Source organism: Sceloporus occidentalis, unplaced genomic scaffold, assembly GCF_023333645.1.
Source record: "Sceloporus occidentalis isolate IW3139 unplaced genomic scaffold, rSceOcc1.0.p SCAF_1, whole genome shotgun sequence".
In the NCBI taxonomy this organism is placed as follows: Eukaryota; Metazoa; Chordata; class Lepidosauria; order Squamata; family Phrynosomatidae; genus Sceloporus; species Sceloporus occidentalis.
In genome coordinates this window covers 20,482,711-20,613,992 of record NW_028316981.1, presented here as the reverse complement: position 1 = coordinate 20,613,992, position 131,282 = coordinate 20,482,711, and the positions used below count along the sequence as shown (strand labels likewise).

The 131,282-nt window shown below is 41.6% G+C and overlaps 5 protein-coding genes and 1 long non-coding RNA gene across 8 annotated transcripts; 5 read left to right on the top strand and 1 right to left on the bottom strand.

Annotated features, from left to right (window-relative positions):
• The first annotated feature begins 14,597 nt into the window (after positions 1-14,597).
• Positions 14,598-22,187, top strand: LOC149321078 (butyrophilin subfamily 1 member A1-like). The gene is made up of 4 exons (XM_089490917.1): positions 14,598-14,679; positions 16,242-16,340; positions 20,228-20,326; positions 21,667-22,187. The coding sequence occupies exons 1-4, from the start codon at positions 14,598-14,600 to the stop codon at positions 22,185-22,187; spliced, it is 801 nt and encodes a 266-aa protein (XP_089347043.1).
• Positions 22,188-37,143: 14,956 nt separating this feature from the next.
• On the top strand, positions 37,144-48,524 carry LOC149321077 (uncharacterized). The gene is made up of 4 exons (XM_089504967.1): positions 37,144-37,369; positions 42,605-42,754; positions 44,575-44,973; positions 48,475-48,524. The coding sequence occupies exons 1-4, from the start codon at positions 37,144-37,146 to the stop codon at positions 48,522-48,524; spliced, it is 825 nt and encodes a 274-aa protein (XP_089361093.1).
• Positions 48,525-53,145: 4,621 nt separating this feature from the next.
• On the top strand, positions 53,146-64,852 carry LOC149321076 (killer cell lectin-like receptor subfamily B member 1B allele C). Its single transcript, XM_089504082.1, has 5 exons — positions 53,146-53,245; positions 60,485-60,583; positions 61,628-61,768; positions 63,023-63,177; positions 64,739-64,852. The coding sequence occupies exons 1-5, from the start codon at positions 53,146-53,148 to the stop codon at positions 64,850-64,852; spliced, it is 609 nt and encodes a 202-aa protein (XP_089360208.1).
• A 3,171-nt stretch (positions 64,853-68,023) lies between these two features.
• Positions 68,024-99,330, top strand: LOC149321074 (C-type lectin domain family 2 member D-like). 3 transcript variants are annotated; one of them, XR_016280479.1, is made up of 8 exons: positions 68,024-68,077; positions 72,621-72,728; positions 78,447-78,545; positions 83,939-84,031; positions 85,553-85,737; positions 93,564-93,667; positions 95,495-95,592; positions 97,425-97,503. XR_016280479.1 is itself a non-coding variant. In XM_089515312.1 (7 exons), the coding sequence occupies exons 2-7, from the start codon at positions 72,725-72,727 to the stop codon at positions 97,576-97,578; spliced, it is 639 nt and encodes a 212-aa protein (XP_089371438.1). In that variant the 5' UTR covers positions 68,024-68,077; positions 72,621-72,724; the 3' UTR covers positions 97,579-99,330. The 3 variants fall into 3 exon arrangements, 2 of the variants coding, with proteins under 2 accessions (XP_089371438.1, XP_089371448.1); XM_089515312.1 differs by lacking the exon at positions 95,495-95,592 and having other exon boundaries at positions 97,425-99,330; XM_089515322.1 differs by lacking the exon at positions 97,425-97,503 and having other exon boundaries at positions 95,495-96,757.
• Positions 92,826-95,404, bottom strand: LOC149321075 (uncharacterized). The gene is made up of 3 exons (XR_016280480.1): positions 95,327-95,404; positions 93,284-93,396; positions 92,826-92,897 (listed from the first exon to the last, which is right to left on the bottom strand). It is a non-coding gene; the product is annotated as an uncharacterized LOC149321075 (long non-coding RNA).
• A 10,315-nt stretch (positions 99,331-109,645) lies between the features above and the next one.
• Positions 109,646-120,719, top strand: LOC149321073 (killer cell lectin-like receptor subfamily B member 1B allele A). The gene is made up of 6 exons (XM_089503272.1): positions 109,646-109,780; positions 110,597-110,686; positions 115,534-115,647; positions 118,448-118,608; positions 120,185-120,300; positions 120,596-120,719. Exons 1-6 carry the CDS (start codon positions 109,690-109,692, stop codon positions 120,717-120,719), a joined length of 696 nt encoding a protein of 231 aa, XP_089359398.1. The 5' UTR covers positions 109,646-109,689.
• The last annotated feature ends 10,563 nt before the right edge of the window (positions 120,720-131,282 follow it).

Below are 131,282 nucleotides of genomic sequence, written 5' to 3'. Positions count from 1 at the left end.
CAACATACTGTGAGGCAATGTTTTTGATTCCCAAATGGAAAGACAATCCTACTTCTTTATAACAGGGTGGGAATGATTTGGGACTCCAGATTTTATTGGACTGTAGTTTCCAGTATTACTAATCATTAGCTATGCTGGCTAGTGCTGCTGGAAATTGAAGTCCAACAGCTCATGAAAGGTTGCATGATTCACACCACAGATTTTCAGAGTTCTACTATGTGTGCTTTCACAAAAATAAAAGATGCCCTTTTTGTTTGTCCAGAAACAGAGCCTTCGTCTTTGTTCAGAATTGCCTGCCTCTCAGAACAGCTATGTAACACCACCCGTAATATTTTCTTCATATTTCTCCTCAAGACCCACGTCTTCCATAAGATATTCCGCACAGTATCTGTAACTAGCAACTCCATCAGTGATCATGGCTGCATCTCAAGGATTCCTCGGATCTGTAGTTTAGTAATATAATTCTCTATTCTCTGCTAGAGAACTCTAGAGAAGTAGGCCCATTTGCTCCATATGTGGGCTTGCCTTACGTGGACTTAAGCTTCCACTCATGGCAAGCCCAGGTTTTTAAAATGGGGTGTGCACCACACCGTCCATGGCAATGAGCACCCATACGAATCAATGGGACTTGAGATCCCACGGTATTTGCCATACATGGGGGTGGGGGGTCTGGAATGGATCCCCTGCATATGGCAAGGGCCCACTGTATATTTTAATGTAACACTGACCCATCTGTCAAATAGCATGGTCCTATAATAACAGAAAAAATTACACTTTTCAGTAGGAAACAGCATCTGACAGTTACAGAAGGATATAGGGGCCAAGATCAAATCTCTACATGGAGAAGTACACATTGACTGTGCTATGCAACCCATGTGTGGAATAATAAAATGATATTAAGTAGTAAGCAGCTAATAGGGAATAAAGCTGTTGTTGTTTGTCTCTGTGTTTGTGTGTATATAAAATTAGATTTGACCAAAGAACAATTTCAAGCATTCTCTCAAGTCTGCTAGTCTTGCCTGAAGAGCACCATCTATTTTTGCCAGAGTGAAAACTGAAGGTGTTTCCTGTCTCTTTAATAGCTGTGTAGAAGAGGGAATTTCATCAAGTGTTGCTAATCACACAACTAAACAAGCCACACTTTCTGAAATTTCCTTTTCTACACGGCCATTAAAGAAATAATAGGCATCTCCAATTTTCACTCTGGTAAACCTTTCATTTGCAACCTCACCTCTTACTTAACAAGGACACTAGTGCACTTGTTTTCTCACCTGTTCCCCAGCATGATTGGCTTCACTCAGCTGGATTGCTTCCTTCTAACCTTTGGATCAACAGATTGGGAAATGGTTACGAGCACAATCCAGGTAACTGGAACCAGAATTTAGTAAAACTCAGCTAACGAAATAATATGGTAGCCCACAGGGAGAATAGGGGAGAGGGGATCTTTCAGTTGCCTTACAGGTAGTGAAATTTATAGCAGTTGCAGAGGATCAATTAGGACTTTCCCTTCCAAATCAGAATAGCTTTGTATGATATGATGATGTGGTTGTTCAGCATCCAGCTATAACCACATAGTCGGATGCTTCTCCACCCCTGCTTCCCACTCCACTGACCATCATGTTGGGAGGATGAAACAGCTTAAAGGTAGGTTTTTCAAGGGTCGATGAAGAAGATGGAACATAGTTCTACTGTGGTGGTATTTTATGTCTTGTTTCCTGATGGCTCATGTGTCCTGTGTGCTGCAGAATAAAGTATTGAAGGATACAAAGCATGACAGCAACTGGATCATTGAAAATCAGTGCCAGGTTCATTCATTCAAAGGTATTTCAACTTTCTACTCTTGGATGTGAAAGCTGGACAATGAAGTGGACAGAAACAAAAATCAATTCATTGGAAAAGTGATTCTGCAGAAGTGTTCTACTAATACCACAGTTCACTAAAAAGATTAATGAATGGGTCCTAGGGCAAATCAAGCTTAAACTCACACTAGAAGCCAAAATGACTAAACTGCATTATTGCACGTGGGCCTCATTAGGTGCATCCACATTGCAGAAATAATGCCATATGACACCACTTTAACTAGCATAGCTCCATCCTACAGAATCCTGAATATTTAGTTGTGAAGGTCTTAGCAGAGTTTTTTGGCATATTATTACTGTTGATTGTTGTGTTTTTTTATTCACATTTTGATATTTCTGACTACAGTCGCCCCTCCTAACTCGTGGATCTGAGATCTGAGACCTCAAATATCTGCGGATATATGTTATTTCCAATGGCGTGTGCAACCTATGTTATTTCCAATGGCGTGTGCATCCGGCACGTGTTCCCAAACCACACTCATGGGGGCGCACATCATTCAAGCATATGAGGCTTGAATATACGCGAGCCTCCGTTTTCATGGGGAGGTCTGGAATGGATCCCTGTGAAAACGGAGGGCCAACTGTACTGTATATTCCTGCTTATAAATTTGAGTATATCTGACCCATTCATTTTGACTTAGGAAGCATCTACACTGCAAAAATATAGCAATTTGATACCATTTTAACTGCCACAGCTCTAAATTTGCTGTTTAGTGAGGTACTTAGAATTCTCTGTCAGAGTTCTAATGCTACATACAATTAAGGGAAATACACAAAAATTATTTGTTTTGAAACTATAAATTCCAAATAGTATTAACCTGCTATAATTGTGCAGTGTGGATGCATCCTTAGAGCACCACCAGCTTACAGGGGGTGGGGAGGGGGTTGACTCTGAATCTCAGACCTGTTACAGACTGCCAAAATAAAGCTGCTTTGGGTCTCTTTGGAGGTATGCTATTTAAATGATGCATGGGTCCTAAGAGTCCGGAGGTCGCGCCAAAGCCACACTCCATTCCTAAGCACTGGAGTACAGCTTTGGTGCAGCTTCTGGATTCTTAGGATGTATGCATCATTTAAACAGCATACCTCCAAAGAGACCTGAAGCAGCTTTATTTTGGCAGGCTGTAACAGGCCTCAGTTTTCTTTCTCTACAAACCAATTTCATTTTGGAGAACTACATGAATGGGTCTCAGTGGGGTTATCCAAGTAGAATCTTTCTTGTTCACATGCATTTTGGATTAAGCTTTTTTTGGGGAGGGGGGCTGCCAAAAAGAAAAAACATTTAACCCAGGATAATTGATCCAGGGACAGGAGGGTTTCCACCACATTTTTCTAAAAGATTCACATTCTCAGCTATGTGAATAACTATTGCGAATAGACCCAGGATAAACTGAGATAAAACTCTGCATGATTTGAATGGGTTTTTTTAGTATATTTGCATCATTGACTGCATTTTTATTTGAGTACTTGCACATGTGAGCAACAGAACTCGCAGAGAGGCAGTTCCATTGCCTTAGATGCTGCTGCAAAAAACCACACAACACCAACTTGGAAGAAAGGCCACAACTTTATTAGCAAGCCATTGGTATGGGTTGGCACAAAGCATGAGGTCAGGATCTGCGAAATCAAACAACCCGATGTTGTCTGATTAACCAACCTGGCACCCACCAGGCGCTTGGGATAACCTAGGGGCTAAGGAACACAAATTGACCGCAAACCATGCCATGCGTTCACATATTCACTAAGCCCCTAGTCACCGGGAGGCGCACCCGCGTTATGGCCCCCGCAATGGCCATACGCCTGCCCAATTCGCCCCCGGGTACCTAGTGACTTCCAGACCAGAGCACCATGGCCCTGGTACCTACACCGTGCCGATCCTGGCCTATGCTGCCGCCACAAAAGGCCTACACCGAAGGCCTACCGCCAACCCTGCGAAGAGCGATGCTAATGATTAGTGCATTGGTCCAAGTGCGGACGAACATAACCAGCGTAGGCCTTAGATCTCCACCTTCCGATTTTTTGGATGTCCTGCGCGGGCAAGCCTGCCCTGGAAGCAGCCGTAGCAGCGCCTATGCGAAAAGAATGACCTCCGAATTTCTCAGCTGGGAGCCCCAAATTTTTTAAAGTCATTCTTAGCACCGAAACAAATTGGTATCTGGTAAGCGGTGATCCATCCAAATGAACAAAAAGCAAATCCAAACCCATAGGCCGAATCTTCCAATAAGATCGAAGGGCCTTAACAGCACAGACAGGTGAGCCACGTAAGCGATGCAACACCACAGTCTGACCAGCTCCCAATTGGTCGCACTTGGACCGGCGAACCGTAAAAGAAACACCGTGCTTTAAAAAATTGATGTCAGAGGCACCCAACGCCTGCCCTGACACATTGCTCTTGGACCCAGCCACCAATTCTCCCAATCTGAAGGCACCAAAGAAAGCCACTGTAAATGCTGCACAAAACAGTTTGATTTCAAAACGAGATGAACAAACAACAGGTAAATGCATATACAGCTTGCATAACAATTGAAAACATATAGAGCGACGTACATCTTTAGTAATCGCATGAGCTCTTCTCCATCCTTCGACAGCCCTTTTTACCAGAAAAGAAGCGCAAGGGTCACCAAAACCACCTGCCTTTGAAAAGAAAGAAATGCCAGTGAGATGAATGGCCATAGTTTTGGGAGCAATGTTATTGTGCCTAAGCCAAACCAAAAATTGCAAAACCACTTCTGTGGTAACCGGCCAACAAGGCTGTAAAGCTGATTCACCAAAAAAACTGAAAGAGTTTCTTTAAAGCATTCTTATAGCTCTTAAAAGTAGATGGAGCAATGGAACCCAAAATGCCTTCTATTATTTCAGACATCCAACCTCCCACATGGACACCGGAAACTGGGTAGGTTGAAGATCTGCCTCTGGGGCCAACAGACGAAACCGCTGAACCTGGAATCGAGAAATCGCATCAGCAATATCATTTTTTAATCCTGGGACATGTCGAGCTGTGAAAGAAATATTGTTAACCAAGCAACACAAAACAAATTTCCTGACCAAACCCATGACCCTAGTGGATTTAGAGGTTTGCTTATTAAGGACAGCCACCACAGCTTGGTTGTCGCACCAAAAACACACCTTTTTGTTGGAAAATTCGGCACACCAAATGATGACTGCTACAACAATGGGAAAAAGCTCCAGGAAGGTCATATCTCTTAAGATATCTGACCCATGCCACTCTTCAGGCCATTTTTCGGCACACCAATGGCCTTGAAAATAAACACCAAAACCGATGCTTCCAGCAGCATCAGAGTGAACTTGCAATTTATCTTCCAGACACCAAGATTTTTGCCAGATGGCAATACCATTAAAGCCATTTAAAAATTGCAACCAGATTCTCAGGTCCTCCTTGATTTGTCTGGTAATGCGAACGTGATGATGCAAAAGCGTGGGGCCAGCCAGAGATCTAGCAAGCCTGGCACAAAAGGCTCTACCAGGAGCCACCACTTTGCAAGCAAAGTTCATATGCCCCAATAAAGACTGAACTTGTTTTAACTTAAGCTTAGAAGCAGCCAAGGCATGGTCCAACAAACCACACAGGTTGGCAACCTTTTCTTGAGGCAAAGAGGAAAAGCCCTTAACAGAATCCAAATGAATACCTAAAAAAGACATAGCCGTAGCAGGGCCTTCCGTCTTATCTGCTGCCAGGGGAACCCGAACCTCAGCTGCCAACCCAGTAAAGGCATTTAACAGATCAGAACACTTGGTGGAGTTTGCAGGACCCACAAACATAAAATCATCCAGATAGTGGGTAACCAAAGGGGAAGAGGCCCTGCGTTGTAACTCCCATTCCAAAAAGGTGCTAAAAGACTCAAAGGCTGCACAGCTGATAGAGCAGCCCATAGGCATGGCCATGTCAAAATAAAATTTTCCTTCGAACTGGAAACCTAAAAATTTGAAATCTTCAGGATGAACCGGAAGGAGTCTAAAGGCCGACTGAATATCGCACTTGGCCATAAGTGCACCTTTTCCACACGCCCAAACGAGTCGGACTGCATGATCAAAGGAAGCATATTTGACGGAACACAACTCCTCTGGGATCGCATCATTCACTGAAGACCCTGGAGGGTAAGAAAGGTGATGAATGATTCTAAATTCACCAGGTGCTTTCTTAGGCACCACACCAAGGGGAGAAATATGAAGATTATCAAAAGGGGGGACATCAAAGGGACCGGCCACGCGTCCCGCCTGGATTTCCTTGTTGATCTTGGCCCTAAGAACCTCAGGCATGGATCTAGCAGACAACAAATTATTAGGAAAATGATGCGAAAGTGGGGCTTGAACTGGGATCCTAAATCCAAAGGAAAAACCATCAGCCAAATAAGAAGCAGCTTGCTTATTAGTGTATGCTGACAATAAAGGGAGAAGAGCATTGGTATTTACGGGCGTAAAAGCCCTGGCTGATACCTGGGTTGAAACCTTAGCAACCTGTTCATTTTTGGCTCCCTGCAGCACCGGCATCTGTGCCCCCTGAACTTTCTCGTTTGCCAGTGGTCGCGGAGGCAGGGCGCCCAGCTCGAAAGGGCTGAGCGGCTGGAGCAGGGCGGGAACACAATGACCTAGGATGAGACCCTCTACAACTGCTACAACAATGTTCAAATTTACAATTTGTGCGAGAACAACATCCAGCATTATAGTCCCAACAAGATAATTTTGCGTCCTTCTTGACCTGTCCTTTCTGTGGGCCCTTCAACCTAGCAAGGGTGCCCACCTCTAGCAGCCAAATTTCGTTATGGAGCAAGTCCCAACGCTCCCGTGAATTCTGCGATGCATGTTGACAAAAGGCCGCATCGTAGGCAATGGCAGCAGCATCACCTGCGAATGTCCTTGCACGCAGAACATTCAAAAAATGGCTGTCCAAATGCCAAGCACGTTCAGGGAAGGCCATGGAAACCACAGCCTTGAAGATAACAAAGCCCTCTAACCAATTGGAAAAGGTGGGCTCAGCAGGAACTGCCTTTGGCTCGTGCTTACTTGACTTTGTTGAAGTGACAGCCACAGCATCTTTTCCTTTAGGTTGAAGAAGGGTAAAAACGTCTACATAGCAACCCTTCAGGATATTCTTGCGCACTTTCTTCGATAAATGTGCGCCAGGTGGACGCTCTCCAGGAGAGCAAACAGGAAAATCCGCTGCACGCGGATCCACCCACACACCCTGAAGACCTGGGCGCCAAGCCCTCTTTTTGATGGCCCACTTGGGCAAACCAGGAACCAAAGCATGCTCAACCCAAAAACCGTCCCTTCCAAAAGGCACCCCATGAGGATCTCCACCTTCCACGGCAGGCTGAAGAACTCCCTCTCGACGCGCTCTGTGACGTCTCCTCTTGGCCTTGCGTTTACGTTTCTTCTCCTTCCGACGCTCAGCTGATGACGTGGAGGACGAACTCGAGCTCGATGAGCTGGACGAACTGGACACCTGCCGGACGCGATGTCGCGATGAAGGAACCGATGAACTGGAGCCTCGACCGCCCGAAGATGTCGATGCAGGAACCGACGATCTGGGAACCTGACGTCCGGATAACTGAGGCTCATGTGTCGCAGATGCCGAAGAGCTGGCAAGCTGGCTAGAGGTAGTAGCTTTCTGAATGAGCTCAGCAATGGATCTTGACAGTACAGCCAAAGATTCGCCCGACAAACCAGTAGCCCCATCTGGCTGCGTCAATGTGTCCCCAGGTGGTCTAGAAGGAGGCGGATGCCTCTCCCCAGACCCACTGCTAGAGCTGGGAGAGATGTCTCTGGGACCTGTCCCAACATTTGGAGGGACCGACAATCTGAGCCGCTGCACAGCTCCTGAGCTCTGGCCCCTGCCAGTCCTGGACTTTTTAGGAGGCATTATTTTAATACTGAACAGAGGCACCACAACAAGCAATGTCCTGAAGTCTAAACAAAAGAACAAAGCTTGAAAGCAAAGTCTCATTAATAAAAGCAAGGCCTGGCAATTGCAGCACAGAGGATAGTGCCTCAAATTGATTCTAAATGGCGGATTTTCCCGCCAAAACAAAATGGCGGATTTCCCCGCCAAAACAAAATGGTGGATTTTCCCCGCCAAAACCAAAACGGCAGGTGTGCCAAAATCCCCCGAGGGGGAAGAAAAGATGGCTGCTGCGCCCGCAGGCCAGGCCTCAACCGGCCACGAGGACCCCCCCACTGGGTCCGTCGGCGACGGAGCCGCGGACCGGGGCGAATGGCCCCAGTGGAATGGGGATGGGGGAGGACCAACCGCCCCCACCACACCGCCCCACTTACCCCGGCCCAGGCCGGCTCCAAGGAAGGGAGGAAAGACTCGGGAGGAAGTTACTCCAGTCTTCCTCCCTTCCTTCTTGGCTCCGCTCCGTGCGAAGCCAAGCGCCGACTGAGGGGACAGGGCCAACAACACGGCCTAAAAAAGGCCTAGGCCCCGCCCCCTCCAACGTGCAGTGCGGGGCTCCTCCTCCAGGGCAGCCCAACCAATGAGCTGCCCTGGAGGACCGGAAGTCCCGCACCACAAAGTCCGGCTCCCAGAGCGTCGCGGGGCGGAAGGGCCGCCCCTTCCACCCCGCGCACCACTAGGGAGCCGGGCAAGCCCCAGAGCATTCTGGGGCTTGTAGTTTCTTGCCGATTCTTCGGCAAAACGGCCTGCCCCGCAGCGAGGCGGCCGTGATTAGTGTGAATAACAAACCTGGAATGCGTGAGTGAGATTATTTGCACAGTTGAGCTAAAAAAAAATAGTCTGAATGACCCCAATGTATTGTCTGGGAACTCCCAGTGCTACTAAGGATTTTTTTATTCCTATTTCCCAGCTCAGTTTAAATTAACTTTGTATTTTCTGGAGGGAAATGTATCTCTACTTGGCAGTCTCATTGTCTTATACCAGAACTGACAAAGATAGCCACCACCAGTAAACACAGCTATTGTTTCCAGGATGCAGATTCAACAGAGATCAAGGGAGGGAAAAGAGGAACAGTTTTTTGTGGATTTTTAGGGCTATGAGGCCATAGAGTTCATCAGACAAGAAAAATTGGAAGTATAATCCAATGGCAATCCGAATGCAATCATGGGGTTTAACGTTATTATGTGACAGACTACCACACGCAATTTCAGGCAATGGGAAGTCAGTCTGAATGCAATCATGAGGTTTCACGTTATTGCATGATAGACTACCACACACAATTTTGGGCAATGGCAAGTTATTTTCGGGCAATGGGAAGTCAGTTCGAATGCAATTCGAATTCACATAAATTCACATAAATGAACTAGCGAATTCATTCGAAATTAAGAGAAATTCCTCCCGTGTGATAAACTCCTCAGTTCTAGAAGAGTTTTTCATGTTGAAAAGAGGAATGTTTACACCAAAACAAAATGACCTTAATGTTTAACAAGTGTAATATTGCTAAAGCATCTCAATACTTTGACTATATCTCTGAAATAATAACAAATAAGATTCTGTGGGAATTGTCAAAAATTAATTTCTGAAATATTGCACAAGTCTAGATGTGATACATGATCAGTGAGGAAGAGAACACAATGGGGGTGAGGAAAGGGAGTGCAGGAGACCTGGAATATTTCAAGAAAGAATTTGGATGCAAGCTTGGAAAAATGAGAGTAAATGCAAAACAAAAAGAACTGGAAAATCTCACTACCTCAACAGATTGCCCCGCACCCTTTCTGCATGAGCCCTGCATCTATTCAGGGTGTTTTCTGTTATTTGTGATTCTTTCTGCTGTGGCTTTTATCTGTAAATATGTTGTTGTTGTTGTTGCTGCTGTTATTGTTAACTGACCTCGAGTCAATCTTAACCCATGGCGACACCATGGATGAGACATCTGCAAGACTCACTTCCTACATTGCTCTGCTTACTTACTGTAAACTAATACCCATGACTTCCTTAATAGAGTCCATCCATCTAGCATATGACCTTCCTCTCTTTCTTTTTCTTAAAAAAATAAAAATATTAAGTATTACATTTCAGCAATTAACAATCAAACTCAAACAATAAAACAATTTAACATCACACAGACTATACACACAAATATATTACAATACAAATACAGATAGTTCAATTAACATAAATTTTAAAATAGCTTCCTTCAAGGTTGTAATCCCCTGATTTGCCATAATAAACTTGACTTTTTCCTACATAGAATATATACTTTTAGGCCCTCCTCTCTTTCTAGTTCTCTCCACCTTTCCTAGCATTATTGACTTTTCCAGTGAGTCCTGCCTTCTCATGATGTGACTACAATAGCCTCAGTTTAGTCATCTTGACTTCCAGGGAGATATCCAGCTTGATCTGTTCTAGGACCCATTTGTTTGTTTGTTTGCTTTGGATGTCCACAGTATCCTCAGCACACTTCTCCAACACCACATTTCAAATGAATTGATTTTCTTTCTGTCTGTTTTCTTAACTGTCTAGCTCTCACATCCATACATGGTAATACGGAATAAAATGGTAGTAAGGATTCTTTATAGTGTGGTATGAGGAGAAATCAGTGAATTAGCACACTGGGTGATACCAAATCTAGAGACACCACTGATTGGGGCATATTTCTCTTAGGAGGATGCAGACATGGAAAAACAACTTCTCACTCCATGGACATCAAATTGCTAGAAGACAAAAAGGAATTTTGTAAATGTGTTTATCTGTAAACACGTTTACAAAATTCATTTTTGTCTTCCAGTAATTTGAAGTCCATGGAGTGAGAAGCTGTTTATCTATGGAGATTATCGCACTGCGTTCTGAGAACGTTCCTATCATCACGTGATGAGAATGTTCCTGGAACAGATATTACTGCATTAGTAAACTAGAACGTGATCAGAACGTGATCAGAACTGCATTTTACCGCACAGCGATTCCTGAAACCGTTCCGAGAACATATTCCACCAAGGCCGCCTCCATCTCCTGATTGGCTGAAAGAATGACAGGCAGGGAGGCAGGGAAGCAGGCAGGCGAGCGACTGCAGTGAGGGAAGGGGTGTGTGTGAGAGAGAGAGGGGGGGAAAGGAGGAGGGAGGGAAGGGAGGGAAGAAGGAGGGATTGGGAGGAAGGCAGGGAGAAAGAGAAATGGGGAGAGATGAGCCTTGCAAGTTACATCCCAAACCTCCTTTGCAAGGCTGGGAAGAAGGAGGAGCTCCATGCAGGTCTCTTCAAGCCGAAGAAAAGCAAGTTGCCAGGGAGGGGACTGGGCCAAGGGCAGAGCCCCGGCAGCCATAGCAGCTCTTTAAACCGGTTAGAAAAGAAGAGTCCTCTGCTGTCATCCCAATTCCCCATTTTGGCTGCTTGTCAGCCTTTTGCCTCCTGTGTGTGTGCGCATGTAATGTGTGCCTTCATAGAATCATAGAATCATAGAGTTGGAAGAGACCACAAGGGCCATCCAGTCCAACCCCATTCTGCCATGCAGGAAATCACAATCAAAGCATCCCCAACAGATGGCCATCCAGCCTCTGCTTAAAGACCTCCAAGGAAGGAGACTCCACTACACTCTGAGGAAAGAGTGTGTTCCACTGTCGAACAGCCCTTACTCTCAGGAAGTTCCTCCTAATATTGAAGTGGGATCTCTTTTCCTGGAGCTTGCATCCATTGCTCCGGGTCCTAGTCTCTGGAGCAGCAGAAAACAAGCTTGCTCCCTCATCAATGTGACATCCCTTCAAATATTTAAACAGGGCTATCATATCACCTCTTAATCTTCTCTTCTCCAGGCTAAACATCCCCAGCTCCCTAAGTCGTGCCTTGTAGGGCATGGTTTCCAGACCTTTCACCATTTTAGTCGCCCTCCTTTGGACACGCTCCTTTTTGAATTGTGGTGCCCAGAACTGGACACAATATTCCAGGTGGGGCCTGTGAGCTTCCCTCCCCGCTTTAATTCTTGTCTGGCTCTTTGCTATGGAATTCTGGGAGTTGTTTGCTTGCTTTTGTGTGTTGCTCCAAACAGAGGAGCTTTTGTGGGTTCCTTCCTGGAGGGAAGGAGGAGAAGGTCCTGGGCATCCCTGCCATCCTTGCCTCCTGCAGGCTGCCAGCACAGGAGCCCCGCTGGACATGACACTAGAGGCCCCCGCAGAAGCAGCCAGACCCTCTCCCTCTTGCTCTCTGCTCTGGCCCCCCTGTTTCCCTCTCTCTTTCTCTCTCTTTCCCTTCTTTCCTCTTCTCTCACTTGTCCCAACTTTCCTCCCTTCCCTCCCTCCTTCTTTCCCCCCCTCACACACACCCACCTTCCCTCACTGCAGTCGCTCGCCTGCCTGCCTCCCTCCCTGCCTGTCATTCTTTCAGCCAATCAGGAGACGGAGGAATGAGAGAACGGATTTGAGAACAGATAAGAATATCGCACACACTTCTGTTGGAACGTTCTCATCACGTTTCAGCTCTCTGGGAACACATTCATATCTGTACCCTCCTGGAACACATTTGGAACACATTTAAACGTTCTGAGAACCCGATTGGAACACATACGTGCGGTATACTCAAATGCGTTCCGTTCTCATCACGTGATGAGAACGGTCTCAGAACGCAGTGCGATAATCTCCTATGTCTGCATCCTTCTGGGGGAATTCCATGTTCCTGTAACTCCAGAAGTTCCTTGCACAGATACAGATATTATCTTTGTTCCCTGAGCCAGTTTAATTAATATGAATAAATATGAGCATGAGTAATGACTGGATGATGGAATGTTGAGTGCCCAGACAGAAATCTTAATAACTGATAGTAGCCAACTATGTTTTAGTAGTGATCTCCATGCAAGAAAGTCCATGACAGTTTAAGCCTTTTATACAACAACCAGCCATACTCTTATCAATTTAATTACCTTTGGTATACAAAAATAGAGCAGTTAAAGTTTTCTGCATCATCAAAATGCCAAGGCTGAATCAAACAACCAGCCTGAAAATATAAAATCCCTGAATAAATTTAATTCTCAGACATGGTTTTCTGCCAATCAGATCTCTGCTTGAACTTAGTCAGCTCCCTTCCAGGAAATCTCACAAAAACAGCATCCACCCAACCCTCCACACCCTTGTACCTGCTGGGCTGGTTTGGAAGAGGCCCTGTGCACTACCCAGAAGCAGGCTAAGCCTTCCTCTACTATGCATTTCATTCTTTCCAATACTGCATTCCAGAATAAGAACTCTTCTTCAGACCAACCCTTGTTCATATATGACAAGAGGTGCATCTACACTATAGAAATAATGCAGTTTGACACCACTTTAAGTGCTGTAGTTCCATCCTATGAAATCCTGGGATTTGTAGTTTTAAAAGGTCTTTAGCTTTCTTTACCAAAGAAGGGCTGGTGCCTCACAAAACTACAAGTCCCAGGATTCTGTGGGACACAGCCAAGGCAGTTAAAGCAATGTCGAAATGCATTGTTTCTACAGTGTAGAATTATTTCTACAGCTGCCAAGTAGAGGCAACTTTCTGTCCTTCAGATGTTTTTGGACAACTGCTCCCATTATCCTTGAGAAGCAGTTCATGATGGCTACTGTTGATGTTATTGTTTTTATCCTCCCTTTACCCAGAAAATTGAGACCAAAGGTAGCTGACAAATTTCAGTACACATAACAGAACTGAAATGTACAAAACTTTGACATTCAAATGTAATCAAATCACCATTAGCATCAAACCTAATTTATAACATAGAATCAAAAATAATTTAAAAAGCAATTAAAATAATGACCTTTAATCAGCTACTCAACTGTATACTGAACTAAATAACCTCTCTTGGCCTGACATGCCACCACCATGTCATTCATTGGGGTAACTTGTGGTGTCACATACACACATACACACACTGCCATCGACCACCTCTCCACCATACCATAAAGAATCCTTAGTAATGTTTTTGTTTGTCACTCCAAACCTCTAGCATAGGTAAATCTCTACTAGCATTAAATACAATATTGATCTATTTCTACTCCAGCTAGGTTCTTCTAATGTTCTTATCATCTGTGGGATTAGCATGACTGATAGCTACAGGATCTGAAGACTAGCTATGAGGGATATGAAGCAAGGCAAAGGAGAATACTATAAGATTCAAGCTTGGAAGAGTTACTTTTTGGGACAACTCTCAGAACCTTTAGACAGGGAGTCCTGCAGACTTGGGGTTCTGAGAATTGTCCGTAAAAGTAACTTTCCAAAGTCCTGAGGCATGCACAGTGGCTAATGAGATAATGCTCATTAAAAGAAAAATAATGCAGTGCAAGGCCACAAGACAGGCCGTTATTCTGCACCTTAAAAAACCAACTAAGGGAGAAAATGAAAGCATTCCTGCTTCTTACCTCCCTCTTCATTCCAAATCCAGTCATGTAATCTCTTCTCCGAACACCGTGGTGTGGTGAACTGAAGTCTTGCTTACTTTAGCACACTGGGAAGGTGAAGTAAAATAAATGTGGCATAAATTGCATTGCTTGCATGTGAGAGAATCAGGATGGGAGGGGGAGATAAGCTACAATAAGTCCCAAAGATTTCACTCATCAACTAACTGGAAGTCATCTTCTGCAAGTGAGATTTGACCCAAAGGCTGTTGTCTGTTACAAATATTACATAAGGGACCACCATGCCCACAGATTCCAACTGAATGAAACCAACTTTGCCAACTGACAGGTTGGTTTTGCAAGTCTATTTACATAATTGCGTGTTACTTCCCAGTTTAAGAGCTTCAGGGATCTGCCACTTCCTTGTCCAAAGACTCTCCTATGTGCAACTAACACTGACAAAGAACTCAGGAAGATGGAGGATGAAGATGGGTACATGAGTATAGACCCCAGAAAAAGAGACCTCTGTGCAGCAACAGCTTCCAAAGAAAGCAAAGGTATTGATTTGAATCTCTCTCCCTCCCTCCTTCTCTCTGATAAGCTTGGCAATTGAAGTCACATGAAGGGAGGATTTTGAAATCACATTGTAGATATGTGTTAGAATATGGTTAGAATTATTAGATCTGACAGAAGCCATTGGACTGCAATTTCTAGCAGCCACAGCCAGTGTGACCAATTGAAGGTTGCTGTCCAACATCTGGAAGGCCACACACTTCCCACCCCTCTTCCAATAAGAGGGTGACTTGTAATAAACCTTGTCCTTAGAACTTGCTTTTAACTCCCTAAATAAAAACACAGGCAGCAGAAAGTGCTTTGCATTGCAAGTACATAGTGTGACATAAGGGGCTGGGAGAAAAGGAGGGAAACAGAGGAGGGGTGAGAGGAAGAAAGAGAAAGATCCTTGAAGTGAACATGGACTTTTTGCATCTAGGCTTGTTGCTTTATTCCAGCACTGCTGCCATAAATCACCATGACAGTGTTGCATATTTTGATTTCAGTAAGGCTTTTGACAAAGTCTCCCATGATATTCTTACAAACAAGAAAGTAAAATGTGGAATAGACAGTACAACTGCTAGGTGGATTAGTAATTGGTTGATCAACCAAACTGAAAGGGTGCTCAGCAATGGATCCCCTTCATCCTGGAGAGAAGTGACCAGTGGGGTGCCACAGGGTTCTGTTCTGGGACTAGATATAGGATGCTTATATATAGATATAGGATGCATAGATATATGCATAGATATAGGATGGGGGACACCTGGAGAAGAGATGGTTAAGGAGTAATATGATAACCTTGTTTAGGTATTTGAAGGGGTGCCATATTAAGGATGGAGCAAGCTTATTTTCTGCTGCTGCAGAGAATAGGACACAGCAATGGATGCAAACTGCAGGAAAATAATTTAGGAGGACAGTGAGGGCTGTTCAACAGTGGAACACACTCCCTCAGAGTGTGGTGTAGTCTCCTTCGTTGGAGGTTTTGAAATAGAGGCTGGATGGCCATCTGTCGGAATGCTTTGAGTGAAAGTTACTGCATGGCAGCATTGGACTCAGTGGCCCTTGAGGTCTCTTCCAACTCTATGATTCTATTAATGCAGCGAGTGTTAAATTAGTTAAATTAATTAAATTAGTTATAAAGGGCAGCCTGCCGGTGGCCTAATTTCCTCTGGAGGGAAGCCACAGCCGCCAAACCATGTGGCTTCCCTCCGGAGGAAAAAGAATCCGGGAAAGCCAGGTTCTTTTTCCACCACCATTGTTGTTATTCTGTTAAAATTCCACTGTTTAACCTTATGTGATAAAGTCCTTAGTCTATGAAAGCTTATGCTACCAACAATAGAATTTAACAATTGTCTGCACTGATGTGTTAAAAAATACAAACCAGCTTCCATCTGTGGTTGTCCCTGCACAGAATAAGACATACACCATTCATGGTGAATTTGAGTAATGTGCCTTATTTTGGCCTGTGACTTTAGTACCAGAACTAGTCACAACAAATGTGTACTGAGTTATTAAGTGTGTGGAAATGAAATGTTCAAACATCAACAGTTGGCTTCCAATTCCACAGGTTCTTTCTCAAATCTTCTCTGGTGGAAAATTGCTCTTGGCATCTCAGTGGCAGGAAATGTTGTAGTTGTGGTTCTTCTTATCCTTCTCTCTCTTCCAGGTAAGAGTTTTTCATTCTTGTTGTGTGCCTTGAAGTTGTTTCTGGTATGCCCTGAGACAAACCTATCAAAAAAATTTCTGGACAAGATTTGTTTGGCCATTGACTCCCTCTGAAACTGAGAGAACTTGACTTGCCCAAGGTCACCCACTGAGTTTCCATGGCCAAGTGGGAATTTGAAACTTGATCTCCTAGAGTCCAATCCAACACTCAAACTGCTACACCACACTGGTTCAGCTTTCTGTTCTATAAAAAGGGTAAAGGTATTCCCCGTTGACAAGGTTGTCAAGTTGTGTCCTACCGTAGGGGGCAATACTCATATCCATTCCTAAGCCAAAGAGCCAACTGAAAATGGGCTAGGGCTCATTGGAAGGTCTATGTCAAGGCAGTGGAGGCAGCAAAGAAATCATACTTCTCTGTCACCACTGAATCTGCACAGTGTCATCCAGTGGAGCTGTTCCAAGTGGTCAGGGGCCTTCTACACTATGGCCCCCAAGAATAAAACAAATATCATTCAACAGCTCGCTATGAAGAATTTTAATGTAATTTTAAAGGTTTTATTTGTGTGCCACTTTGGGTCTGAAAGGTGGGATATAAATGAAATAAATAAATAGATAAATAAATCAATAAATAAAATCCATAGATGCATAATCTGTGGGTATGGAGAGCTGACTGTACTTTTGTCATAAAGCAATATTTGAGTGCAATTGAGTTGCTGAAAAGAAATCAGTTTTCCCCCTTGATTCTCATACAAAAACACTGCATGTACCTAGCATTCAAACATCAGTTGCCTGCCTCATATATCGGCATTCATGATCTATAGCACTAGGATGAGATCTTCCTCCTCCTCCTCCTCCTCCTCCCACTTCTACTACCCCATGCTCCACCAGAAACCTCCTCTAAATGGTTTCCTATCCCACTGAAGGACCTTTCAGGGGCATGTGAGGCACTGCAGAAAGTGGTGGAATAATTTCTGGACTGGATTAAGACATTAATTTCCCTGCAGCAGAACAACAAATCATACTCACCTAGCTAACTCACCCGAAGCCAACCATGTTGTCATGGTAGATGACCGAGATAATCCTTTAAATAATGGAAATAACTACCAATTCTCTCCCTCTGAGGATGCTCCAGCATTATGGCCTGAAGTGACTGTCTCATTCTGCTTAAAGGCAGTTCCATCGGCAGAAATAACTCCACCGGATCCTGGCCAGTGTTTTGTTCCAGGGAAATGGGATTCCTCCCATTACCTACTTTTTTGGGTTTTTTGTTGTGTGATTTGAAGTGGATTCCAATTTACAACAACCCAAAGAGGAGCATATCATGCAGTTTTCTTTGCAAAATTTGTTCAGAGGAGGTTTGCCATTGCTCTCCTTTGTGGCTGATGGAGTGTGACTTGTCCAATATCCCCCCATTGAGTTTCCATGTCCAGAAATTTGAAACCTGGTCTCCCGGGGTCCTAGACCAACACTCAAACCACGATACCATGCTAAGTCCCCATTACCCAGGCAGCATGTATGTCATATTTGCCTTGCTATCCCATATTTACAGTACTATAAAATTTCTAACATATCATATTTCTCCAGCTTTGAAGGCTCATCTGAAACAATGCAGAATATCTCTGAGCATCCCATGCTTTCCCCAGTACATTCATGCTCTTCAAACAATCATGGAGTTTGCTGCTTCAACATCTTTTAAGGCTCCGAACACAGAACTAAGGCATATTATTTTTGCGTAATAGCATTATTTTTGTGTAAGTTCAGCATTCCAGGTCAAACAATACCTTGTATTAGTCACACTTTTTAAAAACTTTGCTTCAACAGGTCACTTTAATTTTGAAGAAGCTGTAGGATCATCACCCAAAATAAGCTCCTGGACAAAATCAGAGTTTTACAACAGCTTCCTGAGAAACTCCCCCCCCCCCACCACCACCATCCATCACACATTTCTTTTTATGATTTTGTTTACACTGAGCTATATTTGCTATTCAAATACTGGGAAAGTTATTTTTTTAATTAAATCTTTGGTTTCTTTGACCATGCTGGCTGAAAGAGTCTGGGAATTGTAGTTTAAAAAAGTAACTTTTCCAAGTGGTACAGGAAAAATGCCATCTGGGGTTTGCAATTTATTTTCAAAGTGAATATGAAAATGAATATGAACCTGCCAGAATTCTTAATCTTCTCTTTGATGCCAATATTAGCCCGAGTGTGATAAACCCCTTTCTGTATTTAACTGCATTCAGGGGAGCTTTTTACTGAAGTGTTTGTTTTGTATGTTTTTAAGGGTTACATATTTTTAACGTAGCATGTTTTTAATGATTTTATATTTTTAACTTGTTATATTAATGTGATGTGTTTAATTGTGTTTTTAAAATTGTACTGGTTTTTGAAAGCATTTTTGTGAGCTGCCTTGAGTCCAATTTAGGAGAAAGTTGGGTATCTAAATAAATTAAAAAGTAAGTAAGTGTTGGACATAAAAAGGCATCAGTGCTTGTATAAACTGTTTAGTGAGGGGAAGTCTCAATAATGCTGGCTTTTTTATTCCACCCTTCTGTATCTTTTTTGGTCTGTCTATGTACAGTGGGCCCTTGGTTTTCACTGGGATTTGGTTTCTGGACCCATCTGTGGATACCAAAATCTGTGGATACTCAAGTGCTATTAAATCCAATCCTTACATCAAAGGGCAAAATCAAGCTTTGCTTTTTTGGAATTTATATATATATTGGGGATGTATTTCAAGCTGTGGATAGTTGAATCTGTGGGAAAAGAATCCATGGATACAGAGAGTCGACTACGTTCTAGAAGAGTTTGTTCCTGATGTTTCGCTAGCATCTGTGGCTGGCATCTTCAGAGAATGCATTCTCTGAAGGTGCTGGCAAAATGTCAGGAATAAACTCTTCTAGAAAATGGCCACAGCCCGAAAAACCCACAACATACAATGGAAGTTAGTTTATACACACAGAGGACAGCCAGCTGTTATGAGCTCTTGCAACCAAAGCTGCTGCCACACTGCAGAATTTATATACTTTGATACCACTTTAACTGTCATGGCTCCATTTTATGTAATCCTAAGATTTGTAATTTGCTGTGGCTCTTGAGCAGAAAAGGTTAAATATCTCACAAAACTACAAATCCCAGAATTCCATAGCATTGAACCATGGTAGTTAAAGTGGTGTCAGACTGCATAAAGTCAGGAGTGAAAAGTCGTCTCTTCACCTCCATGGATTCTTTATCCATGGATTCAAGCATCCATGACTTGAAAATATTCAAAAATTAACTAAATTCCAAAACACAAACCTTGATCTTGCCATTGTATATAAGGGACACAATTTTACTACACAATTGTATTTCATGGGACTTGAGCATCCATGGATGTTGGTATCCACAGGGGGTTCTGGTACCAGACCCTAGCAGATACCAAGGGCCCAATGTATAGGTAAACTTTTTTTTGTCTGTGTCCTTTACTATCCTAAGATTGATATCCAGAGACAAAAAACATAATGTTTTCTTTTTTATAAGAAGAAGAGCATCCAGAGTAATTTCTGCTGTTTTTACCACAAGCTCATATTGCACTGTCCCTGCTGTATTCTGTTCAATACAAATGACCATTCTTCCTATGCAAAGCATGCCCAGTTTTTGAGTGTGTGTGTGTGGGGGGGGGGGGGGATTCTGGCAAAGTAATTCCATTCAAGGTAAATTTTCTTAGCAATGAATTTGATTGTTATGAAGAGATTTTGTTTTTCTTTTGCAAAACAACTCACAGCAAAAAGAACTACAAATTACAAACTCCATCCATAATGATCTTACTTATTACAAATAAGTCTAAATAGTACTGTCTAAACACGGTTAAATACATAGTGATTCTGTTCTGAAGTCAAACTATTTTCTAAGCTCCCCAGGCTATTTCTTACTCAAAGCTACCTCACAACCAGATCCAGAGTTGTCTACTAAACTGTATCCCTTGTGGATCTGCTAAGGACAGCAGGACAGGTAATCTCATCTCCTTGACTGGTGTACAATATATTTATTTGTCTGTGGTTATAATTTCAAAGGTGGTGAAGTATGGGGGTTGCCAGATTTCTGGGCTTGACCCTGAATCTCAGGGTCTGGAGCTTTTTCACCAGTCCTCAGGGCAATGGGGAGGAATTTCAGAGCAAGAGTGCTGTCTTATAAAGTGTGTGTGTGTGTGTAGTCTTCCAGCTACAGATAATGCTTAAGATAGCATAATGGATGGCATCACCAGGGCCTGCCTTCTGTGCTATCATAAAATCATAGAGTTGGAAGAGACCACAAGAGCCTTCCGGCCATGCAGGAACTGGCAAGAAATATTCTGAGATAAACAAAATGTATATGGAGCACCAAAATTAAATTGGAAAGAACGGGAACAAAACCTGGGACTTTCTGGTCTTTTTAATCAGTCTGGATGCCCTCTAACACAACTTAATTGATTACTAAAGGGACAATCAAGCAAGATTCCTTATTGAAAAACTGGATCCCTATTAGATTCACACAGCATTCACAGACCAACAAAATGCTAGCATACATGGGAGGCTGCTGTCTGAGCCAAACTGTGCAAGCCAGTGGGCTCCTTGAGGCCAACAAATTATACTTTTCTCACCACTGCATTAGATTATTGCTGTTCTGTTTTTGAGACTGATTTCAACTTGGATCTGACTCCAACAATGTGTTAAGAAATGATTCCTCACTACTAACAACACTGCTGAGCACTGATGATTTGCATGTCTATTACCAGAGCTTGGAAAAGTTATTTTTCAAGACTATAGCAACCAGAATCATGGTGGCCAAGGGATTCTAGGAGCTGTCATCCAAAAAGTGACTTGCTTGGCTCTAGTTGAGTTCCTATTTTGGGAGAAAGTAGTAGTAGTAGTAGTAGTAGTAGTAATTGTTATTATTATTGCTATGGGTTTTCAAATAATTTCCAACTTATGGCGGCCCTAAGGCAAACTTATCACAAGTGTGACTCATTCAAGGTCACTCAACAGGTTTCTATGACTGAGTGGGGAATCAAACCTTGATCTCCAGAGTCCTAGTCCTACATCCAAGCCACTACACTACGTTGGCTCTCAAGTAATAATGATACTGGGCTTCAGTTCCCATCAGCTCTAGCTGTAAAGGCTGAATATAAGGAATGGTAACAGTTGAATGTAAACATTATCTGGAGGCCACAACTTGCCCACCTATGTTTTCTAAGCTCTGGTAGTTCCAGGTTGACAGCTAGTTGCAATTATGATGGTGATCATTTGCATTATGTCTTAGGTCCCTAATGAATATGGATAGTGACTCTTTCTTCCTCTCTTTTTTATATACAGCAAACCTGACTCTGGATCCAGGCACAGCTTTTCCCCAGCTCTACATATCTGAAGACCAGAAGACAGTGACATGGAAAGGCATGAAGCAAAGTGTGGCTCCTTGTACTATGAGATATGATGTGATGGCTAGTGTGTTAAGCCATGAAGGCTTTACCTCTGGGAAAATTTGCTGGGAAGTGGAGGTGGTGGAAGGAGGGACATGGTGGGGCGTGGGAGTGGTCAGGGAGTCAGCAAACAGAAATGGGCCAATTTTCCTTGCACCTGGAGGAGGGTACTGGGGGGTGCAACGTATCGATGGGCAATACCAAGCAATCACTGAACCGAGGACTAATTTGTCTCTGTGCCACCCTCCAAAGAGGATCAGAGTTTCTCTGGACTATTCAGTGGGACAAGTAGCATTTTTTGATGGGGATACACATGCTGAACTCTTCACTTTTCCAAAAACACATTTCTCTGGGGAGAGAATCCTTCCTTGGTTCTTGATCCATGGGTGGAATGGGAAGCTTATGATCCATCCATGAGAGGAAGACTCATGTCACTGGTTTTAGCAGCCTCCTTTTCGAGGATGTCAAGAGCAGTTCAGTCTCTCTAGTCATGGGGAGATCTGGACACAAGTTCAACCTTCCTGTATGAATATTCTTTAGGTCCCAGCTTCAGCCACATAAAGTCGCACAACTGCCTTATGGAGCAGGGCCACACCAAAAATGTTTGAAGTGTAATGTGTGGAGTTTTAAAACAAACACATGAGTGAATTTCATTTTACCATGTGTTTACATGGGAGCATCAAAACACTGCAATGAATACCCAGACTTTGTGGAACTCACCCACCTTTTCATAAGACATAACCATACTAGAGTGATATATGCTGTTCCCAAAGGTGCCATGAGGATGAGGAACATCCAATGCATGCCCTCAATGGAGAAATTCCTCTTAACCTAAAATATCAACCAAATGAACTGCAGAAATGTTTACATTTCAGAAAAGCCAATTGTTGGTTTGGGGTTTGGTTCCAGGACCCTCATGGATACCAGAATCCATGGACATTCGAGTCCCATTACATTCGTTCCCTCCACATTTGCGGCTTTGACTTTTGTGGATTTGATTATTCACTGATTTTATTAATATGTTTTCTCTAGGAATGTCTAGATCCTCCAGCACAACTCCATAGTCAACTTTAACCAAAAATCACATTGAAGGACTTAAGAGATTCCTAGAGAGAACACTCCACTAGGTATTTGTAGCTCCTCCAGTGCTATTCTATGGTCAATGTTTGGCAGATGTTGACCACAGAGTTGCACAGGAGGACCTAGAGATTTCTAGAGAGGTGTTCTCTCAGGTAAAAATATAGTGTTTTTGTTATTTGCAGTTTTCCACATTTACAGGGGTCCTGTGCCCCTAACTCCAGCAAAAGTGGAAGGATGAGTGAATATACAAAGGTGCAGTAAAATTTCTGCAGTTTAATGTAAAGTTGAAAGCTTTCATGGCCAGCATCCATAGTTTTTTGTGGATTTTTCGGGATATTTGGCCATGTTCCAGAAACGTTTCTTTCTAATGTTTCGCCAGCATCTGTGGCTGGCATCTCCTCTGGAGAAACGTCAGGAAGAAACTTTTCTGGAACATGGCCACATATCCCGAAAAACCCACAAAAAACTATTTCTGCAGTTTGTTTTGGGCCATAGACAGGATTCTTGATGCCATCACTATGAGAACCATTAACTACCCCTGTTCCTTTCACAACTCACAGGCTAAATAAATATTAGGTTCATTGTGCTATCTTCATTATTCTGTACAAATGCTATTTTTTGTCATTTACAGAATTTGTTATTGTTTTTGTTTAAAGCCAGTATGTTGTACAGCTGTATTGCTGCATGAATTACTTTTCAATAAATATCCAAAAACTTAGTACAAAGTTTGTAGTCATCATTTCGCAAAAAAGATATGGATTTTAAATAAACTAGTTCAGATAGGAGACTATCTGTATATTGGATAAGGAATGCAATGTTACACCCTTGTTCCCTAGTTTTCTAAGTAAGGAGGCCTCCAGGAATATAAATATTGCACAGGCTTTTAATGTGATTTCCTTGGAATAAGGTCATTGGAGATTTATGGCATTTTTGTGATACTGTTGTTGTGTGCCTTTATGTCATTTCCAACTGATGGCCACCCTACGATGAATCTATAACAGGACAGAGAAAAGGCAGAATTACTCAACACCTTCTTTGCCTCAGTGTTGTCAAAAAAGGAAAAGGGTGCTCAACCTGAGGATAATGGAGCAGAGGACAGAACAGGAGAATTTCAGCACACAATAAGTAAAGAGATAGTATAGGAATACCTGTTTAACCTAAATGAATTTAAGTCTCCAGGACCAGATGAACTACATCCAAGAGCATTAAAAGAACTGGCAAATGTAATATCGGAGCCATTGGCAATAATCTTTGAAAACTCCTGGAGAACAGGAGAAGTGCCAGCAGACTGGAGGAGGGCAAATGTTGTCCCCATCTTCAAAAAGGAGAAGAAAGAGGATCCAAACAGTTATCGTCCAATTAGTCTGACATCAATACCAGGAAAGATTCTGGAGCAGATCATTAAACAGAGAGTCTGTGAACATTTAGATGGCAATTCCATAATCACAAAAAGTCAACATGGGTTTCAGAGAAAGAAGTCATGCCAGACAAATTGAACATGAGTCAACATTGTGATGTGGCAGCTAACAAGGCCAATGCGATTTTAGGCAGCATCAATAGAAGTACAGTTGGCCCTTCTTATACACAGTTTTTTTATACACGGATTCAAGCATACATGGTTTGAAAATGTTCAAAAAAAGTACAAATTTCAAATATCAAAACCTTGATTTTCCATATTTTATAAGGGACACCATTTTGCTATCTCATTATATTTAATGGGACTTGAGCATACACAGATTTTGTTATACACGGGGGATCTTGGAACCAAACCTCAGCGTATAACAAGGGTCTACTGTATAGTGCCTAGAGATCAAGGGAAATAATAGTGCCACTCTATTCTGCTCTGCTCAGGCCCCACCTGGAATACTGTGTCCAGTTCTGGGCACCACAATTTAAAAAGGATGTTGAGAAACTGGAGCATGTCCAAAGGAGGGCGACTAAAATGGTGAAGGGTCTGGAAACCATTCCCTATGAGGAACGACTTAGGGAGCTGGGGATGCTGAGCCTGGAGAAGAGAAGGTTAAGAGGTGATATGATAGCCCTGTTTAAATAGTTGAAGGGATGTCATATGGAGGAGGGAGCAAGCTTGTTTTGTGCTGCTCCAGAGACTAGTACCCGGAGCAATGGATGCAAGCTCCTGGAAAAGAAATTCCACCTCAACATTAGGAGGAATCTCCTGACAGTAAGGGCTGTTTGACAGTGAACCACACCCCCTTGGAGTGTAGTGGAGTCTCCTTCCTTAGAGGTCTTTAAACAGAGGCTAGATGGCCATCTGTCATGTATGCTTTGATTTAGATTTCTTGCATGGCCCTTGCGGTCTCTTCCAACTCTATCATTCTATGATCCTATGATTCTATGACCTTCTTTACAATATATTTTTATCGAAGGGGGTTGCCTTAGCCTTTCTTTGAGGCTGAGAAAGAGTGACTTCCTCAAGCAGGGATTCAAACCCTGGTCTTCCAGGTTCTAGTCCAACACTCCAACCATGCTGGCTCTTGATATACCACTGTTCAATTATGGAAGGCTTCAATCAATCAATTCAATGATCCACTTAGACTCATGGATCATAATTTTTTTGTTTGTAGAGGTTGTAGGACTGCAACTCCCCAAATTCCTTACTCTTGGTCATTCTTTTGACTTCTGGGAATCTTGCTTGCAATAACACCTGAGTATCCCATGCTGAGAAGCATGGGTGACTAAAGAGCGCAAAGGGCCAATTTTCACCCATGTGGCAAACTCCCCTTCTGCCCCAATCATATGAAAGTCAGTGTTTGTGGAGCAAACAATTGTGGCAGTAAGTCTTTATCTCACCATCTTTGGTCTGTTCCTCAGTGCTTGTGGAATACATTTGCTGTTTTCAGTGGTGGTGTCATTAGGGGGCTGCAGTATTGTGGCCCACACTGGTGACACTCCAGAAGAGGGGTAACACCCGATAAGGCTGTATTTCCACAAGTGGAAGGGGTGAGCACAACCAGCCCCAATTCCCTATGGCGGCAGTGGTTTCCTCATGAGAACACTCCTGTCACAAGAAGGTTGAGTGCGTCGGTCTTAATTCCCAACCAGGAGATGCCACTGGTCTTTGGGAATAGGAGGTGTGGGGCAGGCCAGGACAAACACCTGCAATAAGTCACTGCATCAGCATTGTGGGTACACATTTTGTTCCCTATCTTGGCTGTATCTTGAGACTTGCTTTTTATAAAATGAAAACATGGAATCCAAGGCAGCAAATGGTACAAGCAGGCAGCAGGTGGAATTCCTAGATCAGGGGTAGGCAACCTACGGCCCACGGGCCGAATCTGGCCAGGCGAGGCCTTGGGACCGGCCCCAGCCCGGTCCTGCCACTGATTGCCGCCGGGGCCTTTGGCCTCTCACACAAGGGGGCAAGGGGGGGCAATTGTCTATAGAAGCCTCAGAAACGTGCATTTATATTAACATTTTTTTAAAAAATCATCAAATTTTTAGCATGTCCTCCATTTTTTAAAAGTGTCCTCCATTCAAAAATTTGTCCTACATTTGTCCCAGTTTATTTATTTATTTAATTTTTTAAAAAATTATTTAATTATTTATTTTTTGCCTCCGGCCCCCCAGCTTTCTGAAGGACAGCAACCTGGCCCACGGCTCAAAAAGGTTGCCTACCCCTGTCCTAGATTCTGGACAAAAACTAGGAAACTGGGTAATGCCATATCCTCCAACAGTTCCATTCCATCAGGGCTAGCTCTGATCAATCTTCTGATGTCCTAATTTTTCAGCTGCTTTTAAAACATCCCATTTTCCCTCTCATCTCCTCCCACACTTCCCTCCTTTGTTCTTGGCTTGTTTCAATTGCTGCAAACTGAGCTCAAAGTAAAAAGAAAAAAAATAGCTTGCACTCAGTTAACTCAGTAAGGTGGGGGAGAAGGGGGGTCTTGCCCTTTTGGGTAGGTTCACTGGGATTCCTTCCCCCTTTTCTCTCTCAAGCACCTCCACAACACACTATTATGCAGTATGTGCTCTCTCACATTTGCAGTTTTCTAATAATATAGTGTTCTGAATCAAGAACAGCACTTTTTCCTACCTGCACTGGAGACCCGAAATGCCAGTAATTCCGACATTGCTTTGTGGAGTTGCATAGATATGAGGTTTGCCTTTAATCTTCATGCCACTGTTAATTAGCTTGACATTATTTCTTTCATTCCCGACCCCCCAAAATACGTAGTGATTACAGTATGCAAATTCCCACTAATTTAATGGCTATTAAATAAGTTAATTCATTAATTATGCCTCTTTACCTAGAGTGCAGTCATAATTATGACACGTAAATCTGTATGCTAGGAAAAAACAATCAGGCAGCAAATACAAGCTGCAAGCAAATGAGAAAAGAGACCGCATTAAAAAAACTGAAATTTACTCCATACCGATAATACAGCCTTAGTTGTATTTGTGCCAGCTACAGAGCGGAAAAGTTTGCAGTTTAAGAGGTTAGTCTGAATCATTTGAAATCATCTATTATACCACTTTTCAGCTGCTTTTAAACTGTCACAGTTCATCTCCTTTCCTCCTGTTTTATCCCTTTGTCCTCACCTTGCTTCATCTGCTGTGAACAGGGTGCATCTACACTGTAGAAATAGTGCAGATTAACACCAATGCCATGGCTCCATCCTACATAATCCTCAGATCTGTAGTTTTGCGAGGCAGCAGCACTCTATGGCAGAGAAGGCTAAAGAAGTTGTAAAACAACAAATCCCAAGATTCCATAGGATGGAGCTACAGCCCTTTAAGTGAAGTCAAACTGTATTATTTCTACAGTGTAGATGCTCTCTGAGTTCAAAGTTTAAAATTAGTTTGCACTCCACTCAGCAGGGAGACCAGGAGGCTGCAGTAAACTGCTGCAGCCTCTTTTAGCCTGTGTGATGTCCTCAATAACCTTTGCCATCTTGACCAAACTTTGATATTGCTTTGATACTGTTTGTGTCCCAGTTTCATCTGTGAAATGTTGGAAAGTATAGATCATACTGTGTATTGTTTTATGTTCCACAAAAAGTAAAACGGTATTAGCCCTTAATGTATTAGTCCTGATTTTATGATTATTTATCAGCCTTGATGTTATTACAAATTTAAATTTAAATTGTGTTATACTATACTGTGTTGCCATCAGAGCTATTGCCTATGGAGTGTGTAGTGTTTTTTAGAAATACACAGCTTCCTGATACACAAAAATGATGATGCTAAAATCCCCCTCTCACCTTTAGAATTTAAAGGCAGGATCCTTTTACAAGCTGATAACCATAAGCACCTCTCTGGATTTAATTACCATCCTAGCTTCTCTAAACCCACTGCTGGGAAATGGCAGTACAATGTCAACCAGCAGCATAAACCGGCTTGCTTGGTTGAGATGAGACTGGAAAAATTACACAACAAGCACTCTGTACAGGTTTAAGTTTTCTCATACTGAAGTCTGCTAAGCTCTTCCTTGTGTCATCAGTAATTCATGTATGGTTAGATAATTCACTACTGAGAGATACCATTGGCTTGGATGGAATCAAAAGGAAGGACAGACAAATGTCCAAAGGTAAGTCCAGCAATGACTTTGCTATTTTTAGAGGGCGCCTCCCTGTGAATATTGTTTACTAGGGATGAGAGTAGAGGCCATATAATTGGGGGACCATATAATATTGCAAAGGACTTCCATAGCTGCACTATGTAAAGTGCAGCACCTGTGAGACTGAGTGAAAGACGTTTGCAGCACAAGCTTTCATAGACTAAGGTCCAAAACACACTGCAAAAATAATCCAGTTTGAAACTGCTTTAACTGCCCAGGCTCAGTGCTAGGGATTCCTCAGAATTGTATTTTATTATAGCACCAGAGCTCTCTGATAGAGAAGGCTAAATGTGTCACAAAACTACCATTCCCAGAAATCTCTAGCTTTGAGCCAGGGCACTTAAAGCAGTCACAAACTGAATTGTTTCTGCAGTGTATTTTGGACCTAAATCTACTTCACTATTAACTATCGATGCGATGGCATATATCACAAATTAGAGGTTGAACAAGTGCAAGTTCCTCTAATATTGTGGGTGATGTAATTGGGACCTGTGGTGATTTTTCCAGTGTAGATGTGTGCAAAGTCGGCATATGGATTTGTGGCAAGGTTTTGTACCTTCCTTCCAATCTGTGTTATGTTTCTTGGGGGAAGATACACACACACAAAGGTTATGCTACAAATATCTTTCTCTCAGTTATTCTCAGGCTGCTACAACATCTTTTTGCATATTGATCAAGACTAAGACAGCTATGTCTTTGATTAGCTACTGATATGTTTCCAGGCACAATTCAAAGTGATTGCTTGATTGTTTGTTTATAACGCCTATAGAGCATAACTCCTATCCAGCTTAATTCCAAAGTAAATGGCTATCTTCATCTCCTGATATGAGCCTTTCAGGACCATGAGATTCTGGAATGAGATGCTTCTGTCAATCCCACCACATTTCCAGGCATGTCCAGTGCAGACACAAAGTAGGTCCTCCTTGATGGCTGCACCAAGGCTATGGAAATCCCTTTCTAGGGAGGCTAGAATGACCTCCCCGCATACTTACTGTCCCTCTATCAACAAGTAATGGCATTTTTATTCCAATCGGCATTTGAGAATTGGATGGTTTTAAAGAAAGGACTTTTAAAAGAGTGCTATATTGTTTGAAATCAAAGTTGTATTTTATCAGTTTGCTATATTGTTGCTAGTTTGAGTCCATTTTTCTATGTTTATACTTGTCCTTTTGTCCTTCTCCTTTTGTGTCGTGTCTCTTTTTAGATTGTAAGCCTGAGGGCAGGGAACCGTCCAATTAAAAAGATTGTATGTACAGCGCTGTGTAAATTTACAGCGCTTTATAAATAAAGGTTAATAATAATAATAATTGTATGCTTTGTATGTACTATATAACTTGTTTCTGGAGAGAAAGTTGGATATAAATAAAAAGAACAACAGCAATAGGGAATTTCTTGATATGTCCCACATATTCACAAGCCCTCAAGAACCTCCCACTGTTATTATCTCTTATCAATACTAAGCTGTGTTTTCCAGACAGGAAAGCTGTTGTGTGCAACTGAGCTGTGCTTTTCAGTCAAGACAGCTGTTAACCTAAAACCGAGTTGCGCACTTGGTGAGGAAATTTCCAAATTAGCAAGCATTATGTCTGATTATCTTGCTTTGGCCCTCCCTGCTCTGCCCTTGGCCCCTTGGCTTAAGTTGAGCTTCAAATTTAAATTCAGTGTGGAGATCAGAAACAATTCCCCACCCCTGAATGATTCATCGCCCCTGCTTGAGGACTTTCCAGAGTAATTCTGTCAGCAATGTGGGATAATGAGGGAAATTTGAGGTTTGATCCCTCTGTGTTTTTTCTTATATTCTTATGACTCCAGTAGCTAGATACAACAGTGTATGTGTGTATGGCTGATTTGAAGTCTCCATGATGTTTGCTTAAAGCCATATAAAGGCTTGTGTAATATCTGCAATACTCTAGGATTGCTCTTCCACACTATCAGTGGAGCAGGTAGCCTAGTCAGAACCTGGAACCCTAAATTAAATATACAAGTTGCACCTATCCCTACTCTCCCAGTTTTATTCAAATAATAACCTCATAGCAGCCTTCTCAATGAGAGCCAGCGCAATGTGGTGGTTTAAGTGTTGAGCTTTGAAGACCAGAGTTCAAATCCCCACTCAGCCATGGAAACCTACTGGATGACCTTGGGCAAGACACACTTCCTCTCAGAGGAAGGCAATGGCAAACCTTCTCTGACTAAATCTTGCCAAGGCTCTTTAGGATAGGTTTGCCTTAGGATCACGATAGGTCAGAAATGACTTGAAGAAGCACACAACAATAAAGTCTTCTCAGTAGAGCAGAGAAGCAGAATATCGAAAGAGATAAGGATTCATAGCCCCATCTTGGGACCGTGTAGTTCATGTTTATGCAGAAATTGCTTCCATACCTTTCAAATAATTGTTTAAGCAGGAGAACCAGTAAGCACAGATTATCTTGTCCATTTGTTTCCCGATAGAGTAATCTGATCTCCTCTCTAAAGGTTGTTTCAAAGCCCTGAAGTCTTTTGCTTTCTACAGGCTGGAAAGGAAAGGAAAAGTGGATGAAAGCAGTGAGGTTGGAATAAACTCCATTGCTCAAGCGTGGGATATCGGAGCCTGTGAAAGGTTGATTTTTTCTTCTTCTTTTTCCTATTAATTAACTAGTGACATTTACAACCCAGATCTGGTCACCAAGGGGTCTGTTCTAGTTTTAACCAATGAATCATCCTGAATACAGATTTTGTAGGGTAATTTAAGTTTCCTATAGGCTTCAGCCTTTTTAAGGAAACAAAAATATTTAAATATCAAAATATGAAAGCCAAGCCTTTTAGAGTCTGGCTTTAAATTAGTAGCAGAAATTTGCCTTTGCCTAACTATGCTTCCCTAAGAACTGAGACTGAGGCCCTATACAGATCGGCACTTTGTAACAGCTGTGGACAGTTAGGGCCCAGTATCCACATGCTGGATGCCCTATCCCCACCACCAGGGCGCCATTTTGGCACACGCCGGTCCACACAGCGCATGCCATCATGACTCCCCTCCAGGGCTGCATCTGTCACAGCTATGGCACCCCTTGCAGGGCACAAAAAGGACCTACTATTTGCAGCTCCTTTTTGTACTCTCCAGAGGCCGGATCAGGCTGCAGAGTAAAAGGGTGATCTGTACAGCTCCAGACTCCACAAAACAACAAACACATACAGTGGGGCCCTCTGTATCTGCAGACTTGCCATCTGAAGATTTAAGCATCCTTGGATGGCAAGCCTGAATTGCACAGGAGGAGATGGAGGAGGGCAAAGCAAGAGGTGAGAGGGGGAGGAGGAGGAGGAACAGGAGGAAGAGGGCAAAGGAGGCAGGAGAATGAGGAAGAAGTGGCAGCGACTGTAGTGGAGGCAGAGGTTCCTTGCCACCAGCTGCTGCTACCTCAGGTGAAAGGAGGGAGGGAGGGAGGATGCATTAGGTGAAGTCCCATTGACTGTAATGGTGGTGGCATAGTCGCATGGCTGGGCCACCATTGAGGACGATGGGATTTGAGCATCCACGGATTTTGGTATATGCAGCGAGATCCGGAACGGATCCCCCACAGATACTGAGGGCCCACTGTAGTTTACAGTTTAAAACAATGGCTTTAATCTATATTTACACATAAGGCGACATCTTAATCCAACTAGTAAATAGTTCAGGTAAAGAGAAATATTTATCTCATCATCTTTCCAAAGAAAATTGAGAGAGGAGGAAGATGGAAAACCAAACAGCTCAGGAGGAAATCTTGAGAGAGAAAGTCTGTTAGTCCTAAAAGGGGAGTGACCTAAGTAAAATGGTTATTCTGAGTGAGAGAGAGAGGGAGATGAGTTTGCATACGGGAAATCCCTATCTTTCTAAGGAGGGGGAAGAGAATGCAAAAATCTTCCAATAGATTTCACATAGATGAACTGTGGTCCCACCAAGCAGCAAGTTGTTCCTTTAAACTCATTTCTGTAGTTGTGCTTGGCTTATAGTTTTAAAGACTTCAAGGAACTGCTGGTTCTTCTTCTGCAGACTCTCCCACTTGCAAGTAAGGCTGAAGACTAGCTCCAGAAAATGGAGGATGAAGATGGATATATGAATATAGACATAGGAAGACGGGAAACGTATGCAAGGCCACAACACAATATTGAGAACAAAGGTATTGATTTATTGTTCTTCCGGTTAGTTTGATTTTCTCTTTTAAAAAAAAATCAGAGCCTTGCACTAAATTGGAGGAAGTTTTTTTTTTTTTTAAATCAAGACTTAGACATGACTTAGAAGGAACTTGACATTGGAAAGAACCTTGTCCTTGAGTCATCCTCTTTTTTTGTTTTTACAGTATTTGATGTGTGGGAGGGACTTTAAAGACTTGGTTTTCATTGTCTTGAACATCACCACGTCATTAAAAAAAGGTGTTTGTTTTAAAGTACAGTATTTTTCAAATTTTAATATCTGAATTTTCTCCTCCCCAGATTTGCCTCATTCTTAAACATCAGCAGTGCATTAAAATGTGTTTTAAAGTACAGCATTTCTCAAATTTTAAAAATCTGAATTGTTGCATTCTGAATAAACATTTGATGTGAGATTTTGGCTGCATCCACACTGCAGAAATAATCTAGTTTGACACAGTTTTTAACTGCCATGGAATTCTGACAATTGTACTATACTATAGAATTCTGACAATTGTAGTTTTGTGAGACGTTTATCCTTCTCTTGCAGAGAACTCTCATACCACAACAAACTATAAATCTCAGGATTCCATAGGATGGAGCCATGGCAAAGAAAGTGGTGTTGAACTGGATTATTTCTGCAGTGCAGATGCAGCCTTCGTCTGCAGAAAGACAAGATTGGGAAATCATTAGAAGAAAACAAGATAAGGATGCCTGCTTTCACCAATATTATTTGCAATGGTGATAGAAATGCTGTCAAATGTTATAAGGAAGGATAAAAATCTGGAAGGAATAGGACTGGGGGGAAAACATAAAATTAGTTTATTTGCTGATGATACTTTATTAACTATTAAAGATTTAAAAGAGAAAATGGGAAAAATAAAAGAACATCTGAACTTATTTGGCAAGATGACAGGACTTCAGATTAATTGGAATAAATCAGAAATGATGTTATTCAGCTATACAAAAGAAGAAGAATTAGAGTTTGTGAAACAAAAAGATTTAGAGATAAGAATAAAAAGTAATATCAAATATTTAGGAACAAATATTATGAAAGATCTATAGATTTAGAAATAAGAATAAAATGTAATATCAAATATTTAGGAACAAACATTATGAAAGATATATAGAAGTGAAAATTTGGTCAGATTACGGAAAGAAACTGAAAACAAATTGGTAGAATATAAGGAAATCCAACTATCATGGTTTGGAAGAATAGCGCTAGTTAAAATGAAAATCTTACCAAAATTATTTCTTTTTAATTTAGAATGATACCATTAAAAATATCAGAAGCTGAATTAAATAAGTGGCAACAATTAGTAAATGAATATTATAATGGAGGAAAAAGAACTAGAGTAAATAAGCAATTTTGGTATAGATCCCAGAGAAAGGGAAGGTTAGGCCTCCCTAATATAAAGGGATATTATGAGGCCAGTCAAGGAAGATATGTAATAGAAGGTATGTTAAGTATATCAGATCTGGACTGGTTGGAAACAGGCAAAAAAGAAATACATATGAAAACAGGGAATATTTTCCTTAAAGAATTTAGTAGGAAAGAAATTGAAAACCCACTTATGAAAAATATACTAGAAATATGGAATTAATATTAAAAAAAAATTATTGAATGAAAATTCATTGATAGTACCAATAATAATGGTAAAGTCATTCCCCCCAAAATTAAGAAATTTATTAGATAAGGAATTAAAGAAAAGGAAGATACATAAAATAGAAAATTGGATAGAATTAAAAATAGGAAGAGGAAATATAAAAGAGAAACTTAGGGGAATAAAAATGTCATGGTTTCAATATATGCAAATAGAACAATGGTTCAAAAATTGGAAGAAAAAGAATATAGAAAAGAAAAAATATACTCAATTTGAACAAATAATTCAGAAAGGAAAAGAACTAAAGGAAAATGAACGTATGAAAGGAATAACTAGCAAAATGTATAAAATATTAATGGAGAATAAAAGAAAAGAAATAAAATATTTAGAAAGAGATATGGGAAGAAGAATTAGGATGTAAATTTTGTGAAAATGAATGGAATAAAATTTGGGAACAAAAACATTTGAAAAATCTATCGGTACTAATTAAGAAAAATTATTATAAGCTGATCTGGAAATGGTACTTAACACCGGTAAGATTACTTAATATAGATAAGAATAATTCAAAATATTGTTGGAGAGGTGGGATTATATATACATATGTGGTAGCAATGTAAATATGTTAAAAAAATTGGGAAATAGTATTGTTATCACTGTATAATGATGTAGAATGGAAAAAAGAAGAAAGAAATCTTGTAACAAATTTGCTTACAGCAGCAAGATTAATTATAGCAAGAAGTTATAAAACGAAACTAAATGTGGAACTGGAGGATTGGTTTAAAGAAGTCTGGCAAATAGCGATTAATGATAAATTAATATGTACATTGAATGTGAAGAAAGGATTATGGAAAATAAATGATTTTGATGAAATATGGAAAAAAATATTGGAAAAGTATTAAGAAAAGAAGATGGAAAATTACCTTCCCGAGATGAATTAAAATTTTGGTTGGAGTATATGGATGGGAATGGCTCCAGGGAAGGGGTGCACTGAGGTGATTTTTAGTATAAAATAAGTAAAGTGTTAAAACATATATTTGTATAAAGAAAGTGTAACAATTTGTATTGTAAAATTTAAAAATATTAATAAAAAAGAAGAAAACATTTTTTAAAAACAAAAACTTGCGAGTGTATACAGTAGGGTGATTCTAGTGTTCAGTTATGTTTGTCATACTGTTCAGTTTTTTTGTAGCTGATTTATCACAGGGAGGGGGTTTAACTTTTTGCTGTTGTGATTATAAGACACATACACACCTCAATTTGTTGTTTGCAATGAGTAAAACATTCCCATTGGTATCAGTAAGAGCTTTCCTTCATTGCAAATAGCAGTCATGGTAAGGTCTTGGTTCTTATCAGAATCAAAAGGTAAAGAGTTAAAGAAACTCCTCCTTATCACTCCATAGACTTAAGAAAGATCCCCCCTAGCTATTTGTTAAACAAAAATCTGATGAACACTGTCAGAAAAACAACACAAAGGTCATATTTAGCCTTGCCCTCAGGCACCAAACTTTAAATTCAGAAGAAATGAGTAAGGTGATACTTGACCTCATTCTTGACTTTGAAAACTCAGGTAGAATAGGGGCTCTGGGAAATGCCTGGGCATGTCAACCACTGGCACTGTACCAGCCTACCTCTTTAGCACATCACAATATGTGTCTTCATGTTCTCATATGCCAATTGGGCCCACAAGTGTGGTAGAGTAGGATCTACTGTTATCTTCAATCACTGATCAGGGATAACAGTGTGGTTTCTCATGTATCGCTGCTCATGTTATGAAGCCTAGCAGCATGGGAGGTATGTCCCTCACTCCCAGGATGGTGCTCTGCACAGCTGGACTGAGATCATCTGCAGACTAGATTAAATTCCCTTCCCTTCATGTTTTCTCTCTCTGGCTTTGCTTCGCGAACGAAGATTCAGGAAGGACTCATCCCGCGCTTTGTACAAGCACGTTGGTGACTAAAAAGGCCAATTCGGGATAAACAGGTCCGGTTGCAGTAAGCACAACAGAAAGTCTCCTTGGGTGATGTTTCCAGGTTGCGGTTCTTTCGGCATTGTCGTTTCTTTTCGAGGCTCGTTCGGCGTGAGCTTTCGAAGAAGGCTGCAGCGTCATGGATAGTGCGTCTCCATGCCTCCCGATGAGAGGCCAGGGAGGACCATTGTTGGTGATCTATCTGGCCAAGCCTGAGATGTTGTTTCAGGGAGTCCTTGTATCTCTTCTTTGGGGCGCCCCTCTTACGCTGGCCCGTGGCGAGTTCACCATAGAATACTATTTTGGGGAGGCGATGGTCTTCATCCTAGAAACGTGTCCTGCCCAGCGCAGCTGCGTCCTCAATAGCATGGCCTCAATGCTGGTGATCCCTGCTTGCTCGAGGACAGCAACATTTGTCACATAGTCAGTCCAGTGTATGTTTAGAATTGTGCGTAAACAGCGCTGATGAAAGCGTTCAAGGAGTCGTAGGTGTTGGCGATAGGTGACCCATGTTTCAGACCCATAGAGGAGAATAGACAGTACAATGGCTCTATACAAACTGATTTTTGTGCTTCGCCTCAAGTGTTTGTTACTCCAGACTCTTTTGTGAAGCCTTCCGAATGAGAAGAGAGCTTATTTATAGAGAGCTTATTGAATTAACAAGAAAAAGTTCAGAAGGCATTCTCAGGGTTGTTTGGTGTGTTGATCTTTTTTTTTTTATTAAACAAAATGTAAAACATACACCATAATGTTAACAAAAAACAAAAAAACATACACTAATAAAGAAGGAGGGAAAAGAACAAAATCAAGGACACAACTTTACATACTGCAAAACATTTGTTTGCTTATCTTACATTTTCCAATCATATATAAGAAATTTAATATCACCAATCATTTGATTATCTTCTGATTTCAAATTTGTTCCTAAAGTATCCTTCTCTTGAAAACCTTGTGTGTCCATCAGTGTGAAAATTCTCAACAAGTTTTTAATGTGTGGCTACAATGTCGCTGGGGCAATACAGTATGCCTTTCACAAAGCACTGGAGCTTTCAGGCCTCTAACTGTTATGATGTACATTTAGTGGAAAGAGAGCTATGGCTGATATTCACCATGAATTTCAATCCCATAGATGTGTCCTCCAATCTTCTCTGGTGGAAAATTGGCCTTGGTGTTTCATTGGTCGGAATTGTCATGCTAACTATAGCCTTGATCCTTGTCATTTTTCTAGGTAAGTACATCTTATTCTGTTACTTTTGGTATCATCTATCACAGACTAGAAAACGTGGCACATCAACTTTAGGAACAAAGCCCTCCTTCAGTGGGTTAATAACCTGATCATTATGTAACTTCTAACTCCTAAATCCATTATCATCAATCCACCCCTGAACACATCCGAAATTCCCTATCAGAAAGGTTTAAAGTGGACAAGAAATTATATGGAATAGGGGAAGGAAAACAAACCTAGAAATAATATTATTAGGAGAGGATAAAAAGAGAATCTCTAAGCTTTATGAAGAATTATTAAAAATAGAGATGGAGGCAGAATCTATGAAAGAGTGCGTGACCAAATAGGCCAGGGATTGTGATGAAAATATGTTATTTATTTATTCATTTATTTCATTGATATGCCACTTTTTCCCCCAGAGGGACCCAAGGCAGCTCACCGATAAAACATTTAAAATTTCAATAAAATTCAAAACAATTAAAACACCCAGTATAAAAGCACATAAAATATACAAAAAATAAAAACAAATTAGAAATCCACCTGCTCTATACAAACTGGCTTGCTATACATTATATACAAAATGCCTGCCTGCATAAAAATGTATTACTTGCTGGTGAAAGACCAGGAGAGAGAGGGAAGGGCCTTTCAGAGGGTGGGAGCAGCCACCAAGAAGGCTCTCTCTCATGTCCCCACTAGGCAAGCCTGTGATCTTGGTGGGATAGAGAGAAAGCCTTCTCCTGCAGATTTTAGGGCTCTCAGAGCTTCGTATGGGGAGGTACAATCTCTCAAATTGTCTGGACCCAAGCCAGGTCATCTTAATGGAGGAATGGGAAAAGAACTAGCAGAAAAGATTAAAATACATGGTCTGCATGAACAATGAAGAAGAGCCCTCCCTCAAGTGCATTTCATACCATCCGGCCTCAGAAGAAGAGAGTCAGGCACAGTTCCATTGGGCCTAGACTAAGAAGAAGGCCTTATCTCCAGTCCATCTGCCATGGTCCAGGCCTCAGATGGAGAGAAGAACCACTGGTCTTGATCCCCTTCCCCACTGACCTTCCCTTCTCTTTTTATGTCATGTCTTTTTAGATTGTAAGCCTGAGGGCAGGAAAATGTCTATTTCTAAGCAGCTCTGAGAGCCTTTGTGGCTGGAGTGCTGTATAAATACTCCAAATATATAAATATATGAATAAATTTGAGAGAACAATACTTCAAAATGCAATACAGATGGTATCTAACCCCAAACAGACTATCCCATATGTATAAAAACTCCAGTGATAGGTGTTGGAAGTAAACAAAGGAGAAGGGCACCATGATATATATGTGGTGGTCTTGTCCAGTAGAAAGAGAATATTGGGGATTAATTCGAAAAACAGTGTAAGAAATACTGCAAGTAAAGATCCTGAGGTCTTTCTGTTATGCACAATTAGTAAGGATAGACTGACTAGTAATGGGAAATTTTTATTTTATATGCTTCGTGTAGCAAGAATACCAAGAAGGTGGAAGGAAGAGGGAACACCAAACTTAATGGACTGGATTTGGAAAATACATGATTTAATGGAAAATGATAAATAAACATATATGATTAAATCTGATGCATTAGGAAAATTTACAAATGATCAGCTATCCCTGATGGAATGTATGAAAAGTTCTGGTAGTCAAGGTCTGCTGTCTCAGCCCAGGATCTCCTCTGCCCCATCCCGGATTCACCCCTTTTCACTCGCTGCCCCTCACTCCTGGAACCTTCTTCCCCCACAAGCAAGAGCCATCACTTCTTTAACCAGCTTCAAAACGGAGTTGAAGACCATCCTGTTCAGAGAAGCCTTCCCAGGCATTGCATAATTGTCGCTTGCTATTTGATGTTCCTTTGTTGCCTGTTTTATTGAATCATTTCCTATATTGCTATGTATTTTATATGTATTATCCTACTAGAGAGGCCCCTTCCCCACCACCACTCGTCCTTTTAGATTGTAAGCCTGAGGGCAGGGAATCGTCCAATTAATTATTATTATTATTATTAATCTTTATTTATGAAGCGCTGTAAATTTACACAGCGCGGTACATGCAATCTTTTTAGTTAGACGGTTCCCTGCTCTCGGGCTTACAATCTAAAAAGACATGACACAGAAGGAGAAGGGAGTGGTGGAGGGAAAGGGTAAGAGGTCCAGCAGTTCCTCTCTACCTCCAAGGCCTGGACCAAGGCAAATGGACTGGAGGGAGGGCTTGGCTTCATAATGGATGGGTAATTATTATCCAGGGGAACTACATACTTTCAAGTAGGAAAATGCATATACAGTACATAGCAATACAGGAAATGGTTTGATAAACAGGCACCAAAAGATCATCAAATAGTAAGCGACAATTATGCAATGCCTGGGAAGGCTTCTCTGAACAGGATGGTTTTCAGCTCCGTTTTGAAGCTGGTTAAAGAAGTGATGGCTCTTGCTTGTGGGGGAAGAAGGTTCCAGGAGTGAGGGGCAGCAAGTGAAAAGGGGCGAATCCGGGATGGGGCAGAGGAAATCCTGGGCTGAGACAGCAGACCTTGACTACTAGAACGGAGGGCCCGAGTGGAAAGGTGAGGAGAAAGAAGGTCTGATAAGTAAGGAGGGGCCAGTCCATGGAGGGCTTTAAATATCGACAGTAGGAGCTTATACTGAATGCGGAAAGGGAATGGGAGCCAGTGAAGGGATGCCAACACAGGAGAGATATGGTCAGAGCGGTGGGTGGAAGTGATAATGCGTGCAGCTGAATGCTGAACAGAGATTAAAGGACGGAGGTGAGAAAGAGGAAGCCCAGCCAGGAGGATGTTGCAGTAATCAAGTCGTGAGATCACTAGGGCATGGACCAGGATCTTCGCAATAATAATAATAATAATAATAATAATAATAATAATAATAATGATAATAATAAAGTCTTTGGGAGTCAAAAACCAAAATAAATGGAAAAGGATAGGAAACATATGAAAGACAAGCAAATGTACAAATTTTATACTCAAAATATAATGTATCTTGCTATGAGAAAGTTATACTATAAAACTGTAATGTAGAAATTATTATATGGATTAAACATTGGGTAGAGATATACAGAAAATATATGTATGTAACTATGAGAATAACTCGAATCCAAAACGGTCAGGGGTAAATGTGTTTTGAATATAAAGAATAGTAAAAACATTTTTTATAAGATCCAAACTCAAATTAAGAGAAAAATGTTATAGGACTGCAATAGCCGTGATTATAGATTTGGAAGTTTTTATTTGAAGTTGTCTATTGGTGTTGTTTTTTAAAGTTGTCTGTTGGAATTTTGCCATTGTGTTTTGATACCATATATGTGAGTGAATTCATTTGTATATGTATCTGATATTTGTTAATTGTCTCTTTGTTAGACCAGTAATTCTATGTTTCTTTTAAATCAATAAAGTTTATTTTAAAAAGGAAATTACAGACCGCTTTACACGGTCTTGAGCATACATGCTCAAGCTGCGGGGAGCGCGTGGGGAGCATGGGGCGGAGCATCCCATTCAAATGAATTGGTGCGCATGCCCATGGCACCCCGCGCCACCGCGCACGAGTCCCATTATTTCTAATGGGGCTTGAGCATAGATGGAATTTGCCTCATGAGGTGGGGTACAGAACGGATCCCCCACATAAGGCAAGGGCCGACTGTATCTTTGTTATCTCCCTCTTAAAAGAAGAACCTAGAACTTGAATGATGATTATATCTATCCTACATATCTATGGCTCTCAACAGACCAGCTATAAATGCTGGTGTGCAGGCAGAGTGGGGGCATGGCGACCGAACACCATGTGCCCCGATCTACCTCCATGCCCCTTCTTTAAAAACAAACAAAACAAAAACCAAACAGAACACCATCTCGCAGTCTCCTTCCATTGCATTATTTTACAAAAGTTAGCAAATATGTAGCTTTTGGGGCTTTTTTCAGGGATCTATCTATTTTTCCTTTAAAATGAATGGATCATTTCACCTCGTGAAATGGGGTTTCTTCACTTAGATCCAAAGTGCACTGCAGAAATAATCCAGTCTGAGACCTCTTTAACTGCCCTGGCTCATTGCTAGGGAATTCTAGGAACTGCAGTTTTGTGAGACATTTAGTTTTCTCTGTCAGAGACCTTTGGTGCTATAATAAACTACAATTCTCTAGCACTGAGCCAGGGCAGTTAAAGAGGTCTCAAACTGGATTATTTCTGCAGTGTGTTTTGGTTTCTAGACACTTGAATTCTGGTTGTTGATCATAGCTCACACTGACACTGTAACCAGTAAGGATTTCATTGCATAACATATATTTTTATATCTATCAGGACCAAATTTGACATGTTCTTTTTTAAAACCATCCATTTAAAATGTATCCTCACAAATCAGGATGGCAGAAATGACAGCAAACAACAAAAAGAAAGGCAAAACCGAAGAAAGGACAGCAGACACTTTCCCCAATATTTCCAAATGTTTGTATTAGTTTGAGAATATTGTTGACAAATCCAGCTACAGCTAAATCAACAAGTTGGATCTGAGAGACATCAAAAACTGTCTCTCCATTCCAACTTGTTGATTTAGCAAGGCAGAGTATCAAATCACGCATTGCCAGAGAAACTGATTTTGAGAGTGTTTTTAAAAATTGCAGATAAAAAAAACCCTTGAAATGCTCATTTCATTACCTGATTCGGCTTATTGTTGCTTTGTATAAGGTATAAAATATATTGTTATCTGGCCATAAAGCATTTATGAAGGTATATCAGTGGTCATATTAGCCATCATGTTCAATTATGCTTTCATAATCATATACTAAAAGCTGTTTACTTTGTTCATATTTTTCTACAAAGAAGGAAAAATGCAACTTTAAAATTCATATTATACTATTAGATTTATTGGAAAGACAATTGAAGATTTATTGGAAAGACAAGTGTAGGTGGTGGTGAAATTGTGCATGGATTTTAATTTTATACGTTCCGAGAGTCAGTTTGGACTGCTAAGCAAGTTACCAAATGCATAATATTCAAACAGAATTATCTTCCTGAGAAATTGAATTTTTACCCCCTTCCCAGGTGTGAAATATGTGGGCCATAGTAGGTATTATTTTACTGAACTCAAGCAAGAAATAAAATTTGTACAGTACAGTAAATTTCAAGGAATTGTGCACTCCACCAGATAACATGTCTGTTGCTTCCTAATATTAGTCCTCTTGGTGCCATTGCTATTTTCTAACTTACAATCCCTTTCATTAAGCTTCTCAGGGCTCCTCTGGAACAACATTGATGCAACATCCAGTGATCTTCTCCACACATTTAAACAGCTCAGAAAAGAGCAGTACACTGGACCATTTCCATAAACTTCCCAAACTAAATTCATGCACGAAAGAGGGTCCCTCGTGTTTATGTAAGTACAGTTCTGGGCCTCTGTGCTTATCAACTGAGTGTGTTCCCACAAGAGTTTTTTAAAATCATATTTCTTCTTCACATAAAAACATTCACAGGCTCAAGACATGCTGACTAAACAGTTTCTACAACAGGTTCTCAGATCATTAATGAATAGGGATAGTGGGGAAAGAGGAAACATAGAGCCTCCCAGAAGCTATTGGATGACAATTACAAGCATTCCTCAACATTGGGTATCTTAGCTAGGACTGCTGGGAGTTATAGTCCAATAACTTTGGGAGGGCTACATTATTGCCTCCCATAGCATACACTGCTCAGTAACAAATACTGGCAACAAAACATTGGGGAAGAGCTCCTTTAACCAAAGGTATTTTTGTTGTATTCACCTGGAGTTGGGCAACTTTAATGGGTTCAGGGTCCAAGTTCAACCCCTCCCCTCCCCAGATCCCACCACAAATTGTGCCACTTCAAGATCACCCCATGCCCTGAGGTTTTGGGCCAAAACCTAAGCTTTGATGATTGATTAAGTACTATTAAGAACCAGCCATATTTGTTCACAGCTAGTTATTCAGACGCACACAGAAAAAAACTATCTTCTTTTTTGGAAATTAAAAGAGAAACCTTAGCTAAATAAGTTTTTTTTCAAGGTAAAATGAGAGGATTATTCGTTCTCACTCAGGGGTTGTACAAACTGCCCTGAAAGGGCGATTTGCAGCTACTCCTTTCTATTTCTGAGGGACGCCGCAGCAGCCAAACCACACAGCATCACTCCACACCTAAAAGAACCCGGAAAAATTGGTTCTTTTAGGAGAGCACACCCAATGCCACGAGTGCACCATTAGTGCACTGTGGCACATCAGTGACGCAAAAGCATTACAGCGATATACGGATGTTGTGCAGCTCTTGCGTTATGGATGTGCGTCCCATGTGGGTGGGGCTGCGCAGTCATGGTGGCCCCTATACATACTAGGGTTCGGGAGCACAATCTTTTCCCAGCACAATGAATATGATATCATATCCCGTCATCATCCTTTAACGCACATATGTTCAAGCACAGCAATTAAGGATGGCATATCTAGAGCATGATCTCAACACTGAATCTCCATTTGAAGACTATTCCACTCCCTCCCCACAATAATCAATTTTTGGGTCTAAGAGAGCATTTCCCCTTCCCAAGGGGGAAAAACCTCAAAGTGGTCATTTCTAGTTTCAATAAGCAAATGGGCAAGTGTGGCTTGAAAGGATTGGAAAATGGGACAGATGTGAAACCAAGTTCCTTCTCAGCTCCCTACCCCTATCCTAGGGATGCTTCATGGTGGTTGATTCCTTCCCAACTTATAACACTTTCTAAGGTTAGTTCATACAACCACTTCAGCATGTAGGTGTAGCTGTATAAAAATCTTTTTTAATGAAAAAAAAATGGGATGTTGTTTCAGCACTAGTCTTCAACCTCTAAAAATCCAAGAACAATTTCTGGCTCCAAGAGTATACCTGGGGATACACTTTTTATGTTTTTAAATCAAGCATTGATTCAATAGTAATACTGTCTGTTCCCCAAACCCACTAGCAGAGAGGACTAATAAGTAGAAACCAAAAGTATACCTGCTTCAATAAGGGGAAATTTTAAATAAGGGAAAACATTATTAGTTTTGTGAAATATTTATCTTTCTCTGTCTGAGAGCTCTGGTCCTACAACAGACTACAAATCCCAAGTTTGCATAGCATTGAGCCATGGCAGTTAAAGAAGTGTGAAACTGCTTTATTCCTGCAGGGCAGGTACAACCATTTCAGCTTTGCTATTCTTCCTTCTTTGACACATAGCTACTCCTTCTGAAATCTGCATCCATACACCGAAGGATCGCATCACGGCAGTGGTCAACCAAACAGCAGTCATTCCCATTGATATCGATGTCACAAAGTCCAATTGGGACTTCATTGTGGTCCACTGGCATCATATCAAAAAAACTGATGATGATTTCCTTCTCAAATATGACCTGAGATCATGCAGTCAAACCAGGACTGGACAGCAATGGTGGGAAAGTCGTTGTCACTTCTTTTTGGAGGTGATGCCAGTACATCGGTGGAAGGTATCAGTCATGATGAATGCCTGGTTGATCATCTGGAATGTAGAAGAGAAGGATGCTGGGAGATATCAAGTCACAGTGAAATCTAACAACATGAAAGATGCATGCAGTTTTCTGGAACTTTCAGTGACCAGAGGTAAGAAGGCACGGACCTGTGCAATGGATTTGTATAGTTATACTCTCAGTAGAATGAGGTGGGGGGAAATCACCTGGACTGACCCATGTCTCTCAACAAGGTGGAGGCTAGAAATTGAAACTCTTCTTCACTGGAATGGGTGGACAGTCCTCATAGGCAGAAAATGGAACACCTTGAGGAGACTGACCTTTCTCTGGCGTTCTCCTCTTCTGTAAGCAGACAGTTTACATGAGGAAGCATTCAAGAATCCAAAGCTTGAACTAAATGGCAAGCTCCCAAATGTATGGTTACATGTGTGCACCACACTTCCAAGCTGTATAAGATTGAAGTTCACAATATTATTCATGAACCAGCATGGCTTCCTCTGTTTGTTTGTTTGTTTGTTTGTATTATGTAAGCTAGAAGGACAAGAGGCTACTGTAAGAACAGAATATGAAGAAAAAGAAAGGTTTTCAATTGACAAAGGAGTCAGACAAAGCTGCATCTTATAACTGTATCTATTCAACTTGCATGCAGAAAAATCATATGTAAAGCAGGTTTAGACAAGGAATAAGGAGGAGTGAATATAGGAGAAAAGAACATCAACAATCTAGGATATACAGATGATACCATACTACTAGTAGAAAGCACCACAGATTTGAAACAATCACTAAAGAAAGTCAAAGAAGAAAGTGCAAAAGCAGGCCTTATGTTAAATATAAAGGAATCAAAAATAATGTCCACAGAGGATTTACATAATTTCAACCTAGATAATGAGGAAATCAAAATAGTTAAAGATTTCCCATATCTTGAATCAAACATTGATTAGAATGGAGATTGCAGTCACGCTATCAGAGGAGGATTGGAATGGGAAGGGCAGTTATGAAAAAACTAGGCAAAATCCTAAAATTTAAAGATATACAGTTGAACACTAAAGTTAGAATCGTCCAAGCCCTATAAGCATTTATGGATATGAGATCTAGACAGTGAAGAAAGCAGATAGGAAGAAAATTAATTCATTTGAGATGTGGTGCCAGGGAAGATTGCTGAGGATACTGTGGAGGGCCAAAAAGATAAACAAATGGGTTCTAGAACAAATGAAGGCTGAACTCTCCCTGGAAGCCAAGATGACTAAATTGAAGCTGAAATCGAAGGCTTTCATGGTTGGCATACATAGTTTTCTGAGGGGTTTTGGGGCTATGTGGCCATGTTCGAGAAGAGTTTGTTCCTGACGTTTTGACAGCATCTGTGGTTGGCATCTTCAAAAAATGCTGACCTTTTTCCAATTCACTATAGCAAAAGAAGAGGAAGGAATACTGCCATTCTTGGATGTCCTAGTCATCCGCAAACCGAACCAACGTTTGGGTCACACAGTATACAGAAAATCCACACATACAGACAGATACCTGCACAAGAACTCCAACCATCACCCAGGACAAAAAAGAAACACAATCAAAACACTGGTGGACTGGGCAAACCGCATCTGTGAACCCCACTTCTTGGAAGATGAACTAAAGCACTTGGACTGGGTTCTACAGGCCAATGGTTATTCCAGCTCAGACATCAGAAGGGCTGCCAGGCCCAGGAAAACACAGAGAAGTGAAGACAAGCAGCCACCCAAAGGGAAGGTATTTTTTACCATACATCAAAGGAGTCACAGACAGAATAGGCAAAGTGGTGAGGAAGCACAACCTTTAAATGGTTTACAAACCAACAAAGAAAATCCCAGCAAATGTTTCGCTCAGCCAAGGACCAGAGAGACCCTCTCACAGCCGCAGGAGTTTACCGCATACCATGCAGCTGCAGACAAGTCTACATAGGGACCACCAAACGCAGTGTGCAAACAAGAATCAAGGAACACGAGAGACACTGCAGACTGGGCCAGCCAGAAAAATCAGCAGTAGCAGAACAAGTTACAAACCATCCTGGACATAAAATACTATTTGAAAACACTGAAATTCTGGACCATGCCAACAACTACCATGTCAGGATGCACAGGGAAGCCATTGAAATCCACAAACACCTGGACAATTTCAAAAGGAAAGAGGAAACCCTTAAAGTAAACAAGGTTTGGCTACCAGTCCTGAAAAATAGCAAGATGCAAATGAGAAATCTCTCAGGGTCAGGGGTTTCCCAGCAGACAATAAGCATTAATCAAGCAGACACTAATCCTCTTTTGCAGACCCTCACACCCTGAGGACTGCCATTAGCAACAGAACAATACACATGCAAATCACTCCTACCTTCCCAAGTCACACAATATATATACCCAACTATTTTCCAGGCAAGCATACTCTGAAGATGCCAGCTACAGATGCTGGTGAAATGTCAGGAATAAACTGACCACATAGCCCAAAAAACCCACAAAAAGAATTGAATTTGTCTTTATTCTTATGAGACTGCTTATGTACTTAATTTTTTTTCTTTGGCAAATGCAAAACCAGATGCACAACCTATGTGGATTGTTGTATGAACCAGCACCATCTAGTGCTGATTTGGTGTTAATTCAATTTCCCCCTTTTTTCAGTTGTGCCTTCTTCAAGTTGTTTCCAACTCATGGCGAGCCTAGAACAACTTTTCATGTGGTTTTCCTAGAAAGATTTGTTCATTACAGGTCTTGCCATGATTTCCCCCTGAAGTTGAGAGTATGTGACTTGTCCCAGTGGGTTTCCATGGCTGAATGGGGATTTGAACTCTGATCTTCAGAACTGTAGTCCAGCACTCAAACCACTACACTAACCCTTTTCAGAACACCTGCCTAATGATTATGTTTCTATTTTAAGAGAATTAGATATGCCTTTATTCTTATGAGAATATTTATGTACTTTTTTTCTCTTTGGCAAATAGGCAGCAAATGAATCAGCAGAATGAGATGAAAGTGAGAACAAACCAAGTCATGAACAATAGCAAAAGCTCACCACTCACAGAATTCAGTCTCAGTTTAACATCTTTGTAAAGTAGAGCTAGAGGACATGTGCCAGTGTGACCTATCAATCATGTCCACAAGTCCATTGTTAGAAAATGATCTATGATGTGAAAACATGTCTCTCTTAACAATCCACAGTTTGTTAACCAGTGAGAAATCACATTCTAGACTCTGTTTTATTGTTGACTTATAAATTCCAAACCCAGAACCATGACTTTTCTCATTTCTCCAACTGCCCATTTAAACAGGAGTTGACAAAATGGGTGGGAAATAAATAAATGTGGAATACAAGCCAGAGTTTGATATTCTGCCACACAGTTTCTGGCTTAAACAAGAAACCTTGGTTAACACATTATATAATCATAACATGTGAATGCACTGGTAAAGATTGGACTTTGATATACTGGAAGTGGTGTGCCAACTTTCAACATGAAGACTTTAAGACTGAAGATGAAGCGAGGTCTGGGAGGCCTTCAACAGTGTCTGCTTCTGAAACTGTTGACCTGATTTTGGCAGATCAATGAATCCAAGTTAAAACAATCGCTGAAATATTAGAGGTATTCCACGAATGAACTGAGTTTATAATTCTTGAGCAGTTCACTATGCAGAAGCTGTCAGTCAAGTGGATGCCGAAGTGCTTGAATGATGACCAGAATTAAATTGAGTGTTTTGCAGCATTTTGAGTGATCTAGTGCTACTCCCCCCCCCCCAAATGACTCATCACTGATTATGAAACATGGTTACATCACTATGATCCAGAGACAGTGGTATCACTAGGGGTGCTGTCACTGAGTGTGGTAACCAATGGTCTCACCCCCATGTTCCTTGTCCCATGCCAAACCATAGAGAATCCTTAGTAATGTTTTTTGTACTACAGTAATGTTATTTGTAAATCGTAATTCCCATATATCATTGAATGTAATGGCAATAATAGTGACATGAACTATTAAAATTACACCTTTAAATTACTATATCATAGCCTAAATGTATTTACATTTATTTAGTTTCATGTGGTTAGATGATATTTTGGTAAAAAAACAACAACAATAGAATTCAAAATAAAAAAAAGTTTAAGAACTACATCAAAAAACATGAGATACATTAATGGATTAGGTGTGCATAACAGACAGACACAAAGCTGGACTTTCTGGCTGTTCCCCTTTTGCCATTGACCCTACCTAGCTCTCAAACATGGTCCTCAAGGACGTCTCCAAAAATAAATATGGCCTGTTGACTTAAAGAGGTTAGCAATAGTAATAGCATGTATATTTCTATACTGCTTATCAGTTAACTCAGCGCTCTCTAAGCGGTTTACAATCTGGGTACTCATTTTACTGTCCTACAAAAGGATGAAAGGATGAATCGACCATAGAGCCCTGGGATCGAACTCACAACAATCTGCAGTACCAGCATTTAACTACTGCATCACCAGGTTCCCTTCCTTATTTTAAAGGACAACACTTCCTCATATCAACCTGCATATGCATTAAGATCACTGGCTAAGAATTCCTTAATGAATATTTTCAGGAATAAAAGCACATTATGAAGTCATGAGGGAGTGGGAGGGAGGGAATAATTCTTTTGGGTCTCCAGTTAAAACTATTCCTATTTGCCGAAGTCATTTGTATACCACAACATGTGTGTTAATGAAGTCATTGAGTTCCTGGGCATGACTTCTTTAACAGAAAACTTGGTCCCAGGGGCACATATAACATGGAAAAAAGAATAAAGAAAGTTTCCTATACCACAAAACCAGAGCGCTTTCAACGTGTTTCAGCAAATTTTTTATCTGGAAGAATATGCACATGTGAAATGAAACATCCAGGTCAGGTAAGCTTTGCAGAAGTCAATAAAAACATTTTGAACCTCCTAGAGACCACTGGAAAACTTATTCCAAAATGCATCCAGGGAACACATTTTCTTTCACTTCAGTTTTCTTATGAATCCCATTTTGTTGGCCAAGCTTAAAGATCTATGTCTTTTCCAACATGCTGGGAATTGGGGGAGGGGGGGGCTTATCAGCTCTCCCCTTTCCCCTCTGTTTTGCTGTTCATACATGTTCTGTAATGGATTCTGGAAGCAGCTGCTATTTTCCTTGCCTGTTGTAAGCAGACACACCCAGTTACAGTGGCACAGTGAGTCCCAAACTCTGGCCTTCCAGGTGTTTTGGATTTCATCTCCCAGAAGCCTCAGCTATCTTGGCCTATGGTCTGGAATTCTGGGAATTGAAATCTAAAACAACACAGGAAAACGGGAGTTAAATGAGATTTAAACAACAAAAAAACCCAACAACCAGAAATGCCCAAAGTTTATCACACAACGTCACAGTTAAGGCGAAATAACACGAAGTTAATCCGAACGCAGAGCAGAGAAAACCGGCAGCTTTTTATTTTTGGAACAACCCGAAAGTAAAAAAAGCTGCCATTTTTCTCTGCTTTGCATTTGGATTAACTTCACGTTATTTCACTTGGGCATTCCCTTAGTGTAATAAAATACCCAAATTTGCAAGTTTGGTTTAAATTGAAATGTACTTTAAATCGCATTTAACTCCCATTTTCCCACGGGATCTCCCCTAGTGTGATAAAGGCCCTAGAGTTGGAAGGGATCCCAAGGGCCATCCAGTCCAACCCCGGCCATGCAGGAATACACAGTCAAAACACCATCAACAAATGACCATCCAGCCTCTGTTTAAAAATCTCCAAAGGTTATGTCATTTATTCTGATTGGATGCGTTTCCAAGGGTTAAGGAGTTTCACTTTTATTCTTCAACCACCCAAGGCAAAACAATTTTTGTTCTGGTAGGCTTTTTTTTTTTTTACAAACTGACTAGAGTTGCTCTTTTAATGCTGTGCCGGTTTTAAGGTTAGTGTACTGTACAGTCTTTTAATATATTTTTATATATTTAATGTTTTTAATTTCACAAATTGTTTTTAAATCTTATATACATACTTTTATTCCAGTTTGTTATTGTCTTTAATTTGTATTGTTTCAAATATGTTGTTAGCCACCTTGAGTTCCAGTACGAGGAGAAAGGTGGGATATGAATGAATAAAATAAATAAACACTCCATGGGATGAGAACAATGCTGTGGAGCAGGATAGCTCAGACTATCTTCAAGGGTCTCCTTAAAACTAAGATTGCCTTTTGTTTAATCTCTTGGCATTTAGGCTGCAACTTCATTGTAGAAAGAATGCAGTTTGACATCGCTTTAACTGCCATGGCTCAGTGGTATGGAGCCCTGGGAACTGTACTTTTTTGTGGCACCAGAGCAGAGCAGAGAAGGCTAAATATCTCACAAAATTACCAATTACAGAAGTCCATAGAATTGAGCCATGGCAGTTAAAGTGGTGTCAAACAGTGCAGACACAGCCTAAAAGACTCAGAGGCAGGCAGAGGGCTGGGCTACCCTTTCAAAAACACAGTTCAAGCTTTTCGTTCACAACCTCTTCATTTTTGTGGTGAGAAAACAGTCTTCCTGTGCCACCTCTGCAGACAGAAATAGACAGGGTGGAGCACTTTCCCTGATGTGCTATAACTGCTACCTATTATTGATCGTTTTAAAAAGAAGACTGGAAAAGCATCAAGACTGCAAATCTGTAAGATTTCCCTCAGTCTCTTATGGATGATGAAGGAAGAAAAGAGAAACTGAGCATATCATAGGGCTCGCTTCTTCTCTTACCACAAGTTGAACATGAGTTAACAGTGTGACGCGGCAGCTAAAAAGGCCAATGCAAATTTAGGCTGCATCAACAGAAGTATGAGGAATGACTTAGGGAGCTGGGGATGTTTAGCCTGGCGAGGAAAGCTTCAGGTGCATCATCCTTTTCGCAGGGCAATGCACCTGCTGACAGGGTTGGCATGAGAATGGCTGTTTTTGAGAATTTGGAGTTTGAATGCATAGACGATCTACCCTGCCTCCATCTGGCTATCTTCTGTTTCATAGGATCATAGAGTTGGAAGAGACCACAAGGGCCATCCAGTCCTATCCCATTCTGCCATGCAGGAACTCATAATCACAATACTCCCAACACATGGCCATCCAGCCTCTGTACAGAGCACCGCCTCATCACGTGCGAGGAGCGAGGTGCGTCTAGAAGCACAGCCCCTTGCATGTGACAAGGGCGCCCTTTCGCGTCCGTCTGGACCGGGCCTTAGTTCAGTTGAAAGTTCTTCAGTCATCTATCCTGGTTTCTTGAGACTGATCCCATTTTTCCTCCTCATTGGAACAGTTTGAAATTGTGCTTTCAGTATCTCCCTTTTCAGAAACTCCCATCCATCCTGAAATTCCTTCCCTTTTACTATTCCTGACCACAGGATTACCCCTAGTATTTCCCTGAGTTTACTGAAGTTTCCTTAAGAAGAGTTTGAAAGGAATAACATTTTTGAATGATTCAGAGGTCCCAGCAGCAACAGAGCATTATTTCAGTGACTAGATCTCAGAATTGTATTTATTTATTTTGGAAGGCTTAAAGAAGCTTGAGAAACAATATGCCAAGTGTATGGAACTTCACAATGCATATATGGAGTAGCACGTAAGTGTCATGGCTGTAGGCCATTACTTCCTTGGTCAGGCTGATAGCTTTTTGGCATCCCCTTGTATCTGGAAATAAGTCTCATAGAACTTAACAAGATTTACTTTCGAAATGCGGAAGATGGACATGTTAACAGGTTGCTTATCACAGAAAGACAGTACAATAATAGCAGAAGAGTGGGATCCGATTTTAACACACTGTAAAAAGAGACAATAGAGGGTGTGGATTACAGTAAGCTAAACACATCTAATGTATGATTAAAGTTTGATAGGATTGGTATAGTAAGATCAATACTTCAAGGATACAAGCAGTTAATAAAGATAGACAGAAGAAAGAGAAGAGGGAAACTTTTACAATGTAAATTGTTGAGACCAGGTTCTAAGGGAATGATGGAAGTAAGGTTTATACTCAATTTATTGTTTGACACTGTAGAAAGGGGAATTCCCTTTCAAATGTGATATGAAAGTTGTGTTGAGCATGTATGTTTTAATAATAATAATAATAATAATAATAATAATGATATATGACTTACATCTGCATCAAGTGCATTGTTAATGTTTTTCCTCTTTCACATACAGATATAACCAGAACTGTATTTGGGGCAGAAGGGGCATTTAGCTCCATTCACACAAAACTGAGATGATCACACCCCAAGATAATGTGGTCAATGACATTTCTGTGAGTTATATGTGGGTGTAAAGAAAGCTTCCTTTTTAGATAAAGCCACACTCTCGAATGTCACAGTTTACCATGGAGTCACCAGTTGTCTATGCAGATATCCAGTTATCAGAAGGTTCATCACTCAGAAGAAGCAAAGGTTTCATTCAGCGGAATGGTAGGCTATATTGCTTTCATGGCTTTCTCTTAAACTGGGGGTGGCGGAGAGACGGTTCTGAGAGAAATACAATTTTTCTGAAATATATTTTCTTTTCTACTTTTTACTTACTAAAGAAAAAGTAAAGTACATGAACAACCACATTACTTAACATGATATATGTGTATATGTCTTCTTTAAATGTATTTTGAACCATTACTGCTCATTTACTCCTATTGATTCACCTCCTATTAATTTCTCTACTTCCATTTGTTTAGTTGATTTTGTAAGACACCATCTTTGACTTCTAGTTTAAATAATTACAATCCTTTTTAAGGTTGCTCCAGTTTGCTACACATATGTTTTGTTGCTATGGATTTAACTACAGCGATCTGGCTTTGTTATTACTCCTTAGTTGTTTCTTGTTCTCTTTTTTATTTTCTATCATTTCCATCCATTTTTGCAATATTCTACAACCAGTGACCAGTCTTTATCTATTTTACTTGGTTTTTTTTATTTAACTAGCTTGTTAATTTATATCCTTCAATCATGTCTATTAATTTCACTAACCAGTCTTATATTACTGGGGTTTTCTTTGTTTTCCATTTTTGTGCCAGCAGTATTCTAGCTGGTGAAATCATCTACAGTAGGCCTCCCCACTGTTTCTTTTCATCAGTTTTTGTAATCTTCATTTGTCAGATTCAAGAGATATATTTCTGGCTTCATTTGGTATTTAATGTCCAGAATATCATTTATTATGATATGTGTTTTTTTCTAATATGTTTTCACCTGTGGATAATACCAGCAGATATGGTACCATGAGCCTTTGGTGTTTTTTGTTGTTTTTTTGGTCTCAGCTTCACTTAAGTCACTTTCAGAGTCATACCCAAGAAGCAGTAGGAGGAAATGCAAAGCCATCTTACTGTGTTTCTGAAGTATGCCAAGCCCAAGATATTATTCTGCCTGAAGTGCTTCAGTGAATGGTGTTCTATCCCATCCACCTCTTGGGTCGTGGGGTACCAAACGTTGGTTAAGTTATTTGGGCATCTGAAGTAGAAAATCCCATTTGTCTTCCTGCCAGTAAAAAAGGAATGCTGATGAATAAATAGAGCTAGCATGGCATAGTGGGATCAGTGTTGGATTATGACTCTGGAGACCAGGATTCGATTCCCACCTCAGCCATGAAACCCACTCGGTGACTTTAGGCAAGTCACATGCTCTCAGCCTCAGGAGAAGGCAAAGGCAAACCTCCTCTAAACAACTCTTGCCAAGAAAACCCCATGATAGGCTCACCATAAGTCAGAAATGACTTGAAGGCAAACAACAACAATGAATAAATAACTATTTTCCACTCTCATTGCATAGAAAACAATTGTCTCAGGCAGCAGCTTCAGTACAAATGCCCTATACTGACTGAGATAACTTTCAAAAACAAATAAATAAATAAAAATAAGGGTCAAACTAGATGTTGAGGGCAATGCATATTCATTACAGTTGTCCTGTTTCTGCTGTCCTGTCCTGTTTTTTCTCGTAGATATGTACTCAGTGATTAGACTTGTGAATTAAGCCCATGTTATTTCATTGTCAATATGCAATGGCCTCACTAGGATTGGTGTCACCCGGTGCCGTAACTCATGGTTTCACCCCTCGTCCCTTTTCACGCCATACAGAATCCTTAGTAATGCTTTTTTGCACTAATGTTACTCATAAATTGTAATTCCCATATATATCACTGAATGTAATACTAATCGCTGTGACATAAACAACTAGCAAAATTAAAATTATACCTTCAAATTAAAATATCATATGCACAACCTAAATATATTTAGATATACATAGTGAAGATTGGGTTGAAATGTGATGTTTTTAAAGAAAATTTTTAAAAGAATATAAAAAAATTAAGATGAAACATTTTAATTTTCTCATACTTCACTCTGGGAAGAACTGTAAATATGTTTCCCACTCTTCTCCAGGGACAAGAAGAATTTTGACAGCTATTTCCTTTCCTATTTTAGACATGGGACTTAATAATCTAATGAGCTCCTCTTTTGAAGGCCTTTAATTATGAAACATCCAGTTAATGTTGTTCTTTTCCACATGCCTCTTGTCTGCATGCTTTACAATTTTCTCCATTCTTGATATATTCAAGCAAGCAAGAAAAATATATATTTGCCATGTTAAAGTCTACTAAAGAAAAAGACTCCTGGCAGATGTGCTTATTAAACTTATGCATGACTCATATATCATAATCCCACCAGGACTGCAGAAATAATAATATGAGCATCAGTAACCACAGACATGATCAGCCTTCTACTCTCTAACAATTGCAGCCCCGTCATTAAAAAAGAAGCTTTTTGCTTTAAAAAAAGGAAATTAAGAAAGAGTGCTGAAGTGACCAGCATTAGCCAATGTATCTATGCCAGTTTAGATAACGCGAATAAGAAGAGACTTGAGCCTTTTCACATTACACAATTGTAACTTTATTCTCTTGCTTTCACTCTGTGGTAGCATCCTACCGAATCCTAGGGTTTGTAGTTTGGCAAGGCACTAGAGGAGCTCTCTGCTTGAGAATTTTAAAGTAACCCTCCCTAAACTCCAAACTCTTTGATTCTATAAGATGCTGCCATGGCAGTTAAAGGGGAATCAACATGCTATCATTGTACATTATGAAATGTCCCTTGATGGATTGGTGGGCGGGGGGAGTCCTATCTAGCACAGCCTTCTGTTCTTTATAGTGCCCAGTAAGATGCTTCCATGAAACATATATGAATACAGTAGGATCTTTTGGCTCATGCTTCTTAGCACCTTTTCTGCAAATCTGTACTACCTTTGATTATCTTATATTCCACAAATCTGTATTTGAACATTTTCAGTACATTATCACAAAGCAACTCTCTTGTTTCATTTTGGCTCCAGTCTTTGGCTTCTCTCACCACCTGAGTTCACCACTTAGGGTTGTCCAGTTTATAAAATAGCAGTAAAGGAGATTTGACATTTATGACATGCAGAACTGGCAATCAGGAAGTAGCTCTAAAGACGTTTGTGATCTATGTAAATACCAGGTGAATGTCTTTATTTCTATTAACTGGCTGCCTATCAGCTTCTGGGCATCTGTTTCTCTGCAAAATTAAGATGTTATCTACATTCATAAATTACAGGATGCATATATTTCTTTGTTTAGGGAGGGCCCACACCCCCAAATACATCCCATTTGGTCTATGTAAAAGGAAATCTATTCAAATCCTACATCAGGAACATCCCTTATTTTAAGGAACATTTGTCAGCCATACAAGAGACAAGCTTTCTGACCCTCTAACACAGGAGTAGGCAACCTTTTGGAGCCGGGGGCCGGGTTGCTGTCCCTCAGACAAGTTGGGGGGCCGAAGCCGAGGGGTGGAGCTTCCACCCTCTGGGGGTGGGGCTGCATGCTGGGGGCGGAGCTTCCACCCTCCAGGGGTGGAGCCACCCTCCAGGGGCAGAGCCTCCACTGAAGCCCCGCAAGGAGGGGGTCCCTTTCTGGACAAACACCCCCAACCTGCATTCCAAAACACACACAACAGCACATTTGTGCATTTCACACTTTGGAAGGTGACACTCTCTCGGCTTCAGAAACAGTAGTTGCCTGCCTCTCAAGCTCACTCATCATCATCACCATCATCACACTATCATTGTCAAAGCAAGGGAGACTTGTTAGCATTAAAAGCACACAAAACAGGCTTTGGAAGGTGACACTTTCTCAGCTTCAGAAACAGTAGTTGCATGAATCTCAAGCTCACTCATCATCATCACCATCATCACACTATCATTGTCAAAGCAAGGGAGACTTGTTAGCATTAAAAGCACACAAAACACACTTTGGAAGGTGACACTTTCTCAGCTTCAGAAACAGTAGTTGCATGAATCTCAAGCTCACTCATCATCATCACCATCATCACACTATCATTGTCAAAGCAAGGGAGACTTGTTAGCATTAAAAGCACACAAAACACACTTTGGAAGGTGACACTTTCTCAGCTTCAGAAACAGTAGTTGCATGAATCTCAAGCTCACTCATCATCATCACCATCATCACACTATCATTGTCAAAGCAAGGGAGACTTGTTAGCATTAAAAGCACACAAAACACACTTTGGAAGGTGACACTTTCTCAGCTTCAGAAACAGTAGTTGCATGGCTCTCAAGCTCACTCATCATCATCACCATCATCACACTATCATTGTCAAAGCAAGGGAGACTTGTTAGCATTAAAAGCACACAAAACACACTTTGGAAGGTGACACTTTCTCAGCTTCAGAAACAGTAGTTGCATGAATCTCAAGCTCACTCATCATCATCACCATCATCACACTATCATTGTCAAAGCAAGGGAGACTTGTTAGCATTAAAAGCACACAAAACACGCTTTGGAAGGTGACACTTTCTCAGCTTCAGAAACAGTAGTTGCATGGCTCTCAAGCTCACTCATCATCATCACCATCATCACACTATCATTGTCAAAGCAAGGGAGACTTGTTAGCATTAAAAGCACACAAAACACGCTTTGGAAGGTGACACATTCTCAGCTTCAGAAACAGTAGTTGTATGGCTCTCAAGCTCACTCATCATCATCACCATCATCACACTATCATTGTCAAAGCAAGGGAGACTTGTTAGCATTAAAAGCACACAAAACACGCTTTGGAAGGTGACACTTTCTCAGCTTCAGAAACAGTAGTTGCATGGCTCTCAAGCTCACTCATCATCATCACCATCATCACACTATCATTGTCAAAGCAAGGGAGACTTGTTAGCATTAAAAGCACACAAAACACGCTTTGGAAGGTGACACTTTCTCAGCTTCAGAAACAGTAGTTGCATGGCTCTCAAGCTCACTCATCATCATCACCAAGACCACCACTATCATTGTTACAGCAGACCTTTTAGCATTAAATGCACTGAAACTACACAGAAATGCACTGCTCCTCCTTCCTTCCTCCCCTTTCTTCCTCCTTCCTCCTCTTCTTTCTCCCTCCTCTTCTTCTTTCTCCCTCCTCCTCTTCTTCCTCCCTGCTTCTCTTCCTCCTACTTCTTTCCTTCCTCCTCCTCCCTCCTTTTCCTCCTTCCTTCCTCCTCCTCCCTCCTCTTCCTCTTTCCTTCCTCCTGGAGGCCGAAGTCTCGCGCGACCTCTTCTGTGGTCGCGCGAGACTTCGCCCCTGGGCGCCGCCATTTTTTCGTCCAAAATGGCGGTGAAGTCTCGCGCGACCTCAGAGAAGGTCGGGGGCTCCAACGGCCTCCGCGGGCCGCATCCGGCCCGCGGGCCGGAGGTTGCCAACCCCTGCTCTAACAAGAGACATATCTTACAGCACAGAACACCTAACAGCCCTACCACTGTTAGAAGTAATGCCTTGTGAATAAAATATTCCAAACTCTGTATTTGGCACCTATAGAAAAGATGTGAAAAGGATTGCACATGGGGCTACCCTTGTGCCAAGTTCGGAAACTTCAGTTGGTACAAAACATGGCAGCCAGGCTGGTTACAGGCACATTTAGAACTGCCCATATTACACGGGTTCTAAAATCTCTCCACTAGCTGCCTATCAGCTTCCGAGCAAGGTACAAGGTGTTGGTTCTAAGCTTTAAAGCCCTACATGGCTTGGGTACTGACTACTTATGGGAGCGCCTCCTTCCAGTCATCCCCGCACACTTTAGTCTTCTGGGAAGAATCTGCTACAACCTAAGAAGATTAGACTTTCAGTGGTAACTCAGAGGACCAGCCGCTCCCAGGCTCTGGAATGACCTGCTGGATGAGATCCACCATATTACTACCTTGGAAGCCTTTAAAAAGACTATTAAGACGGATCTCTTCCAGCAGGCCTTCCCAGAGTAGGTAAGATCCATTAGATGCATTAGACTTGCCTCCCCCCTCTATTATAATAATAATAATAATTTGTTTTATTTATATACCGCTATTCCAAAGCGGTGAACAGCAAGTAAGCTAATTAGCAAGTAAGCTAATTTGCCCCCAACAGTCTGGGTACTCATTTTAGCGACCTCGGAAGGATGCAAGCCTGAGTCGTGCTTGGGCCCTTTTGCTGGTCTTGAACTCGCAACCTTGTGGTTTTGAGTGAATGGCTGCAGTACAGGCATTTAACCACTGCGCCACCAGGGCTCCTGGTGACACCTCTATTTATACCGACACTGAAATTGATTGATACCATCACACCCGTCCCCCCCTCCTCTAGAGGAAGATTCATTTCTTGCCCTAATCTGCCTGAAATTTCAATGTATTCCTACTGGATAGTTTTTAATTTTTTTGATGTTTAATCTTTTTTTATAGGTTGATCACTATTTTTAGGATGGGGGGAAGCTTGAAGTTTTTAAATTGTAATTTTTAATTGTCTGATGTTTTATTTATGCTGTTGGAATCCGCTTTGATTCCTTTGTGAAAAAGCTGAATACTACTACTAATAATAATAATTATTATTATTATTCCAGACTGCAGCCCTGGAGTAATGTCCTGCTCCAATAGCATAGCATTTACATTTCTATACTACTTATCAGTGATCTCAGCACTGTCTAAGTGGTTTACAATCTGTAAACTGGGTACGCATTTTACCAACCTATGAAAGGATGGAAGACAAAGAACTTTATCGCATGGTGTTTAAACCGTTCCCCAATGCGTTCTAATGGGGGCGCGCAGGGGTGCTCACGGAATGCGATGAGCACGGGATGGGGCCCAGAACGTGACTTTATCGCACGGGGGAACGCCGCCGCTGCCGTCGCCGCGCATTCCCATTGCATTCCAATTCGGTTCCAGAGGGCGCCATTTCTGGGAACTGTTTCAAAGCGTCCCCAGAAATGGTGCGAATTGGAATGTGATGGGAACGCGCAGCGACGGCGGCAGCGGCGTTCCCCTGTGCGGTAAAGTCGCGTTCTGGGGCCCCTTCCCATGCTCATCGCGTTCCATGCGCACCCGCGCACACCCCCGTTACAACGCATTGGGGAATGGTTTAAACCCCATGCGATAAAGTTCTGAGTCAACCTAGGAACCCTGTGATTGAACTCACAACTTTGTGGCTACAGTACTGGCATTTAACCACTGCACCACCAGGGCTCCTCCATAGCACCTTTAGGTGAAGTTGTCTTGTAGCAAAATTCCAAGTCTCTTTGGGCTCTGCAATATAGTATCACTTCCCTCAATCTTCCCTTCTTTCCCTTCTCAGTATTATAAAGGCTTGTATTGGAATATCATTGCCAACATTTGCACCTGCATTATTGCAGATCACCAATTCTGCCCTCGCTGGCATCGGACGGTGCTGCAGGTTGGATGGGTAGGGTACATCTTCTTGGTGATGACAGTGATAGCGATGGGTGTTTGGGGTGAGTATCTAAATGAGACATGTTTGCATGAGACTTCAGTATTAAATTAGAATCCATCATATATATATTTCTTATTTATATTCTGCTTTTCTCAAAGAGCTAGTAACCAAGGCATGTCACAAGACTAAAACAAATAAAATCCAGTAGTCATAAAAATAGGCGGGGAGAATGCTGGCCAAGATCCTGCATTGGCAGACATAGCTAAGATGACCACAGAACAACATGGTATCCACCTCTGCCGATGTTAGACTTCTTGAAAACATACCTCTCAAGCTAGGAAAATATATCCCTTAAGCAAGGGACTCCAAGTCATTGTAGACCAGGGCACTGGAAAATGAGTTTCCTTCCCCTCTTCCCGCTCTTCTTATCCATTGTAATACATGGTCATAAATACCTCTATGTATCCAAACAACTAGACCGTGTGACCCAAGAAAGTTCCTAAAGCCCTTGGTCATATAAAGACTCCCTCCCCTCAATCTCTAATCTACTCTTCTTCTTTTTTTTTTCTTTTTTCTTCACTACCCTTATGCATGACATTGAGTTAAAAACCTAACCTCTTTCTTTTACTTAATTTTTTCATTAGCTAGTTAGGATGTAGGCACTCCATGCATATGTAAATGTAAAAGCCATTAGTAAACTTTTTCTAAGGGCCAAAGCAGATAGGCATGATTGACGGGCCCACGTCCACTCCAGCCAGAAGTGGGTCCAAACCCCACCAACTGCATGGCCCGTGTGTTTCATCCCTAAATTTGTAACCTGTTTGCAGTTCAGGGAAGCAACATGAGATTGGGATGTGCTTTTTTCTGTCACTCTGCTGAAGAAAAGTTGATTCCTAACAGTTTTAGCTTTCATATTTTTCCCCTGTAAGGGTGAACACCCTGGGAAACTCTGATTCCAATATAAAATAGAAGGAAAAGGTGTTTTATAAGTCCATGTATTTATACACCCACAAATCCTGGATTTATGATGGCATCCACATGCCTAATTAATTCTAACTAATTCTGACTAATTTCTACATGAACATGGACTCTGTTTCTCTTGCAGTTGTGAATACAAAACATACTGCAACAACAGCAGCTACATTATATACAAAGGTACATCAAGACAGAGAAGGAAACAACACATTAGAGAATTTCAAATTCATACTGAAAGAAAAATTGTGTGAAGCTGCAACAACATTGAGAGGTAAATTCATTCTATGTTCTTTGGCCACCATACTGCAAGTTACAACTATGTCTTCTAATTACTGCTCTTTCAGTAATTATCATTAACAATAATTACTTCCTTCTAACATTTAGAGACATCCATTGGTTCAAGAATATGCAGTTCTGAGAATCGTTTTCCATTATACTACTGTCGACTGCTCCTTCTTCAATATGACATCCCTTCCAATATTTCACTATATTCTCAGATCAATTGCTAATGTAAAAAATGGCATGGAGGTTGAAATATAGTGGAAGGGGGAAAATGCAAAAATTAAAATACTCAGTTGCATAATTAGAATGCAATGTAGGAAGTTTTGCATAGTAAGTGATTTCCATAGTATGTCAATTACATGCACAGACTTGAAGAAATGGGTAATGACAACCATATAGATTAGAAGATAAATTATTTGCTTCTCCTTAAGCTTAATTCAAAGTACTGATTTTAACCTTTAATATTCTCCTGTGTCGCTTGCTTCCTATTGAATTAATTTTCTAAACGGTGACACTGCTTTCAAATCCTTGCTAGTTTTTTTTAAAAGGTCATACATTTTTGACAGATTGTATTGTTTGTGCTATTTTAGTCCAACATTGTGAATTCAATAGAAGGTTACCAAAGCAAAATTTTTAAAATAGCTCAGTGTTAGTACATGTTTTCCATATAGAAGTTCCCAGGTTTATGGTAACTTCCAAGACCACCTGTAATAGGGTTTTCAGAAATGATGATAACTTTTATTTCCATGGAAACTAAAATAATAGTTTCCCTAATTGGGAAACCCCTATGCTGAAGAAATCTAAACTTCTTCACAATTTTAAAACAATTATATTCTCAGTGGTAAAATGAAAGAGAATTAAGCCTGTTGTATCTTTATATATATATATATATATATATGTAATGCTATTGAGATTTTTGTTAATTACCTGGCTCTAAGAGCAAATAAATTGGTAAGTAAACACTGTACAAGTAAAGTCTTCCTTATGCAGAATTCCAAAATCTGAAAAACCTCATAATCAAAGACACTTCCCATCTCAAATATTTTGTATAAGGGAGATCCAACATGTATTGTTAACTGTCGTGAAATCTACGCTATTAATGGTTACAATATAAAATATTTCTTCACTTTTTAGACGCTACCTACTCTTTACCTTTTAGGGTGATATTAACCAGCCTGAAGAATAAATGATAGAGACAGAGAAAGATATAATTCCAAATAAAAATGGGTGTTTTCCTTCTTAGAAAACAGAAGTTGTGATCTGTGCCCTATGAAGTGGGTTCTACACAAGCACAAATGCTACTGGTTTTCCAACTCAATTCAGTCCTGGGGAAAAAGCAAAGAAGACTGTATAGCTAAGAAGTCTCAGCTAATTGTGATCTATGATCAGGAAGAGATGGTAAAGAGTTCAAAGAGTGTTTGTTATTGTTGTTGTTGTTTGAAATCAAATTGTTTTTGACTTGTGTGAATGAAAGACTTCCAAGAACCCCAGTCACCCACAGTCTTGCTCAGGTCTTGCAAACTCAAGGCCATAGCATCCTTGATTGAATCAACCCATTTGGAGTGCAATCTCCCTCTTTTCCTTCTGTCTTCCCCTTTAACAAGCATTATTACCTTTTCTAGTGAATCACATTGTCACATAATATGTCCAATGTATGACAGCCACAGTTTGTCTTCACTACTGTACTGGTGAGATACAAGGCTTGATTTGCTCTAAGAGTTCATAGCTTTCTTATTCTTTCATCCTTAATTTCAAAATAGACCTAAAGATTATTGCTTGGACTACACTGTGAACAATCTATCTATCTATCTATCTATCTATCTATCTATCTATCTATCTAATCGGTTGCACACATTCTGAGATTAAATGTCTAAGGAAGGAACTGGCAAAAACACAGTGACTATAGATACACATAAACATTAAGAAAGGCCTGACTCTTGTCTTGCACTAGCATGACCTGACAGGTAAATGGAGGCAGAAATTGACATTTGAAGAGTACAGCAAGACTTTTAGAAGTGTTCACAGGTACACAATGTGCCCTATAGTATTAGTGTAGAAAGTGGATGAAAAAGTTTCTATCTACATGGTTTTGGCACTCCCAAATCTATATTCTCCCAAATTTATACTGAACAGCATTTCATTCTGCACAATGTAGCTTCTGGGGTAAATTATGAACAGATACTATACTGCAGGACAATTGTGTTTTTCTGATAATATTACTGGCCAAAAGAACAACCAGAGTTATAGCTTGCAAGTCTACTGAGGACAGGCAAATATTTTAATTCAAATCATTTTTATTAAGAATTTTCAGCTACATTAAAATGTTACTCAGAATATAAATAAAAATTAAAAAGGGATAAAAAAGATACAACAGAAACATAGAAACAGAATACAATACAATGCAAGCAAAGAACAAAAATGAAACATTAAGTTTCAACTTTCTTAGAAATGGTGGTTCATGATATAAAGTCTTACTTCACCTACTCAGTAATATCTCTTACTTCTACTTCTTATTTATTTCTACTAATTTTCAAATCCACCGTTAATCATTTATCCTTCTGCAAAACAAAAATAATTACAATTTCACAATCTTTCTAGAAAATCCCCAAAGGTTTTTCTCTTATTAAATCAGATAACTCATCTGTTTAGCTAAATCAGACAATTTTATTTGCCAATCTTTTTGTGATAGAATAGTTGCGTTCTTCCACTTTTCTGCATACGCCAGTCTTGCTTCAGTAATCATATATTGTAACACTTCCTTACTTCTTCTCTAACTGATCATTTATCAGTCCCACTAAAAACAGTTGTGCTTTTAACTGAAGTTTAATTGCCATTTAATTGAGGACAGGCAAATGCAAAGTGAATAAATGAAAATACATACTGCAGAACAGTATTGGATTATAATGATGGGATGCTCAGATAGCAATCCTTGTTATAAATAATAAATTGTATTTTACAGGAATTCATCCAGAACAATCAAGAAAAGAAAAAGGCATGGCTTGGACTTAGTGTCACATCACCAGAGAAGAAATGGATGTGGGTAGATGGCTCTGTGGTCAACCAGACACTGTGAGTACTCAGATACCTATGGAGGAGAGGTTTTGCAAAGCACTAATTTTATAAACTCATAAACTACAGAGTATAAAAACCATTCAAATTACCAAGCCTATAACATTCTTAGGTATACATAGAACCAGTCCATCTGATTACACATCCTTGTGTCCACCCTACACAGATCATATATCAAGATTTGCAATGCCTTAAAATAATATCTCATGGTGCTCTTATGATAGAAACAGGTTTCCTGAACACAAATAAGAACAGGGTACACATGTCCCTGAACATTTCCTGGGGTTAGGCACTCAGGACCCCAGTGAATGTGGAAAAACTGCAAATAACAAAAACACTGTTTTTACCTGAGAGAATACCTCTATGGGAATCTCAAGGTCCTCTGGTGCAACTCTGTGGTCAACATCTGCCAGAAACTGACCATAGAATTGTGCTGGAGGAGCTACAAATGCCTAGTAGAATGTTCTCTCTAGGAATCTTTGGGTCCTTCAGTGCAGGTTTTGGTTAAAACTGACCACAAAGTTGTGCTGGAGGACCTAGATATTCCTAGAGAGAGCATATTAATAAAATTTCATGGTGCCATTGACCCCACACTGGATTTAAGTCCAAGAAAATAATTATGGCTTGAAGGCGCGTTACAGACCGCCGAATTGCGGTGGTCTGCTGCCGGCGCCGCTTGCAGCGTCCGGGAGCTGCAGCTTCTAAACCGCGTGTGTTATAACTACTACAGTACAGTCTTACCTATGAGATCCTGCTGGGGACAGTCCCATTATACAAAATGCTTTATTTAAAGATGCTATTCTTGCTCAAGACCTCTCCTAGGCTGACAGTGGTTGTCTCATTCTCATCATAGGTTTCCAAAATTATTTACTGAGAAGGATGGCTGTGGCGCCTTAGGAATTAATGACATCTACTCTGACCTCTGCAGCACCAATCTTAGCTGGATTTGTCAGAAAAACTCTGTACTTATTTGATTTTTTTTTTTAATTTATGGCTCTTGTATATCAAAATGGTCACCATATGTTGTCCACTGATCAATACTGCTTTTCTCTCATGGGTAAATAGAGTAATTTGTGTGGCTGTAAAATACATCATGTATTGCAAAGTAATTCTATACAGCAAATGGAGTGAGAGCTACTTCCCCCTCCAGTCTATCCCTGTCTCTGGCTATTGGCCATTCCAGCATCTTGTGAATATGAATTTCATACTGGTGATAAAAAGATAACAAGAAAAGATCATAAAGAACATTGCACAGTGGGCTCTTGGTATCCGTTGGGATTTGTTTCCAAACACCACTGTGGATACCAATTTTTTTGGATGTTCAGGTCCTATTAAATACCATGGCATAGTAAAATGATGTCCCTTATAGAAAACGACAAAATCAGGTTTCACTTTTGGGAAATCTATATGTATATTTTGAATATTACCAAGCCATGGATGCTTGTATCCATGGATAAAGAATTTATGGATACATAAGGCTGACAGCAGTCATTCAGAAGTCTTTTAAACTGGCCATTTATTATAGCAGCAGCTGTTTTATATATATAATGATTTTAAGCTGTATTGTAATTTTAAAAAAATGTTTTATCTTTGAGCCGCCTTGGGCCCCTTCTGGGAGAAAGGCAGCATACCAATGAAATAAATAAACAATTAAGAAATGCTTTGTGTATATAAAAAACAGCATAGTGGTCTTTTTGCACTGGCACCAAACCTCACTGTGTCCTTCAGGTTTAGAAATTCTCCCATAGTTAGCGAATTGATAAATTACTTTTGCTTTTCAAATACTCTTTTCCTATGAGAATATAAGAACAGCAATACAAAAGTTTTTAATGCATGTAATTTTTCATTGTTTTTTTTGATGTTTTAAAATTTTTAAGAGATAGATAGATAGATAGATAGATAGACAGATAGTAAAGTTGTTTAAAATGTTTTTATTTGAGAGCTGCCTTGCGTCCCTTTCTGAGAGAAAGGCAACATCAAAATGAAAATAAATAATTAAAATGTGTATGCTTTATTTGCCCTTTTAAACTGTTGAATGCTTTAATCCATGTGTTTTAATTGATGTTGTTCATTGTTGTTGTTGTTCCCCTCATTGATCCAGGGGGTGAGGCGGGTAAGAAATAATAATAAAAATAACAACACAAACAAAAATCCATCAGTGATACCTTTAATGACAATAAATGCACAATAAACTTGTTGCAAGCTTCCGAAGCTCCATGGGCTTCTTCATCAGGCAAGATGTTACAAACCAAACAGGAGGGGAAAAAACAATTTGAGATGCTTCGAAAGCATGCAACATGTTTATTGTGCATTTCGGTTGACTGATGAAGGTATCACTGATGGATTTTTGTATTTGTTAGATGGCCAACACAGCTACCCCTGAACAACAACAAATTATTATATAGTTATTATAGATTATATTATTATTAGGAAAAACTTGAAAGCACAAAGCGCACCGCACACACACATGCTCACTCTCCAGTCATAGCCCAAGGTCCAATCCAGTTGTTGTTGTGTGCTTTCAAGGTACTTCTGACCTATGGTGACCCTAAGACAAACCTATGCTGGAATTTTCTTGGCAAGGTTTGTTCAGAGGAAGTTTGCCCTTGCCTTCCCCTGAGGCTGAGAGTATGCGACTTGCCCAAGGCCACCCATCGGGTTTCATGGCTGAGCTGGGAATCACACCCTGGTCTCCAGAGTCCTAGTCCAACACTCAGACCATTCCCCCAAGCTCTTCTACTCCTCGCCAAACTACAAATCCCAAAAGGAGAGACAGCCAAGGCAGTTCAAGTGGTGGCCTAGCACTGAGCAGACTGAAAGAGGTCTGGTTTTACAGCCTCCAAACTACCAAGGGCTGCATCAGTGTGCATCCAACAGACAAAAAAGGTCCAAAACACACTGCAGAAATAATCCAGTTTGAGACTGCTCTAACTGCCCTGGCTCAGTGCCAGGGAATTCTGGGAACTATCGTTTTGTGAGACATTTAGCCTTCTCTGTCAGAGAGTTCTGGGGGCACAAGAAACTACAGTTCCCAGGATTCCATAGTCTTGAGCCATGGCAGTTAAAGCGGTGTCAAACCGGATTGTTTCTCCCGTGTGTATGGAGCCTCTACATGTTCTTTACTGCGATTCTGGGGGAGGGAAGAGGGGCCAGGCGCCGCCTTCTAGGAGGGGAGGATCCCGTGTGCCTTGTTTTGTTCAGGGAGTCCTTGCTTGACTTCGGAGGCAAGGTAAGGGCCTGCCTTTCTGCCTTTCTTTGTTCTTTTAGGAAGGAGGAGGGTTTTTCCCTTTGTGTGTTTCTGTGTTGCTTTTTTGGAGCGCCTTCCTTTGAGGAGGAAGAGGCAGGCAATTGAGGCAGTCCTCTTGCTCCACTTCCCAAAATATCAGGGACTTCACTTGCAGGAGCATTGCTGGCCATTGAGCCCCTGGGCTGGGCTCCTGGGAGTTGCAGGCCAAAACATCTGGAGCAGGAATGGGCGGGAGGACGAGGGAAGCCCTGAGGGAGAGGGACTGCAGAGCCAGCCTGGCCTCCTGCTTTGGGTGACTCTGGAGACCAGGGCCCCCATTCCCAGCTTGGCCACGGAAACCCATTGGCTGACCGTAGGCAAGTCACAGCCTCTCAGCCTCAGAGGAAGGCAAGGGCAAACCTCCCTGAACAAATCTTGCCAAGAAAACCCCAGGAGAGGGTAGCCATAATTCAGAAATGACTTTAAGGCACACAACAGCATGGAATCTTAGAGTTGGAAACACCCCAAGGGCCATCCAGTCCAGCCCCATTCTGCCATGCAGGAACTCTCAAGCAAAGCATCCCCAACAGATGGCCTCTTTGAATGTTGACTCTGTCCTCTGGGGGTGTTAGCTCCTCCTCCTACTTTGGTGTCATCTGCAAATTTGATAAGCATGCCAACAACAACCACAGTGGTCCCACACAGGGACGTAGCTAGGATTTTAGGAAGGGGGGGTCCAGACTAAGTGCCACCATTATAATGGGGCTTGGGTGCAGCAGCACAGCAGCACACACCATTCATTTTTCTAATGGAAGGGGGGGGGGTTCAGACCCCAATAAAAACACCCCCCTTGGCTACGTCCCTGTCCCCCAAATCCTCCGCTGGTAAGGCGAGTGGCCATGCCCACTGGGAGATTCTGCAATTTGTGGTCCAAAATTTTAGAGTTTTGAAGCTCTGCCGGGAGAGAGGTTGGCTTAGAGAAGGAGGAAAGATGGTCCACACATACACTGTTCCCACTACATAATAAACCAGTTTTCAAACCACTCTGAACTGGCTTGCATGGCACTTGTGCCTAATTTCTGATGTAGTTTGCAGAAAAGATGCAGCGCTAAATCCATTTAAACCAGTTCTTTCAAATCCGTGGCATTCCCCACTTCTTTTGAAATAAATCAATTCAGAGCAAGTGTGAACACACTGTGTTCTGTTCCTGTGGCACAGTCATCCCTGTGAGGTGACTCCATGTTGAATTGATCCATTGCTGAATGTGTACACAAACTGGATTAAATTGAAATGGATAGGTTCGATCACAGCTGAAATAGTGCGAACATCTATTCAGCACTAAATCGCTTCATTGCTTCAACTCAAAAAACAATTTATGTTGTAGTGGGAATGAGGCCTATGTTTGTTTTCCAAATGCATCTGAAGAAGTAGGCTTAGGTCTAGGAAAGCTCATGCCAGCGGCATCACTAGGGGGGTTGCTGACTGAACTGGGTGACACCCCAGAGAGGAGTGATACCTGGTGGGGTGGTACACCCACACAGCTCTTGGGCAAGCAGGAAAAGGAGGTTGCCCAGCAACCACAGCGGACCCTAAATGGGCTCTCTAGAGGCCACACTGCTGCCCCCTTATAAGCTGCTGGGGGCGGCAGTGCCTTCAGAGTCCAACACCCACAGCAGGCACCATGTGATGCACCATGAAGGTCAGGGGAAGGAACCTTCAGAGTCCCACACATGCGAGTTGGGACTCTGAAGGTCAGGGGGGTAGCAGTCTGGCCAGGCAGGGGAGAACAAAGTTCACGAACACACACACACACACACCACAACGGGTGACACCAACCCTACTGATGCCACTGGCTCATGCTACCAACTTCCATTTTTCAGTTCTACCAAATGCATCTGAAATGCAGTTCTATTAAACGCATGCTACCAACTTTTCTCTGTCAGTTAGGGTCTGTACACACTGGCCTGAAAGGCCAGCTGGGGGGGCAGAGTTGGGGCGTTGCGTCCACATGATGCAGGTCCCACCCCCAGGGCGCCATGACACTGCGCACCACACCACAGTGTCATGGAGCTCCTCCATAGAATGCAGCGCCAAAGGAGCACCATATAGCCACGGCACCACGCCCTAGAAATGCGGGATCATGGCCAAAGCATGTGGTTGCCATGGCCCCGATCCAGCACGAAAAGAGCCACTCTGTTTCAAAGGTGGTACAAGATCCTCTGCAGGTTGATTTTCCCAGACTAAAATGACTAGCTCTTTGTATTGTTGCTAGTGCTGTTGTCATTTATTGATCTATTGCCGGCCCTGCACATGGTACTTTATAAGTTAAAGAACAACAAAACAGTTCCCTGCCTCCTCAGGATTACACAACACAAAAGGAGAAGGGGGCAGAAGTTGTGGGAGGGGATCAAGGACCAAAACACACTGCAGAAATAATCCAGTTTGAGACTTCTTTAACTGCCCTGGCTGAATGCTAGGGAATTCTGGGAACTGTCATTTTATGAGACATTGAGCCTTCTTTGTCAGAGAGCTCTGGTGCCACAATAAACTACAGTTCCCAGGACTTAAGGGCCCTTAAAGTAGTCTCAAACGGGATTGTTTCTGCTGTGTGTTTTGGACACACATCCAGCATACTTTTGGCATCCCTATGAATAAGAGAGCTCCAAGGTGTCCTATCATCAACAGTTCTGCTTATCAGGTTTTGCAGATTTAGCTATGAGGTGGGACTCATGTTGCCTTCCAAATGTTGTTTACATGCAGCTCCCAGCAATCCAGGAATTGGATAATCACCAGGATAAAGCAGTGTGAGCATCATCAACATGTTAGGCTACTGTTTGATGCATGGTTGGGAGGAAAAGATTATTTTAAAACTAAAACAACCAAAAAACCCTAGGTTTTTGTTTGTTTGTTTGTTTGTTTGTTTAAACCATTTTTTGTATTCCCTGCATTAATGTTTTAATGAAAAATATTGAGTTATGTGTATTACATTAACACTGTGTAACATTATTTTATGTATTAGAAAGCATGATCAACCATTTTAATACTTTCTCACATTAACAATCCAAAGTTATTAGGCTTTGACATGATTTACATCTCGCCATAAAACTTTGGGAATTATGTTGACAATTTGGTATCCTATAGAATACAGGACTACACCAACGTAGGACTATATCTGAAAATTAAGTAAGAAAATGCAGTTCATAAAAATAGAAAGGCGTTGAAATGCTGAGACACTGCAGCATTAAACAAATCATAGTCAATCAACTACAAATTAAGAATCAGAGACTCTGTAACATGTTGACATATTTTCCTTTCTGCATATAAAGAAAGTAAAGGGAGTGCCGGGTGAATAAGTCAATTGAGAGCCCTTCCATTAGCATATACTGGGAACCATCTGTTTCAAATATGAAGGTGAGGCCATCTGTGACAGTGCTTCTGCAAATAACGGGTGTGCAGAAGATAGATCTGAATGTATTGGTAGACTGCGTGATTTTCAGATAGGGATTTGATATGCCTCTCTTTAACAGGAGCAGCAATAAAATGACTCTCCTCCTCATCCATTCTCCACATTAATACAGTGTGCCCTTTGTATATGTGGGGGATCCATTCCGGACCAACCCATGTAAGAGAAAAATCATGGGACTTGAAGTCTCATTGTTTTCTATGGCGGTGTGCTCCTGCGCGCCATGCTGTGTGAACATCAGGGATATGCATGTCATTGAAAGTGCTGGGGCTCACTGTTTGCATGACTTTGAATCCATGTATAGCAAGCCCGCATATGGTGCGGGCACGCTGTACCTTGCTGAAATGAAGAAAGCCAAGTATAGAGGGGATTTTATAGTCCTGCCTTTTGGAACAGAGGGGCATCACAAGGGGAGTGGGGATACAGGCTGCACAAGCTGACAGCCTAATGGTGTGGGGGCGGTGACACTGTTAGCATGATATATGTCTTTAGGGTCTTTTAATCTACATTTTAAGCAGGCTTCATTTTATCACAGAACTGTTTGTTCGTACATTTGTTAGTCATTGCTAAGCTGCTGATATTGCAAATACTGCTGTAAATATTTACTCAGTTAGCTAACTAAAAGAGTGGTGATAGCTTTCAGGGCCCTCAGATTAGAACAAAACAAGCATGTTAGAACATATTGTGACCAGTGTTGCCAATTTCCTGTTCTCCGAAAGTCACATGCAAGCACGGAGGAGGGAAGGGTATTGGCTGGGTATTCTGTTGAATCAGATTGCCGGAGTGGAAACTGGAGAGGGCTTGTGTACCTTTAATGGTTGTTTTATTTGTTATATCCAGCAACACCTGTTGAAATTCTATCTTCTGCACAATCATTAAAGATATAGGACCCCTCTCCCTCTAGCAGTTCTGCTTGCCCCCTCCCCCCCCCCAAGAAAATGCTCTGGTAGTTGCTGAGAAAGGATTGGAAGGGGACAGGAGATTTTATCTTTTGTGTGTGTGGGTGAGGGTGGCTATGTTTAAATCTTGAACCCAGTTTATTAAGAATGCCAGATAAGTAATAAAAAATCTGTCTCATTATAGCACACATTGTGAGCCCACTTTCCATTCAGAATGCAGACATTGTGATCCCACCTCCACTTCCTGAAGCAGAAGCCACTGTCTTCAATCAACACTGCTTTTTTCTTATGGGTAAATAAGTGTCTTTTGTGTGGCAGCAAAAGACATCAAGTTGCCAACGTTTAAACTTCACTCCTCCCTCCGCAAAAAGGCCCCTCTCATGACAGCAGATATCTAAGTGTGGGCAGGAAATAAATGGAGAGGAATTTTCATTTAACTCCCACAGAAAGAAACTGTGGCTTGGAAGGGTTGTTGAAGGCATTCCCTCTTTGCATTGTGCCTTAAAGCTTTAAAAATGACTCATACTTCATTCCCACTTACCTTCTGATCCAAATCCTGAACTGATTCCTGAAACTGATTCAGCAGTGAGTGTGGTTCCCACTGTGTTTTTACCAGAAAGGAGGACAGATGGCAGAGAAGGCTGGAGAGGAAAGGAGGCTGGGCAGCGGAGAAGGCCAGAGAGGCAAGGAGGCCGGGGGGCAATAATAATAATAATAATAATAATAATAATAATAATAATAATAAATATTTATTCATATCCCGCCTCTTCCGTTTTGAGGATCGAGGCGGGAAACAGCAAAGTTTATAAAATATACAACGATAAAAACAACAAGACCTCAGCCCAACCCTTCCTCCCAAGTATAAAATTAAACAATAAAACAATAAAACATGGTTAAAAATACATAACAATATGACAAAGTTACTAGACAAACCACAAATAAGAAAAATAAAAAAGGAGGGGGATTCAGTTGGTTCTGGACATTATCAATCAGGAAAGGCCTGCTGGAAGAGAAAGATTTTTGTCACCTTTTTAAAATTCTCAAGTGAGGATAAGTGGCAAATCTCTTCCGGCAGGTCATTCCAAGTTTTTGGAGTGGTGACAGAGAAGGACCTCCGGGAGGTCACTGCCAGTCTGGTCTTTCTAGATTGTAAGAGGTTTTTCCCGGAGGATCGGAGTGTACGAGAAGGATTGTATGGGAAGAGGCGTTCCTTCAAGTAGACTAGGCCCAGGCCATGTAGGGCTTTATAGGTGATAACCAACACCTTGTACTGTGCCCGGAAGGTAATAGGCAGCCAATGTAATGATTTTAAAATAGGTGTAATATGGTCGAACTTGCATTTTCCGGCGACCAGTCTGGCTGCCATGTTTTGTATCAATTGGAGCTTCCGGACGTGGCACAAAGGTTGCCCCATGTAGAGCGCATTACAGAAATCAAGGCGAGAGGTTACTAGAGCATGTATGACGGTTTCTAGGTCCCGCTGCTCCAGGTAGCGGTGCAACTGGCGTATCAGCCAAAGCTGATAACAGGCACTCCTGGCTGTCACATCAATCTGAGAAGACAGCTGAAGCAATGAATCCAGGAGCACCCCCAAGCTGTGGACACAGTCTTTCAGGGGAAGTGTGACCCCATTTAGAACTGGCGAACTTATTTCCATACCCGGATTGGGGTTGCCTATCACGAGTACCTCCGTTTTATTTGGATTCAGCTTAAGTCTATTTTCCCTCATCCAATCCATTACTGACTTAAGGCAGTCATTCAGGAGGAGATGCCCTCCTAGGTCACTGAAACAGTTTGAGACATAGAGAAATAGATTTGGGTGTCATCAGCGTACTGATAACATCCCAACCCATGTCTATGGATGATCTCACCCAGTGGCTTCATGTAAATGCATGGGGGGCAGAATGGCGCCCTGAAGGACGCCAGATGTCAGCTCTCTCATAGAGGAACATCTGTCCCTCGCATCATCATCTGGAATCTGCCCGAGAGATAGGAATGTAGCCACTGCAGAGCAGAGCCAGAGATTCCCAACTCTCTCAGGCATTCCAGAAGGATTCCATGGTCTATGGTATCGAAGGCCGCTGAGATGTCCAAGAGCACCAACAGGGCCACACTTCCCCTGTCGATGCACAGACGGAGATCATCGACCAAGGCGAACAGGAGGGGCATGGCAAGGAGGCCAGGGGTGAGGAGGGGCATGGCAAGGAGGTCAGGGGCAAGGAGACCGGGTGGCAGAGAGGCATGGCCGGGAGGACGGAGCAGGCATGGCTGGGTCAGAAGGAAGCATGGCTGGGGCAGAAAGGTTGGGGAAGCTGGGCTGCCAATGTGGATTCAGATCTGCCTGGTTCCCACTTAGGCTGAATACCTTTATTTCTAAATAAATCAATTCAGCCCAAAAGACCCTGATTTAACCAGCGTCTTTTTGATGTGAGCTAAATAGGTCAAAACCATGCCCCCCCCCCCTTTCTGAATCGCTTCAGCGATCATGTTGAATCACAATCCAGTTTAAACCTTAGTGGAAATGAGACCATTGCCTTATTGCATGAGAAACAAAAGCTGAAACAGAGCCAGAGAGTAGCAGCTTTCTCCATGCCTTACCACATAATATTGTAGTGCTTCAGTTCTCTTCCTGTAGGTGACAGTTGTAAAAGCGTGTCTTTTGTTGAGCAGATTTTTCCAGATAGGCAAAAGATACACTTTTACAGCCATTTCCTTTGGGAAGAGAACTGAAGCGCTATGACATCAGTGGTAAGGCATGGAAAAAGCCTCTACTACCTGGCCCCTCTTTGCGTTCTTGCAGGATAAGGCTCTCAGGGAGCTTTTGCACTATACAGCTGTGAGTATTATAATTCCACTTCAAGTGCATCTGCTGAATCCTGTGGAATCCTTGTGGTCTGCTGAGGCACTTAGATCTCTCTGGGAGGGAATTCTAAATCCTCTAAACTGCAAATCCCAGAATTCCATAGGATGCTTCCATAGTAGTTAAAGTGGAATCATGGTGCTATAATTATATAGTGTCAAGAGGCACTAGGTAAGGGATCCTTCTCACTGCCCCACCACCCTCACAGATAGATTTGATGGGACTATACCGCTTCAGTGGCTGCCCCCAAACTCTGCAACTCCCTTCGCAGAGAGGTTAGACAAGCACTCTCCTTGCTGTCTTTCCACAGGCGGGTGAAGACCTCTCTGCTTTGACAGTCCTTTGAGGACAGAGTTCCAAAACACACTGCAGAAATAATCTTGTTTGAGACCACTTTAACTGCCCTGGCTCAGTGCTATGGAATTCTGGGAACTGTAGTTTTATGAGACATTTAACCACCTCTGCCAGAGAGCTCTGGTGCCACAATAAACTGCAATTCCCAGGATTCACTAGCACTGAGGCAGGAGAGTTAAAATGATCTCAAACTGGATTCTTTCTGCAGTTTTATTTTGCACTTGATTGTTTAGGTGAGATGGGCCTTGCACAATGTACTGGAATTTTTAATTATTGTTTTTGTCCTGTTGTTGTATTTTTGTGGCTTAAATGGGTTTTCATTTTTTTAATAGTTTAATCACGCTTGGAGCATTTCATTTTTTGAATTTCTAACTATTTTTAAAATCTGTTGTAAGCTACTGGAAAGATCCAGTGGGGGGGGGAGGAGGTGACAGGGGGGGCTTTAGTGAAAGTATTGTACAAGAAAAACAAGGGCAACCAACAGCCTTTAGGACCATGGTAAGGATGAGGGTTGCATGAAACATGTTTTCAGGATCCCTTAAAACCACAACAAAGCCTTGCTGATCATTTAGTGTGGTAGTGTCTCCCACTCTTTGTCTGCCCACATGAGCCATAGCTGCATATTTCACTGGTGGTGGCGCTGGCAAACTCTTGCATGAGTTGGGCACTGGACATCACTTCTATGACTTGGAACAGCAACAGAGGGTGACAAAACATGGGTGCTTGAATATAGGTGAGTTTTCCAATGGAGCTTGAATACAGGCGAGTTTCCATTTTCACGAGGAGAGGGGTCCGGAATGGATTCCCCACAAAAATAGAGGAGCAACTGTACTCTTACTGTTTACATTCATTTATTTGTATGTGGCTCTGAGATCTTTGGGTATAGGGCAAGATATCAATATTTTATTAAATAAAATAAAATAACAAATCTGAAAAATCTTCACTGTGGCCTGGCCTACCTCAAAGAAGTGAACTAGCCTTGAAGTATCGTATTGCATGATGGTGTAGCAGCAGACAAGATTGAATCACACCTCATTAAGACAGATTCCTGCATGTCAAGCACAGTGACGCTTAGTATGGAGAGAGATCTTATAACACCTTTGAGAGTCAAGAAAGAAGTTGGCAGCATAAGCTTTCATAGACTTGAGTCTACAAAAGCTTATGCTGCCAACTTCTTTCTTTAGTTAGGGACTGTGCAGACCACCCCTAAGGGGCGGCCTGCAGCCGTTTCCAGCTCTGCTGGATCAGGGCCACGGCAACCACATGTTGCAGCCCCAATCTGGCCTTTCTAGGGCACCAGAAAGGAGCCGCAAAAAGCAGCTCCTTTTTGCGCCCTGGAAAGGGCATGATAGCTGCAGCATCATGGCTTTACGGTGCTCCTTCAGAGCTGAATTGTGTGCATGCAGTGCCAAAGGAGCGCCGTGATGCCACGCTCCATGTGGAGTGGTGTGCAGTGTCACGCTGCCATGGGGGCAGAGTCGAGGTACATGCTGTATGAAAGCGATGCCCCAATTCCACCACCAGGCTGACCTTAATGGCCGGTATGCACAGCCTCTTAAGTCTCAAAGGTGTTAAAAGATCTCTCTATATACTGATTCTACAGATTAACATGGCTATATCTTGAATTCTACCACAATGAAGCTTAGATAGATGTCAAGAAGGTCTAGACTTTGCTAGTCTCAGCAAAGAAGAAGCCAGAACTGAATGGAAACTTGGACAGAGCACAGACTGCGGAGTTCTCATAAAAGGGGGAGCTGTTGCTTCTGCAGAGTGCTAGGGCCTTCTGAAAAGTTATAAATCAGGAACAGGTAACATTTGCTCCTCTAGATGTTGTGGGAATGCAACTTCCACTAACCCCAGCCAGCATAGCTGATGGTGAGAGATTATGATGATGAACTTGGTCTGCTGTAACATCCATCATTCAAAACTTGCCAAGTAGTTATCCCTTTTGGAAAGTCATTTGTATTTGAAAGGGATTTTAACAGCTGTTTGCTGTAAGTGAAATCTGATCAGGAACGGTTTATAAAAGAGGCATATGTGCGTGCTCTGTGTTGTACTCTATATTATCAGGAGCGATGAGGTCACCAGACATGATACCATTTCAGCTGGCTCTTGGGATTGTGTTCTGAGATCCAGTTTTGGATGGGCTTCAGTCACATACTTAACTGATTCCAAAATGGTGGGGGCGAGAATTTTATCTGGCAGTACAGAGAGAAAAAAATAGACTGTATATTCCAAAAAAGCATATATACTCATGTACAAGTCAGCCTCATGTCTAAGTCAGTGGCAGGTTTTGAGGCCAAAATCATAGATTTTGATGTGACCCACGTGGATAAGTTGATGATAAAACGGGCATGTAACAAAGGATCTAAAGGGTAAAACACCCCTCCCTCCTTCTCTGGACCTTTCCCAACCAACTAACACTGCTTCCATATTGCTGGAGGAGAAGGTTTTAACTTCAAATTGAGAAGAGAAGGAAAATGGAGTTTGGTGGGCAGGAGAGATCCCAAGAGGGAGGTGGAGGAGGATGAGGAGAGAAGGTTTTAGCATTGGATCGAGAAAGTTTATCACCTCTTTCACACATACTCCCTGCCTCAGCAGCTCATTCAGAAATCACTGCAAAGCCATGGATAGTGGGGCATGGGGCTGGTGCTTCTTTCAGGATCTTTCTAAGCAGTGTTACTGTATTGACCCATATAAGTTGACCCAGGATTTTTGGTTCAATTTTTAGGCATAGATTTTTTTTAACTAGTTGAGTATATCTGGTACTTGCTGAGTTCTTTTATTTTCCAACAGAGAGAGAGGGGGAAAGTGCAATCTCTGAGCAGTTGAATCCAGAGAGAGATGACACAAGGCATCCTCAGGCAGCTGGTGCAAGGGAAGCAGCAAATGCTGGTAAATACATTTACTTATTGCAATTAGTTTGCCGTCCTCCAAAGAGGCCAGATATGCTTAATGTCTGCAGCAGTATTGTGCCATATGCCATTAGACCTTTTATTGAACTCAGTTATGGTCTTATTATAATAATTTCAGAGATATGACTACCTTTTCTGTCAGTACTTTTCTACATCGAACAGCTGACAACAGCTGTACCTATATAGTGAGCTGGATTTCTGAATGATTTTGTATGTACTGTAGCTGTTGGAAGAAAACAGGCTGGCAGCTCTGTATTTCAGTGCATGCAAACCATAACATCCCTTTTCTCTTGGCTTTTGAGTCTAGAAAAAGCAAGTAGTGTTTGGAAAGTATTAAATTTCCACAGATTAGGCCACTTCGGATTTTGGTTCTGGGTCCCTTATTTTGGGGAGTACTCATTATTCAGTACACTTAACAGAGACCTTGATGCTTATATCAATAAAATCCTAATTCATTGTTTAACATTTTAAGTTAAAGGGGTCTCAACTGGAAAAGTTCTGAACAAGCTGGAGACTTTATCAATCAGTAAAGACTATACTAGATGGGCTAGAAGGAATGCAGCCTCTCCATCCAAGAAGGAGGATGCACGCAATCACTGCCACTGGGTCATCCCATCCAGGTGGGCAGTGAGAATGATGGAGGGGTGAGGAGCAACTTCAGCCCCTCCCAAGAAACATTGTCACTGCTGCTGCCTTATCCCATCCAGGCAAGCAGCAATAGAGGAGCAACAGCATGAGGAGCAAGGGGCAATTTCAGCCCTCCCCCCCAAGAAGGAGGATGCACACAGTCACTGCCACTGCCTAATCCTACCCAGGCAGGCAGTGAGAACAACAGAGGAGTGAGGGGCAACTTCACCCACCACCACCCCAGAAGGAGGATGCCCGTGGTCACTGCCAACACCACTTCATCCCATCCAGATGGCCAGCAAGGATGATGGAGGGGAAGAGGCAACTTAACACACACCCCAAGAAGGAGTATGCATGCAGTTAGTGCTGCTGCTGCCACCTCATTTCATCCTGGTAGGCAGCGAGGACAACAGAAGAGTGAGTGGCAACTTCAACACATACCCCAAAAGAGAATGCACACAGTCACTGCCACAACCTCATCCCATCCAGATGGGCAGCAAAGACAATGGAGGGGTGAGGGCCAACTTAACCTCCCCAAGAAAGAGGATGCATGCTGTCGCTGCCACTGCTGCTTCATCTCATCCAGGTGGGAAATTAGGATGATGGAAGAGTGAGGGGTAACTTAACCCCCCTCCTCACCAAGAAAGAGGTGAGAATGGCATCAGTGGAACTAAAAGAGAAAGGACATGAAGGAAGGGACAACAAGAGAGTAGGACAAGAGAAAATAAGGTGGGAAAGAAGAACAAGAGGGTAGGCTGGATGCAATGAACACAGTTGTAAGATGGGAGGCAAATAATGAGAGGAGGAATTGAGGTTGGGGAAGGGAAACATCTCAGTCTGAGAGGGTCAGAGGGGAAACAAGCCAGAAGGGAAAAAGTGATACATGGCAAATAACTCCTGGGCACCAACTGTAGTGGTGGATGTCACTGAGAAAAATCACAAAGATTGCACAAAAACACCATAGCTAACACAGGTTAGCACTGTGTGAAAGGAGGCATAGGTGGACCACCTTAGGAAGCCTTTTCACCAGGAAAACCCATGATGAGAGATCCCAAATGAAATAAAGGTAGAACTAGCACACAGAGGTGCAAAGGGGGGGGGGGGGGAAGCATATCAGAGAGGGAACAAGGCACAGAGGAACTAAGATGGAAGGCAAAACAGCAGTCATTCAGTAATGCAAAGCCTTTCTGAATCAGAACTATGCACGTTATAGGAACATGGAAAGCTGGAAATAGTAAAAAAAGAAAGAAATGGAACATATAAACAGAGCAATACTAGGGGAGAATGAACTAAAATGGACAAAAATGGGCCACTTTGAATCAGACAACTACATAGTGTTCTCAGGGAATGAAAACACATGAAAAAATTGGTTGGTTTTCATATTAAGGAAAGATATAGCAAAAGCAGTGAAAGGATAAAATGCAAAGTCAGACTGAATCATGTCAATTATAAACACCAGCATAATACAAATATACGTGCCAACCACCAAGGCAGAAGAAGAAGAAACTGAGAGATTCTACAAAGCAGTTCAGGAAGAACTTGACAACAAACAACACAGGACTTCTTACTAATCATATGAGATTGAAATGCTAAAGTAGGCAGCAAAGGCTCAAAAACAAATAGTAGATTCAGTTTAGGCATACAAAACAAAGTAGGTGAAAGACTGATAGAATTCTGCAAAGAAAACAACCTATTCATCGCAAATACCTGCTTCATACAACCAGAGAGGAGACTATACACATGGACATTGCCAGATGGTCAACATAAGAATCAGATAGACTATATAAATGGAAGCAGAAGCTCCAAAACTAAACAAAACAAAAAAGAGGCTAAAGACCGGAGCCAAAAAAGAGAGAAAGAGAAAGAAAAACCTATCCTAATATCCCTTATCGACCTACTTTCCCCACATTCCCTATTAAAGTTAGACTTCTTCAATATTCTAACCATCACTGTAACATGTATTCCAGTTATACGACCCTGGATAATATTATCCTCATTTTTCTAAATTTATCTATACTGTAATACATATCACCTGTTCCTTTCTAGATATAAAAACTTTATTTTCTAGACATCAAATCCCATAATTACAACATTCCCCTTTAATTTCTGCATGTGATGTGTGAAAGGCTTCCATTTTTTTAAAAAAAATCTCTTCTTAACTACCTTTTACATAATTTTTTAATTTATCCATCTTCGCCAAATTCTTTACCTTTAATAATTATTCAAATTTATTTGATATTTTCCTATCCTTCCAATGTTTTGCATATATAGTTCTTGCACCAGTGATCATATAACTTATCAAATCTCTGTATTTTCTCTTTTTTCTGTTTTTTAAGTTTATTGAATTTAATAGGTATAGCTCTGGTTTTAACCCTAATTTAATTCCCAAAATTTTATACATCTCATTATTAATTTTTGTCTAATATTGTTTTGCTTTTTTACATGTCCATCACATGTGATAAAAAGTCTCAATTTGCTTCTCACATTTCCTGCAACTATTCTTCATTCCTTTGTATTTCTGCCAGTTTATCTGGAGTCAAATTCCAAAAATTATCTTTCAAATTTGCAGATGACACCAAATTAGGTGGAGTAGCTAAAACCCGAAAGGAGAGGATCAAAATTCAAAATAACCTTAATAGATTAGAAAGCTAGGCCAAAGTTAACAAAATGAATTTATGCACGGAGAAATGTAAGTTACTGCACTTAGGGCAGAAAAATGAAATGATAAAGGATGGGGGACACCTGGCTGAACGAGACTACATGTGAAAGGAATCTTAGAGTCCAAGTAGACCACAAATTGAACATGAGTCAACAGTGCGACGCAGCAGCTAAAAAGGCCAATGCGATTTTAGGCCGCATCAATAGAAGTATAGTGTCTAGATCAAGGGAAGTAATAGTGCCACTCTATTTTGCTTTGGTTAGGCCTCACCTTGAATACTGTGTCCAGTTCTGGACACCACAATTCAAAAAGGATGTTAGGAAGCTTGTGCTTGTAGAAAGGAGGGCAACTAAAATGATGAAATCATGCCCTGTGAGGAATGACTGAAGGAGCTGACAATGTTTAGCCTGGGGAAGAGATGGTCAATACGTGCTATGATAGCCCTATTTAAATATTTCAAGAGGTGTCATATTGAGAATGGAGCAAGCTTGTTTTCTGCTGCTCCATAGAATACGACCGGTAACAATGGATGTAAGCAACAGCCTAAATATTCCACCTAAACATTAGGAGGAACTTTCTGACAGTAAAAGCTGTTCAGCTGTGGAACACATTCCATCTGAGTGTAGTAGAGTCTCCTTTGGAGGGCTTTAAACAGAGGCTGGATGGCTATCTGCTGGGGATGCTTTGATTTTTAGCTCCTGCTTTGCAGGGGGTTGGGTTGGATGGCCCTTGTGGTCTCTTCCAACACTAGGATGCTATGAGTCTATGAAATCATGAACAAGCACATTTTTAACCCTTTAACCCAAATGTCCTCCCACTGGCTCATTTGTATATTGTGGCACAAATATTTTGCGCATTTCACCATACACTCTTTTACCTGCTCTTTTTCAAGGCTAAATTTGCAGTTGTCTGGCTTTTAAGGTGGGTTTTAGGGGCATTTACAGTTATGGCAATGGTGCCATGATTACTGATGTGAAAACAATACAGTTAGAAGATTGTAAATCTAACTTATGACATTGTAACTGCCTAATAGGATGCCATATGTTATTTTCTTCAGACATTGTTCCCAAGAAGAGATAGTGTTTAATCTTCCACCTCAAAAGAAATTGATTGTGGAGATCACTTCTGCCCTCAAAAGAGTAAGCAAATGTAGGCTGGAGGATGTCTTCTGCGAATCTCTAGAATCCCATGCTTTTTCATTGATTTTGATCTCTGTTTTAGGGACAGGTCTAAAAGGAGGAGGGACCCTTACCCAAAGTTACACTACGGTGTTGTCTGAACTAGCCAGGCTACTCCAGGGGCAGCCTGGAGTATCCTGCCCCTACAGCTGACCCAACCTGTCCCTGTTACCTTGGCTTCCATTCCCACAATTTGTCTGATGTCTGAATGAGGGTCCTGCTAGGCCACATGGCACATCTGCCATCACTGTGGGTTGCTCTCTTCTGAGGTCAGGATGAGGTGTTCAGCAATGGTCACATGCTGGGTGCCTTGTTCTGAACTCAGAACAAGAAACCTAACGGCAATAGCAGATACACTGGATGGTGCAGCAGAATATCCATGGAGATAGTTATCACAGCGTGGAAATTGAGGGTTCTGGGTTTTCCTGGAAGATCTGGAGCAACAGATAATTTTTTAAAATTCTTTGTAATCTTGTTTTGCCCTGGTTCTGATATGGGACATGCCAGATGCTGCCTGAACAACTCAACCATGTTTTAGACTGTATATGATCTGGAAAGGACAATGGCAGAACGGGGTGCAAGGGAATGGGCCTTTTGGCCCATGCAGACAAGGCCCAAATATGATTTTGAGCATTCCTTTAATGCACTACAATTGCTTCCTTTCTTTCTGCTTGAGGCAGATTGCTATCTATAGTCACACATACAAAGCACAAGACTGTCTTGTGATCACTATGACAGAGCTTTCCACACTGGGATATATCTCATGAAAATCAGCTGAAACTGATAACAGCCTAAAATAGTAGTATATATGCAATGTCTTGTCTTGAAGAACAAATTTTGATATTTTTGTAACAGTGATTGGTTCTTTCCTTGGCCATCACTACCATTTTGTCTTAATTTGTTTTTCAGCTTTCATCCCAAAGTGCATTACAGATAAAAAATACACCTTAACAGCTGTTGTCGTCTTTACAATTTTGATAATTACTATTATTTCATTGGCAGGTAAGTGAAGATAGACTTAGGTTTCAACTTTATTTGCAGTAATATGATTTAACCTAACATCCAAAGAAGTTTAATAACAATACTTGCAGTAAATTTGAAAGATTACATCTAAAACGTAGAATGATTGGAAGGAAATATAGTGTTGGTGAAGGAACAGAAAATATAAGTGGTCCGGGAAAATGAGAAGAAGATAGAATAATTGCATTAAACAAATATTAGGAGGGTTTAAATCATATTGGTAAATAAGATTACCATTGTAAGCATTATGGTAATATTAACATGTCCCTAAATATAGTGCCGATTCCTGTGATTTATTATGCTTCTGATTTTCTTTCTGAGTACCCTCACATGGATACAGAGACATTCCTGGGAAAATAAGCACATAGTTTGAGTCTTTGCTCTAAGATTCCTGCCTACCCTCCATAGCAGTCATTTTGTGAGGGTGCCTTTGGTTGTGAGAAGTTTACTATATTTTGCTTTAAACTTCCTGGGATGGGAGGATGGGAAGTCAATTTAACTTACGTTAGTTTAGTTTAGTTTTAAATTGGAGGAAAATGAGGGAAAGGAATTATGTTTAGATTAGTTTAGGTAACTCATTTATTGTTTTATATATTATTCTGTTTGTATGTATTGGTATTAATGTGATTTTGGGGGTATTTTTAAGCATTTAGTTTCTATTTGCATTTTCTGTTTTAAATATAATTATTTTTTAAAGAAAACCTCAGCAATTTAGAATTTTTTTTTGCATCACAACAATCTGTGATAAGATATATTTTGCTCCAATTTTTCCTTGCTTACCAATTTAACATTTTTTTTCTTTTTTAATTAGCAACATGAGTATCAGCTATTATTGCTAGTACTGTACCTTCAAGTTGTTTCCAACTTATGGCAACCCTAAGGTGAACCTATCACTTGGCAAGATTTGTTCATAGAGGGTTTGCCTTTGCCTTCCTCCTAGGCTGAGAGAATATGACTTGTCCAAAGTCATCCAGTGTACTTCCATGGCTGAGCAGAGATTTGAGCCCTGGTCTCCAGAGCCATAGGCCATGAAAACACAGCTAACATCCAGTTTATTTCCATGGGTCTATTTAAAATGTGACCTAATCTGGAGCATATCTACAGCAAAAATTTCATGGCCATCAGAATTTTTGTTTAACAAGGTTTACTATTGTGATTTTCTTAAAGAATTGTGGCAATTTTAATACTACACAATTAAAGTGCTATGATTCCAATTTAATTGCCATGGCAACATCCCATAGAATCATGGGATTTGCAATTTAGAAAGAGGTATTTAAAGTTCTCAGCTTGAAGGACTCCATAGGATGCAACCATGGCAGCTGAAGTGGAATCATAGTGCTATAACTTTGTAGTGTAAAAGGTAATGATTGCTTAATGTGAGAAATGATATGATATGTGAGAAATCTTCTCTGCTGAACTATTGATCCCAGGATTTCCTGCCTACTTAACTCTCAGAGATGCAGTATAAATGTGAGCTCTTAAATTTTGTTGTTGTATTGGCAGTTAAGAAACCACAACCATGTCCAGTTTGTCCTCCGCCTATTGATGCTGCCTGTCCAGATGGTTGGGTTGGGTACCAAGGAAAATGCTACTGCAGATCAGAATCTGAAAAGAACTGGAGCAGCAGTGAGAAGCATTGTTCATCACTTGATGCTTATTTGGCTGTGATTGATACCAAGCGGGATCTCGTAAGAAACAAGAATATGCTGTGACTGATGAGCTATTGTATTTATTGATCTGATTTGATTTATTCCTTTCAAGCAATCCAGTACATAATTGCAGTTCTGCTAAATTTGATTTCTGGGTTTATTAATGTGCTTGTTATTATTACAACGATATGTGTTACAGACCAATATCTGCAAGGGATGTTGTCAGGATCTGAGTTCTTTACAGTTCCTGCCATGTTTGCTTGTCAGTCAGGCTTTGTCTTTGCCTGCTTTGTTTCATGTTACTGGATGCTGGGATATTGTGGAAAGTAATTGTACCAGTCTATTATACTTTGGTCAGACCTTCCCTGGTATGCTGTGTCCAGTTCTGGGCACCACAATTCAAGAAAAATATTAACAAGCTGGTTCCAGAAGAAGGTGACCGAAATGGTGAAAGGTCTGGAAACCATGTCCTATGAGGAGCGGCTTAGGGAGCTGGGTATACTTAGCCTGGGGAAGAGAATGTTAAGAGGTGACATGATGGTCATATTAAAATATTTGAAGAGATATTATATTAAAGATGGAGCACGCTGAACCCAGATTGGCCTGAGCTAGATAATTTGTTTCATCCCAGAAAGCCTGGAGTTGTGTCGCTGCCACTCGCTAGGACCTTACTTAGAAAGGAAAGTTGAGAGACAGGCTGATAGTTACCTAGGAAGGTGGAGTCCAAGGAAGATTTTTTTGTACAAAGATCTTATAATTGCTTCTTTTACAACACAACTATCTTTTAAAAAAGCATTTACCACCATCCAATTTATTACTCCTCCTCCGGCAGTTTTAATTAGCCAGGATGGATATGGACCTAACAGATAATTGGTTGGCTTCACCTTTCTAAGCAATTCCATCAAAACTGGACAATTACATGCCTCAGTTACCTCCCCTGCAGTGTGGAGTCCAAGACAGAGCAAATATGAACAATTTCCTCTGCAAACTATTTAGTAAATATGTTACAGGACTTTGCTGTGCTGTGCTGTTCTGAGGAGGGCTCCTCCTCAACAGTTTAAGGTCTAGGATTTAATAGCCCTTTAACTACCTAGAACAGCTTCACTTGACATGATTGAACTTATGATGAAAGAAATGATTCTTTGCTGCCCTCTCTGGTGGAAAGTAGGTTCTAAAATGTGTTTTAATAATAATAATAATAATAATAATAATAATACATTTTTTATTTATATCCCGCCCCTTTGAGGTCAATCGGGGCAGCTAACAATACAGGTTTTGACCTGTACTTGATTGGATTCATCCTAAGTCTTTCTCCACCATCTCTCTAGTTGTCTACCCAAGCACGCCATTGCACTGAGCTCCTCAGAAAACCACTTGCTCTGTACTCAAGTAAAGGACACTTGGGAGCAATTGGGTCAATTGCCCAGGTCATCTAGCTATTCCACAGAACAAACAAGGCATCCGCAGAATCACCAACTCTTAACAGCTGAAAGATCCCCCACAGCACTCAAGAATCCTTTAGGATCTATTAGTCTCTAGTGGCAGACCATTGTAACGGACCCACCACTTCTGTAGGGGTTAGGAGTCCTAACAAATCTAATCCCTATCAGGAAGTGGTCTGTCCGTGACAGTGGGGTTCTTTCAAACCTCTCTGCTGATGAGTTATTGTTCTTTGGAGGTTTTTGAACAGAAGCTGGATGGCTATCTGTTGAGAGTGCTTTGATTGTGTGTTTCTGCATGGCAGAGTGGGGTTGGACTGGATGGCCTTTTATGTCTCTTCCTGGTCTAAGCTTCTATAATTCTGCCTGCATGAGGGGAGGGAGCTAAACAGTCTCTGGAATTCAGGTGTCTCCATTTTCAGCTCCCTCCACAGCAACCAAACTTTCCCAATCTCTCTGGTAAGATGTCTGTCTTAACAATATTTACAGGGTAACTTTGGTCCAGTCTCTCTCTTTCTTTTCTCTCTCTCAGATTGACCTACTTCACAGGGTTGAAAGTTGTACATGGGCCATGTATGCTGCTTTGAGCTCATGTAGGGAAAGTGGGATATAAATGAAACTTGTAAGTAAAGGTGAGATGCAGGATTTTGCCTACCTGAGCATGCTACAGCCCTCTAATTCACATAACAAGGAGATACAACAGAGCACATATACAAAATGAATACAAATAAAGAATATAACGATATCATTGTGACAAAATGTGTTAACATTTATGGCAGTATAAATGCAGCATTACCACAGCAGTAATATTACTTTATGCCTTATGGTATATATCCATGTACATTTCCATGAAAGAAGTAACATCAGTGTTGGGGTGTGAGTATTAAAGAAAAAAAAAATGACAGCAGAGGTTTGAGGAAATTTAACAAAACTTTACTTAACAGAAGTCTCAAAAAATGAAGCAAAACAATATGAATGGCATAGTACAAAATCCAGATAGCAGCATGCATACATTACCATGAGGACAGCATGGAGAGCAGGATTCAATGAATGCTCCCAAGACCCAGTAGATCCACCAGGCAATTATACCTTTCTAATTTGTTAATACAATCACCTGGTTTACTTAGCTCATTACCATGGTCTACACCTGTCTGCTCACTAGATTCTCATCCAGTCACAACTTAGTACCTGGACACCCCTCCTTGTGCACTGGATGAAGTGCATAACCAACTTATATAACATTTTGAATCAAGCCAAGCCTGGACATCATCTCTTTATGTTTTACAGCAACCAATGGCTTGGTGAACACATCAGCTACATTTTCTTGTGACGCACAATATATTAGTTGTATTACATTGGCTTGTACAACATCTCTTACATTATGATATTTTACATCAACATGCTTAGTGCGACTTTTCACCCTTTCTGTTGTTGCCATCTCGATGCATGCTTGAGAATCTTCGAAAACAGTGACAGGCTTCTCTACTTCAATTTGTAGATCTTTCAGGAGTTGTATAAACCATACTAATTCACAACACAAATCAGATAAAGCGGCATATTCAGCTTCTGCTGAAGAAACTGACACAAAACTCTGCTTCTTAGATTTCCATATTATAGGAACTTTGCTAAAAAACATAACAATGCCTGTTGTAGACTTTCTGTCCTGTACATCATTGGCAAAATCACTGTCTACATAACAGCATAACTCATTTGATACAGAAGACGAAATTAACAAATCATAACTAATTGTCTCCTTTAAATATCTCATGACTCTCTTTACAGCTTGCCAGGCTGCATTGGTTGGTTTTGAACAAAAACGACTTAATATGTTTGCAGTTGCAGATAAATCTGGACGACTCCAGTGTGCCAGATATAGTAGACTCCCTACTGCTGATTGATATAGATCTACATTATCAAACATTATTTCACATTCATTTTTAACAAAGTCTACTACCATGGGAGTAGCCTGACCCTTGCAGTCTTCCATAAGAAGTTTCTGCAAAAGCTGCTTAATTTTTTCCTTTTGACTGAGCAGAAAACTTCCATCAGCTGTTCTTTCAATTTCTACACCTAAGTATTTGTGAATACTTCCCAAATGCTTTATTTGGAATTTCTCTCCCAGGTCTGCTGCAAACTTATTTACATGGTTTATAGATGGAGCAACAAAACAAATATCATCTACAAATGCAAGCACTATTTGTAAATCTTTACCTGACCCTTTGGTAAAGACACAGGGATCAGCAATACCTTGTTTGAAACCATGTCTCAGTAATTCAGCTTCAAGGCATTTGTACCAGCATCTAGCTGACTGCTTTAACCCATAGATAGCCTTATTCAGTTTCCAAACCATATTCAGATTATGTGTTTGAAAACCAGGAGGCTGCACCATGAATATTGATTCATCCAGCTGTGCATTTAGAAAGGCTGTAGTTATATCAAAATGGTGAACTAATGCTCCTGTTTGTGCAGCTATAGTGAGGATTAACCTCAGACTTTCAGCCTTAGAAGTTGGTGAAAAAACTTCATCATAGCTCTCAAATTTCCTTTGTGAAAAACCTTGAGCTACGAGCCTAGCCTTGTACTTTACTTCTCCTGAACTAGAATGTTTGATTTTGTATACCCAACGACACCCTACAGGCTTTTTATCTGCTGGCAGATTCACAACAGTATATACCTTGTAATCATTCATGGATTTCATTTCAGCTTGCATTGCCTCTTCCCACTTTGCCTTCTCGCTGGGAGGCAAACTCAAAACTTCCTCATAACTTTGGGGCTCTAACATAATATTGCAAACTCTAATAACATTAGGAACTGAAAACCTTTCAGGCGGAACCCCTTTGTTCTCTCTCTGAGACCTCCTTGGTTGAATAGTAGTGTCTTGCTCAATTGAAGCCTTTGGGCTTTCCTGCCCCTCCTTTTTAACATTCCCAGGGCTTTTCTCAGGACTTTTAACCTGTTGACCATTAGATGAAGTGGTTTCATTAAGAGGAGATTGAGGTGGTGAAGGTGTAACACCAGTACTGTCTATCCCATCACTCCCATTCATGGGTAGAAGAATTTCTGAATTGGCATGAACATGCCTCCAGTTGCTTTCAATGAAACTTGCATTCTGGGATATTACCACCCTTCCATAGCCTCCATCAAACCTATACCCCTTACACCCTGTGGCATAACCCAAGAATCTCAGCTTTGCAGCTTTAGCTTGCCCCTTTCTTCTTTGTGCCTTTGGAATATGCACCCAGGCATAACTCCCAAAAATCCTTAAATGTGTAAGGTTGGGTTGCTTACCAAACAACAAAAAATATGGGGTGTTGTTGATTGCAGAGCTCCATATCCTGTTTACAAGATAGTTTGCAGTGAGCAAAGCTTCAGCCCAATATTTAGTACTCATACCAGAGTCACACAGTAGTGAGTCTTTTACTACCTGGAGCATTCCCCCATGGCGTTCTGCTATGCCATTTTCCCAAGGCGAAAAAGGGTTGGTAAGTCTATGCAGGATGCCTTTTCTTTTCAGCCACTGCTGAAAAGAGCTTGACAAGTATTCTCCTCCTCGGTCAGATTGTAATTGTGCCACTTTGTGGCCAAATTGCCTTTCTACATAGGCAACCCAATTCTTAAATATTTGAAAAACTTCCCCTTTGTTTTTCATAACATAAGCCCAGCTATAACGGCTATAGTCATCTACAAAAGTAACAAAATATCTAGCTCCTCCAAAGCTGGCTTGTAATGGCCCTACCACATCAGAATGTACTAACTGAAATGGCCTTTCAGTCACCCTGTTGCTTTTCCTCCTTATTGGCTGAATTTTGCTCTTTGACTGTTTGCATATGGCACAGTCAAGAAATAACTTGCATTGTTTTACTTTGTTATCCTCATATAGAGACCTCATTTTCTCTATCACTTTGAAACTGGCATGGCCTAAACGCCTGTGCAACAAATGAATGCATTTGTCATGTGGAGGGTTATTATCATATACTGCACCCACAGAACTCTGCTCACTGGGAGTCATATAATAAAGACCTTCCCTTTTAACCCCTCTAGCACAGAGTTCCCCTCCTTTCCTGACTTCACAACCTGTGCCAACAAAAGATATCTGATAGCCTTCTTCAGTTAGACAGGCTACACTCAAAAAACTAAATTTTAGCTCTGGCACATAAAATACATTTTTCAGTGTTGTGGATAAGCAGGGAACATAGCATTCTCCCATACCCTCAACGGAAACCTTAAGACCATTTCCCAACTTAACATGATCCATACTTGCAGGCTCCAAAAACTCAAAAAAGTGTCTTTGGTTCGCAATGTGGCATGCGCAACCAGAATCCATCAACCAGTTCCCTTCTTCCTGGCTTGAACAAAATGCAGCCGAAACAATCTGTGACTTGACTCCCTGCTTTTTCTTCTTCTCTGCACCACCGTGTCTCTGCAAGGCTGGACAGAAGCGTTGAAGATGCCGCGTGGAACCACAGCGATAGCACTTCCTTACAGCAAATACACCTTCTCCGCTGTTCGCCTCACTATTACGCTGAGACTGAGCCGAAGAACTCTTGAAATGCTGCTTGGAAGTTGCCCGCTCCACTCGGCGTTCTTTCCTTTTAGCTTCTTCCTCTAAAAGACGACCGGTGAGGTAGTGCATTGTCAAGTCTTGTTCTGGAAGAACCTCCAGACTTTGGGAAAAGTTGTCCCAGGAATCATCAAGGGAACTCAAAACAATAAACACTTTGTCACTTTCTTCAAAAAATCTGCCCCTCTCCGACAACTCAACAAAAAGCTGCTGCATATGCTGCAAATGCTGCAAAACATCCCCTTCTGGCTCCAGACGTGCTCTGTAGAGCTTCCTAGACAGGGCCATCTTGGAAGTAGCAGTAGTGCGAATATGGATTCCTCGCAAAGCCTCCCAACACTCCTTTGCAGTGTGCAAGTGTCTTATATGGTTGAGCTGGCTCTCTTCTACTCCCAAAACAATCCAGGAGTGAGCCTTTTGGGCAGCTATCCTCTGACCTCTGCCAGGCTGTGCTGGGGGATTTTCTACAGCTTCCCATAAGCCTTCTTTAACAAGAAAAAACTGCATCTTCACAGACCAAGTCAAATAATTATGGTCATTGAGTCTCTCAAGTGGTAGACCACCAATCACTGTACTGGCCATGGCTGCTGATCTTCAACACCTTTATCCAAAAAACAAATACCAGGTGCTCAGCAAGCCCTTTTGCTTCTTGTCTGCCCAAACAAAAATGAAAAAACTGCAGACTCTTCAGACTTCTAATTTCCTCCAAACTCCAACACCGCCATGGTGGCGCTCTGGGCCCATAACCATTGTTGGGGTGTGAGTATTAAAGAAAAAAAAAATGACAGCAGAGGTTTGAGGAAATTTAACAAAACTTTACTTAACAGAAGTCTCAAAAAATGAAGCAAAACAATATGAATGGCATAGTACAAAATCCAGATAGCAGCATGCATACATTACCATATGGAGAGCAGGATTCAATGAATGCTCCCAAGACCCAGTAGATCCACCAGGCAATTATACCTTTCTAATTTGTTAATACAATCACCTGGTTTACTTAGCTCATTACCATGGTCTACACCTGTCTGCTCACTAGATTCTCATCCAGTCACAACTTAGTACCTGGACAATCAGTATGTGGTGTGTCTCCAGATCTTGTTGCATCACACCCTTCCTCTTATGCTGTATTACAGAATAAGCAGTCTGTCAATCAATTAGCATGTCAAAACATCCAGAAGCAGCAGAGATGAACAACCAGTCTGTAGAATAATGGAGTAAATCATGAAAAAATCACAGACATTTCTTCCCAGCTAATATTGAACTGACTTCTTCTGCTCATAATGAAAGTATATATTACTTCTGTATAAACAGCCACATTGCATAATCATAAAAAGTCATGCTAATAACTATTACCATTACCAGAAAGACTTGCTTTAGAATTTTATGAATGGCTATCCTTATTGAGCCCAAGGCTAGAAACCTTGATTATTAATAAAGGCATGACTATAAATTATTCCTAATTGCTGGAATGCTGCCCACTTCAGCTGCGGACATTAATGAGGGAATATGGCTGCAGTTTATATACTTTGGAATGCAACTGTTCCTTACTAGTAAGTGGAATTGAATTATAATGGTAATATACAACCTGGAGTTTTCTGGTCAGTGTAGATGAGACCTCAGATGAAGGGAGATGTAGCTGCCATTATTAGCCAAGTTGTGGAAATTTGCCAATTTTGAATGCTCACGATGGGAATCATGCTATAGACAAGAAAAAGTTTTCATTCTCTATTGTTTAATCACATTATTGCCAACTCTACTGTAAAAAACACATTGTATAGCAGAACTTATTGTACTTTTAGTGGAGAGGTCAGTGATATATTTAATAAACAAACAGATCAGTAATGACTTGGTTTCCCTTCCACTAGGACTTTTTGGTGAACTTTACTCGTCCCCTTCATTACTGGATTGGCCTCTCAAAAGAAGCAGGACAGATGTGGAAGTGGCCTAATGGCACAGAGTTGAAAAATCAGTGAGTGATTTTTGTTCATCTTGACTCTATGTGCTCAGAAAAGTTTGTCTCTTATGAATTGGAACTATAAGGCTATTCCAAGATTTGTTTCCAGAGCTTAACTACACACAGTACGCCTCCATATAGATCTTTACAATCTAAAAGCCTGCAGAGGGAGCCAAAGATGCTATTTTGTTATCTGCTACCAAGGAGGTGCTCCATCCATTATCAGTGTTTTAAAACAGTACATGGAAGCACTACAGAGATTAGTGATAGACAGCAGCATTTGAAATTTGTATGCATTATTACTCTTTTTGTATGGGAATTTTCAGATATTAACTTTTTAAAAAACTTGAGAATTCAAGTACATTTATTTATTTAATAATTTTGCCTGATATAAAGACTCAAGGGGCCAATTTATGGTCTTGGGAACATGTATCTATACAGGGCCATCAATTGATCAGAAACCCTTGTTAATGAAGCTTCAGCCTAGTCAGTGGGACAGTCCAATTGTTGAGTCCCTTTCTTGGTATTCCCCAGTCTCTGCAGATGCTTTCATTGTGGGAATGTCAATGAAGTTGTAACCTTTATGTTCAGCATTGACGAGGAATGTGGTATTGGGCAGGACATGGTAAGAAGTAGATCCTAGGACAGGGGTAGGCAAAGCATGGCCTACATACTACATGTGCCATCCATCCCACAGGGCACTCTGGCATATATACATTATTATATTATATTATATTATATTATATTATATTATATTATATTATATATTATAGCATGCCTGCCACAACTGTGGGTTTGCCTTTGGCGGGTTTCAGCATCTGCAGATGGCAAGCCTCGTTGACTTTAATGGCTGCTCGTACACATAGCCACAGCAGAGCAGCCAAGCACATGCCACCACTGAAAACATGGGAGTTGAGGTCCCATGGTTTTTGTCATCTGCAGGGGGTTCAGTACTGAACCCCTGTGGATATGAAGGGCCCAATGTACTGTTGGCCCTCCTTATACACGGATTTTCTATACACGGATTCAAACATCTATGGCTTGAAAATATTTTTTAAAAATATAAATTTCAAGTATCAAACCTTGATTATTCCATTTTATATAAGGGACACCATTTTGCTATACCATAGTATTTAATGGGACTTGAGCATACACTGAATTTGTTATTCACAGGAGTTCCTGGAACCAAACCCCAACGGATAACAAGAGTCCAGTGTTTATTATATTATATTAATTATATTATATTATATGTGTGTGGATGGGGAGCATTTACACCATGTTCCCTGGGCCAGTTTAGACCTAGGAAAGACCTTTTTTGAAACAGGAATTAACTTCTCCCCACTACCTGTTGTTGAAAATGACCTCTTCTGGGCCTAAAATGGCTGAGGTAGGATTAAATTTGGTGAAAATACCCGCCATGCCCCTAGAGACCTTTGGAGCCAAAATTACTTTGGGGGAGTGTTGTGGAGTGTAACCCTCCAAATCTCCTTAGGGATAATGTAGCTCCATACTCTTTCACAGTTGCCCACCCCTGTCCTAGGGGATTTAGGAAAGCATTTAGCCAGGTGAGTATTTAGACTAGCCTCAGGGGAAGTGTAAATAAATTTCCTCTGATTGTTCCTATTGGCCATTTAGAGTTGGGAGAGGGTAGAAGAAAAACATAAAAGCACTTACAAAACAGAATACCCATGGAGTCTGCTTCTGCCCACTCTGCTGCATTGCTGGAAAGAGTCTGGAATAGTGTAAAAAAAGACCAGAGACGAATACTGGAGAGCTCAGTCCTTTCTTTCTTTCTTTCTTTCTTTCTTTCTTTCTTTCTTGCTTTCTTTTTTTCTTCCTTAGGATTGTGCAGTAACCCTACTAAATGGTGCCAGACAAATACTAAATACTTTCACATTGTGTCAAATCTTGAAACAAGGCCCAGACAGACAGGCCAAAAGGTGTGTAGCGGCGCCGATACTAGGGTTCTTGAGCATGCATTAACCTCATGCTCCCGAACCCTACAGTGTATTGGAAGTGGCCTAATGGCGGTATCCTGTCCACATGGGCACCACCATTTTGGTGTAAGGGATGTGCAGTGTCTGCATGTCGCTGTGTGTTCATTACATCACGTATGTGCCATTGGAGCACTTGTGACGTAACCTGGGCACTGCAAAAAGGACCTGGAAGAACTGGGTTCTTTATATTCTGGAGAGATGTCACGTGGTTTGGCAGCTGCGGCACCCTTCTGGAGTTAAAACAGGCACCTGCAGACTGCCGTTTCCGGGCGGTCTGTACTGTGCCTAAATATCATAGACAAATGTCAGGTGTTTTGAGTCTAGGGGTACTCCATGCTTCTCAGAGAATTCTATGAACAGCATTCCAGAGCAAACCCTTTGCATCTACAACTTAACACTCTTCCCTCCCCATATATACATACATTTTCAGCCTGTCACCTTCCAGGAAACCATAAAAAACAGTTTTCTGAAAAATTTAGAAGTATGGAGGGGGATGATAGAAAGGAGAGAGCTACCTATCACTTGCTTCTTTTCTGAAATTTTATATATGCCAGGATTTATTCACTTCTGTGCATCTAGAGACATGAACACAATCTCTCTGTTGAATATTAATAGAAAAAAAGAAGATATACTGTATTCACTAAGCAAGAGAACCTATGGGACCCTCTAACACAAAGGTGTGTAACTGTGATAGAGTAGAGGAACCTTTGAGGGCTGCACCCTTTGCCATACAAATAAAATTAAACTTTTGTGTCCATAAATGTCTTCTGACAGAACACCTGTCCAGACTGAGAAATAAAAGAATAGGGGTATCTCTGGTTAATCACTTTGAACAAATGAAACATGTAGCAACTGACATAAGCTTTTTGGTACTGGGGGTGATAAATAATAAAAATGTTTATAGAAGAAAGAAGCAGAGTGGATTTTGAAACTTAACACTTTAGTGCCAGGGGGTTTGAATGAAAATTTGGAGATACAATGTCTTATATCAAAAACTGGATAAATGGCTAAAAATAATTTCAATATTGCATTAGCTAGATAGAACAGAGCTGCTAACTTTATGGACAGATTGCATCATGTATCTTCTCACTGGTTCTCTTTGATGATGTCCTAGTCCCTTCCTTCTAATAGAGTGTCCACTTTGTTGAGAGTGCAGACTGCAAGTCCTGAAATGCATGTATATGATAATATGGATAATAGATGCTATTTTATCTTTATGGAATTATCTTTTAGAGATGCTTTATGTATTGTCCCAATACCACAACTATAATAAATGTACTTTTATTCATTTTACAATAGCCCCTGAAGAAGACCAATTTGTGGCAAGGCTGAAACGTGTTGGGCTTTTTAAGATAATAAAGTTTGTGGATCATCAACAGCATGTGGGACTTTGTTTCCTTTGACTCTTCTACTGTGAATATGTGTGTTCCAGTTTTTGGTTCTGTTCCTTTTGGAATGGCCCAAGAGAGGATGTGACTTCTTGTTCACTTCTTGTTTCAAAAAAGGCATGTCTTGGACCCAGGCTAGACTCAAAACATGGTGGAAATTCCATCTTCACCTTAAATATTGTTGTTGATTTTGGAATATTGTGAAGGATTTTTTCCCCACAAAAAATATTTTGGACTCCCCCAGAGGGCTTCATGGGGGTCACATGCCATATTTTGCCTTGTTATCACCTACTTGAAATAACATGCATTGCAATGTTTATTCCAACTCTACAGATATCACATATTTGCAGCTAATAATACACTGTAATTTTCTGACCCCTATTCCAGGTTTTCAGTACGAGGAGATGGTGACTGCGTATACATAGATGACATCGGGCTCAGCAGTACCAGGTGCTATGTAGATAACCTCTTTCTCTGCAGCCAGGAAGATGCTTGCGTCAGGAGGAGAAAACAAAGCATGAGCAAAAGGGACAGTTTATGATCTGTGTCCATGTGAAACGAGTAATGTCCAGCTCTTCAAAGATGCCAGTATCAATGGAGAAGCCTCTCTCTTTCCATTGAAGCCTACAGCAGATGTTGGAACACTGTGGCCCCAGCATCCATAGTTTTTCTGAAGATGCTTTCTTTGAGGATGCCAGCCACAGCTGCTGGCAAAATGTCAGGAAAAAACACTTCTAAAACACAGCCTCATCGCCCCAAAAACCAACAAAAAATATATTGAAAACCAAGTTTTTCAAGTATTGAGAAATTCTGAAAAGAAGAATCCTGAACCGGCAATAATATTTAGCAGTTTGGGACATGCTGCGTAAAATTTACATGTAGTTGATTTGCTCAAAAAACAGCATGTTCTGCACTGGAAGCACGTTTTTCTGTGCAGAAAAATCAATCTGTGCAGAAAATGGTGGTTTTTCTCTACAAAATGACTATGTGCAAATTTTGTGCAGAATAAATCCCGAATTGTGAATAGGCTTCAAAACTTTCAAAGACTTTCCTGCATCAGAAGCAAATCACTAAAATTACACATGCTTCTTTGAGGTGAAAATTAATGATGAGTAAAATCCCTAATTAAGAGACTGAGTTACAAATTGGGGAGTCCCTGAGTTTGAATCTCGTGTATGGTACATGTTCACAGCCTGACTGTAAACCAACCTGATAATAATACTGACCAATTTTACAAGATTTTTGTGAAAATAATAATGTAAATAATAATAATTATTTAATACAAAACATTAAGTAGCAACTAAAGTCATCAATGGAAACACAATTGAAAGACAGTTCAGTGTAATGGTTAGAGTGTTGACTTGGGACTTGCAACACTTTTGACCAATCTGATATGCATCGGCTTGGGCTGCTATGACTTTCTGTGAAGCAGTTGTCACTTCTGATCTTCTGCCACATACCAAGGTAGCAGGATAAGAATTGAGGGCCTGGATGCTGCTGCTTATTGCAGTGTCCAGCTTTGTTGTAGTGTGCCTTCAAGTTGTTTCTGGCAATCCTCTGGTGAACCTATCATGGGGTTTCATAACTAAGATTAGTTCAGAGGGGGGTTGTCATTGCCTTCCTCTGAGGCCGAGAGTGTGTGACTTGCCCAAAGTCGCCCAGTGGGTTTCCATGGCCGTGTGGGAATTCAAATCCTGGTCCCCAGAGTCCTAACGCAACACCCAAACTGCTACACTAGGTTCAAGGCTAGAAATGTTGAGGGAGGATATCCAGACTTCACACTCATGATGCATCAAGCTGTTATTTCATAGGAAAAAAAGTGCAAAACAGTAGCCAGTGTGTACCTGGGCATGTTCCAGCTGCCCTTTATCACCTTGGAAGCATTAGGAAGACAACTTGCTCTCTCGATCCCTGTCCCTCATGGCTAGCGGCACAGGGGGGGCCGGTTGTGACATCATTGTTACACCGGATTATTAACACATCCTTGAGGGATGGGCAATTTCCAACTAATCTAAAATTGGCCATAGTAAAACCTTTATTAAAAAAGCCCTCCCTCGACCCCCTGTTGCATAATAATTATTGGCCAATCTCGCTATTGCCATTTTTGGGGAAGGTGATCGAGCGGGTGGTTGCAATCCAGCTTCAATCGATCTTGGACGATACGGATTATCTAGACCCATTTCAAACCGGCTTTCGGGCGGGTTACAGGGTTGAGACTGCTATGGTCGCCTTGGTCGATGATCTCCGTCTGGGCATGGACAGGGGTAGCGTGTCCCTGTTAGTGCTCTTGGACATCTCAGCGGCTTTTGATACCATAGACCATGGTATCCTTCTGGAACGCCTGGCAGAGGTGGGAATCGGGGGCACTGCGCTCCAGTGGTTCCGGTCCTACCTCTCCGGGAGGTTCCAGATGGTGCAGCTGGGGGACGTGTGCTCCGATAAGAGGGCCCTGACATCTGGGGTCCCTCAAGGAGCCATTCTGTCCCCCATGCTCTTTAACATTTACATGAAACCGCTGGGAGAGATCATCCGGAGACATGGGGCGCGGGGTTATCAGTACGCTGATGACACCCAAATAGTCTTCTCTATGTCTCCGACTGATGCAGTGACTGGGGTTGGCGTCTCTCCTCTCGTGGCCTGTCTGGAGTCGGTAATGGGCTGGATGAAGGAAAACAGACTCAGCCTGAATCCGGAAAAGACGAAAGTACTCATGATAGGTTCTCCCGGTCCGGGGTTGGCGGTGGTTCCACCTGTCCTGAACGGAATCACGCTTTCCGTGAAGGACTCAGTGCGCAGTCTGGGGGTGCTCCTGGACTCGTCACTCCACCTTACATCTCAGGTGGATGCGACGGTCAGGAGCGCCTGTTATCAGCTTCGGCTGATTCGCCAGCTGCGACCCTACCTCGACCGGGGTGATCTTGAAACTGTAGTACACGCTCTGGTAACCTCTCGTTTGGACTTCTGCAACGCGCTCTACATGGGGCAACCCTTGTACCATACCTGGAAGCTGCAACTTGTGCAGAATATGGCAGCTCGACTGGTCACTGGTTCTGCCAGGGCCAGTCATATAACACCGGTCCTTAAAGACCTACATTGGTTGCCTATTCGTTTCCGGGCGCAATACAAGGTGTTGGTTATAACCTATAAAGCCCTAAATGGCTTGGGCCCAGGGTATCTGGAGGACCGCCTCTCTCCGTACAATCCGTCCCGCACCCTCAGATCTTCAGGGCAGCAACTATTAAGAGTTCCAGAGGGGAAATACACTTCCACCTCTAGGAGGGCCTTCTCCATCTCGGCCCCCACCCTCTGGAACTCGCTGCCCTTCGAGCTCCGCTCAGCCACCTCCCTAGCCCAATTTAAGAAGGGACTAAAAACCTTTCTATTTGAGCAGGCTTACCCCTGACCTTCCCCAGAATACTCTCCCCCCCCCTTTTTTTTGGTCAGCACTGTTTCGCCGGCATGAGTTTTATTATTTTTATTGGACTGTTTTTAATCTTTTTGTATAATTGTATTATTGTATTGATGTGTTTCTGTTGTGCACCGCCCTGATTTAAGAAGGGCGGTATATAAATAAAATTTTTATTTTATTATTATTTATAAGCTTCTGCCCCCACCCCCAGCTAAGGCTCCCCTAAAGGCCTCTGGAACCATTACAAAAACCTCTCAGAGGCCTTTAGGGGACCCTTAGCTGGGGGAGGGAGAAGAAGCTGATCCTTCTTCCCCAGGTGATAAAGGGCAGCTGAAACATGTCCATGTACACCCTGGCTGATGTTTTGCACTTGAGGAAAAAGCAGGGACAAGGAAGCAGTCTTGCCCCCACCCCAGATAAAGGCATGAGTACGCATGAGACTTCATAGTGCTCCAGTCGTATGCTTATTGGGTCTTTTTTGAGACACATTGGAATATTCTTGGGACAAGAATTTGTCCTCTGGTAATCTGTAAAGCACCACTAATAATGGCACAATGTAGAATATTGTTATTCCTGCTATGATCTTCTATGTATTTTTTTTATAAAGGTTTGTCAGTTTCTAATTATTTAATTATTTTTTTACTCACTGTGGGTTGAATATACTTTGTGTTGTTGTTGTTAATGTTATTCATAATTCCTATGCCCTAGGGTGGTCTGTATCATAAAAGTTCTTTGTAAATGGGTGCCAGGACATTACCACGTGTGGCTTTTAAACTGCAGGTACATTGGGAATCAGCTTTGGCAATACCAATCGCATGATGATGACACAACCCATATCTGCTCTGAGCTCAACATGTCCTTTTCCATTTTCAGGGGAAACCCATGAATGACCAAGGGAATAACTTTCCCCTGCTGTTCATGTTCTTTATTTTTAATGAGGCAGCAAAGCTGTGGAAAAAAACACCCACTCAAAAAAAATCCCTAAGGACATGCTGGGAAGGGAAAGGCTGGGAGGAGAAGTTAAGAGATTATGAGAGAGCTCAGGATCTATCTACCATTTTGGACCAATTTGACCTGGAGTTATAGTTTTGGATTGGGAGAGTTGGTTCTCTGGCCCAGGGTCAGTTGTTGAACTTGAAGCAGAAGTCAAAAGGATCACGACGACTTATAATGTTCATAAAGGCCGCCCACATTAGTGCTTATTGGTGACAGGGAGCAGTGTAAATTCATTTTCAAATGGAGAACCAAGGTTCGCTGCCTCTTATTACCTTTCTTGTTACATTAAGATGAGGTCATTGTGATTAAGCTGGTGAGTTTAATTATATACAACTATCTATAACCATGTCAGTTTTATTTTTAAAACTCTGGGTAGTGTACTATTTATTTAACCCAACTGTGTGGAATTTTACAGTTAAAGTTGTTGTGTGTGTGTGTGAGATGCTCTATCATAAACCAAAGAGGATTATCTGTTTTACACTTATAGCAAAAACAATACTGAATAATAAATATTAATCAGAATTACCCATCTACCACTTCACTGTGTGTGACTCTTATCACTTGATCATCACAGGATTCTAGCGTCTAATTCCCATTTCATTGTGCTGTATGTATAGGACAGGCCTTTTAGGTCAAGAGAAGCCAAAATATGATCTGTGAGCTGTATCTGTGTGGGGACCCAATATTGTTTCTGAGCAATCATGGGACAATTTTGGCAGGTCCCCAAGATGTTTTAGGCCCAGGATGGGGCTTTGTTAAGCAAGGAAGTAAAAAACCAAGGACCTAAAACAGCTCAAGGTGATCATCATCATCATCATCATCTCACTTTCTCTCAAAATTGGGACTCAAAGCAAGTTAAAATGTCAAAGAACAATACAATTAAAACATACAAAAGTGAACATTCAAATATGAATCTCATATGAATAAAGGAGGAGATTTCCTCTCATGGCAGTTCAGCATGTCACCATCGTGATGAATGCATCAGATCTGTACAGATCACAGAACCATGTGCAAACTTTTGTATGTGTTTTATTTTTGCTATTTCCCCCCTTTATCTCAGCAAACAGATTTGCAACCTTTTCCTAGGTGAGCCTAAGATCTTGCTCCAAGCATACATACAGTTAGCCTTCACTTCACACCCTGGGATCCAAAGAAGTGATCTGTGCATGAGGCCATGAAGCTATCCTTGTTTCTCTCTTCTTCAGAGATTTACACTATTCCCGTGTACGCATATCACTTCTGTAGATCTTGCTCTCACCACTCTAGCTGCAGTCTATAGCTATAAATATAAAAATCTCCCTCATGTATGCTACACACATCCTTATCCAACAGGAAAACCACTGCCTCTCTGTAAGGATTCTCTTACCACTTGTTAATTCTGAGGTCTACTTTTTAGATGGCCAGCAGGTTTTCGTGACTTATTTGTTCCATTTCAGCTTCAGACCCAAGTTTGTGTGTTTTATGGTAAAGGTGTTTCTTCTTCGTGGTCTCTGTGAATCATACAAATGGGTTTCACTGCGCCTGCGCAGTGCTGCTCGGAACCTACTGGAATCACTGGGCAAAGTTTACTTTGCAACATATAGAAACTTTTTGGTGGTAACTCCGCCCACCCGTTATAAGGCCCCTGCCTTCCCGCTCTTTCCCCAGTTCCTTTTTTCCGCCGTGCTAGCTGCTTGAAGGAACTTCGCTCGCTTCTCTAGCTCTTTGGAATCACTTAGACCTCGGACCGTTTTTGACCACTCTTTGTCTCCCGCCCCTGGTAACTTTGGACTTTCGGACTGTTGACCTCGCTTTGTATTCTCCTCTGGCTTGTCGACTTCGGAAATGCCTGCACCTTTCAAGAAGTGCGACGTTTGCGGGGGCAAGGTGCCCATCCAGGATCCGCACTCCTCTTGCCTGTTGTGCCTCGGCAAGGACCATGATGCCAAGGCTTGCCCGCTTTGCAAGTCCCTCTCGGCGCAAGCCCGGAAAAATCGTGAGTCCCGGCTCACTTCGGCCATCGCCCTGGGCAAGGTACAGGAGGGAGGTCCCCGCTCGTCATCCCTTCCGCCTTCTGTGCCACCTGCTTCATCCTCCAGGGCCAGCGTGTCCAGTGTGACGTCTGTCAGGGCCAGCCTGTCCAGCGTGGTGTCTGTCCCGGCCGGGATAGTGGCTCCCACCACCTCCGATGTGGCCCGTGGCACCAAACCGCCCAGTGCCACCGACGAACCCTCCAAGCGCCCCCATAAGTCATCGGGGACTGAGGGTCTCGAGCTGAAACCGAAATCCGGGAGGAAACCGGACGGCTCGCACGCGAGGGAACGGACTGAGGCGGAGGTCCGGCTCGCTTCGCCTTCATCCTCCAAGGCGTCCAAGGCATCCCGACACGCCTCCAAGCCAAGGGAGCCGGCTTCGTCCTCGGGACCGACGGCTCATAGAGCTAGGTCTCCAAAGCCCTCCTCGTCGGGTCCTGCCGTCCTCTTGGACCTTCCTGAGAACCCCTTCTTCCCACCGGAAGAGACCTCGAGATCGGGAAAGAAGAGGCACCACAAGGAAGCTGATCGGGACCCTGCGCCCAAGAAGTCCAAGCGGCCTAAGGAACATGCTGGGTCGGACTTGCCCTCCGAGCCTAGAGACAAGAAGCGCTCCTCCTCGAAGAAGGCCCGCGCCCCTGCAGTTCTTCCCGGTCCGGAATCTGCTCCTGAGATACAACCGGTCCCGGTGCTGGACACGCCAGCTCAACCCACCATGGACTTCGTCCACGAGGTGGAAGGCGCCGCTCCCTCCTCCCCTCCCGGGGAACTGCCCCCACTGTTCCCCCACTCCGAGGATGAGGAAGACGGAGACGAGGTCCGTAGTTACGAAGCCCCGGACCTGTTCTTCGACTCCGAGACGGGCCGGTACTTTATGTCCGTCCCGAGGGATGTGGCCTTCAAGGAGTTTACAAGGCTCAACCCTCGTCCTGCTGATCCACGGGAGGGCACGTCTGCCTGATCGATCCCGAGTGTCTCGGTTATGGAGAAGCCTCCATCGTCACCCCGCCGGCGCTCTCAGTCCTCGGCAGGCCCCATCCCGATTCGGCCAAGATCCCAGGTCAGGGTTCTGGACATTCCTCTCACCTCTGACACGGATTCTGAGGACGAGCTTCCGCCTCCATCCGACGTTCCCTCGGACGAGGACGACCTCTCGGCGTCTGCTTCCCCGCAGAGGATGCACCACCCAGAACTGTCTTCACCTTCGGATGATGTGCGCTCCTTCAGTGAGCACGTCGTGAAGATGGCCAGGGCTCTCGACATCGAGCTCTCCTTCCCGGAAGATGATGCCCGCGACCCGGTGGAGCATCGCGTGCACGGACGGGTGCCCACACCACCTTGCATTCCCTTGCTTCCGTCCTTGGAGACCATAGTCCGGAGGTCCTGGGACTCCCCGGCCTCCCTGTCCGGCTCCTCCCGCAAGGTTGAATCCCTCTCCAGGGTCGCCTCGGCAAGCTGCACCTGGTTGGCCGATCACCCCAAACTGAACTCGGCAATTGTGGAAGGAGCCCAGCACAGCTTCGTCCCGAAGCAGGCGACCTCCCCCGTAGACCGGGAGGCTAAGAAGGTGGATGGCCTGGCCAAGAAGGCTTACTCTGCAGCGGCCCTTGCGGTGAAGGCCATCAACTATAACGCCTGCATGGGGGCCTATATACAGACTCTTATGGAGTGGAGCTCCCCCCTCATACCGGACATCCCGGACGACGTCCAGAGACAGCTGGTCGAGGTCAGGGACGAGGCCCACTCCATTGGGAGTTGGCTCATCACTGCCTCCAGGAACATGGCTGACTGTGCGGGGAGGGCCATGTCGGCTTCGATGGCACTCCGACGACACGCCTGGTTAAGGGCCTCGGACCTTAACCCTAGCGTCAAGGCGGCCATCGAGGACATGCCGCTCGACGGGACCGGGCTCTTCCATGCCGAAACCGACGACCGCCTGAACAGGAAGTTCAGGATGAAGGCGGCGGCGAAGAAGCATGGGATGTCCTCCGCATCCGTCTCGCCATTTCGGAAGCGGCAGCGCCCGTGGCAGCAACAAGGTCAGTCCCAGGGGACCTTCCCTCAGGATCGGCAGTCTCAACAACAGGGCTCACAGAGGCGCCGTTATCCCTCACAGTCTTCCTCCTCCTCTGGCCGTCGCAACTTCCCGCCTCGGTACCGAAAATCCCGCCGGCAGGACACCGACCAAGGGAAGAAAGAACCTGAAGGGACGCAGCGCGCTTCATCTCCCCTCCTCACCTCTTCTTTTTGGACATTTTGAGGCCCTTTGTTAACACCTGGGCCTCGATAACATCGGACTCGTGGGTTCTCAACATCGTCCGTAGGGGATATGCCCTCGAGTTCCAAGAGCTCCCTCCAACCGGAGCCTTCATGTCCACCCTCCCCTCGGACACCCTTCTCGACGAAGTGCGCACCTTGCTTGAAAAGGGGGCAATCTCCCCTTTACCGCCCGGCCAATATTCCAGGGCCTTTTTCTCCAGGTACTTCACGGTACCGAAAGCGGATGGTGGCATCAGGCCCATCCTGGACTTGAGACAATTGAATTTGTTCCTTGAATACCGTCGCTTCCGAATGGTAACCTTGGCTTCCATTCTGCCTTTGCTTCACCAGGGCCTGTGGTTCGCGGCCGTCGACCTAAAAGACGCCTACTTTCACATTGGGATCTGGGAGTCCCACCGAAGATTCCTCGCCTTCACCGTCGGCTCCACCTCGTACCACTACAACGTGCTCCCTTTCGGTTTGGCCACGGCACCCAGAGTCTTCACGAAGTGCATGGCACCGGTGGTGGCATACCTTCATCAGAAAGGCTTCATGGTCTTCCCATATCTGGACGACTGGCTGTTTGCCGCCGAATCCCGACACGAACTGCAGGAGGCAGTCTCTTTCGCCTTGCTTGGAAGCTAAGCAGGGTCAGCTCTGGTTAGTACTTGGGTAGGAGACTATCAATGAATACAAGGCTCTATAGGCTGTATTTCAGAGAAAGGAAACCACCTCTGAGTTTTCCCTGCCTAAGAAAACCCAATGAAATTAACGGGGTTGCCATAAATACACTGAAGGCACGTAGACACACACACACCATATCATCACTATGGTGCATGTGAGTCAGACTTGCATGGATCATAGAGTCACTGCTGGTTTTGGATATTTTAATTTTGCCCTTGTTTCCTGGCAACATTCATGTCAGAGGTTTGCAACGTGTCCAGCAGTTCAACCCTGCAAAGAATAAAGTGAGCCTAAGACACTTGCTATAATTATGAATGCAGTTGCTGTGAAATTCACACCCCAAGCTTCAAAGAAGTGCTCTGCACATGCAGCTACGAAGCCATACTTACTTTTTCTTCTGCAGAAATCTACAATGTTCCCACATATGCATGTCACTTCTGTCGATCATTTCTGTAGAATGCCCCTGTCATTCTAGCAGTAGTCTATAGCTATAAATATAATCATCACCCTCACACCATGCACCCACATCCTTTTCCAGGAAGACCATTGTGCAGAGGAGGTCATTTCCAGAGCAACTAAAAAGGCCACCTGTCCCTCTGTCTTTTCTTACCACTTGTTAAAAATTGGGCCTTTTTTCTCAATGAGAGTTGCCCAGTTCTTAAGATATCTCTCCTTTTCTACTAACTATTTTCTCGAAGCCCAGCAAATTTTTATGACTCACTTGTTCCATTTCACTTTAGATCCCAAGTTGGCATGTTTTATGGTCAAGGTGTTTACCACAGTTGTTTCCTCTTCACATGAAGTCCTTGGTGAGTTAAGAACCTCTTATTTTAATATTTAATTTGTAAAAAAAAATTTTAAAAGCAAATAAGCAAAATATAAGAAAAAAACCATCCCAACTGCCCAATCCAACCAAATTATGTTAAAATATCCATATTCATTCTTTTCTGAAAGGGAATCCAAGCCATTTGTGAGGAATCTTTCCTGTCCTATTACAGAATCATTTTACCAGTTCACCATTTTTTCTCCTGTTTTTGTTCAGCTCAGTACCATTTTCATTCAATCTAGCTATTAAAATGCATTTGTTTTTTTATCAGTATCCCACTTTTCTCCCAATATGGGACTCAAACCAACTAGTTGATACCCTTATCCTGATTCACAAGATCTCTGGACAGTGCACATATAAAATAAATTTCACAACAATTAGAATAACTTGACATTTTAAAGCTGGAATAAATAATTAAGAGATTGAAAACATACTAAACAATTTAATAATTAAAAACAAGTTCAGACACTTTTAAAGTACAGATCTAGACAAAAAATTTAGAATCCAAAGGTTTTAATGAAAAGCCATGTTTCAACGGTGCCAAAATGAAGCTAGAGTCAGGCCTATCAGATATCTAAGGGGAGTACCAAAGTTTTCATTGTTGGTGTCAAGTCATCTCACCTTATGGTGATCCTGTCATACATTTTCTTGTAAGATTCAGTCTGGAAGCTTTGCCATCGCCTACTTGCCATGAGAGATCATGACTTGCCCAAGGTCACCAAGTGGGTTTCCATGGCAGAGTAGGGATTCAAATCTTGGTCTTCCAGAAGCCTAGCTCAGTATTCAAAACCATGCCATTTCATCACAAGTCTTCACAGTTGTTAATTTCATAATTATATTTAAACATGGCAGAGCTTTTACTTGCCAGAGCCTTAAAGAGTAATAAGATAACAGTTGTAGCCATAAGATAACTAGACAGCATTGAAGTTGTTGTATTGTGACTTGTTATTTGCAAATAGCTACTTCCAAGCCTAACTGTTTGCAAGCCATTTTTGGAAGCTGTATAATGTATCTTCTGTAGTCGATTGCAAAGCTAAAAAAACATCTGAAGAAGGTAATAATTGCCTGCTTTCTGCAGAGTCACAGACATAGGTTACCTTTCTGTCATATATTCACCCAAGGGAAAATGCTAATGCTTCCTTAATTTAAGCAAGGTAATATTTAGACACATTTATTTATTTCAGATAAATTCATTTCTAAAAGATATGAAGACTTTTAGGATTTGTCTACACTGGCGGGAAACCTTATACTCACCCTGTCATGGCTGTGACCTACTCCTCCTAATTTGGTGTCATCTGCAAATTTGATAAATATACCCCCAATTCTGTCATCCAAGTCATTGATAAAGATGTTGAATAGCACTAGGCCTAGGAAGAGCCCTGTGGCATCCCACTTGTCATTTCTCTCCAGGATGAAAAGGAGCCATTGTTGAGCACCCTTTGGGTTCGGCTAGACAACCAATTACAAATCCATGTAACAGTTGCATTCTCTAGCTCACATTTTACAAGCTTGTTTGCAAGAATGTCATGGGGAACCTTGTCAAAGGCCTTACTGAAATCGATGCTCATGTCTGCTGAAGACTATCTCTTTGGGCACGTTTTTGGTAATATCTGTGTTGTTGCCATTACTGTCCATTTCTGGAGTCATGTTTGTTCCATCCATTTCTTCTATCTCCTTGTTTATGGCACCTTTAGATGCTTGACTGCATGCCATAGTTACCTCACTCACAAGTAATAGTCAGTTTCTTCTTCTTTCTCTCTTTCTGAACTTTTACAATCTCTTAATCCTTCCAGAAACATGCCCACAACTCCCATTCCATGGTCTCATTCTTCTGTTTTCCCCACCTGTTCATCTCATGCCCTCTCTCTCTCTGACATGTACATTGTGTAGTTTCCTTCCTGCATACACACACTATCATGGTTGCTGCTCATGTCCATCCACCATTCCCGTGACATAGTGAAGGTGGACAGGGAATAACATAGCAAACAAAAATACTTCTCCCCATTTCATTCCCTGTGAAATCCACCCTCCAATTTTACACTAAATTTTCAATAGAAAAAAAGTACATTCTAGTTACACAGAACATACAACTCCTTTGTTATAATAGCTCCACTGTGTGCTAGCCAGTTCCCAAGCACAATGCAAGGTGCTGGTTATGACTTATAAGACCTTATCCTCCTATATTAGCTTATCCAAATGCTAAAATTTCAAGTACAACACTTCTTTCATAACGGAAGTTCCCATTATTTAAGAAATGGCTGCTCCGCGAACGCTTTGACAACAGGAGAGAAGTGAGAACCATTATCCCAGCCTTACACACACAGCTGGGGTATTTCCACATCTAGGTGTGATGAGCACTTCCTGACCATGGTTGCATAGGTCAGCTACCTTTAAGTACTACTCCTTGCCATTTGCTGACTTCCTCTTGTGGCAGAAAGTCTCTTCTGTTCATCTCCAGCTTTCAGCATGGCTGGAGAACTTGTTTATGCTGATCTCAAGGTCCCTTCTGAATCGGAACCAACCTTTGCAAGGACACTCCATTCTTCTCCACAGTTATGTAAGTGAGTGTGAGCATCATTAGTTTGTTTCTAAAAGTTAGTTGCTGTTTTGCAGCTCTGGGTCCAAAAATAGCACAAGTAGCTTAGAATCTCATGATTCTGTGCTGATTTTTCTAGTTGTTTGTGTGTGAAGTTTGTGCAAATATGTTGGGGATATGCTCACAGAAAACTGTATGCTCTATATAGAAGTGGAATAGCATATAAGTTGTATCACCCCACCATTGTATATTGTTTTAGAAGAATCAGTATATACAGTACATGGGTGCTTTGTATTGCAGTGATTAAAGCTCACATTGTTGGACCACCCTTAAATTTATGGCATGAGTTGCCATGTCCAAACCCAGTTTTAAGGTGGAGAAAAGTGGTTCCAATAATTTTTTAGAACAGAGGTGTACACAGAGGTTTGAGTCTGTGAAATTTTGCCTTCAGTGTTTGATTCTGGGGGTATTTTTGTTTGTTCTGTTTTGTTTTGAACAATGTATTGCTTTCAATCAGGGATACAGGAAAATTAAAGAATAGCAGCAACAATTGTGTGGCCTAGAAATTATTTAATTACTGGGATTTGAAAGGGCAAATGGAAGTAAAAACACACCGCTGATGCCTATTTTTAAGTCTACTGAGAAACAATATTTAGATTTTAGTGGTTTATTGGTATAATGATAAAGAGATAGATGTGGATAATTTTATACTAGGAGGAATGAGAAGGAAATACATTTGTGTTTTCAACCATCAGTCAATTGGATGATGATGAAATTTGCCAGTTATATGACAAAAAGCATTCTTTGGCTTCAATAATTAGCTGTCATTTTTCACAGATACTTTCCAGCGTCCTGACTGGCAAAAGATCATTCTATGGATTGCATGCATTGGGAATGTTATCCTGCTGGTAGCTCTGATAATCTTGTGTGAGTATCAGTGAAGTGTAGTTTATAACTAATTGTGTTTTTAGTGGGTACTTTGGAGTGGGGGAATAACACAGTGCATTTGTTCAGCTTTCCAAAAACACACCCACAAAAAACTGCACCACTGCTGTTTCTTTATTTTTAAATCATGGAATGAAAATACTTTTCTATTTTATTTTAAAAGATAAAATACAAATAAGAAGTACAAAAAAGCAACAAGATAAAATCAACATCAGTGTTGAATTCCAAAATATCCTCCATTTTGAGCATGACCAAGAAGTATGAATTTATACTTAAATTAGTGTTTTTAATGTATATACTACATTTTTGAATAGCCTACATTTTACAGTGCCTTGTCCTCCTTTGCAAGTATGATATCTGGTCACCCTGCCATTTGAGCTATTGCCTCTTCTAAAAATGAGGTAAGCTTCTTGTTTTTAAAAGTCTGACCCACAGTCCCACATTTCTGAAGGCGGAACTGCTAGTGGATTCTGGAAATGCCCAAACTTCATGTTTCTTTGATTTAATCTCTGGCTGAGGATCTCTTTCCTTATTTCTTCAAAAGGCATGCTTTGTCAAGGGTGCAAATTAAACATTTTAGAAAAGAATGGCAAGGATGTCTACAAAAGGGGATTTTCTAAAGGAACAGACAAGATCAACATGGCAAAGCTATTTTCTAAAAATAAAGTTGGTCTGATAAACACAGCCAAATAGGGGTAAACTGATGAGGCCTTAATATTTCCTAGGCTAATTATATATTAGCCTAGGAAACATGGATCTCCACATTAAAAGCTTGTGCTGTCTATACCAGCCTTCCCCAACTTGGGACACTCCCCCCCCCCCCCAAGGTTAGACCAAACTTTGGTCCCTGACATCCCAGCCTCTATCCACTTCCACTAAAGTCCAAAACACACTGTAGAAATAATCCAGTTTGAGACCACGTTAACTGTCCTGGCTCAGTGCTAGGGAATTCTGTGAATTGTAATTTGTTGTGACACCAGAGCCGTCTGACAGACAAGGCTAAATGTCTCACAAAACTACAATTCCCAGAATTCCCTAGCATTGAGCCAGTAGTTTTCCAATGTAAATTCTTGATAATATTGCTAGTTTAGCCTTTACTCCCATTGTCCCTATTTTTCACTGCTCATTTTTGAGCAGTGAAAATTAGTTTTCAAACATAAGTACAAACTGTCCCTGCTCCATCAATCCATCATATTGGAGCTTCATGTTTTAAGGCATTTGGTCTGATTTTATGTAATTTGCTAGGTACAATTTATTTGTAAAGGAATGTGAATGGAAGAGAAAGCAACAGAGAAGGCAAGAAATTATGAAGAAATATAGAAGAGAAGGGGAAAGAAAGAGATGGAAACAGAAAAGTTAAATAGAGTATCACTGACTTGGACAGTGTGGTATGCTCCAGCTGTTGACAGCACAGACTCACATACCGTTTTCACACACAGTTACATGGAATACAGCTATTTGTATATACAACATATACATGTAAAGTAGCCATGAACATTTCAAGGAATATGCCCTGAATCTCTTGAGTTATATACTACATATAACTCAAGAGATTAGGGCATATTCCTTGAAATCTGGTTTCTTTTCATTGTCTAATATAATATGTTTTCTCTTGAGCTACCAATATTAGAAAGGCTTGAATTCAAGTGTCCTTAGATTTTTAATTTTGTAAACTTACATGTTTGGCCAACGTTTTGGCAAACCATTGCAGTGTAGTTATGTTCATCTTTCCATGTCCCAACATTTGGGACATGTATAAATTACACAAAAATTAAACACTTTAGTGCTGAAATTATGGGTGGGAGAAATGCTGATATCTTATAGTACAGTGTGGAAAAGACACTCAGAGTGAAAAAAGTTCACAGAAGATCAAATTACTCTAAACAGATGTAAACAAGCCTTTGTCCTCTGCCTGCTGCTTTCCTTGTCCAAAACTGTTCATCAGACTACAATTTAGTCTTTCAGCTCCTGAACTCCTTTATTTTCTTGCTGATGGTAACTAATTTGGCTGAGGTGTAAGAAATGCCCTTTCCGCTGTCTGGGCCTGCTTGCCACCAAAAGACAGCTCTCTGCTTGCTCTCAGCAAAGACTGTTCCCCAACTAAAAACCTCTAGCTATAGCACAGCATGCTGGGAAAGGGCAAACCAAACCTGGAAATAATGCAGGGGAAACCTACAGCTCCTCCCACAAACTAATACAATGATTTTTCTACACTAAAATAATCTAAGGCCTGAACCAACACGAAAGAAAATGCAGGGGAAATTTCAATCAGTCCTGGCAGGACATCACAGACACGTTCCCCCTATCCAGTTCCCTACATAGTCATCCACCAAGGCAACCATAGCTGATGGTGTCCTATAGCCAGGCCTGAAGCCAGACTGAAATGGATCCAGATCCATTTCATCCAGAAACCCACAGAGTTGGGAGGCCACCACATGCTCCAATACCTTGCCCAAAACTGGTAGCTTGGACATGGGCCAATAATTATCCATTATAGAGGCATAAAGAGGGATGGCTTTTCCAATGAAAGGTCTCAAAAGGATCTCCATTAGGAAATTCTGCTTTGTTATAGAGAGACGTTGACTACCCCCTTCACCCACTCAGCCTGTCCCCATGTGGTCTGATTAATAAGCCAGAAAGGGCAAGAGTTTAGTATACATATGGTACCTTTCACCTCACTAAGTGTCCTGTCCACATCCGCAGGCTAAATAAACTGAAAGTACCCAATAACAATGGACAAATAGGAGCCAAAGTGACATCCACTGGAATTGTATCAACTACCCTACCAGAACTTTGAGATCTTCAGGAAAAGGCTTTCTTTTGGTCCCACCATCATCACAGGCTCAGTTGGTGAGAATATGTGACCTGTGAGACCATGTGGCTGTTATCACCTTCTGTAAGGCCCTTCCGCAGGAGGCTAGGCTGACCTCCTCCCTGCTTTCTACATGGCTTGGGCCCAACCTATCTAAGGGATCGCCTGCTTCCATATAATCCGCCCCGTACACTCAGGTCCTCGGGAGGAATTTATTACAGCCCTTAAAGACCAGGTTGACGGCGACCTCCCAGAGGACATTCTCTGCAGCCACTCCCAACTTATGGAATGGCCTGCCAGACGAGATCCGTCAAATTACCAATCTAGAGAGCTTTAAAAAGGCCATTAAGACGGATCTCTTCCGGCAAGCCTTCCTGGAATAAAATGCTCAGCCACAAATAAGACTTCCGATCCAGTGAACTCTGCCCGTGATGATTTTTATTTAGCTTAGTCGGTTTTAATATATAGTTTTTAATCTTACATTGTTTGATCTTGTTTTAAGGGGGGTATTATGTATATATGGATGTATTTTAACCTGTTGTATGCCGCTTTGATTGCCTGGCAAAAAGCGGGATAGAAATAAAAAAAATATTTCTTATTTATTTCTTTTTGTATATTGTTTTGAATAATGTTTTCATTTTAACTGATCTTCTTTGGAAGCCACCTTGGGTCCCACCCTGGAAGAAAGGTGGCATATAAATAAAATAAAATAAAATACAGAATCCAAGTCAGAGCAAAGCTGAGCGATTTTATCTGCAAAGTTCTGTGCAAATTTTCACAGTGGGCTCAACCACAGTTGAGTGGTCTGCATTTTATGACCATTCAGAACAGCTCTGTTGAAAAGCTTCTTGCAGATGCAATGGTGGCAGCAAAAAGATAATTTCTTTGCTGCCTGCACTGTCACATAGTAGGACTTCAAATAAGCTCTAGCCTGTGTTCAGTCAGACACTATTTCTTTTGCCAGTGTCTCTTTAGTGTCCATCTCACTCACTCCAGCACCACCAACTCCATGCAATGGGAGATTGCAGCACCTTTGAGAATAACTGAAAGATAGAAGTTGGTAGCATGAGTTTCATATTCTTGACCTTACTTCCTCAGATGCAGGGGTCTGGTTTGGCATAAAAAAGAACACCCAGGAGCAGTTTTATCCACTGACCATTCCAGGGGTTAGCCAGAGTTTCAGCAGAACTGCTTGCCAGTGGATTTTCATGGCTAAGAGGGGATGTCATAATATTACATTCAAACCACTACACTACGCTGGCTCTACTATGTAAATTATAATATGCATATTATTAATTTGCATTCCAGTTATGCCAATTTGCATTCGTTATGCAAATTTAGCACCTTAATTATTGCATTCTTCTGCCACTGTTTCATCCTTGATACCATTTGACTATCAGCTACTTTTCTAAGAGAACTAATAGAATAATGTTAATTGTGTTGGACCTGGCACAGAGAGACTCAAGTTCGCATCTGTTTGATTGTAGAATCTACCATGTTGCATTGTGTGATCAGTACCTCTTAATCAAATCTACCATTCAAGAAGGCTTGCAGAACAAGAACCATGTAAAGTAGCCATGTACATTCCTGGTGTGGCAGATAACCACCTTTTATTATGCACAGTCATGTCTGTTGCATGGATAAAATGGAGGATGAGGGATCCTGGACTTGAGAAGGCTGCTTTTAAAAAATAATACATCAAATAAAATGCACATTTGGAGGTGAAGTGCTGATATAGAAAATCTTATCAGACAGTTAGTAGATGTGCTGGAGGACAGAACTCCTAAAAATGTGATGTCCAGGTCAAACAGGGAATTGTGAGTGATGAAACTGGTCTTGTTCAAGACCTATCTGACAGCATTTCCTCATCTATATGACTAGCAGCAATGCAAGAATCTCATCTTGTCCTGCAGCTGGTCACCATGTCTTCTATTTCTTTTCCATTCTTTCCATCTATGCTTCCAATTTGAATCTGGATGTTAAGGCCTTTTACGTACCTGGTTTGTTTTTCTAAAAGCTCTGCGGCTGGAGGTCAAGACAGAAAAGGGTGGGATGACTATGGAATGCAGTGCCTCTTCAGACAGCACCTTTCAGTCTCATCTGAGAAGCAAACTCTGCAACCAGAGCCAGGGTATCTCCTCAGGTAGGGCATATGTAACTTGTAGCTTTTTCCCTTCCCCATATTTCAGACATGGAAGATGTCAAACTATCTTTCTACCTGGCTCAGTATTGTCTTCTCTGATCTGCAGGGCTATCCCAAGACATTTTGCAGTCTGAAGTAAAAGACGTTGTAGTGTCCCTTCACATTCCATATGTAGAAGCTGTCTAGGAACTACAATTTTTCTTCAGCACTGACAATGGATTAACATTTTCAAACTCACCCCAAGGTGGCAGGCTAACTTAGGGGATGCAGGGTAGACTACTCAGCACACCCAAGTTTGCCTGACAACATCTTGCTGTTGCTGCCCTAACAACTACCAGAGAAGGTACCTGGTTCACTCTGCCTAATGGAAAGGCTTGCTGTGCTACTCTTACTGGCCCTGGGGTCTTAAGCAAAGGATATTTCCCATCAGTAAATGCTAAACAAATGTAAAACAACAGCAGCAACAACAACAGCAACTAAATTGTAGTCTGATGAACAGTTTTGCGCAAGGAAAGCAGCAGGCAGAGAGGATAAAGGCTTGTTTACATCTGTTTAGAGTCATTTGATCTTCTGTGAACCTTCTTCACTCTGAGTGTCTTTTCCATACCTGTACTATAAGATATCAGCATTTCTCCCACCCATAATTTCAGCACTAAAGCATTTAATTTTTGTGTAGTTTATACATGTCCCAAATGTTGGGACTTGGAAAGATGAACAGAACTACACTGCAATGGTTTGCCAAAACATTGTCCAAACATGTAAGTTTACAAAATTAAAAATCTTAGGACACTTGAATTCAAGCCTTCCTAATATTGGTAGCTCAAGAGAAAACATGTTATATTAGACAATGAAAAGAGAAAAGATTTCAAGGAATATGCCCTAAATCTCTTGAGTTATACAGTCGGTCCTTCTTATACATGGATTTTTTATACACGGATTTAAGCATACACGGTTTGAAAATGTTCCAAAAAAGTATAAATTTACCTTGATTTTCCATTTTTTATAAGGGACACCATTTTGCTATGTCATTATAAGCAATGGGACTTGAGCATACACGGATTTTGTTATACACGGGGGATCTTGGAACCAAACCTCAGCGTATAACTAGGGTCCACTGTATGTTGTATATACAAATAGCTGTATTCCATGTAACTGTGTATGAAAACGGTATGTAAGTCTGTGCTGTCAACAGCTGGAGCATACCACACTGTCCAAGTCAGTGATACTCTATTTAACTTTTCTGTTTCCATCTCTTTCTTTCCCCTTCTCTTCTATATTTCTTCATAGTTTCTTGCCTTCTCTGTTGCTTTCTCTTCCATTCACATTCCTTTAAAAATAAATTGTACCTAGCAAATTACATAAAATCAGACCAAATACCTTAAAACATGAAGCTCCAATATGATGGATTGATGGAGCAGGGACAGTTTGTACTTATGTTTGAAAACTAATTTTCACTGCTCAAAAATGAGCAGTGAAAAATAGGGACAATGGGAGTAAAGGATTTACATTGGAAAATACTTTTAAATGGAAAATAAAAATATATTTTAATATTTTTAACTATGTACCCTAGTTAAGGTGCCTTGTATCCTATGATTCACTTCATCATCTCAATAAAACCAATAGATATTTACAAATATATGTGCATACAAATAAAAAAAAAGTAATGGCAATTTTAATGCATGTAAATCTTCAATATTTTTGTTGATATGCAACCCCAAATTTAAAAGCCAGAGTTACCTAAACATACTAATGTGTCTGCAGAAGTTAAAATAGGGCTTAATATGATACAAAAAAGCCTTCAAAAGACGTTACAGAGCTACCAGTCAGACATTATGTACCTGCCCCCATCTCAGTGAAACCACTGTTGTTGGTTTCAAATAAAGTGATACATTTTTTAAAACACATAATATATTCAGGTGTACATCACTAGGATTGCTTTGGTGTACAAGCCAAATTTCAGGTATCTGATTCATGATGTGGAATCCCTATGCAGAATAGCAATACTGGACAACCCATGTCAACAATTGGATGCTATTGTGCAATGTATAACTGCAATGCAAAACTATAATTGCTATATATTTAACTCCACTTTTACCACTGTCAGTAGAATATGTCTGCTGCACCATTGTTAAGAATTCAGTCTGCATGCATAGTATGCAGTACTGATATATATGCCACTGACAAGGTGACAGCCTATGTATTTTTCTTCCTGAATCACCCCTGAACAGTGAAGGAGAGATGTTTTAATATCATGATATCATGGCACGCATCCTCCCTCTGTCCAATTTCCTACTTACAAAACAGAGCTGCAAACATCATTCAGAGAGGAACTGGAAATCAGGATTTGTTTATTTTTTTTGCGCACAGAAAGCTAAATGTCTCACAGAACTATAATTCCATAGTATTGAGCCATGGCAGTTAAAGTGGACTCAGACTGATTATTTCTACAGTGCAGATGCAGCCAAAGAGCAATACTAAACAGAACTGAAGATTAATCAAAGGGCAAAAATATATGCAAAAGTACAGGAAGACTATGTTGTTCAGCCAAGGATCAACTGGAACAGGAAGACATCTAATAGTGCTTCCTGTACAGGAGAACTCAATGGCCAGTCTGCATGAGCAGTTATTTCAGAGCTTCACTGATGCTTCACCCATGTTTCACTGTCTAAATACAAAACGCAATTTGAAGTTCAGTGGCTGACTACAGGGGGGCAGTAACACACATAAATCTAAACTTTTAAAAGTGCTCATGAGAACATTAATGGTCTGCTTGACTTTTCCTCTCCAGTGAATTCCACTTGCCAAGTTTGCCCTGCGTACTGGGTCCTTCACAGAGACAAGTGTTACTGGTTCCAATCAAAGAACCCTTTAAAAACATGGAACGATAGCCGAGATGACTGCTTGGCAAGGAAATCTCAACTGCTGGTAATCCAAGACATGGAGGATATGGTAAAGAAAACAAAAATAGATTTCCTAAGTGTGTTCATACACAGACGTATCTAAAGAAAGCTCCATTGAGTTAAACAGAGCTTAATTCAACATCAGAATGTAGATCACAGGCTTAATCCGACAGAAGGGATGTAGAACCTAATCAGAGTTGATCCTGTTTCCAGACTACTAATATAAACCCTGAACTTTGGAGAACTTGATCATTGAGGGTCAAACTGTACGTTTAATACATGTAATCATAGCCTGATGGGTATTTTGATTTAAAGAAAACTTTGATTTAAAATTTGAAGAATGTTTTTAATAGAATAGAAGGAGAATGTGAGTGTTTGTATCTAGTGTCCCCAGATCTCAGAGCATGAACCCTTTCCTCTGAACCTTCAGGAAAAATCTCAGTATGAGAGTGTACCTTCAAAATAAGTTTATTTGTTTGCTTTAACTCTGTACTGCTGTTGGCTGTGCTGCAAGCTTCAGATTCTTCAGAGATTCTACCTTACCTTCTCCCCTCCTGCTGCTCCTTTCAACATTTCCCAAACTGCAGCCACTTCCAGGGCTAAGTGAGAATTTATTTTATTTATTTACTTCATTTGTATGTTGCCTTACTCCCAGAAGGAGCAACGAGCATGGGAAGTATTCAGTATTCACCATGTCTGGAACTGCTGAATATGGTACCACAAGATGGTTGCTTTGTAGATTTTTCCTACCTTGTTAATTTGACCAGTACTGTTCCCGTCTTCTTCCCCCATGCTAAAACACTGAAGCTGCTCCGTAATGTCCAGACTAAGTCTGAGGCACCATTCTAAGCAAAGAATGATGCAAATGTCTTCTTTCTTCAGTTCTACTCGGTAGGATGTAAACATTCATTCCGTTTGTTCTGAATTATGATCAAGGTGAATAGGTCATTAGTTTATGTCTTTGCAGTTTTTAATTTTTCTCTTTATTAAAAAAACAGAACAGAAAATTAGGTTGCACAAAGTAATAAATCCTGTGCAAATGCACATCTTTGCCAAACAAGTTTCTCTTTCTCCATAGCTTTCACAGCCTACTGCAAATACGATGGTGCAGCATCAATTATACAAACTGACTGTTACCAGCACACACTATTAAAAGTGCAATGCCCTGTTGGACCAGATCAAAGTTCTACCTAGTCCCATCTCTTATTTCACACAGTGGTCAGCCAAAAGCCTATTGGAAGCCCAGAAACAATACATAAGGACGATAGTATTTTTGCAACTCAGCAGTGATCATTATGTCTTCCTACATATGAGTCTTCTCAAAACAAATTCTCAAGTGGTGGAAGCCTCATAACAGATTGTCACTGTGAAAGTGGTGAGAGAGAAGCTCAAGTATTCCATTCTAATACTAGTCTTTATTCCCTGAATGGGAAGAAGCAGCAGCGCTTTTGCTTTGAAAAAATTACTATAAAAGATTGGTAACCCTTTGGTGGGTTCTTTCAGAGGTGCTCAGAGTCTGTGGCCTTTTTTGAACTGAGCTGTGGAATTTAACATCATTCGAATAGTTAGAAAGTAATAGTAGTTTGTTGTCACCCAAAATCCTTGCTGTTTTTGTTTTTCAATAGGATTTTGTAACAGAAAATATACCAAATGTACATTATACCTATTGGATTGGATTCTCCTTGTCATTACCAATGAAGAATTGGATATGGGTTACAGGCTCCCAGGTCAGCAAGTCGCTGTGAGTTTATTTTTTCATAGTAATTTTGCTTGACAGGCTGATGACAAAAATACAGAGGTATTAGAGGAATTGATGAGTTCAGCATGATTCCAGATTAAGTTGCCAACATTCTCACTAGAGAAGGAGAGTTAAGGCAGAGATTCAGTAGGGTGAGTGACAGATAATGGAAAGAAGAACTAGGAACTCAAAGTTGGAGTTAAGGCAAAATTGGGACAGGGGGACAAATTGCTTCTGATGGGAACTGGGAAATGTTATCAAATGCCGAGCAGCTAGAATTCCTTCCTTCCTTTTCTAGATTTCAGGAGCAAAAACATGAGGAAGACAAGCACTGTGGAGCAATAAAAAACAAGAAAATCATCTCTGAGCCCTGCAGCAGTATATTGAGGTGGATTTGCCAAAAAGACCCTGTATTAATATGACATTACATGTTGGTGGTGCATAAGATAATTACATATATGCCATTTTGTTATTTGCTATGACCACAAAATAGAAATAGATATATGGAAGAAGACAGATTTGTACACAATAGAGAGTTTAATGCTTCTGTCTTAATATAAAATAACTGCATTTCAAGATGCTAAGCTAAAGGATTCTACTACACTTTCTGCTAACCACTGAAAGGTCAGGATCAGCAGCAATTTATAAAGAAAACTTGTTGGTGGATGGATTCAGACCTCTTCTCATATTCTGGGTTTGATCCAGAATGTGGTGGTGTTTGTGAATAGTGATGTAAAACTTTTTATCATCTCATCCCCTCAAGTGACAGGAAATATTATTTCCCTTCTCACTGCTGTGCAGAAAAGCAAGCAAGTAAAGTGGCTCCTCTCTATAGGTGACAAGGATCATATACACAAAGGATGTTATTTACTCCAGCCCCTAGATGGTGTCATAACTTTCATGTAATTTCATAGTATTGAAATCCTATAAACTCTAATGCCAGCCATAGATGCTGGCGAAACGTCAGGTATAAATTCTTCCAGAACACAGCCACTAGCCCGAAAAACCCACAAAAAATGCTGGATGCCAGCCATGAAAGCCTTTGATTTCACATCCCATAAACTGTTATCTGTATACTGTATCTGCCATAAAAGTCCTTTTACCCTGGGAAATCCTGAAATGATTTCTGTGAGCATTAATCCAGTTAGCTCCCCATTACTCTGTCGGGAACTTAGTTCAACACATTTGGATGTCTGGGTACTGCAGAAAATCTTAGATTTTTAGTTACATAAATTGTTTTTTTTTTAAACAACAACAACAACAACAAACTGATTGTGGGAGTTTTAATTCAGAATCCTGTTTTTTCCAACTCTGGAGACTAGCATGCAGTTGAAGGCTTTTGTGGGTGATATCCCTAGGTTTTTGTGGGTTTTTGGGTTATGTGGCCGTGTTCTGGAGGAATTTATTCTTCACATTTCTCCTGCATCCGTGGCTGGCATCTTCACAGGGTGATGGCATGTAAATACCTCATGCACTGCCTCAATGATGCTACTGGTTAACATCTAGGGATACCTGTGTCGGCCACAGCAAATCCAATAACATTCAAACAACTATACTTTTATTGGGCCAAACAAAATGCATACTTACATGTTGCAAGCTTTCAAAGTCACACTGGCTTCTTCATCAGGCAAACAGGAGAAAGAAATTGAAGATGTTAGTTGCCTTGGAGTGGAGTAGTCGCAATAATAACCACCAACACTTATATAGGAAGGAAAAAGGCCACAACTTTAAAAACAGCTGAAATTAGGGTTGGCCTGAACATGCATGAGGTCTGCATCTATAATCAATCAATCCATTATTGATCGATGAACCCATTTGCTTGGTCACGGCCAAGCTTCAGGATGACCAAAGGGGATGACCAGTTAATCGCCATTCCAGCTCTCTGTTAACCGGTTGTGCGCATCTTCGCATCTCCTCTCTTAAATCACCAGGGGACGCTTACATGATGCTGCCCCTGCAATGGCAACACCGCAATTTCCCAGCACCCCCGGGTCCCCGTAGGACTCCCAATCCAGTGCTATGCAGCCCTGGAAACCACATCCACCAGTTCCAAGACCTATGCTACTGCTCCAAGGAAGTTGTAACAGGATAGCCCAAATGAAGCAGAGGGAGGAAGGGGAGGGCTGGGCTGGAATGGTACTGGCCAGGGTGCCACATGTCCTTAAATAAGCCCAAACCAAAACAGGAGCCAGGAAAGGGGGGGCCCCACCCTTCCTGGCTCCCCATCAATCACGGTCCCTGGCAGTACTTCAGGTTCTTGAAGCCTGCTGGGAGTTGAAGTCCAGGCTTGCCCAGCCTGGCTTGCCCCAACATGAGGCAGCTTTATCCCCGATGGCAACCAGGCTGGCCCAGTAAGTTGGGTGGCCTCATTCATAGCCTATATTTTCTATTTCTGGTCTTAGTTTGAGGGTAGGGAGGCCTGGTGGTGAAGTGGTTAAATGCCTGTACTGCAGCCACTCACTCAAAACCATAAGGCTGTAAGTTCAAAGCCAGCGAAAGGGCTCAAGCTTGACTCAGGCTTTCATCCTTCTGAGGTCGCTAAAATGAGTACCCAGATTGTTGGGGGCAATTAGCTTACAGTTGTAATCTGCTTAGACACTGCTAGTTCAGTATGAAGCTGTTTGTTTTTGTTTGACTATCTGCAGGCTGGCACCTCCACCTTTCTCCATGTGGTCACTGGTAGATTTTCAAAGTCAAGGAAATTTAATATCAATTTGCAATTCAAATAAGATGTTTCCTTGGAATCCAGCATGTCTCCTTCCTTTGTGAAGCCACAGGCTCCTATGTAGGTAGAGAATACTGAATTTCTCAAGAAGTCTTCAGGTTTTGCATCAGGAAAACTTTAGGTGGTGTAGAGGCAAAGCATGCCAATCAATCCCACTATTAGGGAGGGGGGGATGCTTTACTGTTGTTGGAAGCATAAGCCTCAGATGGCAAGGTCCCAGTCACTGGCTCTCTCCATAGCAGTCCTGCTTATTTTATTTGATGCGTGCATATTGTTAGTTTTGAACAATTTTTTTGCTGAAATGTGTTGAATTGCTTTTCTTGGGGGGGAGGGGAGATTGTAGGAACCTATTCCTATTCTTTCCATATTATTTGTGCCTCTGATACCATTTTTTTCCTGTTAAAAAAGTATTGCCCAGGAATGTATCTGCTGTATGTATGATATTTTCTATATACATGTGGAACAGATAGGGTGATAATGTGGTGGAAATTCCTTGTTGAAATAGAAAGCTATAGAAAGATGGAGTCACCTTTGTTAGCCAGAGAGATAGTTTTTAAAATAGAGGCTTGGAGTTTAGAAAAAATTAGAGCAAAGGAGTAAAAAGAGCATCATGACCCGTAAGAAGCTGGCACCAACAGAATTAGACATACAGTAATATACACAGTTTAAGATAAGGATACATTGTTGATATTCAGAAGCAAGGTTAGAAGGAAGCTACTAAATTCCTAAAGGAGGGGGTAAGGAGTGATGATGCAGTTTTAATGTATGCATGTATTTCTGTTCTGATTGTAAGAATTCTGTATGTTTAAATTGTAATTAGCCAATCAGGTGTATTGAAGAAGCTTCCTTGTCTTCAATAATATAAAAAGAGCCATTTTGTATTGTTCAGGATCTCAGCTTTTTGGAACTTGAATTCCACTGAGTTCAATGTTTTCCTTTGTCGACAATTGGAAATAAACTTATGGATTTTCAATCTACTATGTCCTCTTGTCAATCATTGCTATGCCAGGCCTAGATTTTTAAGTTTCCTGAAATTTCTGTTACAATAAGATGCAGCCTTACCCGGCTCCTTTGTCAATTGGGAACAATTCTGTTTCTCCATATTCTGTTCTTGCAGTTACCTCTTGTCCTAAGTACAGATTCATCATCAGGACTTTCAAATGTAGTGGCACTCCCATTTCTTTATCAGCATTCCATACACTGTAGAAAAAATGCAGTTTGATACTGCTTTAAGTGCTATAGCTCCATCCTATGGAACCCTGGGATTTGTAATATTACAAGATCTTTATCCTTCTCTGCTAAAGAGTGCTACGAAACTACAAATGACGAAATTCTGTAGGATGGAGGCAGGGCAGTTAAAGTGGTGTCGAACTGCACCACTTTACTGTGGCCTGTTACACACTGCCAAAATAAAGCTGCTTCGGGTCTCTTTGAAGGTATGCTATTTAAACGATGCATGGGTCCTAAGAGTCCGGAGGTTGCGCCAAAGCCACACTCCAGTCCTAAGCACTGGAGTGCAGCTTTGGTGCAGCTTCCGGATTCTTCGGATGCATGCATCATTTAAACAGCATACCTCCAAAGAGACCCGAAGCAGCTTTATTTTGGCAGTCTGTAACAGGCCTGTGTATACCTGAACCTCAAGAAAGCCCCATTCTTGAGCCTGCCAGACTTGAGCAGGGCTTTTGATGATCTTGGTGGTCTCTCATATATAAGGTCACTTGAAGCTGCCTTAACAGCAAATAACAAGAGAGGCTTAATGTGATTTGAATTGATTGAATCAAGAAAGCTTTGGCCTTGAGTTTGCAAGACCTGAGCAAGGCAGTCAATGACTGGGGGTCTTGGAGGTCTCTCATTCAAAGTGTTACTATTAAGTCAAAGTTGCTAGTAAATAATAATAATAATAATAATAATAATAATAATAATAATAATTTATATTTCCCACTTCTCCCAGGGATTGGAGCTGGATTACAACATTAACAAAACATGATGTGAGTTATAAAATACTAGCATTGAATTACACTCCTCCTGTTAGTGGTTAAAAATATCAAACAATCAGTAATTCTATATTATCTTCAAGGGTGGGACATTTTCAGACTTAGAATCGTATGGATATGCCTACTGGAAGAGATCTGTCTTAAGTGCCTTCTTAAGGGCATTTACATTGATAATAAGATGGATCTCTTCCAGTAGTCTGTTCCATAAAATGAGGACTGCAGCTGTAAATGCTCTGTGGGAAGTAGAAATTAATCTTGTATTATGATATTACAATAAGTTCTTCCCAGATGTTCTAAGTGCGCGGGGCGGATTATGTAGGGAGAGGCGTTCCCGCAAGTAACTCGGGCCTGAGCCATGTAGGGCTTTAAAGCTAATAACCAACACCTTGTATTGAGCCCAGAAGTTAATTGACAGCCAGTGAAGAGATTTTAACACTGGTGTTATATGGTCAAACATAGATATATTGGTGACCAGTCTGGCTGCTGCCTTTTGAACCAGTTGAAGCTTCCAAACTTGATACAAGAGTAGCCCCAAGTAGAGCACATTGCAGAAATCTAAATGAGAGTTTACCAGTGCATGTACCACTGCTTCAAGGTCCTTTCAGTCCAGGTAAGGGTACAATTGGCATACCAACTGAAGTTGGTACCAAATAACAAAACAGCAGACTATAGTAGGTGGAATAGGAAAGGTTATGCCTGATAGTTTTCAACAGGACCAGCAGCGCCCATTTCCAAGACTTCTGCATGCTAGCTGGTTTTGGATAAGGGCACACAGGGTGCTCCCAAGCACTCTCAACTTATTTCAATTCTGCCTTTGAACACAAATAGGGAAAAAAAGTTATATTCTTGTGAATATCTCTCACAGACAGGCTCGATATTTTTCATGTCTTCAAAGATAAGAAAAACAACAACCACTGGAACTCAGAGTTTTTGAGACCGATGTGGGACAAACCTTGAAAAACAATGAATGAATAACAACAGTTTCATCTTTGAACCTTTTAAGAGAGTGCTACTCAAAGTGATTGTCCCTGACACATGCTGATCCCTGAGACATTGGCTCCTGGTCCCTGGAGGGTTTCCTGGAAAGTAAGAAACAGTTGCAGTTAATGGGAACAAAGGTGATGCTCATCCCTGGCATGTTGGGTCAAAAACCTTACCTGTCCCACACATCAGATGACTTAAGAAACATAGATCTTAGGCACACTATACTTGCTTGGGAATGAGCTAATAGTTCTCAAAGTCAGGGAATCATGGGGGTTCAGTTTGTTTCCCCCACTCTTCTCCCAGAAGGCTGTAACCAGACTAATATCTCCTGGATGCAGCAAAGCTTGGATGCTTGTGTGGCCAAGAAGAGGGGAGAACCACTGGCACTTGTATGGTGTACAGTAAGGACCGGATTCTTAGTGGTTCCATTGGACTATTTGCTCTATCCTGGACCCTCCTAAGGTAGGAGGCCACAAAGGAAAAGGGCTTGTTTGTTCCAGCTCCTTCCTGAGCCATTCCTTGACTTTCCAGATATTTCTCTCATCACCAGAATTTTATTTTTTACAGAACCAATGCAGTAAAACTGCCTGGGATCAGCCAGACACTAGTCTCACTGAAGCAGCAGAGCTGAAAATGGGTTCACACATGACAATTTTAGGCCTGCTATTATGTGCGATATCTCATTTACATATTTAAGTAATTTATTTGTCTATCCCTACAGAATAGGTGACAAAGGAAGTGTGAGATTGCTCCAGGGACTCTGATCCAACAGAGGTAGTGGTTCGGGTGTTGGACTAGGGCTCTGGAGACCAGGGGTCAAATCCTGGCTCAGCCATGAGACTGATGGGGTGACCTTGAGCAAGTCACACTTTCTCAGCCTCAGGGGAACGCAATGTCAAACCTCCTCTGAACAAATCTTGCCAAGAAAACCCCTTGATAGGGTTGCCCTAAGTTGGAAATGACTTTAAGGCACCCAACATATATCTTTTTTTAAAAAACAGTGGTACAGACAAAGAGAGAAGGCCCAGTTCTTCCTTCTTGCAAATTTAAAAAAAAAATTAAAACTTCAAGGTAGCTTATACACGGAGTATGGGATTTCTGTATGCAATCCAGTACTGAATTTGTACTGGAAGGAGGTTAGAATAAGTCAGTGCAGTGTAATAATAATAATAATAATAATAATAATAATAATAATAATATATTTATATCCCACCACTTCTGTTTTGAGGATCGAGGTGGGTAATAGCAAAGCTTATACAATATACAACAATAAAAACAACAAACACCACAAGATTCCAACCCAACCCTCCCTCCCAAGTATAAAATTAAACAATGAAACATGGTTAAAAATACATAACAATATGTCAAAATTAATAAACAAACCACAAATAAGAAAAATAATAAAAGGAGGGGGATTCAATTGGTTCTGGAGATTATCATAGAATCATAGAATCGTAGAGTTGGAAGAGACCACTAGGGCCATCCAGTCCAACCCCCTGCCATGCAGGAAATCCAAATCAAAGCATCCCTGACAGATGGCCATCCAGCCTCTGTTTAAAGACCTCCAAGGAAGGAGACTCTATCACCTTCCGAGGAAGTGCATTCCACTGTCGAACAGCCCTTACTGTCAGGAAGTTCCTCCTAATGTTGAGGTGGAATCTCTTTTCCTGTAGCTTGCATCCATTGTTCCGGGTCCTGTTCTCTGGAGCAGCAATCGGGGAAGGCCTGCCGGAAGAGAAAAGTGGAGTGTTTGGAGTGTTTGGACTAGGGCTGCAGACCATTTCAAGTCCTCACTGGGCCATGGAGGACACTCTTTTTTAATTATTATCCATAACAGAAATATTATACATCTATATAACTTACTCATTTTTTGTATACAAATGGAGTTATAAAACTTCTTATCTCTCTGTCCCTTCCCCTCGCCCCAGATCTTTTTACTTTTACTTTTCCATGTTCACTTTTTACTTTTACTTTTACTTTTCTATGTTGGTACAACATTTTTTAACCGCCAACAATATTATTTGTTCTTCCCTTCAAACAAAATTTATTTCCTTCCACCTCCTCTTATTCGTTCTCTTTACTATTATTCAGTTTCTATGGGCTCATTCCCACTGGAGGAATAACCTGCGTCCTGATTTGGCTCTGCCCCACTAAACAAATCGATTCCAAAAGGCCCCCCATTCCCATTATGAAAAGGGGGCCTGTTTGGAATCAATTTTTCCCATTGGCACACTAGTCGTTCCCATTGGGGGAAATGGAGCAGCCCTTCAGCCAATCCATATGTCCAAATATCAAAGCAAGTCTTGTAATCCAGTTAGCTATTCTTGGGTTAGTCAACTTGCACCACATGAGCAAAGAAAGTAGAAAATGTTGTATTGACAGATCATAAGGGGAACATTAAACACCATTAATAGGCACAGAAGTACTAAGCTGCCCAGATGTATTCAAGTAAAAAGAACTGTAGGGGATTTTTAATAAAAACAAAACCACACAAAACAAACTCAGCTTCAGACTCAAGAAGGTCACTCAGTGGGAGAATATATCAATGCTACTCTATGGGGTTGTTCCCACTAGGTGAAACCCCGCGTTCTGAATCGAATCCAAGGAGTGGTGTTCCTATTAGGACCCGATTTAAACCTAGAACGGTTCTAGAGCAACCCGCAATCGTCCCCACTACAAATCGAATCGTAGAGCGGGATAAAAATTTAAATCGAATTTTCCTCATTTAACGCGTGTTAAAAAAACACTAGGGTCCGACCTACGTTTTTCCATTGATTCGAGTTAGGAACCGGAGTATTTAAATAGGAACGACAGCCTTTGAATCGTCTTAGATGGATGGGAGGAGCGGACTGCGATGGGGGCTGGCCTTGGGGGAGTTGCCCTTTCTGTCCCCATCCGTCATGGCTGTCGCCATTTTTGCTTCCCTCACCCCTTTGTCCGCTGTGGTCTTTCAATAAGAGATAAGGATTATTTTTATTTTTTATTTTAATGGTTTACAGGCGCTTAATCTCTTCAGCGCTTTAAGCGCCTGAAGTCCCGGCTGCTCAAGGCTTCCCCCGGTGGATTGCAACCTCCCCTCTGTGTGGGGAGAGCCCATTTCTAACGGAGGAGAGGCAGGAAGGGAGGCTCCTCTCGAAGAGGCATTCCCTGCCCGCTTGGGCACTGATCTCACCCAGACAGGGAAGGGAAGGCTCCTCGCGAGGAGGCATCTGATCTCGCCCAGGCAAGGAAGGGCTCTGATCAATGGGGGGGGGGGATAGAGCCTTTCTCCCTCCATTTCTCAAATGGAATCTGCCTTGTCCTCCAACCCTGGAAAGAGAATCTTTGGGAAGAGTGCTCCCTCCCTGCTTTTCCAGCAGCCTCCTTCATTGATCTCTGGGCTCTCTGAAGGGATTCTCCCTGGCTGTCTTTTGGGAGACATGAAGAGGGGATGCTGTCATGCAAAACCTATCCCATAGTTCCTCTGGAAAGAGCTTGGGTTTCCTAAATTCGCTTTGCCAGAAGCCTCCCCCATTGATCTCTGTGCTCTCTGAAGGGATTCTCCCTGGCTGTCTTTTGGGAGACATGAAGAGGGGATGCTGTCATGGAAAACCTATCCCATAGTTCCTCTGGAAAGAGCTTGGGTTTCCTAAATTCGCTAAATTCACAAACAGTCAATGAAATGGAAACGATGCCAAAAGATAAATCGCTTCCAAATATTCCGGATTAACGTTACGTCATTCTGACGTACTATTGATTGACAGCTCCAAATAAGGTATGGAGGAGAAGAATCGCTTTATTTAAACACCGATTTCATGCCAAGTAGGAACGCTTGCAGGTAAAAACTTCGATTTAAATAACCAGATGGGAACGATGAACAAAGCGATTCGGATAGCGGGATAAGAACAGTGTTATTTTGAATCGATTTTATTAAAAACGTTGTATTTTAAATCGTTTCAAATCTTAAGTGGGAACAACCCCTTTGCATGGAACAGGGAAAAGGATATGAGCAAAGTACTTCAGCATTCTATTCCTCTCCAGAATAGTCCACATATAGTTCAATGGAGATGTAGGACCAGGGGTAGGCAACCTTTTTGAGCCGGGGGCCGGGTTGCTGTCCCTCAGACAACTGGGGGGCCGAAGCCGGGGGTGGAGCTTCCACCCTCCGGGGGTGGAGCTGTACACGGGGGTGGAGCTTCCACCCTCTGGGGCGGAGCTGCATGCCAGGGCGGAGCTTCCACTATCTGGAGGCAGGGCCACATGTCAGGGGTGGAGTTTCCACCCTCCGGGGGCGGAGCCGCATAATAATAACAATATTTGCAAGAAGTGACTAGGCAAGGCCACAAAACAGCAAAAAATGCATGCCACTGTCTGAACCCAGAAATGTGCAAGCAAGTCCATGTGGGGGGATCTTGCAAAGACAATACCAAGGGATAACAACAACAATAATAGCAGTATTTGCAAGGATGGAAGCTACTAGGCAAGGCCACAAAACAGCAAAAAATGCATGCCACTGTCTCAAAACACAAAGGCACAGGTAGTATAACCCCCCTCCCCCAATGAACAAACCTCTCACCTGGCTCAGTGGCTGTGGTTCTCTCTCTCTCTTCCCTCTCTTTCTCTCCCTTCCTCCCTCCCTCTCAGTCCTACCCTCCCACCCTTTCTCTCTCTCCCTCTCTCCTCATAGAATCATAGAGTTGGAAGAGACCCCAAGGACCATCCAGTCCAACCCCCTGCCATGCAGGAAATCAGAATCAAAGCATCCCCAAAGGAGCATGGGGGGGGGGGTTGCAAAGATAGTAAGGGAGTCACAAAGCATAGGAGAAACATAGAATCATAGAGTTGGAAGAGACCCCAAGGGCCATCCAGTCCAACCCCCTGCCATGCAGGAAATCAGAATCAAAGCATCCCCAAAGGAGCATGGGAGGGGTTTTTTTTTGCAAAGATAGTAAGGGAGTCACAAAGCATAGGAGAAACATAGAATCATAGAGTTGGAAGAGAGCACTAGGGCCATCCAGTCCAACCCCCTGCCATGCAGGAAATCAGAATCAAAGCATCCCCAAAGGAGCATGGGGGGGGGGGGGGTTGCAAAGATAGTAAGGGAGTCACAAAGCATAGGAGAAACATAGAATCATAGAGTTGGAAGAGACCCCAAGGGCCATCCAGTCCAACCCCCTGCCATGCAGGAAATCAGAATCAAAGCATGTCCAAAGGAGCATGGGGGGGGGTTGCAAAGATAATAAGGGAGTCACAAAGCATAGGAGAAACATAGAATCATAGAGTTGGAAGAGACCCCAAGGGCC

Excerpts from the sequence above, each read along its gene's own strand:
- LOC149321078 (XM_089490917.1), top strand. The coding sequence starts at position 14,598 with ATGGAGGATGAAGATGGGTACATGAGTATAGACCCCAGAAAAAGAGAC. Across the intron at positions 14,680-16,241 it reads AGCTTCCAAAGAAAGCAAAG|GTTCTTTCTCAAATCTTCTC; the intron begins GTATTGATTTGA and ends CCAATTCCACAG. Across the intron at positions 20,327-21,666 it reads TGCTAAGGACAGCAGGACAG|CAAACCTGACTCTGGATCCA; the intron begins GTAATCTCATCT and ends TTTTATATACAG.
- LOC149321077 (XM_089504967.1), top strand. The coding sequence starts at position 37,144 with ATGTCGCTGGGGCAATACAGTATGCCTTTCACAAAGCACTGGAGCTTT. Across the intron at positions 37,370-42,604 it reads GATCCTTGTCATTTTTCTAG|CTTCTCAGGGCTCCTCTGGA; the intron begins GTAAGTACATCT and ends CCTTTCATTAAG. Across the intron at positions 44,974-48,474 it reads GGAACTTTCAGTGACCAGAG|TTCACTATGCAGAAGCTGTC; the intron begins GTAAGAAGGCAC and ends ATTCTTGAGCAG.
- LOC149321076 (XM_089504082.1), top strand. The coding sequence starts at position 53,146 with ATGTCACAGTTTACCATGGAGTCACCAGTTGTCTATGCAGATATCCAG. Across the intron at positions 53,246-60,484 it reads AGGTTTCATTCAGCGGAATG|ATCACCAATTCTGCCCTCGC; the intron begins GTAGGCTATATT and ends GCATTATTGCAG. Across the intron at positions 63,178-64,738 it reads TCTATGATCAGGAAGAGATG|GAATTCATCCAGAACAATCA; the intron begins GTAAAGAGTTCA and ends TGTATTTTACAG.
- LOC149321074 (XM_089515312.1), top strand. Across the intron at positions 78,546-83,938 it reads AAGGGAAGCAGCAAATGCTG|CTTTCATCCCAAAGTGCATT; the intron begins GTAAATACATTT and ends TTTGTTTTTCAG. Across the intron at positions 84,032-85,552 it reads TACTATTATTTCATTGGCAG|TTAAGAAACCACAACCATGT; the intron begins GTAAGTGAAGAT and ends TTGTATTGGCAG.
- LOC149321073 (XM_089503272.1), top strand. The coding sequence starts at position 109,690 with ATGGCTGGAGAACTTGTTTATGCTGATCTCAAGGTCCCTTCTGAATCG. Across the intron at positions 110,687-115,533 it reads GGTAGCTCTGATAATCTTGT|CTCTGCGGCTGGAGGTCAAG; the intron begins GTGAGTATCAGT and ends TTTTTCTAAAAG. Across the intron at positions 115,648-118,447 it reads ACTCTGCAACCAGAGCCAGG|TGAATTCCACTTGCCAAGTT; the intron begins GTATCTCCTCAG and ends TTTCCTCTCCAG.